At 38.3% G+C, this 103,553-nt stretch overlaps 9 protein-coding genes and 1 non-coding gene across 27 annotated transcripts; 6 read left to right on the forward strand and 4 right to left on the reverse strand.

Moving 5' to 3' along the window:
- Window positions 1–13,743: 13,743 nt before the first annotated feature.
- On the forward strand, window positions 13,744–13,815 carry TRNAE-UUC (transfer RNA glutamic acid (anticodon UUC)). Its single transcript has one exon. It is a non-coding gene; the product is annotated as a tRNA-Glu (tRNA).
- A 1,258-nt stretch (window positions 13,816–15,073) lies between these two features.
- Window positions 15,074–25,101, forward strand: LOC131322127 (lysine-specific demethylase JMJ31). 4 transcript variants are annotated; one of them, XM_058353309.1, is made up of 15 exons: window positions 15,074–15,240; window positions 15,350–15,427; window positions 17,537–17,620; window positions 17,723–17,893; window positions 18,041–18,109; window positions 18,234–18,360; window positions 18,774–18,846; window positions 18,970–19,086; window positions 19,931–20,050; window positions 20,179–20,197; window positions 21,301–21,382; window positions 21,554–21,882; window positions 22,941–23,083; window positions 23,185–23,278; window positions 24,752–25,101. In XM_058353309.1, exons 1-15 carry the CDS (start codon window positions 15,148–15,150, stop codon window positions 24,815–24,817), a joined length of 1,665 nt encoding a protein of 554 aa, XP_058209292.1. In that variant the 5' UTR covers window positions 15,074–15,147; the 3' UTR covers window positions 24,818–25,101. The 4 variants fall into 4 exon arrangements, with proteins under 4 accessions (XP_058209292.1, XP_058209299.1, XP_058209309.1 ...); XM_058353316.1 differs by having other exon boundaries at window positions 22,968–23,083; XM_058353326.1 differs by lacking the exon at window positions 24,752–25,101 and having other exon boundaries at window positions 15,075–15,240; window positions 22,982–23,083; window positions 23,185–23,284.
- A 5,564-nt stretch (window positions 25,102–30,665) lies between these two features.
- Window positions 30,666–36,540, reverse strand: LOC131322143 (protein indeterminate-domain 12-like). The gene is made up of 3 exons (XM_058353345.1): window positions 35,769–36,540; window positions 34,749–35,148; window positions 30,666–31,693 (listed from the first exon to the last, which is right to left on the reverse strand). Exons 1-3 carry the CDS (start codon window positions 35,962–35,964, stop codon window positions 30,871–30,873), a joined length of 1,419 nt encoding a protein of 472 aa, XP_058209328.1. The 5' UTR covers window positions 35,965–36,540; the 3' UTR covers window positions 30,666–30,870.
- A 7,183-nt stretch (window positions 36,541–43,723) lies between these two features.
- LOC131324213 (heat stress transcription factor A-7a-like) lies at window positions 43,724–46,901 on the reverse strand. 6 transcript variants are annotated; one of them, XR_009199268.1, is made up of 5 exons: window positions 46,065–46,901; window positions 44,352–45,367; window positions 44,210–44,245; window positions 44,065–44,122; window positions 43,724–43,966 (listed from the first exon to the last, which is right to left on the reverse strand). XR_009199268.1 is itself a non-coding variant. In XM_058356089.1 (2 exons), the coding sequence occupies exons 1-2, from the start codon at window positions 46,389–46,391 to the stop codon at window positions 44,561–44,563; spliced, it is 1,134 nt and encodes a 377-aa protein (XP_058212072.1). In that variant the 5' UTR covers window positions 46,392–46,901; the 3' UTR covers window positions 43,724–44,560. The 6 variants fall into 6 exon arrangements, 1 of the variants encoding a protein (XP_058212072.1); XR_009199269.1 differs by lacking the exon at window positions 44,210–44,245; XR_009199266.1 differs by having other exon boundaries at window positions 44,065–44,245.
- Window positions 46,902–54,786: 7,885 nt separating this feature from the next.
- Window positions 54,787–73,996, forward strand: LOC131308546 (probable inactive protein kinase At3g63330). Of its 7 annotated transcripts, none has more exons than XM_058335485.1 (21): window positions 54,787–55,180; window positions 56,620–56,878; window positions 57,508–57,613; window positions 57,711–57,852; window positions 58,146–58,410; window positions 58,630–58,997; window positions 59,695–59,741; window positions 60,238–60,388; window positions 60,618–60,804; window positions 61,688–61,919; window positions 65,740–66,246; window positions 67,157–67,214; window positions 67,639–67,726; window positions 69,481–69,555; window positions 70,428–70,511; window positions 70,705–70,848; window positions 71,756–71,837; window positions 72,831–72,913; window positions 73,008–73,062; window positions 73,510–73,635; window positions 73,711–73,996. In XM_058335485.1, exons 1-20 carry the CDS (start codon window positions 54,904–54,906, stop codon window positions 73,573–73,575), a joined length of 3,276 nt encoding a protein of 1,091 aa, XP_058191468.1. In that variant the 5' UTR covers window positions 54,787–54,903; the 3' UTR covers window positions 73,576–73,635; window positions 73,711–73,996. The 7 variants fall into 7 exon arrangements, with proteins under 7 accessions (XP_058191468.1, XP_058191474.1, XP_058191487.1 ...); XM_058335491.1 differs by having other exon boundaries at window positions 58,230–58,410; XM_058335504.1 differs by lacking the exon at window positions 54,787–55,180 and having other exon boundaries at window positions 56,835–56,878; window positions 57,508–57,852; window positions 58,130–58,410.
- A 976-nt stretch (window positions 73,997–74,972) lies between these two features.
- On the forward strand, window positions 74,973–78,472 carry LOC131308584 (protein LIFEGUARD 4-like). The gene is made up of 4 exons (XM_058335529.1): window positions 74,973–76,188; window positions 77,198–77,311; window positions 77,754–77,911; window positions 78,030–78,472. The coding sequence occupies exons 1-4, from the start codon at window positions 75,945–75,947 to the stop codon at window positions 78,231–78,233; spliced, it is 720 nt and encodes a 239-aa protein (XP_058191512.1). The 5' UTR covers window positions 74,973–75,944; the 3' UTR covers window positions 78,234–78,472.
- Window positions 78,473–80,204: 1,732 nt separating this feature from the next.
- On the forward strand, window positions 80,205–83,368 carry LOC131325650 (protein LIFEGUARD 4-like). Its single transcript, XM_058358002.1, has 4 exons — window positions 80,205–80,571; window positions 81,643–81,756; window positions 82,665–82,822; window positions 82,914–83,368. Exons 1-4 carry the CDS (start codon window positions 80,322–80,324, stop codon window positions 83,118–83,120), a joined length of 729 nt encoding a protein of 242 aa, XP_058213985.1. The 5' UTR covers window positions 80,205–80,321; the 3' UTR covers window positions 83,121–83,368.
- Window positions 83,369–85,402: 2,034 nt separating this feature from the next.
- On the forward strand, window positions 85,403–87,658 carry LOC131326049 (protein LIFEGUARD 2-like). Its single transcript, XM_058358642.1, has 4 exons — window positions 85,403–85,652; window positions 85,991–86,104; window positions 87,018–87,175; window positions 87,271–87,658. The coding sequence occupies exons 1-4, from the start codon at window positions 85,403–85,405 to the stop codon at window positions 87,472–87,474; spliced, it is 726 nt and encodes a 241-aa protein (XP_058214625.1). The 3' UTR covers window positions 87,475–87,658.
- A 223-nt stretch (window positions 87,659–87,881) lies between these two features.
- LOC131326041 (uncharacterized) lies at window positions 87,882–90,576 on the reverse strand. Its single transcript, XM_058358633.1, has 2 exons — window positions 90,241–90,576; window positions 87,882–89,585 (listed from the first exon to the last, which is right to left on the reverse strand). The coding sequence occupies exons 1-2, from the start codon at window positions 90,523–90,525 to the stop codon at window positions 88,533–88,535; spliced, it is 1,338 nt and encodes a 445-aa protein (XP_058214616.1). The 5' UTR covers window positions 90,526–90,576; the 3' UTR covers window positions 87,882–88,532.
- Window positions 90,577–92,135: 1,559 nt separating this feature from the next.
- LOC131334237 (serine/threonine-protein kinase Nek2) lies at window positions 92,136–99,733 on the reverse strand. 4 transcript variants are annotated; one of them, XM_058369174.1, is made up of 16 exons: window positions 99,482–99,733; window positions 98,901–99,001; window positions 97,381–97,537; window positions 97,134–97,200; window positions 96,668–96,733; window positions 96,451–96,497; window positions 96,291–96,336; window positions 96,086–96,166; window positions 95,945–95,987; window positions 95,813–95,862; window positions 95,643–95,724; window positions 95,506–95,555; window positions 94,662–94,735; window positions 94,459–94,510; window positions 93,159–93,605; window positions 92,136–93,060 (listed from the first exon to the last, which is right to left on the reverse strand). In XM_058369174.1, exons 3-16 carry the CDS (start codon window positions 97,464–97,466, stop codon window positions 92,389–92,391), a joined length of 1,863 nt encoding a protein of 620 aa, XP_058225157.1. In that variant the 5' UTR covers window positions 97,467–97,537; window positions 98,901–99,001; window positions 99,482–99,733; the 3' UTR covers window positions 92,136–92,388. The 4 variants fall into 4 exon arrangements, with proteins under 4 accessions (XP_058225157.1, XP_058225149.1, XP_058225173.1 ...); XM_058369166.1 differs by lacking the exon at window positions 98,901–99,001; XM_058369190.1 differs by lacking the exons at window positions 98,901–99,001; window positions 99,482–99,733 and adding an exon at window positions 98,748–98,764.
- Window positions 99,734–103,553: the final 3,820 nt, after the last annotated feature.

Here is a 103,553-nt window from a genome sequence, read left to right on the forward strand (position 1 = left end):
AAGCCAATTTGGTAAAGGGTACTTGATAAAATTTGCAATGACTCAAAAATGATACATTAAAAAGTGGAGTTGTTTAGGTGAAAATAGGAAATGCGACAAAACATCACCATCTTAAAAGAAATTAAACGAATAAAGAAATCATCAACTCGTATTATATATAAATAAACCGGATCAGAGAAATCAGAAAATGTATCAATGTTTCCTAATGTCATGGTACAATACTTCACATTGAGCTGTGTTCATGATGCTCCTGACTAACAAGAGCACCTAAAAAGAGATGAATAGGACCGGTCCTGCCTACCTAAGGAATAGCAGGTCTGACCCATTCATCTAGTTTGTTTTACGAAAAATGGTAGGATATATGACCAGTATTCATGAAATTGTCCATGAAATGACAATAAACGGCTCAGATGCACAAAACTAAACCTAAGACTACACAAAAACCTCGGGAGAAAAAAACCTCGTGCCAATTAAACCTAAGACTGAAAAGAAAAAAGAAAAGAACAAAACCATGAGATTTCTCCAAGAAGCCATGGAAAGATTACACAACTAGCCAGGGTTTTTTTCATGATCCCATCAGGAGGTGAAACTACCACATGATCTGATATATTTCCTTCACAGAAGAAGGAAGTTTAGATCATGCTGGCAGCTTCAACTGCTAGTGGTACATGTTCATAGCCTTCCAGCACTGCAAGAGAGAGAGAGAGAGAGAGAGAGAGAGAGAGATTGGCATTTTCTTTCTTTCTTCAGCTTGAAGAGGATGATAGAGAGGGGAGGGGACATAAATAGAGAGGGAAGAGAGAGAGAGAGAGAGAGAGAGAGAGAGAGAGAGAGAGAGGTGTCCAAGAAGATTCCCGGCCTCACTTGGTGTTAGTTTCTCATTTTGTAGTTATGTGACTGAAAAGGTTACCTTACTGGCAATTATTTATGAACCAATACATAAAAACAGATGGGAAGTGGTCCAAAGTGAGACAAGTTGAATATTGTCACGCCCACGCCCACCGCGCTTTGCAGACAATTTCTTTCGGAGAATTAATTCTAAAATAGACGTATAGAGAAATATTGTTAGATGCTCCTGGCGAATCGCAACGTGACGCTCCAACCGTTTTCTTGACCACGCTTGTGCTTCCGGAGCCTCATAGTTAAGTGTATAGGCTCCAAATACACTATAGTTACAAAGGGTACTGGAACACTATGTGAAGATGCTGCAAAATAAAAAAACAGAAGGCATAAAGGCTATTGAAATCCTATGTTGTAGTACTCCAAGATCACTGTAATTAATTACGTACTCTTCCTAAGAACCCTTTTATTGACTTTGGCTTAGATGTCGTTGTATAACGCACAATTGATCTCTACCGCGAATTACTATATATCGAGACATGAGCGTTAGTAGTTAGTAACTCATCTATGGGAAGACTACTTTTGTAATTTTCAAAACCTCAAATAGCTAGAGTGTGTGTGTGTGTGTATATATATATATATCAGTCCATCTCCCGTAAGGACCACCTCATTTTAATAAAATGCGGACCTCCCTTTCCCGATTGAATTTCGATGATCCGAGACGCTCAATGTGTTCAGAACGTGATTTTAAAGGTACCCGCGAGAAATTAGCAAAAAAAAAGACCGGAAAAGGCTTCATCCGAGCAGTTTTTGTTTATTTTTTATCGAACAGTTCAAACAAAAACTGCTCAGATGAAGCCCTTTTCGGTCATTTTTTTTGCCGATTTCTCGCGAGTACCCTTAAAATCACGTTCTGAACACATTGAGCGGCTCGGATCATCGAAATTCAATTGGAAAATGGGAGAAATGAGAAGGCCCGCATTTTAACTAAAATAAGGATTCCCTCATTTGAGACTGACTGTATATATATATATATATATATATATATATAGAGAGAGAGAGAGTCTCCTTCCTAAAATGGCATCCGCACTCAGCAAAGTGCGGATCTCTCCTTTTCCGATCGAATTTTGATGATCTGAGCCGCTCAATATAATCAGAACGTGATTTTAAAAGTTCCCGCGAGAAATTAGCAAAAAAAAAAAAAAACCCGGGAAGGGCTTCATCCAAGCAGTTTTCATTGAACGATTCAAAAAAATTTGCTCGGATGGAGCCCTTCATGGTCTTTTTTTTTTTTGCCTATTTCTCGCGAGTACCCTTAAATTCACGTTCTGAACACATTGAGTGGCTCGGATCATCGTAATTAGATCGGGAAAGGGGACATCTGCACTTTAACACAATGCGGACGCCCTTATAGGAAGGCTTGCGTGTGTGTATATATATATATATATATATATATATATATATATATATATATATATAGAGAGAGAGAGAGAGAGAGAGAGAGAGAGAGAGAGAGAGAGAGAGAGAGAGAGAGAGAGAGAGAGTTTGTTGTATTCTCCATCATGTAAACTAGTAGTTGTATATATTGCAATTGTTAACTCATACTGGATCCAAGAACCACCTAAATTTAATGCTACTTTACTAAATTTCTTTATTTTCTGCATTAGTTTTTTTGCTAAATCTTGTGTCATGGCTCTGCAAAATCTACACCATATTTTTTTTGACTTTTTGGGTACTGTATTAGCATTTCTGTAATGTAAATTGGGAAATAGTTGAAGTTGATGGGGGACCATGTACGTGGTTTCTTTGATGTAGGGGAAATGAAAGGCATCTCACCTAACAAGCTACTCATGTGACTCTCTCTCTCTGATTAATTGGCTACACTTATCGAGTCAATAATGATATGATCGTTAATCTATGCATAATATCTACATTTTATACGATGCGACACTCTGCACAACTCAATTATACACATTGCATGCGTAGGGCGCATCAACTGACTTGATTTGGCTATGCAGAATACCACATCAAATGATATTCAAATACGATGCAACAATACGAATAAAAAATATACCGTTATCATAGGATTAGGTATATGTATTATGTGTAGCCTCTCCATTTGATACTAGAATATATATATATATTTCGTTGCTTTGTTAAATGAAGATAACTTTTTTTATTTAAAAATGCATGAAATGCCATTTGTCGTGTTCCTTCTATGTAAAGTTAATTGGTGTCAGCTACACTTTTTTTTTTTTTAAGATGTGTCAGCTACACATTAAAAGCATGAGTTTAAAAACATAATTATATGGGTAAGGATACTCTGTAAAGTTTGTTGAACCTTGGTACCGAGCAATTAACAAATGATCATGTAATGGGTGTGATTAATTAAAAGTTAAATGTGATTTGGACATTAATTAAATTTGTTAAATATTGCTTTTCACCTTGTTTGATCCCTTTGGTTGGTTTTGCCAGATGGAACAAATATATGTGCACTCAGTGTCATCCCCATATCCAACCAAGTTTCACGAAAATAGCAAAAAAATTGGTATCCTAGAGGAAAGTTCCCAAACCCATTGATTGATTATGGATTGGCCTCACATATATCTCCATCCATGATTGCCTTCAATTTGAAAAGTCTTTTTTTTTTTTTTTACCCCAGAGACAAGGGGTGTTCGGACCAACTTACGTGCACCTCGAGTAATATTCACCCAGTCCAGTCAAAGGCACGCCATCCCACCTTGGATCTAGAAAATTTCTGAGAAGTTAATTTCTTGCTGTCTGACCCTAAGAATCGAACATTTGTCAATTCTACGTGTAGGGAGCAAATCTACCAAACTACCCTTGTGACCATATAATTTTACAATAGAAAATTATACATCACTCCCTAGCAATGTTTCAAGGGCTTAGGGGATGCTGTCGAGCATCTCCATATAGAGTGGTGCCAAGCGTTCGATCCGACCTTTCATCTCGGCACAGACAATTCAGATTGAATTTGAGCGCATATAAATCTGAACTGTCTATTGATCTGTTAAGATCCAAGCTATCAATTGCCGAGATTAACGGCCAAACCAACCGCTCTACACCCGCCTTGTAGGGAATGCTCGACAGCATCCCCCACTCCCTCTCCACTACATACTCACGTGAAACTCAAAAAAAAATACGGATCTCACCCTAATGTGTGTGGTCAGGAAAGTCTTTGACTCTTTGTATAGGGTTGCTCCAATGCTACTAGCTTCACTGATGAGAAAACGTTTTGCGCTGTAACATTTTTTTACCTGTTTTCTTCCAAACACTTTGGTCTGGTATTGTTTAGGTATTTTTATTCATAATTTTGTGTTTAACTTTTCATTGTAGTATTTGAGTTTAATCATTTATCTTGACGAGAAGAATCAGAAAAGAATAAAAAAAAAATAGTTGTTTGGTATTCTTACAACTGTTTTTCTTTTCATTTTTAGCAAAAAAAAAATCTTCTGATCATAATTGTTTACTTTCTGAACTTCTACTGTCGAGATAAATGATTAAATCCAAAAAATCTAATGTTAATAAAACAAAAATTAAAAAAAGACAAACAAAAATACCAAAATACTAAAAATTTATGAATAAACCAAACCGAACCTTATGTTCCAATCACTTGGGGTTGGTTACATGAATTATTTTCTTCCATTGAGTTCTACCAAGGGTCACTTGTTCACACAGACCCATTATACTTATCTTTATGCACCACAACATCTAATGTCAATTAAGGTCTACCCCTCCCCGTAGCATTGCTACCGAAAACTATCATATCCACTCTCTTAACTACTGCATTTTCTGGTCTACGGTAGATATGCCCAAACCGCCTTAGCCTATTTTTTCTCAACTTCTCCTCTATAAGTGTTACATCTACTATCTCACGAACCGTTTCATTTCTAATCCTGTCTTGTTTAGTCTTACCACACATCCTGTAACGACCCGGATTTTTGCCCTATTTTTTTTTAATACAAATTTGAAATGTTAAAACTAATTCAATAATTAGTTAGATTTATTAATTAAATTACATTATTATGTGCATATTTGATATTACAAAAAAAAAATCGTATTTGAAACATATTATAATTTAGAGATTTACATTCATCCATTATCCTTCATATCTAAACGCTAATTAGAATTCTATTGAAACTATATCTCTCTGTCCTCCCGAATTCCACCACCTCTATACTTCTCTTCTTAAATACCTCTCTCCTCTCTCACAATACAATACTCCTAGTCCTCTACAAAAACAAAAACAAAAAAAGAAAAAGAAAAGAGGGATCACAGCCTTTCGATTTTCGTCCATGTCACGTCCCTCTATTCACGGCCTGTTTCCTCATAGTTGCTGTCGTTTTTAGGCCTAAGTTTCTTCACGAAAGTTGTAGAGGGCATCGAGAGTTTCAATTTCGACCCAAGAATCGCCCAAAACGGTCAAAAATTGATAGAGTTATAGCCATTCAAAGTTAGGTAAAATTCTCGGATTCTGATTTCCATGCAGATTTAGCGATCCTTCTAAACTTCCATTTTTCTACTATTTAGAGTGGTTTTCAGGCTTAGACTTCTTCATGAAAGTCGTAGAGAGTTTCAAGATCTTCGCGAGAGACACAAGAATCATCCAAAACGGAAAATGTTTGGTCAAGTTATTCCAGCCCTAAGTTGCTGCTAGAATATCAATCTTTCGCCACTAAACGAAAACCCACCGGACTCCACCGAATCGCCTTGTCCGGATTAAAGGTATTATAATCCTTCTCCTACTCTCTCCGAAGTATATTTAGTGTTTACGTATTGGTGTTTAACATATCAGTGTAGGAAGAATTAATCCCGACGTCGCACGAACAGAATTCGGGTTCTTTTTTTTTTTTTTTTGGCCGTGAACAGTAGTACTGTAATACGTAGTGGGTTTTGATTCCTTTTGGAAAAATCACACTTAAACCCTTCTAATTACATTAGTGTGTTATTGCGGCCCAACTAATAGATTAACTTTACTAAAATTCCATTCAACGTCCCCTTAGCGTTTTAAGAGTTATATTTCAGCCCATGATTCACTTTCTTTAGCTATGACCGGTGTAACAAAAAAAAGAAGAAGTCATGATTAGTGTTGTTAAAATTACAAAATTGATAATTTACGTGTTTAAATAATTACTCTCACATTTTGATAACGTAAGGGCATCGGCTCAATCATAAAACGCTATGTGTTTTACTTATTTGCACAATATCAATTGTTATGTTGGCTTTCACGTAGAAACGTATCATGTTTATTGATTACGTTATTATGGATTCATGATTGTTGTATTTGTTGGATCGGACTTGGGTTCGCGTGGTGGATTTCAATGAGAAATTATGTAGACGTTGTTATGGTTAATGAAAAATGAAAAATGGATGAAAGTTGTGGGCTTAGCAGGACCTCAGGGGTAGCCTAGCAGGACCTCAGGTATTGAGGGTAGTCTGAAAGACCCGGTGTAGCTAGGGTGGCCAAGCAGGACCTCAGGTATTGAGGGTAGCCTAGCAGGACCTTGAGGGCAGCCTGATGGACCTAGAATTGTGAGGGTGGCCAAGCAGGACCTTAGGGGTAGCCTGACAGGACCTCAGGTATTGAGGGTAGCCTAGCAGAACCTTGAGGGCAGCATGATGGACCTAGAATTGTGAGGGTGGCCAAGCAGGACCTCAGGGGTAGCCTGACAGGACCTCAGGTATTGAGGGTAGTCTAGCAGGACCTTGAGGGCAACCTGATGGACCAAGAATTGTGTGAATAGTCTACTAATACCCCGTGATATTGAAGGTAGCAGAACGTTTGAAATATGTTTAACTGAATTTTGAGTTTGAAAAAGTGATGGATACTATGGTACATGTATGATTATGAAATGTGAGATTCAAAAGAAATTAAATTAAAGGCTTGCTAATAGATTTATTTATTTAATGCTTGTCGTTCTATTATGAAATTTTCATATGAATTGTGATAAGACTGCTTAGCTATAAAGTAAGGGGTTGGTAGGGTTAGGATTATTCTACTGAGTGAATTATCACTCACGGATACGTTTATATCCTGGTAAATCGGTTGCTTCGGCGATCAATTTGCCAGAGTTTGCAGGATTCAATGGTGGAGCAGTTTGACACAGGAAGAATACTAGGGGCGGAGACCGAGTATGCTTGGGATCTGTATCAAGACTAGAGTCGCTCTGAAGTTATTTCAATAAATTGTCAGATTTTATTAAGGTTAAATAAATATTTTTTTTGAGTCAGTATCTTCCATGAGAAGTCGGCTCAATGTTTGTCAGACCAATGTTTACCTTTGAATAAAAGTTTTTTTATTTTTAATTTGAGTTGAAATAAAGAAATCCCTATGTTGATACTTCCGTGTTTATTTGGTTGACTAAAGAAATCTTTTTCGAAAAATAATAATTTATGTTGTCGATATTCGTTTAAAATATCGGGGCGTTACACATCCACCTCAACATTCTCATTTCCACTACACTCATCTTGCTCACATGTTATTTCTTAATAGGTCAACATTCTGTTTCATAAAGTATCGTTGGTCTGATGGCAGTTCCATAGATTTTTCCTTCAATTTTGTGGGTACCTTCTTAATTATCACATAGTATATCAGTAGCGCTCCTCCACTTAAGCCACCCTACTTAGATCTTGTAGGTCACATTATTGACAATCTCTCCATATCTACTAATAATGGAGAGATGGGAAACTAATATTGGCAATTGGTAACTGCCTTGAAAAGCACAGCTGCCATTTGCTAATTATTGATTAGTTGTTATTTTCTGGTCTCTAGTCTATAAAAATATCTCCAACAGGTCCCTCAAACGTCAAAAGACCGAAGATTTTGTAAGATTTTAAAGTTCTTTTTCTCTCTTTCTTAAAAATTGACATATGAGTAGCATCTATCAATACAATCCTACTTCAAAAGCTGATTTTATGGAGTATTTGAAAATTTTGTTGGAGCATACAACTTAGTCAACCAAAACAGAAATGTTAGGTGACCGAAGTACAGAACATGAGAAAAAATTTGGTGTAAATTAGGTATAGTACATGTACGTGGTATCCTAGCACGCATTCAAACGTGTAAGGCCAACTGTATTTTAGAGAGAGAGAAAGAGGAGAGAAAGTGGTCAGATAAGAAGAGAGAGAGTGATCGGACGGCTCGGATGAAGACTGGGTACCCTGTCACGTGGTACCCAATTTGTACCCAAAAACTTCTCACCGAAGGGCCTAGGTGGCCATATATAGGCCTTAGCATGCACTTGAGCCCAAAGCCCATATGCATTCATAAAGCCGAAGTTAACTCCATTACACCTAATACCCCTGAAGGAAACAGTGCAGAACTAGGAAGGAAAACTAACAAAACAGACACTCAAGACCCGGTTGGCGAAGGCTTAGGTTTGAGTCCCCATAGTTCCTTATTGTGGCTAAACATACTTATAGCATTATTCACGTGGAAGAGGACCTTAGCGTCGGCCTTGACGTTCGGTGGCCGGTGGGGTTCCTTACAAATTTGGGGCGGTGTGACGGCACAATAATTTTTGACAAAAATGACGAGTAACATATCATGCCTAAAAAAAGAAAAAGAAACACAGGCACCGACACACCGAGGGCAGTGCATTTTCTAATATCTAATATATAGTAAATATAAAATAAACTAGGAGAGTACGTACAACAGAATTGATGGTAGTAGTAGTAAGTAAGTAAGTAAGAATGATTGTCCGGTCCCGTCCCGTCCCAAGAATAACAGCGCCCGGCCTCGATCTCCATCAAAGAAAAGCAAAAGCAGAAGCATATATCCGTAATGCGATGTGACGTGGGCAAACCAGAAAAAGCAAAAAAGCAAAAACATAAACCAAACTACATTAGTCCGGTACATATATATATGATGCATGGACCGGGCAAAGCAAGCTCCCATTCCCATGACTAGCTAGCTCTACCATATACTAGTATCCATTATTGACGAAGCAAAAAAGAAAAAAGAAGCTAATAGTAAAAGCAGAGATCCTGCACTGCAGGCATATGTATATATATAGTAGTAGCATCATATATATACTGCCGGAATATACTCACAGTTGATTGTTTTATTTACGTACCCTCTCCTCCTTTTGAAGATATATCATGCTCTCACAACGTCAATCCTCCTTACATCCTCAAAAGGAAGAGAGGGTACGTAAATAAAACAATCAACTGTGAATATATTTCTCTCTCTCACACACACACACGCACTAAGGCTTGATCTGGCAGCTTCAGTACTTTATTTCCCTATGTAGAGTTTTACATAATGAAAAGTCTCTAAACACAATTTTAAAACACGACTTCAAAGTATATAGACTCATGTGCATCAAACATTGGACACAACTGTGTCCGATCGGAGTTATGTTTTAAAATTGTATTTGCAGTATTACCAGCTTTTTACATAACTGGGCCAAAAAGCAGGTCAACTGGTTGTACATGTGCTCACAATGATAGAAGAAACAATCATTCAGAGATGCACAAGGACGTACAAAAGCACAATGCCAAAATAGAAGGGCATGCCCTACTTTAGATAATTGGAGCATCTTTGTGTGGCTCTTCAAACACCCCTCTAGGTTAAAATAAAGAGCAAAACAAAGAAAATAGCCTCATCTCAAACTTGGTTCTCTCCTCTTTACTTTACAAAATTTTAAAGTTTGCTACAGCCCCTCGTCTTTTTTGAAGGGTTAATTGTTCACTCGTTTGAAAGTTTTTTAATGTTCACTCGATACAAAATGCAAAGGCTCTTTTTAAACATGTGCTCACAATGATAGAAGAAACGATCATTTAGAGATGCACAAGGACGTGCAAAAGCACAATGCCAAAATAGAAGGGCATGCCTTACTTTAGATAATTGGAGCATCTTTATGTGGCTCTTCAAACACCCCTCTAGGTTAAAACAAAGAGCAAAACAAAGAAAACAGCCTCATCTCAGGCTTGATTCTCTCCTCTTTACTTTACAAAATTTTAAAGTTTGCTACAGCCCCTCGTCTTTTTTGAAGGATTAATTGTTCACTCTTTTGAGAGTTTTTTAATGTTTACTCGGTACAAAATATAAAGGCTCTTTCTTTACATGCGCTCACAATTAATGATAGAAGAAACGATCATTTAGAGATGCACAAGGACGTGCAAAAGCACAATGCCAAAATAGAAGGGCATGCCCTACTTTAGATAATTTAAACATCTTTATGTGGTTCTTCAAACACCCTTCTAGGTTAAAATAAAGAGCAAAACAAAGAAAATAGCCTCATCTCAGGCTCGGTTCTCTCCTCTTTACTTTACAAAATTTTAAAGTTTTCTACAGCCCATCGTCTTTTTTGAAGGGTTAATTGTTCACTCGTTTGAGAGTTTTTTAATGTTCACTCAGTACAAAATACAAAGGCTCTTTCTTTTCATGTGCTCACAATGATAGAAGAAACGATCATTTAGAGATGCACAAGGACGTGCAAAAGCACTGCGCCAAAATAGAAGGGCATGCCCTGCTTTAGATAATTAGAGCATCTTTATGTGGCTCTTCAAACACCCCTCTAGGTTATAAAATAAAGAGCAAAACAAAGAAAACAGTCTCATCTCAGGCTCGATTCTCTCCTCTTTACTTTACAAAATTTTAAAGTTTGCTACAGCCCAACGTCTTTTTTGAAGGATTAATTGTTCACTCGTTTGAGAGTTTTTTTAATGTTCACTCGGTACAAAATACAAAGGCTTTTTCTTTAAAAGTGATTTTTTACTGTTCAGTCGTACAAAAGTATGAATATTTAATTGAGTAAAGAGTGAGAGTAAATGATGCAGTTGCCATGGAAGAGGAGTATCACTAGTATCACTTTAGGCGTTCTAAGCCTAGAGTGGCAAAGTCGTAAATATGTGGTGATGCGACCATGGAATTATGAGTCGGGCCTACCTGGGTTCGATCCGAAATGGTCTAATGGTCAAGGCCATGTGCTACGTGTTTTTTAGCCATTACAGGCCGTTTAGGCCTCGAAAGGGTGATTTTGCCATTTTAGGAAATAATCGTTTTGATTATAACTTTTTGTAGGAATTCTGTTTCAATCCGTTCTTTTTTGGAGAAGTCTTGTTTTTTTTCTCTGTTTTATGAATTTGTAATAATCCAAAATTGGTAATTTTTCATTTTCTAGGGTTGGGGTTGCCACGTATATAATAAGTTGTAAGGCTTCGTTCCGGAAACCTTCTTAAAAAATAAGTACTTATTTTGTTACTTCTCATTCAAAAATAAGAAGGGTCATTCCACAAAATTCAAATAAAAAGTTCCTTTCACATTTTCAAACTCAAAAATAATGCAAATGAAAAAAAAAGTTCAATTTTTTTTGCACCGTATTAAAGATCTCAATGAGATCTATCAAACAAGATCCATAGTGGTAGGAAAATTATTTGCGTAAACACATAATTTTTGAGTTTGAAGTTGCCTTATACAAAAAATAAGACTGTTGCTATGATAATGGGTGCCGGCGGAGGGAAATTGTATCAGCTGCCACGCCGGGCCTTATCCGGCCACCGGACGGCCGATCCGAGCTGTCCAAAAATTCTAAAAAAAAAACGAGGGGGCCTACACGGGAATCAACGGCATCCGAGGTGTGTAGGGTGCTTGATCCGAGCACCCTTTTTCCGTGTATATATGATCAAGCACCCTACACGGAAAAGGAGTGCTCGGATCAAGCACCCTACACACCTCGGATGCCATTGATTCTTGCGAAGGCCCCCTCGTTTTTTTTTTTATAGATTTTTTGGACGGCTCAGATCGGCCGTCCGGTGGCCGGAGACGGCCCGGCGCGACTGCCGGTACGATTTCCCTCCCCGGCCGATCGGTACCTATATAAATTCTTCCAAAATAAGTAGCAGCCTTCTTATTTTCAGGAACAAGCCTTCTTATTACACAAAAAATAAGTTCTTATTTCGTTTCTGGAACGGGCTCTAAGTCTTAGGGCTTGGGGTTGTTGATTATTGAATAATAAAAGAGGCTAGAGAGAGTTTCTCTAAACCATCGAGTTTGTGATTGTCCTTACTGCATCGATCTTCAGTTTCTTATACCATCCATCCCGATTTGTTTGTCCCCTTTTTGACTTATACACGTCTCAAATTGACTGTCCAATTTCAAAATCAATGGATCAAATTTAGTTTTTTTAATAAATTAGAAATCTGAGATTAGAGAAGTGAATTTTGAGAATTAATTTGGTTCAAAATTAACTGAGTCCGATAAAGATGCTCTTGGCAATTTAAGCCAATGACTGTCGGTCTACAGAAGCAACAGAATAGAACTCCAATTATTGTTTCGAGAAAAGGTTTGGACTCTTGCATCATACTATCTGCCACCAACACTTTTTATAAACAGACTTCTCATGATATTACCTGCCGATCGAGCAGAGCCGGCCTAGGCTTGATCAATCGATTGGAATTTGTTCATGAATCTTAATAAGTTATTAGACATTCTATGCTCGCCGCAAATAAAGTTTACGTTAGGCCAATAAAGAAGTTGACACCCATAAAAAAGAAAGAAAAAGGGCTCTATTTCAAAGAACTTAGAAATTACTCATTTTAAGGAGGTACATTAGAAAGTTAATTCCAGTTTCTCGAGCCCTTTTATGTGCAAAGCTTTCATTGATCGATTCTCGTTCTTATAATTGAGTGGAGCTCCGACCTACTCAAGCTCGGCTCGTTTAAAATTCTGACTTGAGTTTGTTCATTAAGTTAACCAATATATACGCACAAGTCGAGTCAAGCTCTTACGTTAAATCCAAGCGATCCCGCCAACGATTTAGTCGGATGGCAACGTTCCCTAGTACGTACTTGTGAAGTTAAAAACCTAATATTGTGATCTTTCCATTATTCGATGCTCATTAAGTTGTATTCAATTGCTACACGTTACTCTCTCAGTCATGCCGCCCCTTCCAGCAGCAGACCTAGCTACTACCAATAATTGTTGATCTCTTTTCCCTTTCATTTAGTACATTGCCAGTTCAGAGCAAGAATGGTTTTCTTTTAATACTAGCTAGCTGCCAGTTTGGTCACCCTATTCATTCTTTTAATTTGTTTGTTGATTAGTAGTAGTAGTAAATTTTTTTTTTATGAACCTTTTATTAATTAATTATTCTGCAATTCAGGCACAAAATAAGTGAATAAACAAGGGCCAAGAAATAACCCCTTTAGATGTACACACAAGCTATATATATAGCTTAGTAAACATCGAAATTAAAACTTGTTCTTAATTTCCAACTCCCTTGACAATTTCTTTCACGAGCAACTTTTCAAGGACTTTGGATGGATCCAACTACCTTGAATGTGTATTTAAATGACCCCTCAGACTAATTCTATAATTACTAATTAGTGTTGTCAACTACAAGGGTATTTTTGAAAATTCTTCTTAACCAGTACCCATCACCCCACATGTCCTTCATTTTCAACCTCAAATCCCTAGCCCAATCAAACCCCAACACAAGGTATCAACGCCCCCATTCTTGCCACCAAACTCCTACTTACTCTTTAAGTGGATTGTTCCAATCAGGTCGACGGTAAATAGACGGAGTTAGCTAGCCTTAGGAATCATATATTTAAATACACACATTGTACACGTTGGAGATGCAATACACGCAATTTGTATATTGGAGACCAAATTGACAATTCGCTAATACATTAGGGGTCATTCGTAAAAAACAAATGGTGTAGTTGGGTAGCCAATTCCTTCCTTCGGAGTGGATTGTTCCAACGAGGTTGACATGGATTCATCAAAAAGTGGTGGATTGACAATAGCTATATATATACTGGTCAAAAAATCTAAAGAAAAAGCCCAAGTGGGTTGATGAGCAATTGAAAGAAACTTGTACTACCTATCATGTGATAAGATGTTAAATATTTAAAAATACGTTCAGTCGTCAGTAATCCGTTGTCGTCCAGCGGTTAGGATATCTGGCTTTCACCCAGGAGACCCGGGTTCGATTCCCGGCAACGGAACTTTTTAACTTCTCCATCTTACTTTCTCTTTGGGTGAAACTGTGAAGTGAAAGGAACGAAATTCTATACCAGATTTTTTTTTCCCTCCCTTTATTTTACTACTACTACTACTATTATTATTATTATCACTCTCGATTCTTTTGCGTACAAAACAAATAATGGAAGTTAACCAAACAGTGGACGAGGGGATGTGGTGTTGCGGCAAATAACTCGCCTTTTCGAACAGTAGATATGGCTCAAACCGGACATTCTACAACGGATCGGGAACCTCTATGTTCACGATCAAGAAGAGTTGCTACGCTGGCTGCCCAAACCATCCTTTTACAGTTGAAAAGGAGAGAGAAGAAGATCTAATAGGGCTTTTAAATTGAGACGCCATTATCATAGTAACAACATTGTCGGGTACTTCTAACGTGACGTGTTTCGAGATCCTAGTCTTCATGTTTTGTTTCAATATCTACAATCGCCTTTATATGTATGAGTATTTATGTTCAAAAGAAGGAGAAGAGAGAGGGTAATACTCCTACCATTGCCTCGTAATACCTCCAATCCTATTTGTTAGGGGACGTTTGGTAACCTTTTTGTTTTTAGTTTTGAATTTTTGTTTTTACTTTTTTGAAAACTAATGAAGCAAACTTGTTTGGTAACAAGTTTCTACTTTTTTGTTTTTCGTAAACTTTTTTAGAGTTTTTGTAAATTATGAAAACTACAAAAAGGTGTTTTCCCCAGTTTTTTTTTTTTTTTGAGAAACACAAATATTACCAAATAGGTTTCTTGTTTTTGTTTTCATGAAAACATAAATCTGTCTCTACTTCCAGTTTCTTAAAAAACAAAAAACTGAAAGGTTACCAAACGCACCCTAGAGGCAATTTCAATATCTTCTTTATTTTTGATTACTTGATTACTCAAGACGAATCTGAAAATTGATCCTATATCAAAGCATTAAAAATCAATACCAACGAAAACAAATCCCAGCACCAAGCCTGATTGTTACCGGGCTGGGTCAGCTCAATCCTTTTAAGCCCGATAACAACCAGGCTGTGCCAGCTTAAGCCCGATAAGATCCAGACTGTGCCAGCCCAGCCTGACTATATCTAGGCTGGGCTATATCAGCCAGCAGAGCTACAACTTAAGCCCGATAGGATCCAGTCTGGGCCATCTCAGCCCACGAAATCTGAACTGGATCCAGGATGGGCCCAGCTAATTCCGGCTAAACCCCACTACTAAGCCCTACATTCCTGGGCTTCTAGCTATTTGGGAACAATCGATCAATCGAAAAACCGCTGCTCAGTGAGTCGCCGACGGAGCTTCTTCGACGCCGGAGATTATACTATGGCTGAAGAATCGCTGCGAGTTTGCCAATTCGAAGAAATTCCGTCTCCTCGAGAATTCATTTCGCAGATTGAGTCGCGAAATATTCCCGCTGTAAATTCGTCGTCGAACCAGAAAACCGTTTATTTCTTTCGTGGTTTTTCTGTTTGATTATTTTGGCTTCTTATTTGTTTATTTATTTTATTTTTTTGTGGCGAAAAAGGTATTCAAGGGCTGCGTAAAGAACTGGAAAGCTTTCTCGTTGTGGGATCCCTCCAGTGGCGGCCTCGACTACTTGCTGGTAACTTACATACATATCACTATATGTATGCTCAAGTTTGTGTATATTTGTGTTTACAAGTTGGTTTTATTTAGTTTTAAACGGAACTTCTTTTCCCTCAAGCGGTCAGTTGGGCGTGAAGTTCAAGCCTTGTCCATTATCTTGCTGGAAAAATTAACTGAAAAAAATCAACGAACTCTCGGAGAAGTTATAGTGGGTGAATTTAATACTACTGTACAAGTGTATGTATACGTTAAAGTTTTGGAATTCCTTAATAGCACATTGAAACTGGGATTATATTATGAGTAATTGATTCATGCTAAGAAATTAACATTCAAACTTCGGTTTCAATTAGAGGAGAAGATTGTGTCTAATCGGGACGAAGTTTTTGGAGATGAATACACTTTCCACTAGGCCAACTATCGATAATATTGATACGTTTTTATTGTCATCTTCAACATTTGTTTTGGAAGCACTGTATGATGTGCTCTCCGACATTTATGTGATGCAAGAGGTAGCTTGCTCCTAACCTGATCAGATTGGTCTTCAGCCCGGCCTTGAATGTTTGTCTGTCTTGACTAGTTAGCTTCATAAACCTTTCACTGTGTTGATTTCCAAGTAATTCCGGTCCACAAACAGTAACCTCTTCGTAAACCTTTCACTGTGTCACTTTTGGGTCTTCTAAACTTGGAAGGAAGACCACTATTCCAGTAATTATACATGAATTAGATGTTTAAGTCTGGTTTAAATGAAGTTTTTACTGTGGGGGTTTTAAAAAGAAAGGTGTAATTTTTTGAATAATTATGTATTCTCATTCTTGGAAATTAAGATAAGTTTGAGGCTTTGGAAAGAATCAGTAAACTTTTCTATTGAACAAAAAATTCTTGTGGGATCTAAATTTTCGACGCAATCCAAGTAATTGATATTGGCTCCTAGTAGTGAAAAGACTGCTAGTCAAAACCGAGAAGAAAAAAGGCTCCTAGTAGGTACTGTACATAGTATTGGCCCTTTGAATAAATATACATGGTTCCTAGTGGGGGTTAAGACCACTGGCCACATATGCAGAAAAAAGAATCAAAGACCCCAAATAAAGACATGGGTTTTGATACTGAAAACAAAAGGAAAGAAGCGGTTCCCAGTAGATAATTATCTTACTGGCTGCTATATGTAGTTCCTACTGGTCATTAATTTGTGACTCCTAGTAGTGAAGCTGTTGGCTACAAACATATTGAGATCCATTAAATGTTGACTCATATATGTACTGTGTCAGATTAAAGTTGGATCAAATTTACTAGATAGATCCAAAAAATATGTTGCCTCGGTTACATGCTATGTGCCTCAAGAATTGGAAAACTTTATGACAGATACGAAATTATGTGCGGCTTTGGTTGGAAAGCGAACGATCGAACATCTGATACATCATTAGTCCCTTGGGAAAAATGTGGCCATCACAAAAGATCCTAAAAGAGGTAAGTTATGTGCAATATGGAGCAAAAAATTCATGCCACTGGACGAGCGCTACGGCAAGATCTTTTTGTCCCTGGGATGGGCAAATCCATACTTTTTCTGAACAAAATCGATGAACTATAGGAGAAGTGATGGTGATTGAATTCAATACTATACAGGGGTATGTATATTGGTAACGTTCTGGTATTCGGCAATAGCTGATGTACATATCGAAACTGGGTTGACATTAGTACTTGATTCATGCTCAGAAATTAACATTCAAACTTCGGTTTCAAGTAAAGGAAACAATTGCGTCTACTCGTGACAAAGATTTTTGTCACGAATACAGTTTACACGAGGCTGACTAATTATGACATTAATACTTTTTTCTGTCACGTTCTACATTTATGTTGACAGCAGTGTTTGACGTGCATGTTACTGACATTCTGCGACAAAAGAGGTAGCTTGCTGCTAACCTGACCAAATTGGTCTTCAGCCTGACCTTTAATGTGTGTCTGTTTTGACTTTGACTGATTAGCTTCGTAAACCTTCCATATGTTACTATTGTGTCTTCTAAACTCAGGAGAGGAAGACACTGTACCAGTGAATAGACGATAAATGATGTTTACGTGTGCGTTTTAAATGAGGTTTGTACTTGCTCACTTATTCTTGTGATAAATTCAGGAACGAGTAGGATCGTCAATGGTGGACGCAATGCTGTCCAGATCTGCACCAGTCTTTTATGGTGATATTAGAGGCCACGAGAGGGTAAATTTCTTTAACCTAAAACTTGTTTTACCTTTGAAGCATTTCATTTCTTCTCATTGATGACGTCAGCTTCAATCATAAGAATTTCAATTTGAACTATAGGTTCAGTTGCCCTTCTCTACTTTCATTGGTTATTGCAATGAAAACATCCAGAAGCCAAGGAGGGATTGTGAAGTTTCTTCTGAATCTGAAAGGCATGAGCTCGAAGGATCAGATACAAAGCAAGGTTCTATGCTTTTTGGAGATGCCTTGCAACAAATTTATCTTGCGCAGGTCACAACTTGGTTTTCCTTATGTCAGTGAAGCAATAATTCAGTTATGGTTCTATAAGGGTGCACTCTAGCAACCTTGTGTTCTTGTTACTTGCTTTTTGATTAAGATGCTACAAAGTTCGGTTCAAATTTTTGCGTTGTACTTCAGGTACCAATTATGAGTATTGAGAATGAAGAAAGGGTTCAATTGGGAACCTTGAGAGAAGACATTCAAAGGGTCTGTAGGTTCCTTTCCGGCAATCCTCTTGACTGTTTCTTGTTCTCAAGCCTCTCCACCTCAAGAGTTCCTTAGTGATGCTCAAGATTTTGTTATTCTCGTGCCTTTTTATCAATTTGTGCAGCCTGCATTTTTGGAGACAAAGGAACTGGCTTCGATTAATTTGTGGATGAACAATGCTCATAGTAGATCCAGCACCCATTATGATCCACACCAAAACGTTCTGTGCGTAGTTGCTGGCTGCAAACAAGGTTTGTAATCTTTGACCTTTGCTTGAATTTTGTAACTGCTACATACTTATGGAGATTTCTCACTTCTCACATTAGCTGCAACAAAGTGGTTAAACGTTTGGTCCTTTAGCCGTATGGTGCATGACACTTTTATCTATTTTTGTGGTCAGTCTTGGAAATTGGAAATCTGGACAAGCGTGGGAAAGGGGATTTAGTGACTACTAAAGATATGTGGTCTAAACAAAAAGGGTAAACAAAAAAGGAGAACATATAGTGTTATATTGCTTATGTTCGGAAGAAACTGCTTTGTCTTCAGAGAACTAAAAGAACTGTGCCAGATGCTTTTATTGCCTGCTATTTTTATTCTGAGCAGTCTTCTCAAGACGTAAATATACCAACTCTCTAATTGTGAGCCCAAATTTTGCGTTGTTCAGTTGTTTTATGGCCCCCTTCTGCAAGTCCCTTCTTGTATCCAATGCCTTTGTATGGGGAAGCGTCAAACCATAGGTATGCTATTTTCTACTTCCGTAGTCTAGTTTTTGGGGCTTTTGATATTCAACTCTGTTAGGCAGATTCTTTACTTGACATAGAGTTCAATCTTCCGCTTGCATTGTTTATTTTTTCTTGCAGTGCTGTCAACTTAGAAAAGCCTGATCTTTCTATTCACCCAAGAGCAGAGCAATCTATGGAGTATTCCCAGAAGGTTATTCTTCATGCTGGCGATGCTCTCTTCATTCCCGAAGGCTGGTAAGATTTTGAATTTTGATGTTCATTGCATTTTGGTACATCTCACCTTTTTCCTCCAATGTATTCAGAAGTTTCTTTTGAGATTTTCGACATAATGCCACCTCCTTAACCCTCTTTTATTCTTCCCTATTTGCTTATGGATCATAGAATTTTACTGACTCCTCTTTTATTGTAGGAAATCGTTGGGGTGATATTACCATCCGATATTCAGTTAAAATAGTTTCTCACTGTTTATTTCTCCGCTAAAGTTTGGTACAGATAACCATGTATGATGTACTTATTTTCTCGATCAACAATGTTTAAGCTGCCAATGTCGAAAATAGAACATCAAGGACTCAATTAGTAATTGTTGACAAAGCATCTAAGGGAGAGTGTGTGGATAAAATTGGTGAAGTGGCATTATCTGCATGCTAGATAATGCAGGGAAGTAAAGGTCATGCACTGCCAAGATGGAAAGTTTTTCTTTATCTTCTATGCCTTAAGGTTAAGTTTTTCACTGGGTGCACATGTTGGAAACTATTTTGTGTAGGGAGATGACCATTTTGACGTTCCCCTGTTTTTGAAGCTGTGCAACAGTATCTTCATGCAAAAATAGTCCCTCAACTGCTCTATTTCTGATAAACTCCCTCTTTTTTCTCTCTATTTCTTTACATCCCTCGCAACTGCGTGACTGTTTTCAACTATTTTTGTGAGACTTTCTGAACATGCATCGTGTGGGTACAACCTCTTTGTTTTATCATAGCCGACAAATACTTGCATTTTGTCTTTTATACCTTACGCCAAGCAACTTCGCATGAAAACACTTTTTCAGCATGAATTTTATTGCTCCCTTTGATTACTACAGGTTTCACCAAGTAGATAGTGAGGATTTGACCATTGCTGTTAACTTTTGGTGGCGGTCCGACCTGATGTCTGGCATGTCAGAACATATGGATGCATATTATTTGCGCCTATTATTGAGAAGGTAATTATGGTATATTGTCTTTGAAATGGACTTCTTTGATTTCCTCCCCATTTTCTTTTTTAAGCACTACGAGTACTGAAGCTAATCGTTTTTGTTTTCTTTGGTGCCCCTAAAATTTTCTTGAACAGATTGACTGACAAACAAATGGTACGTCTCTTTCGTATTCTTTTTTGTATTGGAACACAGGTGGTAGTGCTGATTTAAAAATAATGAAAACATTTTAGGATTGGAACAATGATTTCCATGAGCATTTGTTTGTGGAAATTGTAGTTGGTTAAATATGAACCTTCTCTTCTTTTATTCATGAATTCAATAAGTGGGCTTGTTGTATGTTTCCTTTATGAGTTTACGACATATTATCAACCTCAGTTTCTCAGGAATACTAGTGTTACTTTGTAGTTTGTCCTCATTGATGGTTGATAGCTGTACAAAGTACTTGTGTTTTCTTATAGAAAGTGGTTGACAATAACTTGTAAGTTGGTATTTGGATACAACTTGGGTGGTAACTGACTGAGAAGTGAATGTGTGTCCTTACTTCAGAATGATACTGGCAAATCTTCGCTGATGTTTTCTATGAGTTGTCACAGAATCATATCGTTGATGAACAATTTTTAAACATGTGAACTGATCTTCTGCGTGGGGTTTCTGATGGCCAGGAAAATGAACAATTTCTCCAGGATTATTGATTGAAAAACTCATGAAACTGGGTATCGTACTTTACAAAACTGGAAAATGAACGGTTTTTCTGTTCCTATCCTTGTTTATTTTCTGAAATCTTCTGAATGAGATGTATAACATTGTTGCCTGAGATTTCCTTTAACTTCCACTGACTGGGACTTGTACATTTGGCTGGAAAATCATTCCAGAAGCTTAATGTTTACCTTGATCTGTCTGGGTTGTTCCGTTTGAATCTGCCAATTCCCTGAAATGATGTTTCTGATATTGCTTAATGTCCCTGCCATTCATGGAAAGTGAGAAGCCGACAATTAATCATCTGCTTTTGGAATGAATAGAAAACTTTTTGGGTATCATAGGGCTTGTTCAAAACACAAAACAAACAAGCCCATAGAGATGCATTCATTCTTTTTCTTACCATCATATACATGTTTTTGTGATGAATTAATCATAAAGTTGATAATACTTCAACAAATATGCAGAATGGAAATTGTTGCCCTGCATTTATCTTTTCCCTGATTGCAATTTAAATTTAAGCACAGTGAGGCACATTTTCTCTCTTTAAACCAGGACAGAACCGAGTGCTGGGTAAGAGTATTGCTGGTGCATCAACATCAGAAAGGCATACAATTGAGCAACATAATAATGGACAAGCAGGTCGCCTTGTTTTTATCATGTACTTTGCTGGAAACGTTTGGGTCATAGGTTTTTTTCTCCAGAAATACTAAGTAATGAAGATGATGTGGTTTATATTACTTATGATTTGGTGGTAAAGAATGGAACTTGTTTCTTATGCTGGGGCTAATTTTTCTTTTGATGTTTTACCAGATTATTGTTACAATGGTTCTGATAAGAACTGTGCACCCGAGGATTCAAAAGCAAATGTGATAAGAGAGAAACTTATGTTGCATGAACTGGAACCACCAACGCTTAAGGCTCTTCAAGAACTTGTTTCTTTAGTCCATGATCGTGTTAATGTTGCTGACCAAAGTGAACGAGTGGATTCTACCTCAACCAAAGGTTCAGCCTTCAGAGAGAAACATGAACACGTCAATTGTATGAAGGCAAATTTGTCTTGCCTTGAAAATGATCCAGTTGCTTGTGTCCTTTCGAACCTTCATCCTCTTGCCCTTCAGAATGTCTTCCTTGCCATGGCGGTGAGTTTGTATTCCTACCTCTAGCTCTTTTGTTGACAAAGGGTTAGATTTTATGATGTTTATGGTCTATATAATTATTTTCATTCACACTTAATAAACTGGAAGAAAGATGTATGTTACTTAGAGGTCCTAAATACCAAGTTTCCAACTTTATAGGAATTGTAGACAACAGGTTACCAAGCTTTGGTCCTTCATTTCCCTGCATTGGAGTAGAGAGCTTTTTGTCCTGTTGCTATGTAGCATTAGTTTGACATGCGCATGAAAAAACATGACATGAATTCAGTTATCCTGGAAATTTTAGACAAGAAGGATATATTTATGTCAATATGATACTGATATTGATTAGCATGGGTGCAATGGGACTCCTAAAGTGTAGGATGGATATGTCTAGGACGTGACAATGCGACTGTATTTACATACATGCATATGTATTTGATGCGAGTTGGACTATCCGAAGTTCGATAATAATTGGGTAGCTCAGTGGAAGAAGCTCAAGGAATTTGGTGTGCATAATTTCTCATGCATAGTAATGCGGCAATGACGCCACCATCTTATTTCAAATTTTGTTTTTCTGTTTTATGCTTGATGTATTTTCACCTCTTGGATGTTAGGTGACTACTGGTCCTATTCCTATAAAGTGTCTGTGTCATTAACGTGTTGTTCCTTTTCGAAATCATGATTTCAGTCCAATCTTTGAGTATGTGGCGAAAAATTACATGACCAAAATTAATGTTACCCATTCGTCAAGTTTCTTCTCTCGTTTTTGGCGCCTCATATTAATGGGTGACTTAGTCCGCTATAGATTCTTACGCCCTGTCAATTAGATTCCTTGTTTGGAATCTGAAGTTTTTGTTTTGTTCTGTTTTGTTTTATACCTTCCTTTTTGGCCTGAGACCACTACATTTGTTCAAGTGTCATGTATTGTTTCTTGAATATTACCAGCAGATGTTGCTTCAGGGAACCCATTTCTCTTGTTGTTTAAAGTCCTTGTCTGCAAGCTTGTTGATCATATGCAATAAACTAATGTTTGAAGAGTGGTCTACTGTTTATTCTGCTAGTGTATGAAGTTAGTTATTCTTATTCAGCACAATTTCCCTAGAACTCTGGAGGCTTTGATGCTGCACCTGCTTTCACCAGTGGCGGCAGAAGTACTTACACGAAAATTTGATGAGATGGATCAACTGACTCCTGAAGAAGATCGGTAATGCTAACTGCAATACGAGGATAGATTTTGTTCTTTTTGTTAAAGGAGGTAGACCTCAAATTTTTGTTTAATTTGTTATGCATCTTTTATGTGTTCAGGAATAAATTTTACGAAGTTTTTTATGGTGCATTTGATGACCAATGTGCTGCTATGGATACAATTTTAAGTGGGAAAGAGTGCTTTGCACGTCAGGTAAAGCTCCTCTCCTGGTGGAAAATGCCATTGGGATTTGATGCAAAGTTCTATCTGCTTGTTACGGTGACGCAGGCTATAGATAAGTTTTGATATTGCTATTTGAATGTGGTTGATCGTTTAGTGATCTCTCTCTCTCTCTCTCTCTCTCTCTGAGGAAATAATGCTTCTATCCCTAGGGGGTGATGAACCATTAGTTGGTTTTGTTAATGGTCTGAGAGAACTTTATACTCATATCCTTTGTTGGTTTTTGCAACCATGATTACAAAGGACAATTGTTAATTAGGTGATAGTTCCAACTTCTTTCATAACTTTTATGGACATTCAGTTTTTGTGGCATCAAATCTTTTGTGGATTCAGTAAGACTCCCACTTGTCGATGCTGTGATTGCCTAAGAGATCTTATGCAATGTGGCAAATTCCTGAGGAACATCCTATTGTTCCCCTGGTTGTATCCCCATTAAAGGATAAAGCTTATCTAGCACAAAAGGTTCTCATGAGTGAACGACCCAATGCAAAGATCGCCTGAATGGGACTGTATGTTCTTAGTAATTTCAGTGGCACTGGATTAGGCACATGGCTTCTCCATTGAGTTGGGTTTTCTGCAGAATAAGGAGCTGCATCCAGTGTTTTACTGTGGTACTTGGTACCTTATTACCACAGTAAATATTTCCATACTCCATTTAAAGTGTTCTCAGTACACATACTTTACCTCATTTTGTTTTTTCAAATGAACAGCATTTCTAGATTGTGTTCCATATTGGTCTCTTGCTTTCTTTTGCTTTTCCCTTTTGTCCTCCTGCGCTGATTTCTATGGCATATCATGTGCTTGTGTTATCCACCTTCACCTTTGCATCTATATCTCCACTTTCATCCGCATACAGGATAATCGATTCTTATATTGGGTTGATGTATGAATACCCGTACAGATGAATCTTTGTGATAAAACAGAGCGCTTTCTTTTTGAAATGTCTTGGCATATAAACGAGAACAACCTCTAGGGTCGTCCGATCATTTTCTTTACTAAGGTTATAGCTGTGTGATTAGAAAAGATTCAAAAAGGGAAACATAATCACCGTTTTCTCTACCAAACAATCACCATTTTGGTAATGTATCCCTACTTATCATTTTATCTAATCAAACAAGGAAAACTTCTCTACACGCTTGTAATCTCTCTTCTCACTTTTGTTGAATGTTTTTATCTTTCGTGGGGTCTTTTATGAATCTGAGAAGAGTTGTTTCTGTGGCTTTAAATATGTAGGGGGGCAATAATATGCAATACAATTGATATAATTTGTAGGGACTATTTTCATAAAGTGGCTTTATGCGTGGGCATTCTCTAGTGTTCATATATTTCAAAATCCTTGAAAATTAGATTGTCCAACAAAAGGAAATTTTGATTCATGCAGCTCTTTTTATTGTGTGTGATAACTAACTCAAAGGACTATTGTGTGTCGAATATTTCCTGTGCCAGGCATTCCAGAACGTGTTGGATCAATATTTGGGTATTTGCTTTGACGGGCCAAAACCATCTGTTTGATGAGTAGTTGAGTGATCTGGGCTTCAGTAAAGACAATGTAAGCCAATAGCTACGAGAGTGCAAATTGGTTCATATTCATTGCAAGTAGATTCCTTCTCTAATGGTACCAGTGCATGTGAGTCTGTTGATGTATTATAATCCTCTAGTTCCGTATATTTTTTGAAGGCTGCTGAATTTTCAGCTGTGTAAATGCTGTTTTGTCCTTGTTACATGATTGGCAATAGCATTTGCAAGTTGTCACATATGCTTTACAGATTAATATCCTGATGTTTATGCTTCAGTTATACTGGATCTGGTTGGGAGGCATACATATTTTACTGATCTGTCATTGACCCCCTTTAAAGCAAGATTAAAACGTACATATTAATATCCAACCAGTGCATGCACTGGTTGTTCACTGGCTAAACTTGAGAGGAAAGGTTATATATTCTTTGTATGAAAGAGTTGTTACAGTATCAAGACTTGATATCTCGTTAACTTCGAAGGCCCCGTAGTGCAAGCAAAATTTTGTGGTTGATGTAGGAGACAAGGATAGTTTACAACTATGTGCTGAAATAGTTTTCCAAATACAGTTCATTAACATCTTTGTTTGGATAGAGTCATAGAGACAAAGGGAGATAGTAACACAGTGGCTTGAGAGGTTAACTGATATTCATAGCCTTGCTAGCATGAGGTTCTTCTCATATAAATCGGTTGTGTTAATGTAGGAAACATAAGTGAGCAATTTGTTTTCGAGAATTTGAATAGATTAAGACGTTTCAGACTAAGGAAAAACCAAGGGTGTGTTTCTTTTTATCTCTCCTAACCAGCATTTCTGTCAGTTATTCTTCTAGTACGTCTCCTTATTTTTGCTCTCCACAATGCTTTCTTGTCTAAGCTTTTGTACATACCAGATTAATTACACATTTGAACCTTAGGGCAAGTAGAAGAGACTGTTGAAGAATATCGTTAATGAGAAACGAACGGAAGGAATATTTTTGTGTAATCAATTGAATGGTTACGATACAAGAAGATGGTTGTGGAAAAAAGGATGTTGCATGGGGATATGCAGCAGAAGGGGAAAAGAGGGAGACGCATAGGAAAAGAGAAGGGTTCACAATTATTGGAATTGGAAAGAAGGAGAAAAAGAAAGAAAAGTTTGTTCTGTGGAGATGAGATTCCCTCATGAAAGGTGACCTATACAAGTGAGTTGAGAGAAGAGGAATCGAAGAGAACCTTTTTGTTTGTCTGTTTGTGCAGCAGAGGAAGATAGAAAAGGGTTGCAGACTTTTGTTGCTAGGCAAATGGTATGTAGATTGTACCTTAACCCTGCAACTTACTCCTACTTTCTAAAAGCTCTTGGATATTCCATAATCCCCAAACCGTCCTTTTGTTAATCCCCAGGTCCCCCACCCTTCCCCACCACTCCCTTTGAAAAAACAAGGAGATCCTCTCTTTCTCTCCATCTCTCTGGCTGGATACTTAGAGTAATTTGCTTTATTCCCATGCGGTACTTGGTTCTCTATCTCTGGATGTTGATTAATGTGATTTCTGTGACATGGTGTGCTTAGTTGAAACTCAGGGTGAGACTTCAATATTCCTGTTTGTGCCCGTTATCTGAAATCACACCTGCACTCATATTGAGCATAGTTCCAAAGGGGATTAGACATATTATTTGCTGTCTGAACTATAACCTCAATAAGCGATTGTGAATCTGTAAGACTACGTATGCATATGTCGTGGCACAGTGATATCAAACTAACTAGAAAGAGACTGGAGCTCTTAACTTTGGCATTCTCATTATGTGACTTTGTTATATGGACTCGAGTACGGGTATCGGGTGCGTATGCATGTGTCCAGTGTCCGGTTCATTCGATTTTCATCTCAACAACTCAGGATACGCCAAAATGTTATGATTTCCTTGTCTGTTTCTGTTTATATTTTACGCAAGTAAATAGTGTATACAAAGTGTATCTAGATACAGGTCAGTGAGTGGGCCATGTGGACAAGGCAGGGGAAGGTGTACTTTGAGCCCTAAATTATGAGAAGATTGTGGAGCGTGAGGTGCCTTTGGCTTTGAGCCAGCTTGCCTACAAAGGCTGTAATGTGGTGGGGGACTTTGCACAGAATTTGAGAAAGGAAGGGGTCATCAAGGTAAAGAAGACCATATGGAAGAGAATTTTGTGAGTAGTGATTCAAACTTTCAAAGCTCCATTGAGCATCTCTTTCATAGCAGTTGACATTTTTCCTTCTTTTATTTTCTTTTTTCCTTTTTTCTCCTTTGGGGTCTTGTTCCACTAAAAGTCCCGGACCACCCACCAACTCTTGCACGAAAAACACACACTTAGTCTCCTTTATGCTCACGCTTGGAACAGGTTTTACAGCCTCTCTACTCTTCTCTTTACAAAAGGCTATAATTTTACTTTGAATTTTATCTGCCCTAACTTTTCTTTCCTTTAAGTATCTCAGAAGATGATGATGAGGAGGAAAAGAAGTTATTGGACTCATAGTTCTGAATACCGTTTCGGACAGGGTACCGGTTTTTCTACTGGTACGGTACGTACCCGTACCGGTCAGGTATCGGGTACCGTTTCGGATTTACCGCAATTACAATATATATAATAATTATATATAATTATAATTCAAAAAAATCTCTCATACCATACAATTTATCATAAAATACCTTTAGTCTCACATTGCTTAGTTACAAAACTCTTTTTCACTTTAAATGATTTTGTACACTAGTAAACTTGTGAATGAGGATCTAATGAGAGGTCTCGCGCGCTCGGAAAAATGTGCCGTGGCCGAAGGCAATTTGTAAAAATTGATTCGGAAACCAATTAACCGGGTGCGCGTCACGGGTTATTTGCGCGCAGGGGGGGTGCAAATCCGGGATCTGAGCTTCGCGCACGTACTATGGTTAAGCCCACGTTTTGCTAAAATTTTGAAAAACGTTTTTTAATTTTTTGGAGAGATAACCCAGGAAAAAAAAATCCTCCTGAAACATTTTTTTGGGACTAGATTAACGTAAAAAAAAAAAAAAAAATGCTGTAAAATTTCGGCCGGAATTTCCGGTATTCCGATACCGGCCGGTATTTTCCGAAAAGTTCGGTACCGACCGGTAAGGACCGGTATTGGGACCGGAACAGTATTGCGGTGTTAGGATACCGGTTTTTTTCAAATCCGGTACGTACCGGCTGGTACAGTACGGGATTAATAACTATGATTGGACTTGATGATTGTACTTATTTCTGGATTGTGAAAATTTGTGCCTCAAAAAAATTTTGATTTTACCAAGTAAATTCTAACCCCTTTTGAACTAGGGGAAATGCGCGGATTTGGTTTGCGAAAAGTTATCTCAGATGCACAAAATGATTTTTTACAATGACATGTTAAATTACTCACTTTTGTTTGGATTGTTGCGTGAAGGTTTATGGTATACAAGCGTTGTGCCCGCGCCGTGAACAAGAAGATAGAGATTGCCATATTGGTAATCTTTTAGTTCTTCTTGTTTCTTTTTTATTTTTTTATTACTTCTCTCGTCCCAAAAATATTGTCTGGTCCGCAAAACGGCAATTTCAGAAGAAAAAAAATACATTTTTTCAAGGAAAAATCACACTTTTTGATAAATTAAAAGAACTTATTAGCATCTAGTAACTGGTTGTAAAAAGTTTTAAATTCTTATTTTGCAGACCATACAATTTTTTTGAGACAAGGTAAAAGGGAAAAAATAGGGCTATATCCCTGTCTGAAGTTAGAGCGGAAGGGCAGATTAGTCAATCCCGAGTCATGGGCCGTATGGGCCCTCCACCGTCTAGCCCACCTAATCTAGTACGTAGCAAGGCTTTGCTTGAATTGCCCACTCAACTCTCTCTCATGCACACACAAAAGTAGGGGTGCAATCGAGCCGAGCCGAGCCGAGTTTCGGCATATTCGGGCTCGGCTCGCCTCAAAAACAATGAGCTCGAGCTCGGCTCGAGCTCGTGACGAGCTGCAGAACTCGAGCTCGAGCTCGGCTCGATAGGTATTTTCGGAGCTCGAGCTCGGCTCGTTTATGAAACAAATATATATAAATATATATATAAATAAATATAAATATGTAAAAATATATATATATAAATATATATATAAATATATTATATAATCGAGCTCGCGAGCCAATTCGAGCCGAGTTTCGACTAGCTCGAGCTCGGCTCGTTTATGAAACGAGCTCAGGACTCGAGCTCGAGCTCGGCTCGTTTTTGTCTTGAACCGAGCCGAGCCGAGCCGTTATCGAGCCGAGCTCCGAGCCGCTCGCGAGCGGCTCGGATCGTTTGCAGCCCTACACAAAAGAATAGAGAGAGAGAATATACAGTAGTGTACCTCTTTCTTTCTTTTTCCTTTTTTCTCTTCTGCCCCTTACTTTCTGTACAACCCCTCCTTTGGTCATTTTCTGGTCCTAGGGCGGCAAGCCAGTAAATGAGCTGAGCAGCTCACGAGTTCGGTTTAGTTCGGCTCGGTAAGAGCTCGCTCAGCTCGATTCGAAGGATAAACGAGCCGAGCTCGAACCTAGCAGGGCTCGGCTCGAACAGGTTAGCGAACAAGTTCGTCTCGGCTCGAAATATATAGGTTCGGCTTGGCTCGACTCAAACATGCCAATATATAGGTTCGTGAACAAGTTTGTCTCTGCTCGAAATATATAGGTTCTGCTCGACTCGACTCGAATATGCCAATATTTGGTTCGACTCGGCTCGTTTAGCCAATTTTTAATATCAAGGTCAAAAGGTTGACGAATTCAAGCTCGAATTCGAACCGAGCCGACTCGTTTATTCCAGACCGAATACTAACGAGCCGAGCTCGAGCTTTGTACATGTTTGTCGAGCCGAGCTTGAGCCAAACTTTTCCGGCTCGATTCGAACTCGAGCCGAGCTCGAGCCAGACGAATTCTGATTGAGCCGAGCTCGAACATGCCGATATTCGGTTCGATTCGGCTCGTTTACACCCCTTCCTAGCCCAGGAAGGGCATTCCCGTAAAAATGCTTCCAAATGACGTAGCCATTTTGGCATTTGGCATTTCTTTTCTTTGGTTTACGTGTCTTGCTGCATGCACATATACATATACATGCATATATACCTAGCGTATCTCTCTCAGTTTAGTAGTACACGTGTGTTTTAATGCACTTCTTTTTTTAGAAATTGTATTATCTTCGGTTTTTAATTTGAGATGGACAAATTCATCTATTGTTGCAATTAATGGTTCGAATTTGTTAAAAGACTCTGAATAAGTCCGAATCATTCATTATATTAGTGTATGGTCCAAATTTAGATTGTCTCGTCAAGTCTAAGACTTTGATTAGAGAGAATCCGAACCCCTTTTTTGATGGCTTGTGTTTTAATAATGAACTTTGTTTTAGGGAATCTATAGCTTGTGCATCGAAACTTTTTAAGTTTGATCTTTAAAGAAATATGTTAGGGAACTTATCACAAGAAATTAAGTTTGTTAGTTGATTGGGATTAGATTCTCTTCCGTCCAAAATTTTGAGAGGTGTTTGGGTTAATGGGGTTCGTTATCAACCAAATTAAATTCACAGAATAACGCTTTAATTATCGAAACAAGACTCATTGCCTCGATTATTAAGTCAAGCTAATTTTTCAAGAAATATCTATGCATGCATCAAGATACGAAATAAAAGGTTCAAATAATTAAAATGGACCTTGTGTGCATGGGGCCACACAAGCTCATCCTTGCCTAACCTCAATATGAGAGATTATTCAGCGCCCCTTTGGTTTCGCCCCATGGTACTCCAAGCCTTTTTCCCACCACATATTAATGTCAAATGTGGGACTTTGTACACTTTATCTTGGAATCCACATAAATAATATCACCATGAAGGACATTGAGAAACAAAAACGATTAAATTCAAGCTCACAACTAAATGCAGAAATTTCCCTTACAACTTTCGGTTTTTCTCAGATTAGGCATAAAACATGAAATTTGGTAATAATTAAAAAGGTTGCAGAGAAAAAGTAAAGGAAAAAAAAAAAAAAAACATAAAGACCCCAAAAGTTCCTCTTTTTTACTGAGAGGGGACATTTTAGTCATTTCTGGTGGTGGAGTCCTGAATTACGATTTTACCCCATGTCTCCGAAGGAGGAGAAGGCTCAGCAAACCCAAAGCCCTGCTGGGCCTTCACCATCGACTGGTCTCGCTCATATGTCGTCTGGTACTCTATGCCCCCCGTGAACGATAGCATATTCGTCGCGTCATCACTCCCACCACTACCACCACCACACTCTCTTGTCAGACCCAAAAAGTCCCTGGTCAGCCGATCACTTTTCTGCCACGTGGCAATATTCCCAGCCGCGTAACCCGGGTACTCCGGCGACATCCCGGCGCCTGTAAACACATCCAGCCTGGTCATCATAGTAGACGCCACATGGCCAACTGGGTGTGCACCGATATTCGCAGCCTTTTGGAGGAGTGCAGTGGCTGAGAGGTGAGGTGACGTGGCATTGTGGGTTGGTGGTGGTTGGAAAAATGGTGAGGAGGAGATGGGTGGCGGTGGTGGTGGGAGGTGGACAGATTCAGGCTTGATGATGTGAAGTGGGTTTTGGTGGTGGAGGTTATTAGGATTAGGGTTAGGGTTTTGAGGTGGGTCCCATGTGTTTAGGAAATGGGTGTGGTGGATTTGGGTAGCGAAAGGGAAGTGATGAGGAGGTGGTGGAGGTGGGTTTTGGGGGTGTAAATGGAAAGGTGGTAATTGGTGGGTTGTAGTAATTGGGTGTGGTGGCGGCGGCAATGGTGGTTGTGTGGTGGTTAAAATTTCCAAATGGTTAGCAGAAGATGAGTGGAGTACTCTAGCACTTTCTTCAGCCAAGGCATCACAGAATGCTCTGTGGGTAACAAAGCTATCCTTCCTGAAGATCATAAAAGAAATTTTAGAAACAATCACAGAATTACAAATACCCCAAGATAGGGAAATTAAGATACATTGAGTTGCAATTCTTCTCTACTCAAGTTTGAAATGGTATATTTGGAGGCTAGGGCTAGCTGTTACCGTCGAATTACACCAGTCAAATTAGAAGTAATGCAAGAACCCATTGAGTATATTTCTATCCATAATCGATGTGCGCATAAGCTAACCTCTTTGTTTATGAATTTAGTAATATGTATAGCGAACAAGGGGAAAACACTAAATAATGGTTTTATGCGTTTACTTTGGTGTCATAACATTGCAAGCAAGAAATGTACATGGAAATTCTGCCAATGGGCCTTTTGCTTTCCTATTTATCTAGTGGTAGGGGTGATAGTGGTTCGCAAACAGCTAATTGAATGATATGATAGTGGCAATTTTTCAATTATGAGTTGTGCAATCCTATGTGATTTAATTTAGGAAGAACAAAGGAGTATAAATTTTTTGTACATGAACTTGTGTTTTTACGAGTATTATATATATATATATATATATATATATATATATATATATATATATCTTAACTACATAGGCAGAAAACCATGCATGTGCATAGGAAAGTCTTGAAAACACACCATGGCATGAGAATTGGCCTTTGTCTAAGAAGCCATGCATGCCAATTGGATGACTGATCACTGAAAGTCATAAAGCTTACATCACAGAAAGTAGGACCTTACTTTGTGGTCAAAACTAAAGTATACTGGTAGTGTGTGTGAGAGAGAGGGGGAGGCCCAAAGGGCGAGTAGTCTGATTGGTCGGTGAGTTTACTCCTCGGTACATTTGACCAAGGTACGATTCTTGGAGTGAGACCGCATTAAAGTAATTTCTTGTGAAGTCCCTAGTGCCTACGTGGATGGCCTACCTTGACCGGACTAGAAAGAAAATTAGTTGAAAAGCGTATAAGCAGGTCCAAACACCTCGAACCAGGAAAAATAAAAAACAAACAAACAACCAGTGTTAGGACATGCTGCCTGCTCAAAACTTTCAAGAAAATGGTAATGGGAATCAAAAAAAGGTTGTAGGGAAACAACTCATCAAGAATAAGAGTATACTTTTGCAGATTTATTCAGTTACCATCATCATGATGCATATTTCAGAGGTTATATAGGGGGCTGGCTAAGCTCTGCAACTGATCAATTATAGCTTGGTCCATCACATAGCTAGAGTCACGGATTCTCAATTATTTCTGAACACCCAAAAAAAACAATAACTTATGTTTTTCAATCTTTTTCAGAGACAAGTGATGAAGAAATCCCATCATTGTTTTCGAGAATGCAATCACCGATTCATTACCAAAGTACCAAAAGCAAAGAAAAAGAACTTTGGAATTGTCTCTTATATACACACTAGAAAACAAATTAACGAAATTTTCTTGGAGAATACTCAATTCATTTTTTTTTTTTTTTTTATGAGCAAAAAGAGAGGTGTTTGTTGATCTTTAGAAGAAGTACACACGCGGCATCGGTCAATAAGGAGAGCGAGCATCCCAACTAGAATACTCACTCGTAACGAATTTTTGGGCATTTTCAAATTGGTAATGCGATACGAACAGTAGTTTCTATGTATACGAACAGATTTCGGAAATTAATGGACTTTTTGTCTCACTAGCTAGATAAGTTCCCCGTTGTAGCTAGTACTCACAATGATATTGACACGTCAATCTGGATTAGTTTTATGTTCGCAAATTATATTCATAGTTTCTAAAAAATCATAATAGTTGGTGTACTATCGTCAAATAAAAGATCCACAACAGCTACAATACAATGGGGCATTAAGTACAAAAAAATGGTTGTGAGAATTACCTATAAAAATAGGAATATTCTGTATATAAACGGCACAGTTAAAAAAACAAAGTAACATGAACTCAAGACAGTACAATAATATGTGAAACAAGAAGTATGTTGATTTTCCTTCCATTTCATGCATGTTTATTTTGTCATTTCCCAACAAGAATTTTGCAATTTAATAAGGTCTTATAGTCATATGCTCTGGCTTTAGTTGAAACGTGCGTAAATTAACTCAGACACCTGAGTTATGAAAAAAAAAAGGGTCTCAATCTTATAGACATATTTCAGGAGCGGTGCTACCACTTCCGCTCTCCCGCAAAGCTCAATCTAATTGTCCGTCTCGACAATCAATGGTCCATATTTTAAAAGAACTCTTTTAAAGTACGGACCGTCCCAAACATTTTTGGACGGTGAAATTGAGAGCGGTGGAAAATTCAATTCAAAGCAGTGAAACAGAGCAGTGGAGTAGACTTTCTTATATTTCGGTTCTTGTCATGAAGAGTGATGAGTAATGGACACTTGTATTAATGCTCACCACTTTCATACACTCTGTCAATACATTTAAGCCACAGATATATACTCCATGCAAAACTTACCACTCCTGGGTAAGAACAACCACAAAACAAAACACACTGAGAATTAACAAAAGCCAAACATCCTCCAAAGGACATGAAAATTTCCAGATTTTCAAAAGAAAGACCAAAATCCAATATGACCGAACCACATTGATGCCCAATTTGATGAAATAGCAAAGACCCATTCATCATATCCAATAAGAATATGGAAAACTTGGGGAATTTAATTAGTCTGAGACAAACAGATAGGCAAACAAACCTAAAAGGATTATATATTAATTTTAAAAATTAATGTAATACAAAACAAAGCATACACACAGAATATTGATGTGGCTTTTTGCATGTTTATTTGTTCAAACAAATATAGTAGGGTATGTGAAAACTATCCACGAAAATGTCCATGAAAGAAAAATGAAGGATTCAGATTGTCTTTGTTCGCCATCATTTCTGCTCGACAAGAACCAATGAATATCAGAGACATGCCTAGGATCAGTACAAACATTTTTTTTTACAGATAATTTGAACTCCCTCCTAATGCGGCTTATTACTTCAGAAATTAGTCACATCATTCTTTGTGGGTTATGTTCCTTAATTTGTTAATCATTTAATTTTCAATAAAAAAAAAAGAGAAAATTACCTGGAGAAAAGGGTTCCACAGTCACATCTATACTCTTTTGTTCCACAAGTTTTAGAATGAGCCTTCCAATCAGATTGAACAGCATAGATCTTAGAGCATTTCTCACACTTCCATTTCTTCTCCCCATGTTTTCTGCAAAAGTGTTTCTTGATTCCGGTGAGATCGCCAAGAGCCCTGGAAGGGTGGTGGTGGACGCAAGTTGGCTCGGGACAAACATAGGCTCTCTTTCTAATAATCTCTTTGTTGTTTCTTTGCTTCAGCTTCCATGGGAGGTTGTGGCCTCTCCTGTGAAGCTGAAGATTCTGATCCCTTTGAAACCCTTTGGTGCATATCTCACATACAAATCTATTTGTAGCCAAAAGGGTCTTTGGAGATAATGCAATCACTTCTGCATTTGGATCTGCATCTTCAATATGTTAATAAATAGCAACAAAAATATGCAAAATGTGTTTTTTTTTTTTTTTCATCAGCAAAGAAAGTAACATTTCATTGATAAATCTCGAATATGTAGATTCTAGCTCGTACGGAATGTAATGTCTCAAATATCACTCCCAGAGTTATTGAATTTGAACGAAGGTTCTTTCAGAAAGCATTTTTCTCGCTGAAAAAGTGAGACGATAACAAAAAAAAAATTTCTAGGTCAAATCACACAAAAATTGAAGAAAATTGATAGAAATCTTACAAATCAACACGAAAAGGCTAGGGTAATGCAATCCTATGTGTAAAGAAGGGAGACAAAAGATGAAGAACGATGCGGCAAGTCTTGAATATCGTATCCCTTCGGAACAAACTGTCAATCGACATGTATCGTGATTTTCGAATAAAGGTCACTGCCGCATGATTCTGGTTAACAAAGAATATATATACATATACATATGTTAACTCTTCAAAAAGTGGGATTAACATGAATCTAGGTTAGAATTGAAATAGTAGCACATAAGATTTGAAGGTTAAGAAAAATACATACATATATATATATATATATATATATATATATATATATATATATATATAACTTACCAGGGTTTCCAGGGAGATTTCTCTTCTTCTTGAGCTTCTGTGGCTGCTGATGAGGAGAATTGTTATTAGTGGCAATTGAAACCATAGGATTCAAGCTACCAAAATCCTGGACTCTAGTACTAGAAAAGACAGCAGCTTCCTCAGACAAAGTAGTAGTAGTAGTAGTAGGGTTAGACAAGAGAACTGAAGGAAACATTTCCCCTTTTTTTCAAACAAGAAGAAGAAGACTCCAAACTGAGAAAAAAACAAAACAAAAACCCCCACTCCTCTGATGATCTCTCCTTGTGGCTTGATTTCTTTCTTGCAACCCTCCAAGCCTTTTCTTGTGACAAAACCCACTTCACCTTTTGAATAGAAAACAAAAACAAGGAAAACCCACTTCACCCTTTGGAAGAAAAAACAAGAAAAACCCACCCCGGGCTTTTGAAGAGAAAACAAACAACAAGGCAAAGAATCCAAATCCCAGAAAACAACTATTCCGTACTATATATAAGCAATTAGTGGGTTTGTTAATGAACAGGTGGCAATGACACTTGGGCACAGATAGATAGATATATATCACTGAATTGGGGTAAAAGGGAAAAAAATCTCGTGGAGAGAGAGATGATGATAGCTGATTTTCAAAGTCACTATCTACCCAAATGAATAAATTGGATGGTTTTAATTTGGATTGTTTATATGCAACAAATTGCAGATTTTTTGTTCCAAAAAATAGTCGAGCTGCGTGTAAGCTAAGATATTTGTTCGAGAGACTCTCCGGTGGACCACTATATACTATCCAATATATAGCAATAATATTCCCCACTCCTTTTGTGGTAGCTGTGATCTATCTATCTATATACGTGAATAAAAAGATACATAGTACAAAGAGAGAACAGATACATGTTATGATCAGAAGGTAGAGAGAGAGAGAGAGGCGGTGCACAGAAAAGGTGATGATTACTGTGACGACAGAGTTAGAAGAAGGGGGTGAAAACCCATATTTCTTGAAATTGAATCAAATGAAATCCAGGTGAAAAAAGTCTAAAAGAGGCTACAAAACCCACAAAAAGAATGCTGCAAGAATGTGATAGAGAGACAGAGAGAGAGAGAGAGAGAGAGGTGGATGAGGCCAACCAAAGCAAAGACCAGGAAGAATCGCAGGGGACCCATCAAAAGTATTCACACAATTCATCATAACTTCTCTTTAATACTTTAGCGCGCTCTCTCTCTTTTTTGCGAGGTACAGACGCATGGGTTAATAATAGATTAACTACAGAATTTTTATACAAAAATTATAATTCAGAATTAGATGTTGTCTAGTAGTTTGAAAATAACCGGAAAATAAAAGTCCGGGCACTGAATCGAAAATGCATCTGGGTCTCATGTGCATTGCGTTTCAATCTTTTTTTTTATTGCGCTCTCAGTAGTTCGTATATATTGGCGACAAGGAAGGATGACGTTCTGTAGTCTTTTAGATTTTGGTTTGAAATGGGAAGAAAATCGCATCATTTTATACAAATGAATGTTAGGTACAAAATTCGATCTGTTACAGCATTTCCTTGTCTGCCGAAATAAACAAAATTTCAAAGAAGTTGTGGATTACATATATGACCCTACCCCACACTAAAAATAATTCTACAATGCACTTGATTTCTAAGTACTTTTGGGTTCATTATTTTCCTACATACTTTATCCTTTGGCAATTTCTTTTTAGGTGTACGTTGGAACTTTTTGTCTTTTCCATTGCTCCTGTTATAAAACACCCAAATCTGAAAGGACCTTGATTTGAATGGAATGCTATTAGAGAAAGAGAAACATTGCTAACAATGGGGTTTAGAGCATCACAGTGGAATAATTAAAAATAAATAATTAAAAGTTATCACATCATCTTTTGGTTATCCATTTAAGGAATTGCAAAGGTTAGTAATGTAAAGGTCCACAATAGTACAATCAAAATTGAATAACCAAAACTTGCCACAATACATTTTTAACTTATAAAAATCTAGAAATTGTGACATAGAAAATAATTTTTTTTAAATAGTTTTCAAACTAATAAAAATAGGTTATTAGAAAAAGAGAAAATAGTTTTTTTGAAAACTTTGATTAAAAAAAACAGTTTTCGGGAAAAAGTTTTAAAAAAACAGTTTTTGAATAGAAAAAGTTTTTTCTTTCAAAAGAACAGTTTTTGAAAAAAAAAGTTTTAGTATTTAAATTTTTTTTGGAAAAAACAGTTTTAATAAAAAAAATGTGTAAAAAAACTTTTTTTGCAAAAAAATAAAAACTGTTTTTAAAAGTATTTTTTTTATAAACATATTGAAAATGGAAGAAAGAAGGTTGTTGTGTAATGATACATGGTATACTTGATTGAGAAAATGTACGTGAAGACAATTAAATTTGATTATTGACAAAATGTTGGTAGTTTTGATTATCCAATGACTAAAATTTGATGAATTGCTAAGATGTTTCTAAGTTTGGTTATTCCAATGTGAGCTCTTTTTGAACAAATGTTGCTAACCTTATAAATCTTTATGTTTTGATTATACCACTGTGGATGCTCTTGGAGGGCATGAAAAAGCTTTGGTAGTGGTAAAGCCTAAAAGGTAAGGGAAATGCTAGAGATGAGGTTAATTTTAAGGGCTCTCCAAGTTCAGGGTGCAAATAAGCCGAGTCAAGTTTTGTAATATTCGAACTCAGTTTGTTTCCTAAACGATACTGAAATTCGAATTTGGGATGCGAACGATCTGCTGAAAACGAGCTAAGTCAATACAAATGAGCCGAGTTCTTTCGAGCCTAGTCGAGCTTTAGAACATTAAGCTCGATTCGTTTGCTAAAACCGTTACGAGTTGGTTATACATCTATGAAAGTTTCTCAAGCCTAACCCCACCAAAGGGTTTTTTTTCTTACTCGATAGAGATTTCTAGCCTACTAGTAAGGGGGATGGGAAAGGTGTACCGTTAAGTGGCACGCGAGTGGGGCAAGTTCAAAGGGTATCAACCACCAAACCAAACACTCATGTTCCCGGCACCAATCGAACTCTCATCTTTTATGTGGAAGGGATTTTAGAAGGTGTTTTCTTCCTATCTCCTTTTCAGCTTTCCTTTTATTCCAAACCCAAGACAAAAGGCACTGAACGAATATAGTCTATATAATGTTTCCCTGATCTTTTCTTCCACCAAATAATCTCTTTATAAATCTAGTTCTAGAACCCTGACCTCTTCAACTCTGGTAAGGCAAGGAAGGAACTATACAACATTCCACATCTATGCAAGTCCTTAACGTGCAGGGAATAGGAGTATTGGACCCATATACTTTCTTTTTCCTTTTTGATAACAGGATATCCGAACCAGCATTGAGCAAACCTTCCAGTGACCTCAAGGTTCGAACATGCTATCTAGATAAAAACTTATTGATTTCTGAATTTCTCATGTCTGCTCGGCCAAACCCCTTATAATATGACCCATATACTTCTAACATTTGGTCTTCTATTCATGTCTATACACACAGCTGTAAATCTAAACACAAATGCGCGTATATCTCTACCTTTTTCTCTTATGAATTCCCAGAATCCTATGTGGGTTCTTTTAATCTTATTCTTTTGATTCAGTTGGGAAAGCTTTTTAGAGAGATTCATGACCCTTTTCTTTTGGGATAAGGAGAGAATTATACTTCTCTGATTCACCTTTAAGATCAAAAGAAAAAAAGTTAAGTTGCTTGCTACTTGCTAGATTCCCATCTTCTTTTCAACAATAACTATTTATGTTGTAATGGTTTTTCGTGACGTCCGGGCAAGCTTACACAGATCTCGATTAATCAAGAAATTTTAAAATTATCAACCGGATAAACTTTCAGTGATCTCAAAAATTTTAACAATCGATTAATCAAGAAATTTTAAAATTATCGACCGGATAAACTTTCAATGATCTCAAGAATTTTAACAATGGGGCCAATCTGCGAGCTTGGAAGAGTCAGGCCTTACTTGCTAAATTGCATATTATTCTTGAATTTATCAATGGTTGATTATTTTTGTAATGTTTAATCCTCTTGAATATAAAATCGTTTATTCTTACACTTGATGTGGTGTCCACTAACCCTTCTTTTTATAAAAGTTCTTTTTCTTCAATTTTCAAACTCAAATATAATAAAAATGAAAAATAAATTTTTGATTTTTTTTGCACCGTATAAAAGATTTCAATGAAATCTATCAAACAAAATCCTTATTGGTAGAAAAATTATTTGCGTAAACACATAATTTTTGGGCTTGAAATTTACCTTCATTTTCAAAAACCCACTTTTTGAAAAAGTGGAACACTCTATAAGCCCAAAATCACCGAAAAATGTAACATAAAAATTGGCAAATTGGGTAAAACTTAGTGAAATAAAGATTGACAACTGAGTAATTTCTGTTCAATTATTATAAGGCACTTTGTTAGATTGATCAATTTTCAACATAATTATGAATTGGGATGGGAATTAATAATCAATCGGCGCCGCTCTTGTTGATCAATACAACCAATTATTCTCAAATTGGAGCTATATAGATTTGAATCAATACAGTCCATAATTGTCTCTTCGATATATATATAGTCTTGTGAAGTCGTGATTGCAATATATTTACACACGCATAATTACATTTCTTTTTTCTATAAATTGGGTGAAAAGGTGAGTGAAGAGAGGCATATTGATGAGTGGGGGAAGAATAACCAAATGCGGGCCATACTTTACTCACGGGTTCTTCTCTATTACCAGATTCTCTTCCTTTTCACTCCCAATTCACTTAACTTTATTACATGCACGTACGCCAAGAGCATCAGGAGTGAACTTAATTAGGTGACAGGAGAAAGACGAGATCAAGAGTTCTGTTCCTAATCTTCTAAGGTGCTAATCTAATTGTCCTAGCGATACTAACTTTCCCCGACGCAGAAAAAAACTTCTTTACATGCACATTGCATGAAGAATGAGAAAGTTTGAAGGAAAAAGAAAAACCTAGTGCATATCGAATCTCTTTTATGGGGTGAAAAACACACATATTTTGGGCTTCTGAATATCTGAGCTCTTACATCAGTTGTCACTTTGGGCCTAAAATGTCTTAAACTGGTTTCTATATTGTTTGCCCACAATTGGGCCCAAAACATCAGGTTTTCTATTATGGCTTCATTGAATGAAAGCATTACAATTGGCAAATAATTCGACGGGAAATTCCTAACCGGTCCTATTTTTATGTGTGGGTTCCATGCAAATCCCCTTTTGTAAGGGCTATCCCATCCAGACCCTTTTTAAATATACTTTTACTATTTTGTCCTTTTCACTTTTCAGCACCCACAGAATTCACACCCCTTTGAAGAATTCACACCCCAAGAATTTACACCCCTACAGAATTCACACCTCCAAGAATTCACACCCTCGATAATTCACACCTCTCAGAAGAATTCACACCCCAAATAATTCACACACCTTTGCAGAATTCACACACCTTCGCAAGAATTCACAACCCCTGAATTTACATCTCTTTACAGAATTTACACCTCCCAAATTCACACCCCTTTACAAGAATTCACACCTCCGAATTTATATCCCTTTGCAAAATTCACACCCCCTTTACAAGATTTCACACCCCAAAAAATACACCCCTTTCACTATTCATACCATCATAATTCATATTTTTGAAAAAGTACACAATTCGCACGCAAATGAGGAATTCATATTTTCGAAAAAGACAATTCACACCCAAATGAAGAATTCACACCTTCAAAAATAGACATAATTCACATTCTCAAATTAAGAATTCACACCCCCAAATTAACAATTCACAGCTCCTTAAAATCCACCTATTGTACGCGAAGTTTCCATACTAAGCTCGACCAATATGCCCAAACTCTGAATCCCTCAATTCAAACAAAGCGTTGCGGTTTGAACTGAAAAAATGTACAAGTGCAGGGGTTTATTCGTGACCGAAACATTATAGGGCTTTCCGTTCCGTATAGTTGTGCTCGCCGGCAACGATAAGCACAGGTGCCATTTATTGATGTTCAAGTTGCAATAAACACTCGCAGTTGCAGAAGAAATAGGAGTATTCGTTTTTGGTTATTTAAGAGATAAGATAAAATTTCTCCCTTTGCAGAATTCATACCTATTTTTAAGAATTCACACCCTTTTGCAGAGTTTACACTTCCAAAATTCACACTCCTTTGCACTATTCACACCCCCAGAATTCACATCTTTAAAAAAAACACAATTCACATCAAAATAAAGAATTCATACGTTCAGAAAAGACACAATTCACACCTTCGAAAAAAACAAATTTCACATTCCAACTACACTTTTCACACCCAAATTCTCTTTTGCTTTCAGTGGCCAATATATTAACACAATAAAATTCCATTATCAATCAAACAAGACAAATGCAGAAGAAAACAAAATTGATTCGATTGAATATACAAATCAGAAATGGAGAGACTCACAGACCGTTGATATATGCGTTTATAAACGAAAGTCTTGTATTTATATATGTCTATCTTGACGGTCAAACCGATTCGATTGAATTTCAGAATTAAGAAAAAAACATCAATCAATTATTTTTTCAAGGTACCTTTATACAGCTCGTAGCAAGCCCGCACGTCGACGACTAAGTGCGAAGTGAGGCAAACTCCAATGACTACGCTGTACAGCGGCAGGGCCGGGGTAGGTGATGGGGTTGGAGTGTGGATTGGAGACGGTGACGGCAACGGCGACGGAGAAGGGGAAGGAGTTGCCGTCGTTGGAGAGGGTGAGGGAGTTGGGGTGTGAGCGGCTGGTGCTTGAAAAGGAGGAGTGGCGGTGGGTGAGAAGGGGAAGAGGAGGAGGAGGAGGAGTTGCGTTGGATTTGGTGATGGTCGTGTATGAGCGACGAAGAGGTGGGGTATATTTGGTAATTTACTTAAAATATGGCTTATATAGAATGGGCTTGACATGTAGTGGGCTTGGATGGGTCGGCTATGACAAAGAGGACCATGATTCGACCATGATTTGTAGCCTTGTAGGGCTGGGCATCCATCAGTGCTAGTGGTCATGAATGCTTGCAATAGGTTTATTTTTTGGGCTTCTTCCAAATCGGTCCTTTTTTCTAATTTCTTTTAAAAAATTGAAAAACTTGTTCTTATTTTAAAATAAATAAATAAATGTGAACAAATCATTAGTATTGATTTTTCAAGGGGAGTGTGAAAAACACTCCCTTTTTTACAATCAACACTCTCATTCACGTGAACTTACTATCTTGCCTTTCTTTTACATACAAGGGCAACATCCAATCCACCAGGCTCCGATCCAATTTTGATACATCCAATCCAGTACAGTTATGGAGCAGCTATAAAATGTCTATAGTAAACGTATCACTAAATCTCCCTTAACCCATACCGTGAATCCAAACTATTCATTTCTAGCTCTTGCAAAAAATATGTAACAGAAGTGTAGGGTTTAAGTTTACATCCATATTTGCTCTTTCTATTATTTCTCGTATTTTCATACTAATTTCTTTACACAGCAATCATATTTAATACTCCCTCCGTCCCTTTTTTAGAGTCCAGTATTCCATTTTGGGCTGTCCCTTAATAAGTGTCTATTTTGTAAAGTTAGTGGATAAAAGTTGGTGTATTGTCTATTTTATCCCTAAAAGTAGATTTCTTTTTAAAAAGTAAGTGAGTAAAAGTGTAATGATGATGGGTAAGTAGAGAAAGTGGAGAAAAAAGTTGATGTGAAAGGTATAATGATAATGTCTTTTTAATAAGTTGGAATTACGAAGCAGGACACTTAAAAAGGGACGGAGGGAGTATAAAACTAGTACAAAATAGACGGTTCCAATCATCATCGTTGGCCTAAAAAAGCTCACAAATGATACAAAAATTCGACTGAACTGAATGAATCCAAACTAGACATGAGCCTGTTCGCACATTGGTCACCAAAGTGACGCATCTAGTGAGAAAAAATAATGTCGGCCGGAGTTGCTGTAACAATTAAACAACCATTACTGGGGAAACATCCAACATAGCACAAACCATCTCTACATTTATCACCAAACATCTCTATCACATTTATACACACTAAAAAGACAAGTCACGGTAATACTAATGGAAAACTAAACAGCAGAGTTGATTCTTCTGTGAGAACAAAACAAAAAAAATCTCGCTGGCCGAGCTTTTGCCAAGTGCAGCAAATGTCTCCTCTTTCAACAGCGCTTGAGAAATCTACAGTAACGCAGGCCCAAAATGAAATTCTAGAAGGAATAAAAACCAGTAGTAACAATAAAGCTTGAAAATGAAATAGAACAATAGTAATAAGGAACCTTTGAGAAAAATCATGACAAGAACTTCTACATAGTCTGGCCAAGCAATGCCTGTAACCTGATCAAGATGGATAGTGACTGAATGAGAGCAAAAGATGTTCATAAGGAATAGCCAAAACGAAAACACAAGTCACAGAGTTCAAACTTTTTTCCATGGATACAATGCTTGGTTAGTGCTCCCCTGAAATGGCAAGAACCAAGAAGAAAGTTATGGCCCGGCAGCCTTCACTGCTACCCCGGCAGCCTTCACTGCTACCTAAACTACACGGAATTAAGACGAATTTGACCTAAGTTAGCAAACAGCTATCAGTTGAGCTTCCTACTTTGGGCTCAGACACCAGTAAAATGGATTACCAATTTTTTCAACATCTTCCTGTTCAGCTGAGGACCTAATCTACACAATGTGAGACAAAAGTTATCAGATAACACAAAACAAGGGAAATTGTGATTGATGCAATGTGTAGGATTACTAGTTACTACGAGCAAGTCCAATTTCCTACTTTGGACCTGAACCCAAGAGATCCATCTGATAGGCCAAAACATTCGCAGCTTCCTCTTCGCCTTCTTCATTGCCCGGTGAACCCGATTCTTCATCAAACTTCTCATTCAATAGTTCTTCCCAAAACCCGTCATCAAGTTCTTTATCCCCACAGTCAAATTCCTCAAGTTGTTCATATTCCTCTTCTTCGTCCTCTTTCTCCTTTCTTGCCCTACCAAATCCCTGCATTTCCAAAGCAAGTGCCTCCAGCTCAGACACTCCAAACCCACAAGGATTTTCATATTCATCATTTTCAGCTTTAATGGCTCTTAACCCATCCCCACTTCGACTCGATTCACCTCTAACACAACTAGGGAATTGATCGATTGGACGTGGCCTTTTCTTACTAGTGGCCTCTTCAATTTCCTTCCTTTTCTCCTTTTGTTGGACTAATTGCTGGATAAATGCCGGGTTTTGGATAGCTTTTGCCAAAAACCTCATCATGTGCTGCTGCTTTCTTTCAGTCCCTTGAAGCCTCAGTTCCATGGCTTGAAGCCGGGCTCTTGTATTCTGCTGTTGCTGTCTCAGCTTCACAAGTTCCATCATCAAAACCTGCTTGTCGCGCCTCAAGCGATCTAATTCTCCATCCAATCCAAATCGTCCAAGTTCAACACAAGGGCCTAGAGCTTGTTGAGGAGGGAGTTGAGGAGGGAGTGGCAACGGAGGCGCCTTTCTTCTTCTGATATTCCTCAAAAGATGCCTCTGACCCCTGAGAAATCCTTCATTTGCAAATTCCCATTTGTCTGGATCAATCTTCCTAAATCCCTGCAAACACCCAGTTCCACATTCTCAGTACTCAAGCCCACCAATCAATAAATTCCACGAAACTTGAATGTCTCTGTGACTAATTATTCCAGCACTTCTATGTTCAATCCTTGTTAGAGGGCTTTGTCCAGATCTTTGTTCTTGGGGTGCGCATCTTTTTCGCTATAAGACCGAAATGTTAAACACAAACAGTTGGAGTAGACATAGAGCTTTAGCATTGCTGTAAAAGTCAATAAATTGCATACAATACCTGAAGAAGTGTTGAGGTTGTAATACATTATCTGAACCAAATAAGAGAAAACAAAGGCTAATTAAGGACCGAGGTCCACAATAAATTGGGAACAAGGAGAAGAGGAGAAGGAAATATAGGCACAAAGCTGGTGGGGATACAAGATTGATGAAGTTGTCTGCAAAGAAGAATATTAGACTTGAAGAAGGGGTGGGAATCATTCATATCAAAGGTAGAAATTGGAGCATTTCAGAATGCCTTTTAGCCGCGGGGAAGATCAGGGACGCTGAAAAATTCAACACAGGTACAGAGACATATCATTATATCAAGAACAGGTACAAAGACTCATGAGACAATCAGGGTTTCAAAGTTGAAATCCATTTCGCAGCCAATTTTTTATCCAGTTAATAGGAACCCTATAACTGAAATTAGATTGGAGCTAGGATGTGTATTCAATCGGGTACTTACATAGGTATTGAGCTGCCTTACAAAGCTTGAGAAGTTGTTGTGCTTGAAGAACCTTGGGAGCAGAGTGGTTGAGAAGGCATGTGGATCCCACACAACAAAGCTCTGCCCCCCTCTGCTCCAAGAAACTATGTGGTCACAGGTCGGGTCTTCCACCATGTCAAATGTCTTGGTCAGGAATGGGGGAGGGCCTACGTCGTGAAGCCCTTCCATTGGCAGCGGCGGCGGAGGCAGAGGTGGTGGCCGTGGAGGTGGCATCATCGGCCTTTTGCCGAATTGCGACGAACTCGATCCTGGGTACTCCTCCTTAACTGGGTATAACGGATTCATGATTGAAATCTTGCAAAAATAGCTACCCAATCTCACTGGGTTGAAGCTATTTTCGCAGTTTCCTCGTCGGATTCGAGATGGGTCTAACTCCAATTCCAGATTTGGTATGCTTGAGGAAAACCTTGTCGAATTTGAGATGGGTCTAACTTCAATTTCAGACTAAAATCGAAAAATATATACTACTGCAACTTATTCCCCAAAACCCCAAGATCGATCAAATGAAGTTGACATAAATAGGACCGGGGAAAAGAAGAAAGGAACAGCAGAAATTTTTCCCCCCCCTTTGCGCCTTCTGGGTTTCTTTCTCCTTCTGGGTTTCTTTCTTTGTATAGAAAGGAGGAGGAGTAGATTGTTCGGTTGAGAGAATGGATTGGTAAGCGGAGACGAAGATGGTTTTAATGGGAGTGATTAAGGTTCTTAAAGAAATTTTTAATGACAGAAGGTTCCAGAACATCCAGATATTTTGTTGGGAGCTACTCCTTTTTTGGCATTTTTAAATGGAACCTTACTTCATTTGGCAAGGAAGGGGTGAGAGAGGGAGAGAGAGAGACCTTCGGGAAGGTTCTGGAATGGAGTGGTGATGGTGGGGCCTTGGAGGTACAGAGTGGTGGTGTCCAGTTGGGCTATAAAATTGTGGCTTGGGTTATTTTATGCAGGTGTTGTCGGATTTGATTGGTGGGATTCTGGTGCAAAGTTGTGTGGAATTGATTGGTTGAGTCACTACCCGAAAGTGAGAAGATTCGGTTTTTCTGTGATTTGATTGGCGGATTCTTACAGTGCCGTCATAGTAGAAAGTTTTGCCTAATTTTTCTTGAGTGGTGCTATTTGCACGGATAGGATTCCTGCCGACGGTATACCAACGGCCGCGCGGGACCGTCTACGGCCACCGGATGGCCGATCCGAGTAGTTCAAAAGTTTTAAAAAAAAAACCGAGGGGCCCGGCGTAGGAATCAACGGCATCCGATGTATGTAAGGTGTTTGATCTAAACACCCTATTTTCGTGTATATATGGGCCCAGCGCGGGAATCAACGGCATCCGATGTGTGTAGGGTGCTTGATCTAAACACCCTATTTTTCGTGTATATACACGAAAAATAGGGTGTTTAGATCAAGCACCCTACACACATCGGATGCCGTTGATTCCCACGTAGGGCCTTTCGGTTTTTTTTAAAAAAAATTTTGAACGGCTCGGATCGGCCGTCCGATGGCCGGAGACGGCCGCGCGCGGCCGTCGGTACGATTTCCCTACATTTTGGTCGGTACACATAGGATTTTCTTTTTTCTTCGGCTCTTTGATGGAGTACGTTTTTTTTTTTTTTTTGAGTTCTTGGGTGGGTAATAATATTAAAACTGTTTTTGTTGATGTTAAAATTTCAGTGAATAAAAGTCTTGCACAGTCGATATGGTACAAATCTTTTGTGCGCTAGAATTTTTTCACCAACAAAAACAATTTTGACATTGTCATTTCCTTCTTTTAATCTTCGTAAGATTCAGGACAAATTTTTATGTCATGTTTTTTTTGTCTCGGCAAGAAATATTGGCCAAGTATAAAAATATAGAGCAAAGTTGATAAAAAATGAAGAAGGGTTTTTTGTATTTTTATCTGTCAAACTATCACTCATTTTTCTACTTCGTCCTTAAACTACCAAAACCACTTATTTCGTCTTTCAATTATCCAAATCCCACCCATTGAAACTCAAGCTCACAAGTATAGTGAAGTGGAGTTGATGCTCCTTTATAGTCTCATACTAAACGAGTCGAGCAAAGCTTAGACCTGCCCACAAGCAATTTGATTCAATTGCAGCCCTTGACGTAGCTCTTCTCTGGATTAACACTTCTAAAAAGTTGTGTTATTTATACTTTTCAATGAACAATTAAAATTGGATAAAAATGAATTTCTGCAAGTAACATCGTGTTTGTTCTTTTTTACTTTGAATCGTTGCTAGATTCGGGAAAAAAAAAAAAACTTAATCCAATTTAAAACTTTTGTAGACTTTTTTAAACTTCCTATTTATAAATTTTATACTTTTTTTATTCATCGCGAAAAAATTTCTTCAAATATCTTGATAAAAACCATGAAGTTGAAGATTGTTGACCACTCTTTCTAAGAATGCGACTCATTCCAGAACACTTTCTTAAAAAATAAGTACTTATTTCACATTTTCAAATTCAAAAATAATGTAAATGAAAAATAATTTTTTGATTTTTTTGCACCATGAAATCTTTCAAACAAGATCTATATTGCGTATTTTTAGATTTTATTAAATCCATTATTTTTAAGCTTAAAATTGCCTTTTAAAAAAATAAGTATTTAAAATCCGTTCTGGAATGGGTCAACCTGTCCTTAGTGGAGGAACTTTTGTCAACTCGCCCACGGCCACAAGTAGGAATATTAAACTGCATATGGTCTGATGAAAAAATTCAAAAAGAAAAATTAAAAAACATCGATAACATTTATTGGGGAGTGATTTTCGCACTCTCCAAACTGTTACTTACCACACTTTCAAGGGGAGTGCGAAAATCGATATAAGGTGGTTTTTGCACTCTCCTTTTTCTTTAAAATTGTTAGTTTAAGAACAAACAGTCATTAACTCTCTTCTTTTTTCTTCTTTTTTAAGATTGAGCCGCCAAGAGTGTCATATGACTTCTAAATATATAACTATCCTATTCTAATATACAAAGAGAGAGCAATTTTTGGTTTTTTTTTTTTTTTTTTGTTGAAGTTGTATAGACTTTTTGAAGTATAACAAACCCTTCCAAAAAAAAAAAGGAAATACTATGTTCACTCTCTAACTACAAGGGTAGTTCCATAACTGCTCCTCCTGTCAGCGTCCTACTTAAATGCTAATCTCCCTGAGCACAGTAATTCACAATTTCTCCTTCAATATACATCAAGCACCAGAGCACTGATCATGGAAAAAGGAAGGTGATTCCCAATTTGGAGTTACTCCTAAAAGAAAATAATTTGGGTGAGGATGCATTCCTTGTTTTCATCAAAAAACCTCTCTCTGTTCCACGTTGAAAAGATAGGAAATTTCTTTGACTGTTTTGCGAAAACTATGGATTTTTCACCACCATCATTTTGGACCCCACAGTGCGTTAATTGTCAATCTGAATTGTTTATCTTGTAGGGTCTGCAAAGTAGTATACTTATTCAAAAAATTAACTTAACCGGACATTAATAGGTGTATCAAATTTAAATTTCGGTTTATAAAATGGATGGTCGTGGACAATTTAACTTAACAGGATCAAACCATCCATTTTTATAAACTAAAATTGAACTCTTGATTGATCTATCGATATCCTATCAAGCTGTTTTTTGCGTGAATATACTACACTATGAGTCCTACAAGATAAATGATTCGGATTTTAACAATAAACGTATGGTGGGATCCACATTCATCCTCATCACTTGCACATACATCGCGTGCCCAAAAAGCTAGTAAAAAATGATACACATGTCAATTGAAGCCATTAAAGGCAAATGAGACCCTTTCGGGGGGGGGGGGGGTTAATTTAGCACACTTTGCTACGAAACTATTTAGGTGAAAATAAAAGTAGATCCAAACTTCTCTCTCTCTCTTTTTTTTTTTTAATTCAATCAATTCATTCAAGTTTGAAGGTGAAGATTACATCGTAAAACATATGAGTGCACCAAACTACCTAATCCGGGACCCTATGATACCCTGCAAAAAAGCAAATCAACACAAGGTACCAATATGAGAATCTCTTCCGGAACAAGACAGAGAGATCTCAAACAAAATCCCAGCACAAACCATTACACAATAAGAACAAATGTAATCGAAAACAACAAACAAATACAAGTGTAAAGGAAAACGGCGACAGTCCATAACGATTGTCGGCTGACTCAGGCGATAGATACTTGACCACACGATGTATGGTCACCCAGGGCTTAGCTCTGATACCATGTTAGATTTCTTAGAGGGTTCCAACCTAAAACCAATTGGCAATAGGTGGAGTAACCTCCAGATATTATTAACCAAGTTTGGGTGGCTTAGATGAGCGATGTGGGACAAGTCTAACACTCCCCCTCACGTGCAGCCCGGATACACGTGAAGGTACGAATTGAAGAAATAAGAGATTTGACTCGGGCGACCCCTCACGTGCAGCCCGGATGCACGTGGAGGTATGAATTGATGAGTTGACTTGGGCGACGGAGACTTAACCATACGATGTGAGGCCACCCAAGACCTAGCTTTGATACCATGTTAGATTTCTTGGAGGGTTCCAACCTAAAATCAATTGGCAATAGGTGAAGTAGCCTCTAGATTTTATTAACCAAGCTTGTGTGGTTTAGATGAGCAATGTGGGACAAGTCTAACAGAACTGGAGCAGAGAACCATTCCAGCAAGGGGAAAACTCCGAGGAGATTCCATGGCAAGCCTCCGCTGGCACGCGAAGCTCCGGACGCGAGAACCAAGGCAATGCCGGAGAAAACTCTGACAGGCCCAAGTGACCATGGCAGCCGAGACTAGACCCCCCTTCACCCTCTAATTGTCGCTGCCGGCCCAAAAAAAGAGCAACTCGGGCAAGACAACCAAAACGGAGCCGATACAAAGATCCCCAACAAAAGCATCATTGTTGCCGCTACCTGAAAACTCCCATAACACAACCGTACAGCCACCGACCACAGCAACCCTCAAATCCGACCAAACACCACTCCTACTCAAACTTTATTGCCCACCACCCACAAACCACCGGATCTGGGGGAGACCCAAACTAGTACAAGTCGGATCTACGGGAGACCTAGACCGGAGAAACCCGAACACCAGCCGGTAAGAACAAAAACAATGCAGAAAAAAGGAAACCCTCACCCACCCTCAAAGATTATTGCCACCCAAAACCACCGTCGACCGAGGATGAACCAAATCTGAGAGGACAAGGAGGAGCCAGACCAAATCGGCCAACCAACCCACGGCCGGTAGCCAGCACGGCGGACAAACTCACTTCACAGCCAAGTCGGAATTAATCCAAAACGGACGAGAACAGAGAAGGGGGATCCCCCAAGGAAAACCTAGCCGCCGTTGTTTTTAAAGAGAGAGTGTGTGTGTGTGAGTGTTTTAGATCCAAACATTGACTACTGTCAAATGTCAATTATTGCAAATATGATACAGGTGTCAAGAATCTACTATAACTCCTTGTTGCCACATATCCAATTGGTGGTTAATGCTCGAGAAGAAAAAAAAAATCCGAAAATGGCAAGCTCTTTCAATTGCTCGCGCAACTTAGACATGCCAAATCGGACTAAACAAGGCATGACAAACGATTGCCAAGGCATGCTCAAGATGGCCTTTGAAACACTTTCTATGCCCGATAAAAAAAAAATTTGTTTGGTCATCGTGCCCTGCTTTTTGGGGTTAGAGATAACTTATTTAATTTAAGTAGATCAAGGAATATTATATCAAAATGATTCCTGCTGCATTAGAAAATGAATAACCCCACATGCAAACTTTCGAAAGTCTCAATGTGCAAAGGGCAAGAAAGACAACACATACCAATAATTTACTAAGAATATATCTTTAAACTAAAAAAATAGAGGACTACTCGATTGAAACTTCTACGTTGTTCTAGTACTTTCTAAAATTCATAGCGCATTATAAACTGTAAAGATACTGTTCGCGTGATATTTACTAAGAATATATCTTTAAACTAAAAAACATAGAGGACTACACGGATGAACCTTCTGCGTTGTTCTAGTACTTTCTAAAACTCATAGTGCATGACAACTGTAAAGATACTGTTCGCGTAATATTTACTATGTTGTTTAAAGAGTTATGCGTCAAGTGATGTTCTTGCATCACTTTCCATACGTGGCCATTTTTTCTTCTTTTTTCTAGGTCGTACTTGGCATATATATTTTTTATTTTTATGGATAGAGATAACACACTACATTTTTCTTTGAAGTAGATCGAGCCATACTATATTGAAATGATAAGTGTACTGATGTGCGCCTAGTGTTAGACAATATCTAACTTGGAAAGTCTAATTGTGCAAAGGAGCGAAAGAAGATGCACTATCAATATATTTTATATTCAAATAGTGTACTTATCATACGTGTTTATACTGTTGAATAAAACTTTAACATTATTTTGTATCGGTGTTGAATGAAGCTTCTACATTATTTTAGGAGTAATAAATATGCCGAGTCATATAACCAAGCGGGGGCCTCCTATATTTAACCTTATCCAGTTCTCCTCTTAACCAACAAAAAATGGGAATTTGCTAAATTTGGATGGCCATAACCTCTAATATAGCAGGCAGATTTAACATTGGCCAAAATAAAAGTAATATCTAGAGTACTAGACCCAAGTCTTTTGTGGAGAAGATAATTTTTGTTTGGCAGACGTGATGTGAATATGATATATACATGGAGATAGTTTTGAATCTATGTATTCTTGACGAATAAATGCAGTAAAATAGCACCCAATTTAAAAAAATTCCAGAATAAAATAATTAAAAAAACCATGTTTTCCCACATCGAAATGGAGCGTAACACCAACCGCGACTTGACCAACAGCCTGCGATATTCAACATGCTATAAGATTAAATTTTAGAGGGGCCAAAGCTAAAGCGAAAAAAAAATAAAAATTCAACCTCAAATTAGCGGAGATCCTTAATAGCAATGTTTTAAAATTCCAAAGCAGGAACCACAATTCCTAACTTTCTAATGCTCATCAAAATGAACATATCCATAGTTTAGAAGGCAAAAAAAATAAAAAATAAAACACGGAGTATTAATCAACTTAAACCTATCACATGCAAATTGAGTTTTTTTTTTTTACACTTCAAATGTATTCCTGAATAAAAGCACTAAAATACCACCCAATTAATTTTTCTCTAAAAAACAACAAAATTAGAAAAATCAGTTTTTTTAACATCCAAACGGAGCGCAACACTGAGACCGCGACTTGACCAACCACCTGGGAATAGGGATGGCCATCTTGGCCGATCCGTCCGTATCCGATCCGTTATCCGTCCCGAACGAATCGGATTTTTCGGATATCGGGGCGGATTCGGATTTATTTTTCAAAAAAAATTCGGAGATCGGATCGGATTCGGAGGTAAGTCTGCCTCCAATCCGATCCACCCTGAATCCGATATCCGATCCGCCCCGAATTCGATATCTGATCCACCTCTGAATATCCGACTATATAAATACCTCTTATTTTTTTGTTAGTCAATAGTCAGTCTCCTACCCAATTGACTCCACTTCACACAACCCTCCTTGCCCATGACTTCTCCCCCTTCTCTCTCTCCTCCCCAACCCGCCTCCCCCTCTTTAAAAAAAAACCCTCCGGCAACGGAGAGATGCGGCAATCTCCTCTCAGGAACGCGGTAGCGAGACTCCCTCTCCATGTTACTTTTATTTTTTTTATTTTTTTTCAATCTGAGTTTTTTTTTTATCGAGTTCTAATCTGTTTTTTTTTCTCCCCAAATTCGGATTCGGATATCCGTTCCCCGTGCGGATCGGGGATGGAGGATAAAAATATAATCCGTTCGGAGTTCGGGGCGGATTCAAAGGGCGGGTGGAGGGTTCGGATTCGGATATTGCAATATCCGCTTCCGATCCGTCCCGTTGCCATCCCTACCTGGGAAAACGCTTTTCCTCTCCTTTTGAGAATAAGTTAGGTTTGGACGAGGCTATCGATCTATGGGTCCTATCGTGCGTTTATTGCGGTAATTATTGTTTATCTTGTAGGGTCCGTAGAATAGTATATTTATGCAACAAATCAGTTTTGTTGGATGTCGATAGGTATATCAAAAATTAAATTTTGGTTAGATAAAATAAACAGTCATAGATATTTTAACTTAAAAATTATTGACAGAATTCCAGCATTGACATTTCAAATATACCCGCAAAGGGACTACTACGCCCGCATCATGGACATTTTAACTTAAAAATTATTGACAGAATCTAGGCCATCTGTGTTTATATACAAAAATTCAATAATTTAATTTTTGATATACTTATCAATGTCCAATCAAACTAATTTTTTTGCATGAATACATTAATTTGCGGGATCTATAAAATAAATAATTCAAATTATCGCAATGAATGCACGATGGGGCTCACAATCGGAGGAGAAACCCAATGGTTTCCATCTCGTCCGAAAATACTCACTCCATCCCAATTTATTTGTTTATTAGATTTTCAAAAACTACCCTTTTAACTTTAATTACGTTGTAAATTTAAAAGGGGTATAATTGAAACTTCACCCATTTCTATAATCTTGAAAAATTAAAAATTTGGGACATTCCAATAAGGAAACATGAGCAAAAATTAAGGAAACATTTGAAGTGTAAAAAAAAAAAACTACGCATTTGTGTTAATTTTTTGTCAGCAAACAAAAAATTACGGACGGCTTTTCTCTTTCCTTTTTTCGCGCTATTCTGTTAATTTTCCGCTCTCTTTCAATTCACTCATCCTCATGACAGCTCTCTCTCTCTCTCTCTAAAAACCTCGCCAGTTCTCGTAAGCATCTGTCAACAGATGAAGAAGAAGAGATGCGGAATTCACCTGGTCCTGCTAGGGTTCCTTCTTTGCTTACCAATGCGCATTCAAGGAGAATCGTCGACGTGCTTGATGGTGTACAGAGAAGGCGGTGCTCTGGCTGTGTTTCAGTCCCCAAAATGCCCTCGCTGGAAGCTCTCGGATTATTCCGCTTCACCGCCTACGGCGAGGTGTCAGTCGGCTACGCATCAGGGGCTGCGGAAGTCTCAGGAGGATCGCACCCTCTGCGTCCTTGATCTTCGGATTCCCTTTCCCGGTAGCAACATATTTTTCCTAGTTTTTTTTTTCTGATTTGGTTCGAAATATTAGGTAAGGAACTGAAAAGACACAATTATCACTAAGAATGATATCGTTCACGATCTTAGTCACATCATCCTTATGACCCTCCGCCAGTGCTCTCAATACCCACTCTTGCGAATTTTAGTAGTTTGAGAGCGAATTTTAGGAGTCTGAGATGTTTTCTAATGACGTTTTTGATGTAAACACATATATAATGACATTTTTTGTCGGAATACTTTTGTGAATGCTGTGACGATAAATACGATGCAAGGTATATATGGTGCTACCTATTTAGAATTAGAGCCTTTTGTGTTCAAATAGTTGGATACATAAATATTATTTATAACGTATCCACAACGTGTGGCGTCCTCCAATTTTTTAAAATTGTGCGTCGAAGTGTCGGTGTCATATCATGTCAGGTTGCGTGTCCGTGTCGGTGCTACATAGGGTTCAGGATAGTGAAAGTATGCTTGAAAACCAACCGCAAGGGGCTTGGAATGGTTGTCAGGCTTGAAACTTAGTTACTTGTCACTTCCTATGTCTGAGATTTGAAATCTCCTAGGTGTTATCAACTCAATTAGGTCCAGCAAGTCTATTGGACGAGTCTATACGGGGCTTTGCTCTGGGGTAAAATGAGACCCCGCTTTATGAAAAAAGTATTCTTAAGACCCCTAGTTCAAGAGGGAAACAAAATCAAATAACGAACATATCCATCTGCCCCTAATCTTTCTTGTCTAGTTCTCTTTCTTCTTTATTTTGTATATATTATTTATCATCCAGAATTGAAGAAAAAGTTGCTAATATTTGTTATATATATTCTTCAACAACTTTTACGCTTGAATAGGTGTTAGTCCAATTTCCAAGACAGGTCGCCTATATTTTTTTTGAAAAAAGAGGAGAAATGAGATCAAGCTTATGTTTATGTTTGTGTCTGTATAACCTTGCAATCGAAGGATCTAAAAGTAAATTTGAAATACAATACAAGACTCTGTAGTGTCGGGGCATGTGGAGGCGGATCTTGTTATTGTGATATGAGGACTTCTCATGATGGCTAGACTCTAATATGTTATTGAGATAGTGTTCATGACAAGGCTAATATTGATGAGAAGGATATAACTTACGAGTTATAACTTGCAACAATTAATTAAAATGTCTTTAGAGTTCCAACTAGACTATCTAAATTTTCGGTTTCTAGTCTGGTGTTGGACATATTGCAGGTTGGATTAAGTTCAATTTTGGTTACTCCACTTACTGAGAATGATAGCAAGGATGCAATTGCAAACAAAAATATGAAGAAATATACTTTTCCTGGTTTTGATCTCATGAATATTAGCTGATAAGCTGACGATGATTTGCGTTTTATGGCCTATTAGGTGAGTACTAACTCTCATAAATTTTGTGTTGATGATGAAGCAGGTCCTTCAGGACTTACAGAGGTTATAGTTGGTATCATGGCTGTTTTTGATGGTCATAATGGTGCTGAAGCCAGTGAGATGGCTTCAAAGCTATTGCTAGAGTATTTCGTGTTGCATACGTATTTTCTTCTTGACAGCACGTTTTTGTTTATATCGAAAAGGTCCGTGGGGATGTTGCCAGATAACGAAGAACCTTATCTTACTTTTCAAGCAATTAATTGGGAAGATGTTGGGAATTGGCATGCATCAGATCATGAAAGGTGAGTTCTCTTTCCCAACCTCCTTAATTTTTGTGTATGGGCCCACTTTGTGCATACTATATCGTAGTGAGAGGTTATAGTTAACGCACAATTGGTCTCAGCAAGTTTTTTGCCTAACTTGTTCCCCATATAGAAAAATGGTTCATTGCTTGCATATAGGAGGAATGAGTATTGAATAGGCTTATAGCATGTTTGGACCTGCTAGTGTTGAATATTCCTCAAACAACTAACATAATCATGATGAGTGAATCGTTGTTCACTTATTCAAATGCACGGGACAACATTAAATTTGAACTGCATCTAGAACTTGCTCGTAATGGTGTTGGTGTCCAAAACTGAGATGTCATTTTTCTATATTTCAGCAATTAGCTTTCTGATGCTCAGATGGTTAGGTGGAATACATGTTAATTATGTCATTTCTTTGAAGTGTTTCTCTTATTAAAGTTGACTTAGTAGTTCACTCATATGTACACTGATTTAGTTTTCTGGGGTTGTCCGGTCATGAAATGTCTGTTTGGCGACCTAAAACCTTTTGTTATCTAAAAGGGCCTGAAGTGTTGTAACTTTGAGCTATTATGGTATGTATGTACGTGTCTATGCAAGTAATAAAGTTTTGAACGACTTCGTAGGTTTAAGCTAACATCATCTGCGATCTTTAGTGGATCTTTTCACTTGGAAATTTTGAAGGAATCATTACTGAGGGCAATTCATGATATTGATGTAGCATTTTCTAAGGTGAGTTCTAACTTTTATCTGTTATTTATTTTTTATCTTCAAAATTTGTCCCCCGCTTTTGCTCTAATTCTAACATTTAAGTAATTGATTCGTCAAGGAAGCATCTAGAGATAATCTTGATTCAGGTTCTACCGCCACTGTTATACTACTAGCAGATGGGAAAATCTTAGTTGCTAATGTTGGAGACTCGAAGGCTCTTTTGTGCTCTGAAGAATTTCAATCTCCATCGGAGGCTAAAGGTCTTGTAGATTTTGGCTAAAACCTTATTTGTTTAGTGTTGTAATGCCAATGTTTATAACATGATATAGATGCATTGGTATAAAGTTATTTGTTTAGTGCTTTAATGCAAATGTTTATAGTTTATACCATAATGGATTATGCATATGCATTGGTATAAGATATCCTGTTCTGAACATTCATAGTATCATGTCATTGCGTGCTTGAATGTTTGTGGTAGCACAGCGTGTTTTTTTCTTCATTTTTATTTATTATGGTTGAAAGTTGATTATTTTTCAGTTATTACAAATCGCAGCCACTTTGTTAAGGTTATACAGGCAGAGACGTCGTGATGGTGCTATTTCTCCCATTAAATTCAATAACGGATTTCAATTGGCAGCTTCCAATGGATTACCTCATTTTTGTGCTAAGGAACTGACAAGCGATCACCATCCAGATAGAGATGACGAAAGGTACCGAGTCGAATCTGCTGGTGGTCATGTCGAAGAGTGGGCTGGTGTGTCGCGAGTCAATGGTCAGTTGGCTGTTTCGCGAGCTATTGGCGATATCTTCTTTAAAAGGTGAGGGCTCACTGTAAGAAGAAAATAATGAAAGTTTGCTATTTCTTCTTGATTGATAAAAGAGTGTTCCTGCTTGATAAAAGAGTTTCTAGATGCACTCTAACTATTGTTTTCACATCATCACCACTGAAGGGCCTTACTTGCATTTTGTGCTGATTCCTTATTTTCCGTACCCGCACACGGATTATTCTCATTCAGTTTCTCTCATGATGTTATCAGGTATGGCGTCATATCGTCGCCTGAGGTGACAGATTGGCAATCTCTGACTCCCAATGACAGCTACCTGGTGGCTGCATCCGATGGTATCTTTGAGAAGCTCAGCCCACAGGATGTTTGTGATCTGTTTTGGGATGTAGATAATCATGGCACTGTGATGTCAGAACTTGCTGCGTCATGCTCATACTCGTTAGCTGATTGCATCGTGGATAGTGCTTCAGAAAAAGGTAGTATGGACAACATGGCAGTTGTTGTAGTTCCACTTAAATCAACTGTTTTCTCTCAGTCGTCGATGAAGGAACAGTTACATGGAGTGGGGAAATTCGACCAGTTAGCTTTTGGAGTGCAAAAATTCATAGGTGAAGAGTCAGGTAATTTTAGTATTCTTAAACTTTCCAATTGGCTACATTTTTTCACGGTCATTGATTTAGAACCAGAATGGCCTATCCTAATCATGTTAAAACTTCATAAAGATTGAGTTCTGATATAGCATAGATGTGTTAATAAAAAAGGGTTACCAGCTTTGAGTTTAGACATTTTTTATTAGATACCGATCATGGTGGAAAAAAGTACTTAAAATAGAGGGGTTTTTTTTGAAATTGCTGCGAAGATCAATGCCTCTATGACTTAAAACTATTTACCCTCCGTCGGTCTCAAATTGAATTATGACTCGTAACTTCTTTTTTTTAACGTGCTTGAACAAAGTCTGAAATCAACAAGGCATGTTCTGTTCTCGTCCATGTCAATCATGTGCTTGAACTGGGCACAGAATTTTTCATATTTGACTGTGCTTCAGAATATCTTCCACTTGTCATTTCCATGGTCGAACTTTTCTATGATTCAGGTGCTAATCATACGTTCCATGTTACATATTCTAGGAAATGAATCCTATGTGAAGTACACCACACGATGTTTTTCATGGTCCAACTGTCTGCCTTTACTGTTATCATGTCCTCATGTTAAATCTATGTTCAGACATCAATGTGACAATTTTCTGTTTTTGTACTTTGGCCATGCGCTTAACTTTTGTTTTTGCCTAACCTTTGTCAATTTTTTTTATCCTTCTAGAATTGGAGCATGTTCATCCAGTTGTGGCCAAGTTTGACAGGTTATTGGTAAGGCTCAAAAGCAAGCATTTGGATTTCTCTTTTCCTATATTGCTATCTCGCGGTGCTCAAGTTAGTGATTAAAATTGATGTCAACTGAAGTGGTAAGTGTGCTTGTTCTACTCGCTTAAAGCTTGGGTTCTGATCATCACCCTAGAAACTTCCAAAAGCCAATAACAAAATCCATTACCATTCACAAGAAGTTCTGTGGTTGAACTTTGGAGTTATTTAGTTCGATTATTTCTTCTGGTTATTACTTCTTAGATGACTACTAGTGTTTTTCTAATTAAGGGGTTTGGCTGTAGATTTAGTTGGAACAGGCAGTTGAGCATACTCCATCTATTTTTTCTATGTTAAAAGTGATTGAGCGGTCTGAGTTATTTGGTTTGATAAATCTTATGGGTATTGCCTCTTTAGATGGGCAAACTGTTTTGCTTTTTCAATGGTTTGGCATAAATAGGGGGAAGCTGTTGGATGATGATGATGGATTTCCCTCTTTGTTTAGGTTGGAAAAAAGCATGGCACAGTTGGTCATTTTTATCTATCCGAGAACCTTAACGAAGATGTGGATCATACATTCTGGGTTCAGAAGGCTGACCAGCATCATAAGTATGACTTACCACAGGCTTTACCTGAGCCACATGATTACCATTATAGTAAGTAAAGTTGCTCCTATGATGGGTTTTAGTATAAGTCCTTTCAGGCTATCCATGTGAACATGATTGGTGCTCTCATCATTTCTCCCCATATATATGTAGGTTTGTATACATTAATCTTGCCAACCGAAAGATGGAAAATCTTGTGGCATTGATAACTTGAACTTTCTGTATGACATTTTGGTCATCAGCTGTACGTAAAGCCACTTTTAATTGTGCTTTGTCGTAGGTGGGCCTTTAAATTTGTATAACTATCAGAATATGTGCTTGCACTATGGGATGACTGTTAATGAGGATACTGGCAAATGTTTAAATCCTGACGGCTTTGCTGGTTTCCTTGGTCTTCTCGAATCAATTCCTATGCACAATATGGGTTCAGAATATGGATCAGCTGAGCATGCTATGCCTGACTTGAGGTATATTTCACTTACTTGATTTATGTTGTTGCTCTTGCTGACTCCTAGCCTCGAAAAGTTACAACGGTATCACTAAATGGATTTTCCTCAAAGCAGTTCCTCAAGGCACTAATCTGGATTATTTTGAACTGCATCTACTTCTTTACGGTTTTAAATTTGAAACTTGGAGTCTGCCGGGTTCATACCGCTGCTGCAAATGGACTACTTCTAGGGCTGACTTGGGATCAAATCCAACATGTACAGGTAGCCTAGGAAAAGAGAAGGCAGATAGTTCATGTGGGAGATTTTTCCGTTGAATGAAAGAGATTGAGAGATAGGCGATTAGAATCAAAGACAAAGCTTTACCCCTAGCACCTCAGGCTGACAAGCCTCAGGGAACGGAGTTTATTCGAGTTGATACTGGTGCTTGTTGTCAGTTGAGGGGTTTGCATTCTCTCCACTTGTGGATAGTCTTTTCCTTTTGGGCAGAGGTGGCGGAATTCAGAAAATGGTGTGAAAGACTAAAATATACAAAGAAAATATTACCAATTCAATTACGAATACGTTGGTAGTTGTTCCAGAGATCTGCTATTGAATCCCATCTTGATCCCGAAACTAAAACCTCATCTGGAGTCCAATGAGAAGAAACAAAGAGTTCGTAACTCCCTAGTCGCAAAACATAGTCTAAGTTGGTTTTTTATTTTTATTTTTTTTTGGTTTGGCTGGATGTGCTAATCCTCATTTATTTGAGCCAATGTGATAAAATACTTATACTTCCTGGTTTTCTTCCATCTCATTCTATTTATTTTCGTATGTTGTTTCTCTTTTCTCGTATAGTAAGGACCTTTAGGTTTTTAACGTGATTCACCTTTATTTGATGCGATTCACCTTTATTTGTTATTAGGTACATTCTAAAGAAACGGTATGGTCGTGGAGCATTTGGAGAAGTTTGGCTGGCGTTTTACTGGAATGGTACAGATGGCAGCAATGCTTCGAATTGGGGTCAACATAACACCAGAGGGTTTAATACTCTTCACTTCGACACATATGGTAGAAATTCTCAAACAAACTCATCTGCTCGTGATTTTAACCGTGGTGCCCCCGAGGACAACTTGTTCATTCTAAAGCGTATAATGGTAAGCAATTAAATTTTCTAATCTTGCATCTTTTCTAGTTTATTCAAGTATTCTTGATCGTCTTAAAGCTTTTTAGTTCTCACCTGATGTTGTGAACTCAACGACATTCCTATATGTCTCTAGCTAGGTTAAGGCGGTTGACTGATGAATCCCCCTTGTCCATCCCCTATAATGATGGGATATCAAATCTCATCTCTTCCCATTATCCTGTGGAGGAAGATAACTCTCGCATGTCCAATTCCACCCAGAAAACAATGATTGTGGTCTGAAGTTAATGAGTACGTTTTAGATACTCAGTGGTGGTAGTCTAGTGAGATCTTGTATATATTGTGCAAAGTATAGGAATGCTTGGTTTTTGGTAAGGTTGTGGAAGATCTTATTATAGATCTGCCAGTGCTTGTGGTGCATCTACCTCTTCGTCAAGCCCCCTTGGATGGCTATTTGGGAGTTTATGCTCACACAAGTATTATGTTTGTGTTTTTCCTGTATCTGTTTGTGGTCGGCAGGTAACTGGAAGCGGTGCTGCTAGATGTGCTTAGGAATATGCTACATTTGTTCCCTTTTTTCCAACTGTTGTTTTTCCACATTTTCCGTCAATTTTTAGCTAGACCTGTAATGTAATGGAGTCCTTTCAGTGTACAGTCACATTTCTGCCGGTCACAAACCATGGCATTTTTTTTTCCTATGAGCTGTAGTATGGAGGATAATTCCTGTGTTCGTGGCAAAGTTTATGCTTGTGGTGTGTACTCATCCGTTCAACTTGTGGACAAACTCTTCATCGTCCGGCATTTCTTTTATGGTCACTTAAGTGGACTAAGGATCTGTGTTGTGAGCTGGATTTCATGTTCTCAAGTTGTATCTTTGCCTGCTGTTTAGACTAAGAAAATTGAAGTTAAGTCTTCAGAGCCTCTATGCCTACTTATTTTCGTCATAAGTTATTACCTGGAACCTTAGGAGAAATGATATCTTATGGAAGTTCATTTAGGGCAAATTCAACAAGGTCAAGTAGTTGTAAAAAAGCTTTTTGAAAGAGCGGTATTCATTTGCTTTCTAGGACATTTTTTGCAACTGAACGTAAATGCTGCCATTCTTGCTAGAGGTGCAGACCGCTTGACATGTAAGGATTGTAAGGTTATTCCCGGAGAGTGTCTAGTGGCACATCATAGACTTTTGGTCTTAGATATTTGTCTCAAGGGGAATAATAGAAGGTGAAAGGAAACTAGATGCCCACGGACTAAATGGTGGGGCCTAAAAGGGGAGAAACTAGAGGTATTCAAGGAAAGAATGTCTCAATAAGTACGGTGGGGAGTGGAAGGCGATAGTGACAATATGTGGAATACCATAGGTGACGATATTAGAAGAATATCGAAAGAAGTTATTGGGGAGTTGAAGGGAAAAGGTCCAATTTCTAAGGAGATATGGTGGTGGAATGATGAGGTTCAAACCATGGTAAAAGCCAAGAAGGAGTGCTTTAAAAAGTGGTAAAATGACCGGAATGAGAAAAATTTTCAGGGTTGTAAGCAAGCTAGCAAGGAAACTAAGAAAGCCGTTAGGGATGCTAAGTTGAAAGCCTATGAGAATTTCTAAGCTAGACTCGATAGTAAAGATGGAGAAAAGATTATTTATAAATTTGCCAAGCTGCGAGAAAGGAAAGCTAAAGACGTTTCTCAAGTTAAGTGTATAAAAGGTATTGATTCGGTGGTGTTGGTGAAATACGAGGCGATCAAGGATAGATGGAAGTCGTATTTTGAGAAGTTGTTAAACGAGAAACATGAAGGAGGTTTTGGTGGGGACAAAGTGTATGTACCTGGCGAGAACATATAATATGAGTTTTATTGGAGAATACAAAAGTTCGAAGTAGTTAAAGCTTTGAAAATGATGAAATCGGGTAAGGCTTTAGGACCAGATGGTATCCCTATTGAAGTGTGGAAAAGTCTAGGTGACTTGGGAGTGACTTGGTTGACAAAGTTGTTCAACAAGATTTGGTTAACAAAGTTGTTCGACAAGATAATTATGATTAAGAAGATGCCCGACGAATGGAGAAGGAGCATCTTAGTACCTATTTATAAGAATAAAAGGGATATTCAAAGCTGCAACAACTATAGAGGTATTAAATTGATGAGCCATACGATGAAGTTGTGGGAAAAAGTTATTGAGCATTGCTTGAGGATGGTGACTACGGTGTCAGAGAAACAGTTTAGGCTCATGCCTGGAAGATCAACCATGGAAGCTATCTACCAATTAAGGAGATTGGTAGAAAAACACAGAGCAAAGAAGAAGGATCTCCATGTGGTTTTCATAGACTTAGAAAAGGCTTATGATAGGGTGCCTAGAGACATCATATGGTGGGTTCTGGAGAGAAAGGGAGTGACCAAAGGTTATATCGAGGTGATTAGAGACATGTATGAAGGCGTCGTCACTGCCATTAGATCACGAGTAGGGGAAACGAGTGAATTTTCAATTACCGTAGGAATGCATCAAGGGTTAGCCTTGAGCCCATACCTCTTTGCCTTAGTTATAGATGAATTGACTAGACAATTTTTCAGGAGGATATTCCATGGTGTATGATATTTGCAGATGACATTGTCCTCGTAGATAAAACTGCTAGAGGTGTTAATACGAAACTATAAATGTGGAGGGAAGCATTAAAGTCGAAGGATTTTTGGATAAGTAAGAGTAAAACTGAGTATATGGTGTGCAAGTTTAGTGTTACCAGCAATGCGCATGAAGAAAGAGTGATGATTCAAGATCATGAGATACCAAAGAGTGATCATTTTAGGTATTTAGGCTCAATTATTAGTAAAGATTGCCGATGATGTGACCCATAGGATCCAAGTGGGGTGGCTCAAGTGGAGGAGCTCTACTAGTGTACTATGTGATAAGAGGGTACCCACAAAATTGAAGGAAAAATTCTATGAAACTGCCACAAGACCAGCGATGCTTTACGGGACAGAATGTTGGCCTGTTAAGAAACAAGTGAGCAAGATGAGTGTAGTAGAAATGAGAATGTTGAGGTGGATGTGTGGTAAGACTGGACGAGACAGGATTAGAAATGAAACGGTTCGTGAGATGGTAGATGTAGCACCCATAGAGGAGAAGTTGAGGAAAAATAGGCTAAGGTGGTTTGGGCATGTCTACCGTAGACCAGAAGATGTAGTTATTAAGAGAGCGGATAAGATAGCTTTGTGTAACAATGCTATAGGGAGGGGTAGACCTAAATTGACATTAGATGCTGTTGTGCGCAAAGAGATGAGTATAATGGGTTTGTGTGAACAAGTGACCATTGATAGAGTTCAATGGCGGAAAATGATTCATGTAGCCGACCCCAAGCGATTGGAACACAAGGCTTGGTTTGGTAACGTAAATGCTGCCAGATGGTGGTGTTGACACCTGATAACATATACTATCCTTGTCTCAGTAGTTTGTGTATCTGGAGGTTATGTTTTCTGCCTACACAGAAATTAGTTACTAGCTTTTTAACCAGTATTTTTTGCTGGGAATTAGTAAGAACTAAGCTAGATCATGAAAATAAAGATCACTACTTCTTATTCAAGCACTCTACTTCCTAATCATTTTCTTGTTATTTCTATGTACATATTGGGTCGGTGCTCGTAAGGCAATATATTTTTTAGCTCTTGTAAGGTTGTACCCATCATCTTGAGGTACACAAGTACTTTAGTGCTGCTTTCACATTGCAATGTATTCTTACCATTTGTGTGGTCTTTCTCGAGGAGATGGACTAGAAGATGTTTGTTTGTTTTCCATAATACGCTAATCTTCGTAGCACAAAATGATGAATTACTGTAATCCTGCAAAATAGGTGGAGAGAGGGACCAGTGTTTACTTAAGTGGCCTGCGGGAAAAGTATTTTGGTGAAGTTTTCTTAAATGCGTCTACATTTATTGGAAGCTTGCCATCAGCTAAACTATCGGAGTCAGTCTTAAAAGAATCGCAACCAGATTTCAGTGAACTTCCGAAAACAAATGAATCAGTTGCTCATGAGACCGGGGATGCATGGAATCTTGATAATATATCACAATACAGAAATAGACTGCAGAGAGTAACCTATGAAGAAGGTTTGAATCATATTGCAAGATATGTAGAGTCTTTCGAGTCTCGATCTAATGAAATATGGCTTGTATTTCGCCACGAAGGTGTGTCCTTGTCAAAAATTTTGTATACAGCGGAAAAAGTCGGAAATAGCACTGATGATGAAAGGGATGAACACGCAAAACATGTCCAGATATTGCGTCCATCAAAATGGTGGCATTGGTTGAAAACAACAGAGGCAGGACAAGAGGAAATGCGCAACCTTATCTGGCAATTGGTATGTCTGCTGTATACACCTGAGATGATTTCTATACTTGGGCATCCTTTCACTTGGACAACATAGTGGTTTATAGTCAAGTTTTTATATGTGTTTTTCTAATATGCTGAGCCTTTACTAGGATGGGCAACCATCTAGATTTCATCCCTTTTTTGCAAATTAGTTGTTGCCTTGGGTTACTTGGCATGGCGCCACCTCTGTGCACGTGATGCATCCCAAGAAGGTAGATGATCCAGCTTTCAAAGTGGTTAAACACCTTACCTTGAGTGTGCACAAGTCATAACTTCTCTGCCAATGGATGGGGTGTGGTATTATGGGTTTGGTGTAGGGCTGCAAACGAACCGAGCTGCTCGAGAGCAGCTCGTGGCTCGGCTTTGCTCGACTCATTTAGTTAACGAGCTGAGCTCGAGTTTTAGGGCCGAGCTCGATACTCAAAAGCTCGGCTCGTTTACAACCGAGCCAAGCTCAAGTTCGATTTTTAGGCTCGTGTAGTAAACGAGCCGAGCTCGAACACGCCAAAGCTCGGCTTGGTTCGTTTGCACCCTTAGTTCGGTGATATATTTCAGGATGAGCTATCTTTGTGAAAGTTATATGTTATTACTACAAGTGTCTGTGAAACACATTTTGAAATCCACGGCTACAACAATGCATATACTTCCAATGTAGCTCAGCTTAAAGCTCTTAGTAACTGCTTACAATCATTTAGTTTGTGGAAGTATGTACCTTCTTGTTAGAGTTGTGGAGTGGTCCTTGTGGAGCTCTACGCTGTGACTTTTTTTTTTATAGAATGCCTATAAGCTTATTTTTCTGCTTCACACATACCTAAGCTGAAAAGTAGTCCATTTCTTCAGGTTATTTTTGTAACTTGTTCTTCATTATGAGGTGGCTGATTTATTCATTCTTTTCTCAGTTGATGGCACTCAAATCCTGTCATGAGCGCAATATCACCCACAGGGATGTTAAACCTGGTGAGGCACCATATTTTTATGTCTTAGACGATCTTGACATAACCTCTGAACAAACTGATAGTTAGAAAAGAGAACTGGCATAGTTCTAATGAATGGATTTTGTTGACAGCAATCTAAACCTATAAACTGTTGGTTAGTATTCTGTTGTCAACTTTCTGCACGGCATTTGCAACGCATGGAGTCTTTCAGATCTGTTTGGGACATTCTTCACTAAAGAGTATTGCTAAACTGCTTTTTGCGGTGCTGCTCGTAATTTTTTATTGATTTTGGGATAGTTTCCTTATCTTTAGACCTATTTCTTCAGAATCTCTCTACTTATTGAAGTGTACCATGGTTTTCCGGTTCTACCTTTAGATTATGAGTGGAACATGCTTTTGTTTTTGGTTTCATTTATTAACTAAGATTGTTTCTTTTCTTCTTGAAGAGAACATGGTCATTTGCTTCGAAGATCAGGACTCTGGGAGATGCTTAATAGGAATTCCAAGCAAGGATATGAGATACACAACCAAAATGTACTTCAGATTGTATCTATCTGTTATAGTATTTTCCTTTTCCTTTTATTCTTGGTAGGACAATCGTGCTAGAAGGTGAATACTTATTGACTGCTGAAGGAATATTTTAAGGATTTTAGGCTTGAAGGGAACTTTTTTGATTGTATCTAGAAAAAAACACTTCTCTTTTTGTGTTCTTGGATTAAATTGTAACCAAGTTCCTGGCGTCTTAACAACCTAATCCCGAAAGTTTGAGGTACAAAATAGTTTGGGCTTGTTCAGTTCCTATCAAATGAGAAGCAAGCCAATTTTTGAGGTTCTTAAATAATTACCTAGTCTCATTTTTATGGCAAATAGGAATTGGGGTTCAGTCATACAGTAGTCAACAAATGACTTAGCAAGCTGAAAGATTTCAGCCAAACAGTTCGGCTTTATTTGGTTTGGGTTTTGAGGGAGGTTTTTGGGATAATGAGTGAAGAGAGATAGAGAAATGAGAGTAATAATTGGATAGAAAACTTATTGGGGACCGTGCACAGAGAAAGGGGTTGGTTCTAGAGACCCAAAGCGAATAGAGTCCTGCAGATGGGATGTAGACTTGTAGTGAATACTTTTCTTTTCTTTTCTTTTCGGAAATGTCAGTGAATATTTGTTTGGCCAATTTAGGCAGTCATTCCTTTCTTTGCATAAAAGCAAGTGCCATGGCTAAAGCATTCTCTCAGATTCTCAGGTGCATTTCTTCCATTGAGTCGGTTTAGCTGAACCACTGATCCAGAACCAGCCTGGGCGAGTATGTTCTTACTACTTAGGAGTACTTAGGAGTCAAGATTGACAACTCAGGAAGCTATACCAACCATAATACTGACCCATATTCAGTTGTACCTCCCTCTATCTCCCTTATTTTTTCTTATTCTCTCTCTCTCTCTATTTTTTCCCATTGGGTTCTTCGTTTGAGAACAAATGGAGCGGAGTCGCGTTTTTGGAGTTTCACTTTTTCTTTCCTCATCTTTTCTTTATTGGCTAGTGAGTACTGATTTTCTATTGGAAAGTGTGTCTTATTGAATTCCACTGGATTTGATTTGTTTTGCACTAATTACTACTACTTCGGTTTAATTTAGAACGGTGTTGAGCAGAACAGTGAAATAGGATTCCTTAACAGTCTTTAGACAAGGGTTGTTTATACTAACTTGAACTTAGGGGTGACTGTCAGACTGGTCATTTTGTATAGAATCTTAAACATACTTGTGAAGACATCTTTTTTGAAATTAGGCATGTGTTAATCAATTCACTTGGCTTCATCTCATTCATTCTTGAGCCTTCATACTCTTTTTCACCTGGTCGGTATTGGTCTCAATTATTAGTGGCGAATGTTAAAGAACAGTCATGACGTGTCAATGTTCAACCATGGTTTCTGAGTTAGATAATTCCTGATTTTGGGGTCTGTGCTGCTTCTGATAAGTCCATATGATACGTCTCTTGCTGACGCATAACAATCTTATGGGCTGAACTTTCTAGGAATCAAAATGTTTTGGTGGTTAACTAATGCATATGATGTACCTGTCCTAGATTCTATTTCTTGAATCGCTCCAACATTTTTTTTTAATTGGTTCATTTTGTGGCAGGTCCAGCAAAGTTAGTGTATGTGTTTCTTTTAGTTCTTGAAGTTAGTTTTTCTCCCTGCCATCACAAATTGATTTCCAAATTTGTGACTTTTGGGATTTTATTTGAAAGAAGGTTGTTTTGCCTTGGATATTCATGTCTTCTCTCCTAATCTTTAGGCGCATGATTGACTTTGGTAGCGCGATGGATATGTTTACGATGAAGCTTTTATATGGTTCTGTTGGACCTTCAAGGTATTTGTTCTCCTATGAGCCTTTTCCTACTGCAATTGTTTGTGAATTGTTTTCTTACAAGCTCAACTATTATATGTTTATCTCGATAGGTTTTGCGAATAATTCAAGTTCCTGTAGGCAATGTAAATGGCTCTGCAATGGACTGACTAGGTTCACGTGACATATTCATCACTATCTTGGAAATAGGTGGTCTGAGTAATGGCTTCTTGTTTTTATTATGTTGATGTTTTCCCCTTGATCAGGAACATGAGTAAGCTATTGTCCACTCTATTGAATTAGGAAGCCCCTTTTCTCAAACCTGTTGTCCGAAAATCCTTGTTCCACCATTTGATTAATCACCACATTCCACTTCAGGATGGAACTAATTACTCTGTAGATTTTGTTAATGCTATTTCTCTCAGTTTGTCTATCTGCAAATAACCAATGACTTGTCAGTTAGTTCAGAACATATTTCTCTACAAGCATTGCTATCTTGGAGGATTCGATAGAGTAGTGCAATATCTTTCGTATGTCACAATAGTTGATTTTGTGCTTATTTTAGAACATCATGCTTTGTAGCTCCACCAACTTGAGTTATGTGACCAATTTTATATGGGAAAGCTGTGTTCATCTACCCAACAGCTGCAAGGAAGTGTGGGGATGGGTCATGCTTGATTGCTCTATATTTGACCTCTCATGAAATGTGTGCTTGTGATTTACCATTCCGCCCACCATGGCATAGTTGTTTCTGACTTGTAGGAGACTTTGAACCTTCTTCAGAACTTGCGGTGATACCCCCCAAGTATCGTGGAGGGTATATTGGAAGATATAAACATGATCCGTTACTTGTTGTCTTAACTAATTAATTTCCATTTATCTTTCTTTGTCTTCAGATCTGAACAAACTTACGAGTATACTCCTCCAGAAGCTCTTCTAAACTCTAGTTGGTACCAAGGGCCAATGCAAACGATTTTGAAGTATGTAAAGTTTCATTTAGTTGATCTTAATAAAATGTCTGCCTTCCTTTCCAAATCCTCAAATCGTAAGGCATGCTTCAAAGTTAAGCCAAGTAAACAGAAAAACTGCTGCTTCTCCATTCGGTGAAAGTTGTGGACTTCCATTATATGTTTGATGGGCTGATATTCTGCAATCACTTTTTTTGTTTGGTAGGTATGATATGTGGAGTGCAGGTGTTGTGTTCTTAGAGTTGATTTTAGGATCACCAGATGTATTTCAGATAAGTGCTTTGACGAGTGCTCTTTTGGACCAGCATCTTGAAGGTTGGAATGAAGGCTTAAAAGAGCTTGCACATAAGTAAGTCCTCTCAATGAGAAGCGTGAAGCCTATTACTTAATTCATTGTTTAATGTTTTAATTCTTCTCCTTCGAGATGAGAAAATTATATTGTGAATGGCCTTGATTGTACTATATCCGTGATAGCTGTCCATTTGCTTTATGAAGGTAATCTTTGATACGTATGCAAGAGTCCCTGGCCTAAGTTCAAGGTTATTTACCATGTTGAATCGGATCATGCACTTAATTGCAAGCGTAAATATGGTTCAACTGTTACACAGTCTTGGGCACCCCAAAAGCTAGCTATTGAAGTGAGGGTGTCCTCATGCACGCTTATATTCTTCATATTACTTTGGTACCTAAGCGATGCGGGACTTCGCTTCACACCCTCCCTCACGCCCAGTGTGCTCACTCGGCAGCACCTGCCACATGCAGGCCAGGGACACGCACCTTACCCATTCTTGGCATACCCGGCTCCGGTCTTGGGTAGAACTCACCCCAAAAGCTAGCTATTGAAGTGAGGGTGCCCTCGTGCATGCTTATATTCTTCATATTACTTTGGTACCCAAGCGATGTGGGACTTCGCTTCACACCAACTTCCTACTTAAGTTGTAAAATATCTTCAACCCTTAGTTATGCTTAAATGATGACTCTTTCTTGACCTCAGAATGGTAATAGGTTGCATTCATATGCCGTTAAAAAAAAGAAGGTTGTATTCATATCCTTCGTAGATTATATTACGAAGTTTAGGAACATACCTTTGAGTTATGCTTGCTACTTGGTCGGCTACAATAGGCCTTGGCAAATTTTATAGAAAATCTGCATTGAAGAAAGGATGCATTCAAATGAAAGTAAATAAAAAAGCTTGCCTTCCTTGTTTGAGTAGATCTTTTAATATCGATTATCAATGTTGTGCTTTGTGGTGCCAGACTTCGAGCATTCATGGAACTATGCATCTTAATGCCTGTGAGTTCCTCAAAAAAGTATCATGTATCCGGTATGAAGGGTGGGGTAAGTTTACCTTCCTTATGGAATTCTCTCTCTCTCTCTCTCTCTCTCTCTCTCTCTCTCACACACACACGCGCGCGCGTCCACAAACGCACATGCACTTGCACATTTTTGGGTTTGTTTGGATGATAAAACATGGGTTTTAGTAGCAGGTGTTTGCATAACATGACAAACTTAGATGTTTGCTAATAGGGAATTCTACCATCCACTTGACAGACGATAATCTCTGTATCCGCTCTGGTCGTTATAGAGGAAATGTTAAATATTACGGAACTTATATGCCAAAAAATGTGGAATGATTTGTGGTCATTCTTACCTCTGATAGCTGTTAATGAGCACATAAAGGGATTCCTACGGTGGTTAAAAACATACAAGCATAGTTCTAGGACATATTCTTTGTCATGGTACCAGTGGATCAAGTTGCAACGACAGCCAATGATGTGTCTTTGAAGCGGTATGATGTGATACTTACAATAAGGTCACTTTGGCAAACTAGTAAACAGATATTATATATGATCTACACTTCTGAGAAATCTCTCTCAAACCATTCTATTCCTGACTTACTGTAGTCAGTAAATTATTGGTCGATAGAAGGATTGAATAAGGGGGTTTCGGTCGCAAAATCTGAAAATTATCCTTTACTTGAGGTGATTCTTTCGGGTATTCATGGAAAGGAGGTACATGTATCAGGCAAATTGTATGCGTGTGTGGAAGTATGGTTCGAGATATGGTTAGCAATAGTGAGAGGTGTTAAAGCATCCAACTCAACCAATTGGGAATAAGGGGAGAACAAATGCTCATATACTAGCTTTTTTGTAGCCAATAGGTATGTGTATATAAAAACTCAGTATGAATTTCGATTCCGGTTAAATAAGTCAACCAATTCGTCTGGCATTTTATGCCATTGGTAAGTAATTATGCTGTAGAAGGATGAGATATAATGAATATATTGTTTGTCACACGTATACTCAAGCATGCTCGTTGATTTCAAACCAGGGTGCAAATTCACCGGCTTCCTGGAAATGCTCTGAAGAATATTTCTCCCAGCAAATAAAAAATAGAGATCCGCTCAAAATTGGGTTAGTTCCCAAGCCACACAATTTTAATGAATAGTGCATTTTATATCCCATAATAGTTTTGCTTCAACATAAGCTTATTTCTCATGTTTTGCAGGTTTCCAAATGTTTGGGCTTTGCGATTAGTACGTCAATTGTTAGTTTGGGATCCTGTAAGTCATTACATCTGTTGTTTTTACTAACTTAATAAGTTGCCCAATTTTATTTTTTTTCTTCTGGAAAGTAGCAAGATGGGTTAGGCAACAGAACAATGTTATGGTGGAAAAGGGGGAATTGTTTATTGACACAGACATAGTCCAAATGGACATTATAGGGAAAGCAAAACTAATAAATATTTGTCGCCGACACTCAGTCAGATGTTTCACTACTATTTATGTTACCTCTGCAGGGAACTCTTCGTTGTACTGTTAGTAAAATTAACAAAGCCTTAAAGCCTGACTACTTTCATTGCGCATTTAAACTAACCATTCTAGACAACTTTCCCTTGTTAGATTATCTTTGCTTTGTCTAGAACAAGTTCTAACAGAAAATTTTCAAGTCTTAAAAACATCTTTAATTTGGACATGATTGTGGAATATTTATTGCAATTGCAATTGTAGGATGAACGACTGAGTGTTGATGAGGCTCTGCAGCATCCTTATTTCCAAACCAATCTCCAAGGATGAGCTCATGGAAAATGTGGTTCATGTGCCATTTCAAACATGTGTTGTATGTGTGCTGAAAAGGTACTATATTTTGTTATGCTAACTAAACTAGGAGACTGCACATTTTGATCTCGCGATGTTTTTGTTGTCTTGCAGATTTCGGTTCACTTTGACGTGATTTTGACTACACTGTCATTTGATTACATGGGGAAGACAGTCACACGCCAGAATTATGATCCGCGCCGGAAAACGTTTACTGAAACTGGAGAGCCACGCGCATCGAAACTACAATATCGTTCTCTTCTAGGTGCCTCTCTGAGGAGGCTGCTGCAAAATCAGTCGTTATTTGATCTAAGCCGCGACTCTTGGTATATACATTATCCGGTGCAGAGGTGAGTAATTCTTCAGCATCTCCTCAACTGACAGCTTTATCATCCAAACAAACCCAAAACGAAAATGATACACCCACCGAGGCTCCCCCACCCCACCGCACGCACGCCGGGCCCACTCCGGCCACCAGACGGCCGATCCGAGCCGTCCAAAAATTCTATAAAAAAAAACCGAGTGGGCTTACGCGAAAATCAACAGCATCCGACGTGTGTAGGTGCTCGATCCGAACTTCCATTTTTAACGTCTTAGATCATCTGATTTTTGGAAGTTCGGATCGAGGACCTACATACGTCGGATGCCATTGATTCTCGCATAAGCTCACTCGGTTTTTTTTTTTAGAATTTTTGGACGGCTCGGATCGGAGGTCCGGTGGCCGGAGTGGGCCCGGCATTCGTGCGGTGGGCGGTGCGGTGGGGGAGCCGCGGTGGGTGTATCATCTTCCAACCCAAAAATGCAGTGCCAGATGGGATATACCTCTTGGGATTCAGTGCAAACGGCGTCGAGGTTAGTTTGTGTAAATGTAGTGCCACATGGCATATACTGAAGTTGATAATTGCTTGTGCTGTCTTCCTGAAATGTACAGTGATTTCAGTTAGAATCCGAGTTATATAAAGTACGTAAGCATGTTCTGTTTCTTCTTGACATGTTCTTAGTTTTGGAATCCACTTATAGTAATAATAGGAGGAAAAATCATTCCACAAATTTTCTGCTGCAAGAGAGAAAACAAGGATTGGCCTGGAAATTAACGCGTTCCTACAAAACGTATCATTTCAGTTCGGGTTTTGCTGCTCGGACTTCTAGCTTACACCTCTATCTTATCATGTGATGCGAAATGAGACCTATCATAGTCTTAGTTGGCGATTCAAATTGTTCATTACAAGGCTCGACACTTACATTCGTTCATGCAAAACTAGGTTGATCAACCATTAATATTCATTTGCACATATTATACTTTTCTAAAAAGGACTCATCGGTCATGCAAAACTAGGTCGATCAACCATTAATATTCATTTGCACATATTATACTTTTCTAAAAAGGAACGGGGGGACGGATTTTAATGCCTACTTTTAAAACAAATACGATTGGACAAAATGCTTTTGGTGTTTGATTAATTTGATTTTGTACAGGTAATTTGTGTATTGAAGTCTACAAAATAGATGACAAAGAATGGTTAAATACGATCGTGGTGGAGACCATTATAGGAACCCCAAGGGGTTTGGTCGAGGCACTAGTGATATGAGACAACAACTAAAAGGCTAAATCCAAAGAAGTCGTAAGGTTAAATCTTATAAAGGTTAATATTTCAAACTTTGGAGCTATTAGAGGTTTGCCCAGTTGTACAACAAGGGCTACGGATTTGGTTAAGTGAGTCTGATAAAGCAAATGATTGCTCATCTTCCGTAAGATTGCATTATTGAATCTCAAGGGGACCAAACATTTCAAACCTTGGAGCTATTTGCTCGGTCACTAAATACATAAATCCGAAATTAGTCGAGATGCGCACAAGTTGACCTAAGCATTCGTTTATTAAAAAAAAACTACAAGGGCATAAAATTAGTTCAAACTGATCCAAACACCCGATCATACAAAATGACTACTCCTGCTAATGAAAAATTAAAAGACCATTATAGGTCTGTCACACGAGAAACACGCTAGAATAAAAGACACTTTTCTGGTTCAAGCGATTAGGCAAGGAAGAAGAAAAAGAAAGAAAGAAAAACTCCGACGCCAAAGCAGCCGCCCTCGCGTTTGGCTACTACGGTAAAATCGTCATTTATGTGCATCGGGACGATAACGTGGTCAAAAAGAAACGAAGGAAAATCCCTCTGTTTATGCGAATCTTGACAAAAATCACTTCATTCCCTTCCCAAGTCTCCTACCAAACCCTAATAAATACAGCTTACCACACTCCTCGCTCTCTCTCTCTAGAAATCTATCTCCTAAACCGGAATAGAACCAAGTGATTTTCGAAGGGCTTGATTTCTTCTTGAATTCAAAGATGTATCGGAAAATAGATGTGGAGTCGGGGTCGTCTACTGCGCCGCTGTACCCGATGATGCTGGAGAGCCCGGAGCTCCGCTGGGCATTCATTCGCAAGATTTACTCCATCGTCACCGTCCAATTGCTCCTCACCATCGCGGTTGCCGCCGTCGTCGTCGCCGTTGAACCTATTTCCGTCTTCTTCGCCACCACTTACACGGGCTTGGCCCTCTATATCGTGCTCATCATCACGCCCTTCATTGGTAACTCGATCTATTTCTCTATTTGCCTTCACCACCATTTAAGCTTTTGCGAATTACTATGTTGAATCGTTTCCTACTTCTTTTTTTTGATCAGCGAATTGTTTCCTACTGTCCATATTTTGGTGCTGTACTTGGGTGTCTTCATACTTCTGAGTTCGAGTTCGTATTTGTTCCATAAAAGCTTGTTCAAAATCGGTTCCACACAAACCAACCAAGCATGAACAAATTTTTTGAAGCTCGAACAACTATTACTTGGCCCGTTCAGCTTATGATTTACTGTAAAAATTTAAGCTACTGAAGATCGGCTTGTGTTTGGCATGATTAAAGCTCATTTTAGGTCGGCTTGTATCATAAACTAGTTAAGCTCGAACACATATTTAAGCGCGTTATGTTTTCAAACCAAGTTTAATCAACCACTTGCTTTGCTCGTTTGCCTCACTTATCACCCCTTTCCTAGAATGTCTTTTCACATTTAAATCATACTACTCAGCATCTTCTATGATAATGGATTAATTCATATGGCCTTGTGGTGGGACTTAGGTTTTGCCCTCTCCTAAGGTCTTATAAACTCCATTTGGGCCATCCTATACGGGCTCTGACCTGGCTTTTGCTGGGCTCATTGGGCCCCCGCTAGTGCACGGTGTGATTGGACACATGAGCTATCAGAAAACAAATGATAAGCCTTTTCTCAAAAAATAGCTTTGGCTCAAAAAAGATGACTCAAACCATTGGAGATAATCACTTGATGGGCTCCTTATATCACCTGTTACTAGAAACAATACTGTTCACGGTAAATTGATGATCCTGCTTTGTTGGTTAACCAGTGAAGAGAACTTGAATGAAAGAAAGTTCCACCATCAGTTAGGTGGTTAGCATTATGGGATTCTATTGGGACTGGTGACAGATTATAATCAATCAAATGTGATGACTAAATGTCGTTCCCTTATGATTTGTTGTTTATTACTGGCTCTGTTTTGGAGTACCTCACCTTTTGGTTGTGTTGTTGCAGTGTTGTGGCCGTTGGCCTACCATTACAAACGACACCCAGTGAACTATTTCCTCCTTGCCATTTTTACTGTTTCCTTGGCTTTTGCTGTGGGATTGTCGTGCGCTTTTACCAGTGGTAAGCGATTTCGATCTTTGCAATATATTCACTTGCTTAAAATCTAAAGTGATTGCACAGTATATGTGTAGTGTCATATCAAGTTAAGGACAGAATTGAGATCATTTGGTGGGGAAAACCTAATGCTGGGTATGGTTACGGGAAAACATGGAAGTCTGGTTATACTGGAATTAATTATCTGAATTTGAATTTGAAACTCAGTAACTATTGGCAGTTCTATTAATCCCATTTGCATTATTGAGCTTTCTTAGCAGTTGACAGTAGTCTTTGGTTCTTGGTTTTTGCTTAGTTTCTTGATTGTGGGGATTTCATCTTTGGCAGAGTCTAAAATACTTGTTTTCCATCAGTTGAATGATTTAATTGAAGTAGTAGTTATGACAGTCTTTCATTGCCTGTTGGTTGTCCGATATTCAGAATACAGTGTAATTTCATTTGGCCGCAGGGAAGGTAATCTTGGAAGCTGCGATCCTAACAGCTGGGGTGGTTGTAAGTCTCACCTTGTACACGTTCTGGGCTGCAAGGAAAGGCCATGATTTCGGTTTCCTAGGGCCCTTCTTGTCTGGTGCTATTTTTGTGCTTATTCTCTTTTCTGTCATTCAGGTATGTGAATATCCATATTTGCCTTTGTCAATCTTTTGGCCCCGATCTCTTCTGCCAATTTTGCCTCCATTTTTTTATTGGGATTTGACTTATCAATTCTCGCTTTATCTACTTCCAGATATTCTTTCCCCTGGGTCAGATCTCGGTTATGATCTATGGGTTTCTGGCTGCAATCATATTCTGTGGGTACATCGTGTACGACACAGACAACCTGATTAAGCGCTACTCCTATGACGACTACATTTGGGCTTCAGTGTCGCTGTATCTGGATATCATCAATCTCTTCATGGCATTGTTGACTATCTTCAGAGCTGTAGATTGAATGGAATCCCTCTGTTCCATGCCCTTCCATCGTTGTTCCCCATTTTTGGGTGTAATTTGCTGGTGAATGATGTACATACTCTGTTGTTCCCTGTGTTGCTCTGGTTAATCAAATCCAAATTCATCCCTTGTTATCTTTTGTTCTTCTTTGTGTCTGTATTAGGGTGTAGCCGGTGTTAGTTGTAAAATACACATGCTATTAGTTTGGAGTATATCTGAAATGATGTTGAGCAGTGTAAATTGCTTCGTTTTCAGTTTTTCCACAGTTCTTGCATCTGATGGATATGACATGGGTCAGGGTATGTCTGATAGGTCTACCGACTATCCGATTTAGATGCTTGGTTTCTCTGTCTTTCATGGTGCCCAAGGAGAAGGAGCAAGTATGTGTTTTAGATGTGTTCCAATACTGGAATTAAGACAAGAAAGGCCTAGCGCTTGAACACGTATCAGAGTACTTGTAACATGGTGTGTGTGGTTCGTAGGCAAAAGTGCTCAAAATACTGAATGGCCAGTTCTATTACCAGACTTTGGAGAGAACACCTTAACTGTGAAGGGGCCACAAATTTGAGCTGCAAACTTCTTTTCTTTTTTGACAGGTAAGAGGGGGAAAAAAAGAAGAAGTGAAAAGAAGTTGATCACTCGTAGGGCATGCTTGAATATGCTCACTCGTAGGGCATGCTTTTTTCTTCTTCTTTTCCCTTTAGGTCTAAATGGACTTTTTTTCCCATACTTTGTCCGTTTATTTTCCGGACAAATCAACGAAGTGAAAAGAAGTTGAAGACAAGTTAAGTAAGAACGAAAATAACTTATTTACAATGCAAAACGAAGCTGCCTTAGTTTTCAGAATCTGATTCTATTCTTCCCAATGATGCATTGGCGTCCTTGCACGGCGAAGCGTACCTAGCTAATAGTCTTTGATGCTATTCCCACTGCAGGCTGTGGATGTTTTATCCCTCGTTCAGTCACGAGAACAAGCTATTTGTTTTGGCAAATATTCTTAGGATGGAGCTGAATTTGATCAGATTACACACTACACATTTGGATTACCATCCTAGTCAAAACTAAACTTTGTTTGTATTCTTTTTAATTTCTTTTATCATCTCCTTTTTTCGGGTCAATTTTTATTATTATTTAATTTCCTCTAAACTCTTTAGTTTTACTTCGATTTAAGTTCTTGATCAGAAAAAAAAGATAGAAAAAGGACAACACTTGCAGCTAACCTTTTCTTGATTTTTCTAAATTATCAAACACCATTGCTTTTTTGTTTTCTGAGAATTATCAACACCCTTGCTAACGTCGAACAAGTTCAAGTGTTAGAACTCAACAAACCAGTTCTTTCCTAGTTGAGGTGTGCGTATGCTGATTTGGACATCCGATTTATAAAAAACTATTCTTCATTAATTGGTACCAGACAATTCACAGAGGTGGTTTGGACATCCTGTTATATATATATATATATATATATATATACTATTCTCCATTTATTGGTACCAGACAATTTACAGAGGTCACAAAAGGGAATCTATGGTGGTACTCCAGCGTGCATCGAAACTATCCAAACGTGTTTTGAACGATCAGAATTTTAGAAAGAGAGAAAGAAGAGAGAGAGTGGTCGAATTTGAGCCCGCCAAAACACGTTCGGACGGCTCAGATGCACGATGAATGGGTACCACGTGGTTTACCCAATTTGCACCCACAAGAGGAAACAAATGAATGTCAGATAGAATCTCGATCAATCATTCTACCTCCACACCCAAATACACACCCATTTACACATTCACAATAGGAGTGAAGCCTGCACACACTACACATCTAATGTGTGTGGGACCCACTCTTATTGTGAGTGAGATGTGTAAATGGGTGTGTGAGTGAGTGTAGAGTTAGAATTTTCCAATCTCGATAGTTAAGCATTATACACGTGTCTCATATACACCTCTACAAATGTCCGCACGTGTGGACGAGCACCGAACAATGCCCTCCTTCTTCATCAAACACTCGGCTATTTCATACCGATAAACCCATAGAACGGAGTACTCTCTCTCTCTCTCCTCCAACTCCATCTGGGCTGAATTCTGTGTCCAAATTAAAGATGTGGCGAGTACCATACCGGAAGGTTGATTTGGAGGCGGGAGCGACGCCGCTGTACCCGACGATGCTGGAGAGACCCGAGCTCCGGTGGTCCTTCATTCGCAAGGTTTATTCCATATTGACATTTCAGTTGCTGTTCACTGTTGCAGTTTCTGCCGTCGTTGTCAAAGTCCGCCCTGTCGCGCTCTTCTTCGCCACCACTCCCGACGGCCTGGCTCTCTACATCTTACTCCTTTGCACGCCCTTCATTTGTACTCCTACTACTTCGTCATTACCATCACTTCATCATGTGTCTAACACTACAATTCATTCGATATTTCACGCTGTCATGATTTGATTTTCACGCTTCCTTTTTTATAATTGCACTCTTTGTTTTGTCTTCTTTATCTTCTTGTGCAGTGACGGAGCGGAATTTTGACCCGAGACTGTCTTAATAAATACTTATATACTTCTATTTTATCAAAAACAAAACGTATAATTATTTTATTTTATTTTAAAATTTTTGCTTTTCGATATATTACATTTGTACAATCAAAAGATTTTAGCATAATCCAATTAGAGTTTACCAATCATTTTGTTTTTTGTTTTTTTCTTTAGGTTCCTCCAGCAGTCACGTGTTTATTTTTTATTTATAAAAGAAATTGATAAATGAGAATATAAAATAACCGATTTTTTATCCGATCAACAAATAATTATCAATAATATTCAAAATTAAGTATATAAAAAATAAAAAATTTAAAGCTCCCGACGCTCCGGCCCCAACATAGCTCCATCCCTAATCTTGTGATGTTCATTTATAAGACGAACACGTTGGTTCAAAATCATATTAATTGCATTATCAATTAATTCAGAACATGGAAATGATTTAGAACCTGGGTTCTGATCCAATGTGTGCGGAATTGTTTTTACGTTTGTTTTTGTTTTCCGTTCTCACAATCGATTGATATCCAATTAACATGATTTTAAACTACAATTTAGCATTTTGACAAGATCTACCATATGAATGGAACCCATCATTGAACTAAGTCTGACAAATGACCTGAAATCGCCGAACTGCACCCTATGCAGTTTTCAGGAGATGAACCTTGTTCTAACAAGATTACCCTTTAAACTCAAGTGTAAGAAATTTGATCATGAAAGGCTAATCATATAAGTTTACATATACGATGACCGAAAAAAGAGTTTTCATAGAAAATGAATGTGAAAATCACTTCTATTTCACAAATGGAACATATATAGTCGTTATAATGTTTGGGAAACAATTTTTTTTTTAGTTGTGTTTTGTGTGTGTAATTTAATGAAGTTTGATTTTGTTGTGGCAGTGTTGTACCCGTTGTCCTACTATCACCACAAACACCCGGTGAACTACTTTCTCCTTGGGCTGTTTACTGTTTGCGTTTCTTTCGCAATCGGATTGACTTCTGCTTTTACCGACGGTAAGCCCTTCTTTCTAGTGTTGCATCCTCTTCGAATGGGTAATCGAATCAATTTGGTGACACTTAAATTTGATAGTCTACTTAGTTGTACGAATTCGGACCAAAATGGGTGTCAAGTGGAAGGAAATTATCAATGAAAAGATGATGGAGGGACTCCGTTGAAACGGAATAAGGTTCAGAATGATCAAACCGAGTCTGCAGAAACAAAGTAAATCTAGTAGTTAAAACCATGAGTCTAAGAGCGTAACTTGTTAAGGGTTGGAGTTGCCGGATTTTCTTTCTTTTTTTTTTCCGAAAAATTGCAAAAGGTGAGATTTGAGAATGAGGACAGAGGGGACATGTGGGTTCTCATAAAATAGATAGATGAGATTTTTTTTATAGAATGAGATGAGTAGTACAACGTTCGATTTGGGTACGATAGAGAACGAAATAAAAAGGAGAAAATGCTTTTGATAGTTGAACTAAATAATACTACACACAAGATCTAATAATGCTTTTGATAGTTGAACTAAATAGTACTACACACAAGTTCTATTAGATAATCTATGGGTCCTAATCGCCTCATGATCTAGCCTCACTTTCTGCCTAGAGCATATCTTACGCGACGAACCCCGGACTAATTTATTGGGAGACCACATGTTTCCCGTGCCCTCCCTAATCCGTGAACTTGTCTGCTAGTTTATGGTTCTCGGTTGTTGCTATGATTGTTTTGATTGCTCGAATACTCTTATCTGGCAGCTTGTCCAATCTTGGGAGATGATTTATTTGAAAAAAAAAAACTGGTTTTGGAAAAAAAAAAACTGGTTTTGGAATGGTATGACCGTATGAGTATGTCATGACAATCCGTCTTTTCGTCGGCATTGTTTGTCATCTAATTGTTCAAATGGTGTGATTTTGCTTGACCGCAGGGAGGGTAATTCTCGAAGCAGTGATCCTAACAGCCGGGGTGGCCGTTGGTCTCACTTTGTACACGTTCTGGGCCGCCAAGAGAGGCTACGACTTCAATTTTCTAGGGCCCTTCTTGTCCGGTGCCATTTTCGTGGTTATTCTCTTTTGTCTCCTTCAGGTATATATGATCGCCCCATCTTTCCCCTTCCCCGATCTGTTGCTTTCGGCATTAGCTTCCGGGTTTCATTTACCACTCTCTCTTGTGGCAGATTTTCCTTCCCCTGGGTAAGATCTCAGTTATGGTCTATGGATTTATAGCAGCGATTGTGTTCTGCGGGTATATCATATACGACACAGACAACCTGATTAAGCGTTACTCGTACGATGAATACATTTGGGCTTCGGTGGCGCTGTATCTAGATATCATCAACCTCTTCCTGTCATTGTTGACCATTTTCAGAGCCGCGGATCGTTAGGACACCTCGATTTCGCCCATTTCCCCACGATTTTCTTGTAAACTATCTTCCCCTCTCTTATGTACGTAAAAGGAGTGAAATTTGCAAGTTCTGTTGCTTTATATACAATGGTGAACAGCTGACTGAAGGGAATGTTTTGGTACTGTTAAATGAAGTTTCAAGTTCAATACTTTACGTTTTCTCCTCCTCTCTGTTAGTTCTTCTTCCATCTAATTTTACTTTTGCTGAGATTTGCCCCACATGTAGAGTACTCGAAATTACTCCCGGTGGCGAAGAATTACTTATGGCCGCACAGAATTACCCTTAGTCGCCAAGAATTGCGAGACCATAAGTCATTCTTGGCGGCCAAGTGTAATTCTTCGCGGCCAAGAGTAATTCTTCGCGGCCAGGAGTATTTCTTCACAGTCAGGAGTAATTCTTCGCGGCCAACAGTAATTCTTCGCGCCAGGTTCTTTTTCTTTTTAACTACTAAGTAAGAGAACAAAATTGTTGTTCAATACAACTTGAGCTATTGGTTTAGCTGATTTGGAGTTTCATGATCTATCTGGGATTGAAAATTGTAGGGTTCTTGTTGGAGCCTTTTGAGGAGACAAAGTTTCAAATACTACTCCTAACTTAGTTATATGTAATCTTGGAATTATTTTGTTATTCTATGTTTCTAGGTCAGTTAAAGAAACAAGTGCGATAGGGACACTTTTGAGTGAGAGAACGTTTAGAAAATTGAATTCGAGTGGGAATTCCGTATGATTATACATTCTTAATATTTCTGATGCTATCCCTGAATGTAACTAACGGAATTAAACAAATAAATTTGGTAACATTTGTTGTGTTAGATTATTTTATGAACTTGGTTAGATGGACCATTGAAGCTTATTCTTAAAATAAAAATTTTCGAGAAGTAGATTTTGTTGGGAGAAGGAAATTTTTTCTAATTCACGGTTATTTATAACGCTTCTCCCACATGAGGTGGGACCATACGCATATTTGGGACTCACTTCATATGAGATGACATTAAAAACAACCATTGTATCCCAAAAAAAACCTTCGAATTAAAAACAACCATTGTATCCCAAAAAAATACCTTCGAAAAAATAGGGTTTGATGCTTCATTTAAATTTTGCGCCGTACATTTAGGCACAGACAATTACTAGTAAAGTATATGGGAAAATGACAGCCTAAGACGTGTTTTGATAAATAATACCCGCCAAGGACATGCTGAGAATATTTGTTAATGCTAAAAATGTCCTTGACAGATATTAATTATTAAAACACGTCATTGGCCTACATTTTACCTAATTATATATTTCATGGCCCATTGCATAGAGGAGCAGTGCTCCATTATCTCACGATCGTTTTGAGCAACTAGCCTCTTTTTCTTTTCTTTTTCTTTTTAAAGGAACTACTTTGAAAACTTCAAAACTAAGGAAAGTATTGTACCGTATTGGGTATCATCTTTTGTTGTTATTAAGTCTAAATAATACGATCTACTATATATTGTAATGGGATCTAGTTTACTCTTTTAGTCAATTACTTACCATGCAAGTATTAGCTCATGATTGTTGATCCAAATCTTTCATTGTAATTACCTACATATTAAGATCTCCTATTTTAATGAGTTTTAGTTTGGCGTAATGATTTTTGCTTTTTTTTCCTACCATCTCCACCCTATGTTTTTTTGTTCTTATTTATGTGAATTTAAATTTTTTGTCTATAAATGTTTTAATTTTCCCTACATGAAAAGATAATAAAGTAAATTGAAAAAAGAGTGCGAATGAATAAAAAAAAAAGGTTCAAAAATCAATTGCTTTTAACTTTCTGTTTAGGCAAATTACAATGCAAGGTTGTGAGATGATAAACCCTTTGAAGGGTTGCACTACAAGGCTGGCTGTAGAGCACAATTCAAGCCGTTTGTTCGATAATAAATACTCAAGATTTTATTTCGGCTCCGGCAGATCTGAGCCGTCTATTGACGAGACGAGATAGATGTTTATTGTGCACGACATGGTCCCCAAATCCAAACCCTTTGTCCTTCACATCAAATATAAACGTAATTACTACTAACTCTTTTTAGCCCTGTTCTCTTCGTTTTCTTGATCGTATCAAGAACCCTCCCGAAACCGAAATAACTGCCATCTCTCTCTCTCTCTCTCTCTCTCTCTCTCTCTCTCTCTCTCTCTCTCTCTCTCATAACAAATACAAACCAAAACTCAACCAGAACCCAATATTTTTCTTGGTTTGCTCTTTTTCTGGTTGATTCATCTGGTTGTTTTCCATTCTCGAAGATGTGGCAACAGGGGAAAAACGATTTGGAATCCGGAAACAGCGACAGGCCGCTGTACCCGATGATGCACGAGAGTCCGCAGATGCGCTGGGCCTTCATCCGAAAGGTTTACTCGATTCTCTCCTTCCAATTGCTCCTCACCGTCGCTGTCGCCTCCGTGGTCGTCTTTGTCCGTCCAATCTCCGTATTCTTCGCCACCACCACGCCCGGCTTTGCCCTCTACATCGTCCTCCTCATCACCCCCTTAATCGGTACGGAAAACACTTGGTTATGAAATCAGATAAATCATTGTATCGTATAGTAATTCATGTTCATCTCTTGGGAAAAACAAGATAAAACTGGTTTCGTTTTTGGAAACAGATTCTTTCCTACAGGGTGCGTTTCGTAAACTTTTCAGTTTTTGCTTCTTTTTTCCTTAACAATCTACAGGTTTTTGCTACCACTATTAACCATAATCAAGATTTGGACTATGAAAGCTTTACCGAAGCATCACCTATTAATCCCTTCTAATTCCGCGAGGCAATGTCTTCTAAGGTGGGATTGTGTGCTTGATGCGTTTTTTGGTTTGTTGGATCGAATATTGTCGCAGTTTTGTGCCCGTTGTCTTGCTACCACCAGAAGCATCCGCTGAATTTTTTCCTCCTGGCGTTGTTCACGATTACTCTTGCTTTTGGGGTTGGATTGTCATGTGCCTTTACCAAGGGTAAGCACTGTCTCATTCTTTCTTTCTGTTTATTCAATTCTTCATTTTTTGTTTTCTTTCGTTACCACGATTCTTGCTTATGGATGAAGAACACAGAACCAGAAAACCTAATTCTTGGTTTCCAAACGAATTGAGGTATTTTCGGGTGTAAAAGCAAAATCTGTTTGATGGAATACCTTAGAATTATGAATTTATGGAGGGATTTCCTTAGCCGTCTTTTTCCTGCGTAATTATTCCTTTCTTCTTCGTTGATAATTCCTCCACAAATCCAATATCTAAACAGAATGGGACCTGAATTGAGAAACCTGGAAGGCTGTATAAAGTTAATGCAATAGTGGTAGGAGTATTTTTCAAGGACCTACCACCACAATTTTGAGTATTTAAAGACCCATTTCTAATACAAAACCATGTGTCCTAGATAGTATTAACTCCAGTGCGAAGATACCTGGGTTTTTAGGATTGGAGATACCACTGGAAACCCAACAGTTCTAATTCTAGACTACCATGTTCTTAATACCAGTCCGAAGGAATCCCTGCCACCAAATGCAAGTAAATATGGGATAGTTTTTTGGTTTTCCAAATGGTATAGACAATGTTGTCATGTCGTGATGACTGCATCATGTCGTCACGATCTGACAACATTGTTTGTACCGTTAGGAAACTTAGCCGGTTGTGGTCCTGAAGACCTTATTAGGGTTACCGTGTTTTTCTTGCTTTAACATATGTTGGTGATCACCTATTTATCTGAAAGATATGACTGATTCCTAAAGGGAAAAAGCTGAGAAGGCTTTCGCAATTCATTGTGAAATTCTCCCCCAATCCTATTACTCGGTGGATGTATCATGTCAAGGCGTCACTGGGGCCTTGTTTTCTAGGGATGACTTTTATTTTGAGTAATTTGGATTGACTGTAGGGAGGATCGTTCTGGAAGCTGCAATTCTTACTACTGTGGTGGTTGTGAGTCTCACTCTATACACATTCTGGGCTGCAAGGAGAGGGAAGGATTTCAGCTTCCTTGGTCCTTTCTTGTTTGGTTCTCTTCTTGTGCTTATGGTGTTTGCCCTGATTCAGGTATCTAGACCAATGCCATTGCTCATCTTTTGATTAGATATGTATTTTCTTTTGGGTAGGCGTGAATGTAAATTCTTGTTTCTCTCCTCTTTCAGATTATCTTCCCCCTGGGCAAGTTATCGGTAATGATCTATGGTGGACTGGCGGCAATCATATTCTGTGGGTACATCGTTTATGACACTGACAACCTGATCAAACGCCACTCCTATGACGAATACATTTGGGCTTCTGTGTCACTGTATCTGGACATCATTAATCTCTTCATGGCATTGCTAACTCTTTTCAGAGCAGCAGATTAGTCATGCAGATTCCACTGTTCTGCAGTATACCCACCTTATCACCCCACTTTTATCTTGAGACAAAGCTTTGGTGAAGTATGTGAAGAAGTAATCTAGTACATATCTGTACAGCTACGCTAATCAATAGGGTTCAGATGAATTTTGGGACAGTTTAGTGTGCTAATGAATTTCTCCTGTTTTAACAGCTGATAAGATGGATATCATATGCTTGCATCCATTTTACTGTTTCTCTTTAGTGTTACCAATATTCATTGCACATCGCATGTGGTTTTTATCCTAGTTGAGGATGAGTTCAACTTCTGAATCATGAATTCTATGTCCATGGATAAGTGGGGAGGGGAAGAGCCTAGGGGTTATCATTTCTGTTCTCTTTTGTGCGTCGTTGTAGCTTCGTCAAGAATGAGATGTATTGTGTGCATACATGGGAAGTGCTTGATATATTACCGAAAAGTATTCTGCTTGTTTGAACATGGAGCTTGAGAGAGCTCAGCCGAAAACGGAGAAACTCAATGTGAGAAGGAAAAAGGAAAGAATGAATGAATAGACGTTCAACTGGACCTTTATGGTAGCCTGGTTCTATCATCATTTGGATTGTTTTGATTCTGTTTGTCGCATACCTTCTTCTGCCCTTTCTAGTTGCCTTAACAGTTCTCTATGGCTCATCCCCTTTTGACATCGAAAAGACCCCAGACTTGTCAAACATGCGTAGTATCAAAGCCAACTAAATGTGGATGGTGTGAAACCAGGGCATATGAATGTTCCTTCTGCTTGCTTTGGTGAAAGCAAGGTTCTTCCTTATTTACTTTCCAAACCCAACTCAGAAAAAGCAGAACCACATTGTAGCTTTACATTGAAACCAGGGCATATGAATGTTCCTTCTGCTTGCTTTGGTGAAAGCAAGGTTCTTCCTTATTTACTTTCCAAACCCAACTCAGAAAAAGCAGAACCACATTGTAGCTTTACATTGCTTAAACGGTTCAAATTTCAGTTTTCAAAATGGCGTGAGAAGCAACAATTTCCAAGGACTTGTCTTCCCATTATCTTCCCCAAGGTGATGTTTATCTCTTAGACTGCAAACCACTCACACCGTAATATTGCTTTGTAGTTTCCCGTGAAAATTCCGCAAACGTCATTCCATCCTTCATCCGCGATGAAATTGGTGGAACTATTTTATGGAGTTCTTGACCTAGTTCACCATGGTCATTCTCGTCAACACAAGTTTTCTCAAAACTCTTGATTGGGTAATTTGAAAGGGAGAAAGTTTTGCTCCACGCTGGTTGCAAGAAGACGACAAATGTTTCTCTGCTCAAGTCTTCCAATTTTGCTGGTCTGCGGACAGAGTGAAGGTTTGCCCGAAGCTTCCCTCTTGACAATATATCAGCTGATTCCCCAACCTGAAGAATGAAACTTTCAGGAGACGTCTTAACCATTTGAACGATATTCTTGTTCGGATCGAATATTTCCAAGTATGTGTGGCCGCTTGGGGAAGGATATTCTATCTCACAAGACGTGCAAAAGCATCCATTTGCTCTTGTTGTTTGTTTATGACAGGGAAAATTAAACCAGGGGGATGTCAGAACAGTGAAAATACCGTAGTCATAATGCCATTGCTGCCACAGATTGGAAGTGTTTCCACTTATTCTAGCTTCGTTTCCAGTTGTATTCGGTCTCTCATTCCTGATTGACTGCTGATTTGATTTTCGCCCAGTAGATTGCTGTTTTTCTTCAGCTTCTTTTAAAATAAGGTTATCTAGACTTGAATGGTAGTGTATGAGCCGGCCTTTTGCCATGCATGACTCCAATAAGCTTTGCTCTAGCTCTTGGCCACCAATGGCTTTATCACAGATTCGCGCGAGGCAAATCCCCAGCTCCATCATCAAAAACCCTAGCTCCTTGAAACTACTACCCAGATCCTTAAATTCATTAACTTGAGAATCTCCCAACTCCTCCGTAGGAGGACAATGTTGTTCTTTGTTTTGACTGTCATTCCCTTCATCAGTTGCTTTACTACTGGTCCTATCGACACCTTGCATATATTTTAGCTGCATTGCAAAAGACGAGACACTTCTGTCAAGATTCTTCACTGGAACATCACTTCCCAAGCCATGCTCCTGCAAGTACAAGAATCATAAGTTCTGCCAATGTGCCTATTAAAAACTTGTTCTTACTCATATACAAAGCACACTAAGCTCTCGGGTTTTCATTTTCTGCGGTTAGTTCTCCGGTACTTCTCTCTCTTTTCTCAACGAGATGAATTCTTGAATCAGAACATTTACAACAGAAACTCAAAATGCTAAACCAAATAGGTGGATCCATTCTTGTGCTTCGACTTCTGAGTAATCAAATGGATATTTTATGAACTATTAACCCAGCAACAAACACAATGGCAAAGCTTGTTTTGGAGGCCAAGGTGGACACTTTCCTCGCCTTTCCTTAGGGCCGGTACTGGCAAAGCTTGTTTTGGAGGCCGAGGTGGACACTTTCCTCGCCTTTCCTTAGGGCCGGTACTAGGGCCCATTGTGACCCACATTTGATCCAGGCTCCAGCAACTGAGAGTGTTTGTTACCCTAAATCAGACCTCAAAGAAAATGAAGGAAAAAAAAAAAAAAACCAAGAACCAATGCATAATGGTTGCTGCAGAAACATCAGAAAACAGAAAGGAGAAAAAGAATAAGCTTAATTTAGGCGAGTATTTCTTAAACTTGTTATCACATCGAGCAATTCGATTATATCAGCAATCAAACTTTAGCTCGAAATTAGTTTTACCTTGAGAAGGCGTTTGCGATCGGAGGCGTTGAGAAGCGCTAGCCTGCGGGCGAGTGGAAGGAGCGTTCGGCGGAGACGGGACGCGTTGGGGACACCAGTGATTGTTAGCAGGCCTGGACCTGTGGGCCCGAGGGTTTCCATTACGCTTCTCGAGATCGATTCCAAACGTTGGATCTCGTCTGATGATGGAAGAGTCGGCGGTGGAGCTTTGTCGGAAGTCAAGATCATGAGATCCGAGAATCGGAGCTCGTAAGGTTCCAGAATTCCTATCTCCTCTTCTTCCATCTCTCTCTCTCTCTCTCTCTCTCTCCAACCGAATATTTCCGGCGGGTAAGATTTACCGTGTCTCATGTTCAAAGTCAATGAACGACGTCGTTATTTGCTGATACCATTAGGGCTGTCCAAGAAAAATCGAAAAACGTGAAATTGGTCCATATCGAATCAATCCGTGCCTTTTGAATTTTGTCTGTGGATTAATGGTCCGAACATGGATTCGAAAATTAAAAAACCGTGAGATACGGATTATGATTGAATTTTCATTTCAAAATTGTGAATTAACCGAACCGGACCGTGAGATATTTAAAAAAATAAAAATATATATATGTGTGTGTAATATTTATAAGTAATTATAACTTTACAAATTGTTATGATTTTTTTTAACAATTTTACATTAATGTGACAATATCTAAAACTCAAGAGATAAACTGTTAGTAATTTGTAAAAAAAAAAACGTAAATTTTAAACGGCATAGATATATACACATACAGTAATCCAAAGTCCAAAAGCCAAAACCCATAAAAAAAAATTTGGTTGCTGCCTTGTTGCGCTGGTATCTAAACTTAAACTAACTTGCTATAGTGTAATGTTATGGCATGTAACTAATAAATGTTTGCACTTTGTATTTTAGTTGGCAATAGCGTTATTTTATTTTTATGGAAGGAAATCCGTGGATAAAATCGAAACTGAACCGTGAGACTTTTGAATTATGATTGGATTGCATTTTCTAAAAACCGTGAGATACGGATTAGGATTGGATTTATAAGAATCCAATCCAATTCGAACCGTGAACAGCCCTAAATACCATTGTTTTTGCTACTACACTATTTACGTGACATAGCTTCTACCAACACATTTATGACGTGTTTCACGTAACTATCTAGTCTTACATTTGTCGGGCCAGAGTCTTACGGGAGGCAACAGTGCGGAATTTTCCGCAATAGGCAAAAGCCCGACATCAATTTTACTAGATCTGTTTTCGGGAGCAGATTCATTTTTTCGTACTGCATCAATACTATCTATTTTACTTATTCTCAATTAAAATATTAGTATTTCATTCGAAAAAAATAATAATAAATGCATTGCTAGAGATAGAGATAGAGAGAGATGCCCAGGAAAACAATAAACAAATACATGACTTATGTACAATGCATGCATAGTTATCTTTAGCTAAGAACCGTAGAAAAGGTGGGACTCCCAAAGTGATAGCTAAGCTGCTGCATAGTTGTTTTTAAGGTCAAGTTCTCTACTTCACCTATTTTTATGTATATACCAAATCTGATGTTGTTGCTCTATGGGGCTATCCTATGCCCTCTCCGGATGGTTTTAATATATCTAAACCTTTGCATTATTTCCATCTTCATCCAATAGTCAATAATATTTCTCCACTTCTCATCTCGTCATTTATCTCACAAATACTATGACTAATCTCACAGTACTACATACTATCACATCTAGTATTATTTTAGGGGCCCACGTGATGTTTAATTCCAACATTCTTGCAGTGCAGAGGAAGGGAATTATTAATCGAAGCGGAGACGCGACCAGTGAGGTAGGAAGGACAATAGCACAGTGGCACAATCACTTCTCAGTCCTATGAAGAAGAAAGTCTTGGCTTCTGTCAGGTAAATGCATGGTCCAATGATTCTCATTTCTCTCAATAACACATGGTACAAAAATGACATATTTTTGTACCCGGAATATAAAAAACAAAAACAAAGGTGATGGCAGTGCCCATTTCGTTAAAATCTTCAAAATTTCCCACGAACTCAGGAGTTCTTATGCAGCATCAGCATATAAAAACACTCACAAATTAATGGTAACATTTACAAGTTTCTCAGTAGCCGTCTTCGGGTGGGTATCAGGTTCTAGCTATACGGCCGTTTCCTTGAAGCTCTTAGTCAGCCATATAGCAGTTTCTCTGGGAGAAACCTTCTCCGGCCCGAACGGCTTCAGCAACACTCCCAGCTCATCAAACCTCTCTTGTTGCAACAGCCGCGCGCTGAACTCGAGCAACCCTTCCAACGCCTCCGCACGCTGTTGGTACGACGAGGTGTCGAACCGACGCTGTCGGGAATCGAATGATGACCGGCTTGAAACAACGGTCGCAGGATTCTGCTCCGAGCAATCGCTTCCATTTCGTGGAGCTCGGTGACCAGAAGGAGTAATGTGGGGCTTGGCAAGTGTCCTGCCAAGAACCTGGACTGTACACTTGTCCTTTGTGATTGAGCGGTCCCCACTGGATGGTGAGGCGCTGGAGCACTGAGCCGACGTTGAAGAAGTTCTACGGGTGGGAAACGAGGGGCTGGAGCACTGAGCGGATGTCAATGAAGTTCTTCGGATGGGAAACAAGGGGTGGTTTTCGGCAGAGGCTAACGGGAACTCAACCACCCTATCGATTCGCGGGGAATTGACTGAGATGTCTGGAGATTCTATTCTGCTCAGCAGACTGACATTGGGCTTGTAAGGTTTAGTTGACAATGGAAGAGATACTCTACGCGTGTATTGCAACAGTTTGATTGCTGGAGTACGCGATTCAGGAAGCTGCAAAGACAACAAATATACTGATCAGTGTAATTTAGATGCCAAGAAAATGAAAGCTCAATTTCTGTGTATAACTCCTCTATCAAGTATAAACTTACCGAATCGCGGTATTTTGAAGGAACTGATAGTCTCCTTGGAGTGGACGAAGTTTTTGCCAGAGTCAATCTTGGAGTCTTGGCAGCACTTGGAAGCTTCGTGGCTGTTGATTTATCACCATCCCCATCTTCATTGATACTGCCAACGGAGAATTCTGAGGACTTTTTATTCAAAAAAGCTGGAAAATGCCACGCTCTCTGAGAAGAACATGGAGAGTCTAGTTCAGTTCCAGATATACTAGGATTCAAGGCCCTGTCATTATTATACGAACTCCGTTTCTCTGTGTCAGTAAGCACGGTAACAGCCTCAGGCTCAACAAATCTCGCCTTCTTGACATAGTCGGAATTAGACCATTGCATTGGAAAAGTATTCCGTCTTGGGTTGTTAACTTTGAGATTGATCTTCAGAATATGTGACTGAAGATGTGGATGCCTGAGCAAATCCGCAGCCTGGAAAAATAGAGGCATATTTGAGAAGTAGAGAAGAAATCCAAAGAAATTAATTTCAAGCCTGAATGGATGTGAAGCCTAGAAAAACCGAGGCATACTTGGGAAGGGGAAGAAAACCAAACAAACAAAAGTTAAAAGTTCCTTCAACTTAGTCATTATCTGGTTTGAGTTCGGGCACTAGGATAGTCATTTAATAATCAAAACCCCTCTTCGTATAGGTATATAGAAAAGGGGTCGCTTAAAACGTTTGTAATAAGTCATTCTACATAATTCAAACATTATTAGAGCGGCCTAGTCCTGCTTTCAGTTTATCATAGCCGTGGACAAAGGTTTGAAATTTCCGAAATCTACCATCATGAAGGACAATGAATCTTGCCCCGAGGTGGGCACCTCCTTACTGGGAATGCTAAGTCTGGACAAAGACCAAAACAATATACTAACAGGTGCGAAGTGGCTGCTCTTGGACTGGGGTGCTTTCGCTTTGCAGACTCGGCTTTCACACAACAGCACCAAGCAATTCCCCCATCCCAATCTATTATGGTTTGTAGAATGTAAATTTTGTATCATTAAAGATACACATTCTTAGATACAGACACCTTAAATTTATAAATTTCAGCTGATTCTGGCATTTTGGAAAAAAATGCACATTCTTGTATGCATACCCAAGTCCTTTTGCCTAAACCCAAAACACTAAACCTCTGTCATTTAATGCGAATGAACAGCCAGAAGACAACCCCTACAATAGGTGCTCTAAAGAAATGAAGTTCAAAGTTCAAAGACAACCACCATTATCAAGTTTGATATTCCGTATTCACATGCAGAAAGAAAAGAGAAAATGCATTGTATTACATACACTTGGTCTAAATTCTGGATTCTTCCGCAGCATGCATTTAACAAGCCCTCGGCTGGAGAAATAGAACATTCAAGAATCAAATCAGCAAGTTATTTCAAGAAACAAATCAGCAATTTACTTGTAGCTGCAAACAAGGGAAGCAGAAAGAATGATCATCAGAAAATTCAAAAGCAAAATGGGTGAGAGGAAGGCAACAAACTCACAATGCACCGGAATACATGGTCGGAAGTGGAGCCACAATGGATTTATTTATCTTGTTTATCAGAGCTTGCATATCCTGTTCATAGAGAACAGAAACGTATCACCACAGAAGGACCGCAACCTAGGAAAGTAGACAAATCTCTTCTACCAATTAAAGAGGTGCAAGCCATTACTAAGTAGAAGATTTCTGTTTGAATGAAAATAACTGTTGAGCTATTCTTCACCCCTAAGCCCCCAGAGTAAGTTGTTTAACTTCGAAGCGAAACTACTATAAAGGATAGCATACTGAATTTTAGGCAAATTTTTATCTCAACATGATTTGAGTCCACTAAACTTTCAACATCACGAATAGTCCCCTCCCAGCCAGATTGTCCTCACAAAAAATGCAAGAACATAAAATGCATCAACCTCCAACTGACTCAGAAATGTTAGGTATACCAATGATTTCAAGAGAGAGACAAAATTGCAGTAAAATGACTTCACAGATCATTTTTGTAATTCCCTAACCAATAGGATATTAGATGCAGTTATCGAACGTGTTCCGAATGCATAATGATCCAATTACTAGACAATTAGATTCAGGGATTAGAGCACGGGATTGGATTATAAATCCCGTGCAGACGTCATAACCCATGATTGGAATCAACCAATTGCCAAGGGATTGCATATCCTTTAGACAACCAATCCCCCATAAAACGGGATATTCAATTCTTGAAGATGTATTGTTACGTAACACTACCACACCAGGCTCATCACAGGAGATAGTCTGGTCAATCAAATATGGCCTAGATGTTGAATTTCGTCACAAGAATGCTGTGGCAATGCATTACTATTCAACTAACTTACAAAAGCTTTAAACGCAGGCCTGTGGGCAGCCATCTCATATAAGCAGCATCCTGAAAAACAAACACCAAGAATGCATTAAACGACCATTTGAGGCTACAACAGATGAGCTGAAAAGTTCAAATTGATTTGGAGTTTACCCAAAGACCAGATATCTGACTTTGAACCATAAGGTATATCAGCGAGAAGTTCAGGACACATATAACTGGGAGTTCCTACCACCTGCAATTGAAGCAGAGGAGTAAGAGGAATTAGATTATACTAAAAACCAAACATGAGAGCTAAGCAAAGATTTAGCCATACTACTCACAGAGGAAGCAAGATCATCCGAAGTCAACATCTTAGCAAGACCAAAATCGCCTGCAACCAATATACTTTAATCCACTAACCATAGCACAAAATTTCAATGAGGAATGGCAGGATAGAGTAACACTTCAGTTACCTAGACGTATGTCTTGATCTTTTGTGAGAAATATGTTTGAACACTGAAGTAAGTGTAATTCATCAGCAGCACATAGCAACTCTTGAGATTTCAAATATATAACACTTGCGCATTTAGAAACTGCAGAGAAAAGCAACTAACCTTGACATCGCGATGAAGAACATGATTGGTATGCAAGTAATCCAGGGCCATCAGGAGTTGAACTAGCCACTTAGACAGTTTCTGTATGTAATTTGACATCACGAACGAAATGGAAGTGATTTTAAGAGGAAATTTTTTGAAGTAAGCATATTTGAAAATCATCAGCTGAGAAAGAAAGCGTAAAGCTAGCAGCCAAAATGAAAACCTCTTCAGGAAAATGAACACCATTGGCCCTTTTAATAGCTTCCGCCCTACATCAATAAAGAAGGAAACATGTGCAAAGGTCACATGAAAGCAAGAATGCATCGAATCCATATAAATCACGGTCATTTTAAACGAATCCTTCAAGAACAAATGTAACTTACATGTCTCCACCTTCACAGTACCCTATAACAATGCAGACATAGCATCCCTGAAAGAAGTAAGACAAAGTTGTTGATCACAAAACAGAACCAAATAACAAATACCATTTGCATTGCTGAAGTATTACACATCATGCCATCGCACCAAATACTTAAGGGCAAAATTCACTTTTCCCCTTGCAGTTTAGAGCCAGAGGCTTTACCCAGATGACATACGTACCTTTTCTACCCAGGAATCTTTGTACTCCACAATGTACGGATTTTGCACTCTGGAAATAAGCTCCATCTAGCACCCAACAAAAAAAACAAAGCGTCTTACACTTGGGATGCACATAAGTATAGTAAATAGACAGAAGGCTACACAACTATAAAACAGAACACGACATCATATTCAGTATCCATATTCTGGTCTAAACACTATGAAACCAATATAATAGGGTTCATGTCCTTGGGATCCATTTTGCACACATGGTTTTATCCATATAAAGGGTTATATGCAGACACCAATATCCACAAGCTTTCAGATAGCCTTCCAATTGCCAGTTAACTTATTTGTATACAATTTTCTGATTGTTGTTATTTGCATAAATGGATCACGTCTTATACGTTGCATATAAACTGAATACAAAGACCATAACTTCTTTATCACTTATGGTTTATAACTCAAATAAAGCACAAATGGTAACCTCCAAGTGGGCAGATCTGCGAGTTCTATCAGTCTGGCGAGCGAGGCGAATTTTCTTCAGGACATACCTTCAAAGAGAAGAACAATAAAAACCATAAAAAACCACAATACACGAATGCATAAAACCTCTGTCAAGAATCCCAAATACACATGGTGAAAAGTTGTCAAGCGACTATGCAAACAAAGAGCAACACACGAAGGAGTTCTTTTTTTCAAAAAAAAGAAAAAGGATGTGGCTGAATCCTCACTTCTTCTTTTCATGCTTATGCTTCACGAGGAGTGCAGAACCGAAGGAACCTTTCCCAATCTGCTCTAGTACTTCATACTTCTCCATTATTTGTGCTACGAGCCTTGCCACTTCCCGATCAATTTCTTCCAGAAAATTCCAATACTAGCAAGTATTCCCTGATAAAAAAAAAAGAACCGCGATACCACCATCAAAACTGTCTAAATAAGCAGCATGGAAATCAACTCTCCTAAATGAGAACATTAAATAATTCAATCTTATTGCAACAGTGAAAAACGTTCATGCACCAGGGATGATGAGTAATCCCTAAAAAAGGGCAACATAATTAATTCACATGAATCAAGGAGTAATTTCAGATTATTTAACAAGACACCTCTGTACCCAGAGAGGTTGTTGCAGCAATGAAGTACATCCCACCATGCTGCCTTTTGTTTCTACATTCTACCTAACCCACGGGTCTCAGGCATCCATTACTGGCTAAGAAATAATAGTAGTAAAAATTCAGCCACATAGACCAATTAGTCAAATTGCAAGAGCTGAATTTTGGGGATCAGAGAGCATGGTTCTCTAAAATGAAACTTGTGTGCCGAAAGTTGCACTTTTATGAGTGGTGGAAGAGATACGGGTCACATGTAATAGACACATTCGAAAAGTCCAACGACCATGGCGTTTGCGAAGTTAATAAATACTACCAAAAGATAACAATCAAGGGTTAAACATAGACGATCACTACCGGGTTGTCTCATAATGGAATTGTTAGTCACAGTTTCCAAAAGTCAGACAGAGACACGAAAATCTCTATAAAAAAAAAAAATTCATTGACGCTAGATGGTCCTAAACCTCCACAAGATTCAATATCCCTGTCAATGCAATTATTTCCATCACACCCAGTAACAGCTGAGCTGCTGAAGGGACTAGTCAGCCTCCAGACAACTACACCCCAACACGAAAATTGATATATTGATGTATATGTCAACATAAAATAAAATTGTCATACAATAATTAACAGATTGGTGTGTATGTCATGCTAAAATTAAACAGTCATACATCTGCAAAAAAAAAAACTACAGTAAAACCGATTTTTTTTTTAATCAAGAACAAAAGAGAACAAAGACTTATACCACCGCTCTCTATCGGAGAGAAAAATCAAAATAACAAAAGAATGTGTTTAGAGAGAGAGAGAGAGAGAGAGAAACATTCTTTCAAAAAAGTGGGGGGGATGCGTCTTCATTCTATAAACAAGATACAGATGACCAACTCCCCGTCCATACTCAAAATCTTTTGTTAGGACACCCACAAAATGGTTGAACAAATTCTTGCGGCCTTCAACAAAGGCAATTTTGCACTTCAAATTTCAAATAAGTATACCTCACTGCTATTATTCCTAAGGTTCCTCCTGCGTCACAAAAACCTGGGGGAAATCTTAAACAAAGAAAGAGAAAAACTAAGTAGAATTTGATACACACACACACCCATCCTATTGGCAATGGAAGGAAATGAACGAAGTAAAAATCCCCGAACCTTCTTTTTCCAATACTTCAGAAGCCAGAGAAAGACTTCCAATTTATCAGGAATACATGAGTACAAAAACCATGAAAATCTTTGGGCCGCTGCACGTTTGTCTAGCCGTTAAGTTCAACCGAAACTTGAATTAGTCAAACATAAGCTCGTCCGGACACCTATTTTTTTTATATATATAAAATGAAAACAACGAAACTCAAGCAAGTCGGTTTTTGTTTCCGCTAAAATATCAAGAACTGAGAAACAAAGTACTTCAATTGGCTATCCGGGTGCAACAATTTGGCTCAGTTGAGTTGGGTTAAGCAATAGCTAACATAAAAATTATTGGGTCTAAATATTTTTGAAGGAACACAAATCTGAACCCTACGAATTTCCGGGTATCGTTTAATTATCCGAGAAGTGACCTGAATGCAAGAAAGTGAAGAAAAGATAAAAAGAGGCAATAAAGATTACTAAAACCAAAACCAACTCAACAGATTTGACTACGGAAAATAAGGTAAAGAGTGTAAAGAGAGCAAGAAATCAAGAAAGTAATAAATGACGGAAAGAAAAGATTTTTAAGGAAAAACAGATCAAAGTACCTGGAATCAGAAGAGACTATAATTAGGTGAAACAGTTTGTAGGTGATGATCCCCCATCATGACCAACACAGAGAGAGAAATTACAGAGCATTTTGAATATGGGTTCATAAGTCAAATGGAGCCAATGGGAAAGAAACACTCTAGTCTACATATTCATATGGGAGTCTACACCTTTTTGCAAAGCACGTAATCTCGAAAGAGAGAGACTAGAGAGAGAGAGAGAGAGAGAGAGAGCGGCAAGAGAATAGAAAAACGGAAAAGCAAAAGCGATTGAAAGAGAAATAAAGTAGAATTTCGAACTTCAAATGTTGGAGTCCCCAAGGACCCCAACCCACCAGAATTGTAGGAGAACTATATTTGAATTGGAGGGAAAATTTTTGTTAGTTTTAGAATTTTCGTTGGAATTCTTTAAAGGGAATTGACCCCATGTACTCCAAAGCAAAAGTACTGCACCCGTGGAAAAAACAAGGGCGCCGCTATTCACAGCCCCTTATTTTCTTTCATAACTCGGTAAAAATTTTTAATTATACTCGACAGTTGGTTACCGAAATTGAGATATATTTTCAGCATCCAATTATCGAAATACAATATTTTTTCAACAGCTACTTACCGAAAATGTATGTTCGGCAGTTGTTTACCGAAAGTTGAACATATTTTCGACATGTAGTTACCGAAATATAATCTTGTTTTCAACAGCTATTTACTGAAATGTTATGTATGATTTTCAACAACCATTTACCGAAATGTAATGGACTATGAGAGAAAATAAAGGGCTGCGAATAGCAACGCCCAAAACAAGGCCTATCAACTGGGGGTTCCTTCTGATAATAAATAAAAAAAAAAGCTGGGGGTTCCTGTGTACCAATCTTTGGGGTAGCCGTGTACCAACTAATTTCCAGCCAGAGAATCATCTAAAGAGAATCTCTAGACTAGAGAAATGCTGGGACATAATTAAGCCGGTGCCATTATTTCTACTTATTAGAACATAGCTACGGTGATTATGTTCTTTTTTTTTTATATCGGGAGATCATATTTTCCTTTTTGATCGGATATGGTGATCATATTTTCGTGTTGATGTGATATGTTATTATTATATTGGTAAAATGTGTTCCGTTACCTAACAAATTAGACACATCAATACATTAGTAGAATAAGTCTCTTCCAGTTAAATCAACCGTGAACAGTTCTTTAATTTACTATGGAGTCATGTCTAAGTATGCTAAAAGAATGAAACTTTTATATTTCTCAATATTAGAGTCAGTTTGCGTATTTTAATTAACTTTAAAGAGGCTTTAAAAGTTGCGGGCTGGAGCTGGAAGTCACCTGGTTGAATGAGACCTGAACGGCTGAACCCCCCCTTAAGATACTCTCTCCCTTTACCAATGGGGGTGAAGTAAAAAAAGGGTAGATCTAGAACTGTGGTAAGTGAGATGTTGAACTGTGGCCCATGTGGGCCTCGGAATATTGGTCCTCTTTCTTCAAAGTTCCAACATGTCAATTTGTTAGTAATTTCAGACTCTATTACACCTAGATTTGGTTACTAATGTCAAATCGTGGTAATTGAGTTTATAAGCAAAGAAGTACTAGTAGGTTTGTAATCTCTATGCTCAAAATGTTTTGATTGTGTGGTGCCCGCGCCAAAAAGTTTTGATTGAGATAAGGGAGGAAAATCGTTCTTTAAATTTAGAGCATTTTCAGCCCTTACTCAAAATCGGCTCAAATGAAGGGGGAAATGAAATAGCCTTACTAGATTTGAGATAAACTTTTAAACCTCTCTTTGACTTGCATAAAACTTAATTCGGTAAGCTTGAGTCAAGGAGTGGAGTTGGTTTTACAAACTTCTACCCAAAATTTTATTTTGAGGGAAAAAAAAATGATAAATGGCTAGAGATGCTCATAGAAGATTGAAAGTAAACTACTTGATATTAAGGGTGAGTTTCCTTTTAAAAAGTTCGTCTTTACCTTAAGAACTTCGGTCACTACATAAACTTTCAGTTAATGTATGTGAAGAAAAGGGGTTTGAGCTGTCTTGAAATTCGTATTTTGTGGACTTTAGCCCATTTAATACGTTTAATCCAAATCCGTATTTTGTGGATTTTGGCCCATTTAATACGTTTCATGTAAACAATAGAAAAAACCAAGCCTCAGAAGTCAGTACTATTATTTTTGAGTGGGTGTGAGGAAAGCGAAGAGACTAGTCCAATAGTCAACTTATGAGATTCTTAATTTTAAGATTTGATTCCTCATATTCAAATCAAGTTGTTTTGTTTGGACACTATAGTCTGTCTTGTCTATGACCACAAGCTTTCTTTAATAAGTCTGTCCCTTCCATAGAGAAAAACAAACAGAAAGGTCATGTTAATTAGAGAGCAATTATTAAAACCATGGATAGATCGACTGGCCTTCCCTTCAATGGCGTAATTATCCCTATTTTGATCATTAAGTTGGTTGGTTAGGTTGTCAATTCCTTGAAAATCTGGTCTTATTCCCCTTGTCCTGATACCATGGTCCACAGATTAAGTAATTCGTTAAACAAATTGACACTACGAAATAATAATATTTTTTTGATAATTAGGGTGTCCGAGCAAGTTTACGCGCACTACTGAATTAAAGCCGGAGAAGAGTTGTAACTGACTCCAAAAGAGTTGATAATACCTGAGATGTTTCGAACTTGAAATCCGGGGGAAAAAAAACCACAAAGGGAAACCAAGGCCCAAGAATAAAGGAGGTGAAAGCCTGATAGCTGGAGCTTGGGCTGAACCAGCAAAGCCTGGATTCACAACCCACTCTTTCTATTCCCCTGAATTTTGTTAATTTATGCATTTTGGCTAGGGGGAAAATGATGGCCAATGATGTGTTTTGATAGTTAATACCCGTCAAAAATATGCTGAGAATATTTTTTAATGCTAAAAATGTCATTAGCAGGTATTAATTATCAAAATACGTCATGGGCTGTCATTTTCTCTATGGGTAGAGGTGGCAATTTGGACCCAATTTGATGGACCCCCCCAAACCCAATTTATAATCAACCCAAACCCAACTATATTTAAATACGTATGATTTCCAATTGGGTCAACTTAGTAAACCCATTGATTTTATGGATCTAGATGGGTTGAAAATGGGTCCAACTTAATTCTCAATTGAAACACTACCGACATTGTCAACTCGCAATTAAGCTCGCTTCACGAGGAATCATCCCCTGCGGTTTATTCCCCCATCCAAAACCTCTCACCCCCTCCCAAATCTTGAATTTGCATGGATTTATCGAAATTTTCATTTTTGTCTAGTTTAGGCATTTTAGGTTATGTGTTTGTGATTGTTTGTGTTTCGTTGCTTTTGAATTGTTGTTTTCCAACTCCGTGACCCTTAATTTTGAGTGATTCCTTGAACTTGCATGAATTCATCTGAGTTTTTTTTTTTTTTAAATCCCCATTTTGAGCGTAGTTTTTTTCTTGTGATTTTGCATGTTGCTTTGATTCATCGTGTTTATCGAAAACTCTAATTTCGACCAACTTTGGGAAACCCTAATTTTGCCCTGGAATTTGCATAAATTTATTGAAATCTTAATTGTCTATTTTGAGCATTTTAGGTTTTGTGTTTGTGTTTCTTTGATTTCGAATTGTTGTTTCCGAACTTCGAGAAACCCTAATTTTACTTAATACTTCTAGGGGTGTGAATTCTGCATAGAGGTGTGAATTGTCTAAATGACAGAATTCACACGTTCGAAAAAGACAGAATTCACACCCAAATAGAACTCACACCTTCGAAAAATACAGAATTCATACACCCAAAAAATTCACACCATTCTGCATGGTGTGAATTCTAGGAGTGTGAATAGTGCAAAAGGGTGTGAATTCTTACAAATAATTGTGAATTCGGGGGGTATGAATTCTGCAAATGGGTATGAATTTTTAAAATGGGTGTGAATTCTGAGAGTGTTGAAAAGTAACAAGGGTAAAATAGTAAAAGTTTCTTTAAAAAGGGATTGGATGGGATAGCTTTACAAAAAAAAGGAATTTGCATGGAACTCCAAGCAAAAAATAGGACCGGCCAGACATTTCCCGTTTAAGTT

The sequence above is a fragment of the Rhododendron vialii genome, chromosome 1a (assembly GCF_030253575.1).
Source record: "Rhododendron vialii isolate Sample 1 chromosome 1a, ASM3025357v1".
NCBI classification, from domain to species: Eukaryota; Viridiplantae; Streptophyta; class Magnoliopsida; order Ericales; family Ericaceae; genus Rhododendron; species Rhododendron vialii.

Coding starts and splice junctions, on each gene's coding strand:
- LOC131322127 (XM_058353309.1), top strand. CDS start 15,148: ATGGCTGAAGAATCGCTGCGAGTTTGCCAATTCGAAGAAATTCCGTCT. Junction 23,084..23,184: donor CTGACTCCTGAAGAAGATCG/GTAATGCTAACT, acceptor TTATGTGTTCAG/GAATAAATTTTACGAAGTTT. Junction 23,279..24,751: donor AAGAGTGCTTTGCACGTCAG/GTAAAGCTCCTC, acceptor TTCCTGTGCCAG/GCATTCCAGAACGTGTTGGA.
- LOC131322143 (XM_058353345.1), bottom strand. CDS start 35,964: ATGTTTCCTTCAGTTCTCTTGTCTAACCCTACTACTACTACTACTACT. Junction 35,149..35,768: donor AAATCTCCCTGGAAACCCTG/GTAAGTTATATA, acceptor TTGAAGATGCAG/ATCCAAATGCAGAAGTGATT. Junction 31,694..34,748: donor TGTGGAACCCTTTTCTCCAG/GTAATTTTCTCT, acceptor TATGATCTTCAG/GAAGGATAGCTTTGTTACCC.
- LOC131324213 (XM_058356089.1), bottom strand. CDS start 46,391: ATGAATCCGTTATACCCAGTTAAGGAGGAGTACCCAGGATCGAGTTCG. Junction 45,368..46,064: donor TAAGGCAGCTCAATACCTAT/GTAAGTACCCGA, acceptor GGGTGTTTGCAG/GGATTTAGGAAGATTGATCC.
- LOC131308546 (XM_058335485.1), top strand. CDS start 54,904: ATGAAGAAGAAGAGATGCGGAATTCACCTGGTCCTGCTAGGGTTCCTT. Junction 70,849..71,755: donor TTAAAAGAGCTTGCACATAA/GTAAGTCCTCTC, acceptor TTGTGGTGCCAG/ACTTCGAGCATTCATGGAAC. Junction 72,914..73,007: donor AGAGATCCGCTCAAAATTGG/GTTAGTTCCCAA, acceptor CATGTTTTGCAG/GTTTCCAAATGTTTGGGCTT.
- LOC131308584 (XM_058335529.1), top strand. CDS start 75,945: ATGTATCGGAAAATAGATGTGGAGTCGGGGTCGTCTACTGCGCCGCTG. Junction 77,312..77,753: donor GTCGTGCGCTTTTACCAGTG/GTAAGCGATTTC, acceptor ATTTGGCCGCAG/GGAAGGTAATCTTGGAAGCT. Junction 77,912..78,029: donor TTCTCTTTTCTGTCATTCAG/GTATGTGAATAT, acceptor ATCTACTTCCAG/ATATTCTTTCCCCTGGGTCA.
- LOC131325650 (XM_058358002.1), top strand. CDS start 80,322: ATGTGGCGAGTACCATACCGGAAGGTTGATTTGGAGGCGGGAGCGACG. Junction 81,757..82,664: donor GACTTCTGCTTTTACCGACG/GTAAGCCCTTCT, acceptor GCTTGACCGCAG/GGAGGGTAATTCTCGAAGCA. Junction 82,823..82,913: donor TTCTCTTTTGTCTCCTTCAG/GTATATATGATC, acceptor CTCTTGTGGCAG/ATTTTCCTTCCCCTGGGTAA.
- LOC131326049 (XM_058358642.1), top strand. CDS start 85,403: ATGTGGCAACAGGGGAAAAACGATTTGGAATCCGGAAACAGCGACAGG. Junction 85,653..85,990: donor CCTCATCACCCCCTTAATCG/GTACGGAAAACA, acceptor ATATTGTCGCAG/TTTTGTGCCCGTTGTCTTGC. Junction 87,176..87,270: donor TGGTGTTTGCCCTGATTCAG/GTATCTAGACCA, acceptor CTCCTCTTTCAG/ATTATCTTCCCCCTGGGCAA.
- LOC131326041 (XM_058358633.1), bottom strand. CDS start 90,525: ATGGAAGAAGAGGAGATAGGAATTCTGGAACCTTACGAGCTCCGATTC. Junction 89,586..90,240: donor ATCGCAAACGCCTTCTCAAG/GTAAAACTAATT, acceptor TTGTACTTGCAG/GAGCATGGCTTGGGAAGTGA.
- LOC131334237 (XM_058369166.1), bottom strand. CDS start 97,466: ATGGAGAAGTATGAAGTACTAGAGCAGATTGGGAAAGGTTCCTTCGGT. Junction 96,498..96,667: donor AAGATTCCTGGGTAGAAAAG/GTACGTATGTCA, acceptor TACTTCTTTCAG/GGATGCTATGTCTGCATTGT. Junction 93,606..94,458: donor ATCCAGAATTTAGACCAAGT/GTATGTAATACA, acceptor CTATTTTTCCAG/GCTGCGGATTTGCTCAGGCA.